This window comes from Mytilus galloprovincialis, chromosome 1 (genome assembly GCF_965363235.1).
Source record: "Mytilus galloprovincialis chromosome 1, xbMytGall1.hap1.1, whole genome shotgun sequence".
NCBI classification, from domain to species: Eukaryota; Metazoa; Mollusca; class Bivalvia; order Mytilida; family Mytilidae; genus Mytilus; species Mytilus galloprovincialis.
Genome location: NC_134838.1, coordinates 31,157,920 through 31,271,898, shown reverse-complemented (window position 1 = coordinate 31,271,898; position 113,979 = coordinate 31,157,920). Strand labels below are relative to the sequence as shown.

At 32.3% G+C, this 113,979-nt stretch overlaps 3 protein-coding genes across 12 annotated transcripts in view; 2 read left to right on the top strand and 1 right to left on the bottom strand.

Moving 5' to 3' along the window:
- Positions 1-5,246: 5,246 nt before the first annotated feature.
- Positions 5,247-8,149, top strand: LOC143071301 (uncharacterized). Its single transcript, XM_076245530.1, has 2 exons — positions 5,247-5,464; positions 7,416-8,149. Exons 1-2 carry the CDS (start codon positions 5,302-5,304, stop codon positions 7,811-7,813), a joined length of 561 nt encoding a protein of 186 aa, XP_076101645.1. The 5' UTR covers positions 5,247-5,301; the 3' UTR covers positions 7,814-8,149.
- A 7,997-nt stretch (positions 8,150-16,146) lies between these two features.
- On the top strand, positions 16,147-94,608 carry LOC143071308 (membrane-associated guanylate kinase, WW and PDZ domain-containing protein 1-like). 9 transcript variants are annotated; one of them, XR_012976863.1, is made up of 27 exons: positions 16,147-16,834; positions 24,004-24,117; positions 25,225-25,344; positions 30,205-30,472; positions 31,279-31,361; positions 32,100-32,117; positions 53,758-53,815; positions 54,737-54,795; positions 55,475-55,582; positions 56,261-56,299; positions 59,185-59,373; positions 60,394-61,053; positions 64,771-64,808; positions 67,207-67,291; positions 69,427-69,468; positions 70,611-71,614; positions 75,351-75,543; positions 75,999-76,127; positions 77,013-77,060; positions 78,685-78,852; positions 79,871-79,905; positions 85,594-85,658; positions 86,237-86,309; positions 88,382-88,537; positions 89,214-89,352; positions 90,436-91,865; positions 91,934-94,608. XR_012976863.1 is itself a non-coding variant. In XM_076245557.1 (26 exons), exons 1-26 carry the CDS (start codon positions 16,471-16,473, stop codon positions 90,588-90,590), a joined length of 4,398 nt encoding a protein of 1,465 aa, XP_076101672.1. In that variant the 5' UTR covers positions 16,147-16,470; the 3' UTR covers positions 90,591-94,608. The 9 variants fall into 9 exon arrangements, 7 of the variants coding, with proteins under 7 accessions (XP_076101672.1, XP_076101657.1, XP_076101679.1 ...); XR_012976861.1 differs by having other exon boundaries at positions 90,436-91,899; XM_076245557.1 differs by having other exon boundaries at positions 75,999-76,115; positions 90,436-94,608.
- Positions 94,609-108,463: 13,855 nt separating this feature from the next.
- LOC143071371 (uncharacterized) overlaps positions 108,464-113,979 on the bottom strand; it is a 14,976-nt gene continuing 9,460 nt past the window's right edge. For both annotated transcript variants that reach the window (XM_076245626.1, XM_076245633.1), the window contains exon 6: positions 108,464-108,987. In XM_076245626.1, the coding sequence (XP_076101741.1) occupies positions 108,866-108,987 (122 nt within the window). In that variant the 3' untranslated portion in view covers positions 108,464-108,865. The remainder of the gene's footprint in view (positions 108,988-113,979) is intronic.

Here is a 113,979-nt window from a genome sequence, read left to right as displayed (position 1 = left end):
TCTCTTTTCGATACAATTGTTACCCATTTTGGGGATTTTTTTCTTGAGTCACATAATGGAAGGGCAGACACGAAAATTACTGAACTAATAGATTGATATGTTTTCCGTCTGTGGTAATTTTTTCAAAAAAATTGGAGGTTATGCATTTTTTTCATCCAACTTGAAAGATACCCATGTTGTCGACTTGATATCTAATTGTTCTGCTTAACTTAGTTGAAAACTTGTGCAAATGGTGTTTTAACATAAAACACCTCGTAATTGAGAAGAAAATTGTGGTTTTTTTTGTTTCTATTAACTTTTAAAAAATTTGTCACTATAGTAAACAATACAGTAAACATTTATCGCCTTCTCTAACAAAGAGCTTCGATTCTTTTGTTCTATTTCAACCTGGTTTCCGACTGTATATACAATGATATTTAGTTTGCTTTAAATTTACCGATAACAAAATCAATATAAATACCTATAAAAAAAATATTCAAAGATCTAATTACTGTATTAGTTAGTTTAAACATATTTATTTATAGTGGATTGGGAAACAAGTTTTACAACTTATATTAATCCCTTTCCACTTTGCGGGTGCGAGTGCTGCCTTGTAGCGGCATTAGCCTACTCTTTTTCTAAATCTACAAGGGTGTCTTTAACGTGCAAGACATATGGCTCTCTCTTAACACGGGCCAGCCATTTATCGTCCCCGTCCGACGGACTATCATCGTTTCCTCAAGACCATACTCGCAAATGGTGTCAAGGGAGAGCCGAAAATTGAGTTCCTGAAATTTTCATCCCAAACGGGAATCGAACCAGGAACCTTTGTGTTAGTAGTCCGATGCACTAACCACTACACCACGGCTCTCTACAATAGAGGAACAATTACTGTATTGAATTGGTAACCTTTTAGAATAAAACTCACAATTTTTTATATGAATTGAACAGGAATTTTAAACAATTAAAATCTCAATTTAGTCTAAAATGACAAAATCACAATAATAAATGCACGCAATAATTTCTGAATTTACAGTTATAAGAATAACATCAAAAGTATACAATTTATTTAAAACATCCAAAGAATTTTTTACACTTGATAGTGGTAAAAGATCTCGTTAATTCACTGAAAGATTAGTTGTAAAACAATTACCAGAGGCCGAGATGAAACAATATTTTACAATATTTTACATAAATTTTATTTTATTTTTTGTGTAGTTTAAATAACTAATACATAAAAGGGACCTTCAAAAGTTTGGAAGAGACCTACAGCTGTGATGTGGTTATGATATGTTTGTTTACTTTATGACTCTCTGTGGAGCGCACAGAATAGAATGTAGATGAATTTCAAATTTCAGTCTTAAGAACTTCCATGTTGAATTTACTGCATACCACCACCATATTGTTTGCTGCTTTGTCACTCAGCTGGTACAAACACAAACTTCTTTGAAAATTATTAATTGTAAAAAGTCATTGCATTTATGATATGATAAATGACATTTTGGAAAAAAAAATCTTTTGTAAATTGATTGAAGAATTTTGTGGTTGGTTTGTTTGTTATATTGTATAAACTAATTTTCTGAATGGGATATATATATTTTTTTTATGAAGTGAACTTTTATAAGTTTATAACCTATTTTTATTATAGTCATACTTCATTACATTTAAAGTTGTTGCTATTGATAGATAAGTTGCAGATCTGTATTAGTTTGTGACAAATGAAAGAAAACATATTTGGAAATTTAAATATATTTAATTATAATTTGAAAATAGATATACATTGCATTACATCATATCTAATTTAAGTAGAGAACTATTAAGCATATCTAATGTTAGAGTAAACCATATTTCTGTTCAAAGTGAAATAACTCGCACTTATTCAAAAGAACAAGTGATGATAACAGCAAAATTTTCTTATAACTATTTTTTTTAAGTCATGTGTCTGTGTTATGAAGGTAGACGTCACAGTTGTTATATGTATAGATTATCGGGTTTTCTACACATTGATATTGTGAAAAATCAGGCGCGAGCCATAATGTGAACCTTCTTGGCAAGTGAGCTCAGCGAACAAGCTAGAAAGATTCACATCGTGTCGAGGCTGATATTTTACGATTTTACGATATCTATACGAAGAAAACCTGATTATCTTTTTATCGATCTATTACTGGTATTTCCTTTCTCCTTAAATGCTTAAGACAGTTTTACGATTGACGATAGCAAGCTTGATAATCGCTGATATCTTCTCCTCTGACATTGTGACGTTGCTGATAATGCCTGGTCTCGTTTTGAAGCCTTTATACGAGAATTACAGAGTGACAAAGCAGGGTGATACAGGCATAGGTGAGGACGATAAGGTATTTTATTTCGTGTGTGTTAATATTTAATTTTCACATGATCCTGTTTTGGGTTCGATTTGCAAATATCCTTTTCATTATTAATTAGATAATATATATTTTTTAAATATTCAATCTCAATTCAAATTCAGGTTTGTTTTAGGCTTAAATGTTGTTTCCATACTTGCTCTACTGTTCAGGGTTCGACTTCTGCAGGAAACATGATCCGGTTTGCTGTCACTCACAAGCCTTTTGTTACTTTATATTATGTCTTTGTTTTGTTCACACATCGTTGTCAATATAATGGAATTTTATTCGACTGTCATACAAGTGGGTCGTTTAGTTAGCTATAAAACAAGATTTAATTCCCTATTTTGATTTCTACCTATTTTCCACATAAGAAAATGCCTATCCATTTGTTTGAGTGTTTGATTTTGCCCTTTGATTAGGGACTTACCGATTTTAGTTTTTCTCGGAGTTGGTTTTTAATATAAAGTGAAATACTAAGTACTAGTAGTAAAAATTAGAAAATAAAAATTAACTTTTAAAAATTCAAGGTTATTTTTCTGTATATTAACAGTTACACGGAAGAACAAAGTCGCTTGCAGAGTAAACAGGAAAACCACATGTTACAGTTCATATCAGCTGCACCAACAGACGAATAATGACTATTATCGCTATTTTGCGCATTTTTCTTTTGATCTTTTTTTGTAATAATTTTCATATCATGCTTCTCGCTTGAGATGGACAAATTATCGCTAAAAAACTAAGGAGGCCACGTGGCGTTGCTAACGAAATTGACATTGAAACTGACAACGTCGTCATAGGTAAAATAGCGATAAACAGATTATCATTGGTCATCTCAACTCGATTGCTTTTCTCACTTTCGCTGTACCAGCTCAAGCGAGAAAATAAATCTCGTTGAGATGATCAACGATAATCTACAATTCCTAGACATCTTTAATTATGACGAACAAGAAGGAAAAAGAAATCCAATTATCATTAAAGTACATATATGTAACAGTTTCCCCGGAAATTCATAATGTACTGTACAGGAAAAAAGTATGATTTTGTATTTGTTAACTTTCTCCTTTACGGCAATAGACTGCAAAACTAGTAAGGACAGTAGTACTTTTATCCAATTGACCACACTTGTATTCATAATCCAAAATACTAGACAGTTTCTCGATTTACTCATAGACTGTTGACTTACTCGAGCAGACATACGTATTTATGAATTAAAGTATATCCATTCTTTAATAGTTATCCCATAAGGACGCGGTGTGTCAGTGTAAGATCATCCCGATGGCCGGAGGCCAAAGGGTGATCTTACACTGACACACCAAGTCCGAATGGGATAACTATTTTACATCCCAGCTGTTTTAGATTAGACGAAAAACCATTTACAATTAATAAAATCTAGTTTAGAACGCCACAAAACCATTATTATATACTTTATATATTACTATATGATGTATACCCTTTATGACCCCCTAACACGATGAGTAGATATCAAACAATTTCAACTCGCCCCACTAGCCAATCGGCCCACACTATATCGCCACTTTATGAAAAAATTGCCCCACTATTGTAACCGATTCGCCCAACTTTAAAAAAGTGTAAAATCAAATTGAACAATCAGTCTGACAACTCATTTATTTAACAAAAAGGGTTTAAAGGATTAAAGGTCTGCCAACTCGCCCCAGTTATAAAAATATCTTGCTTCCTTTAAGTATGTTAAATTTCTGATAGTTCGTGTCCAGTCGTCCTGGTGAAGTGGTATGTGTCGTCGCTTGATATGCTAAAGGTCTCGAGTTCGAATCCCAGCATATACACTGGATTTTTTCTACGTGAATTTTGATAGATAGTCTTCTCCGTATAATTAATTATAAGTTTTATACTAGATTTGACATTCCGCCAAATTCCCGCCAAAATGTTACAGAACAAAGGAAAGCATGCATAACAAAGAAACTTAAACTAGGGTGATCTGGTAGGGGTGATCCGGCTCAGATCACCCCTGTTAGAACAAAGGAGCTGGGATGTAATGTCCGAGAATGCACTAAATATTTGCGACTTGACTAAAAGCAATCAACTTAAAATTAATCAATAAAAAATTTAAATATACACGATAAAAGCTTTAGGATAATACCATACAGAAATATTATGAGACGTTATCTGGAACAATAAATAGGTTGTAGGAATAACGAATGGTAAAATTTCGTCCACAAATCTTCATTTTCGGATAAAAAGCAAAAGTTGCAGACAGAATCCAAAATTTCGGACAAATTAAAGGCAAATGTTGCGGACTAAAACTTTTTTTACTAAAATCAAATTGGACAAAAACCAACGTACAGAAAGCAAAAGATGCTGACAATTAAAAAAAATCGGACAAAAAGAACTATCATACTGTCACAGCCAAAAATAATGTCTTCCATCAAAAATTTTGGAATTAGTCTTCCTGTTAAAGATGAAATATGTTAATATATTTATCCCTCTTACATGTTTAACCCCGACACATTCTGTATGTATGTGACTGTCCCAAGCCAGGAGCCTGTAATTCAGTGGTTGTTGTTTGTTTATGTGTTACATATTTGTTTTTGGTTATTTTTTTGTACATAAATTAGGTCGTTAGTTTTCTCGTTTGAATTGTTTTACATTGTCATTTCGGGGCCTTTTATAGCTGACTATGCGGTATGGCTTTTGCTCATTGTTGAAGGCCGTACGGTTACCTATAGTTGTTAATTTCTGTGTCATTTTGGTCTCTTGTGGAGAGTTGTCTCATTGACAATCATACCACATCTTTTTTTTATATAATACTTTTATTTCGACATTATAAACATGATAACGGAAAAAACATATCCTTTAAAATTTGACAATGACCTTTTAGCTACCTTCCTGTGGTGACATTACTATTGGCTGCAGGAATATATAAATAGGTTGAATGAACTAAAAATCTACTTCAGACAATACTTAGACAATTTACTCTAAAATGGAAATGTTTATGTCCAAATTGCTTACATTTCTTGTTTTATACAACACGTACACACTTTCCATAGCTGTATATTGTGACGATGATACTTGTAACCTTGGAAAAGAATTAACCGCTATGGTAAAGAGGGAGGTTGAAAAAGGGTTAGCACGTGCAAAACAAGGTAAGCATCACCTAAAATATGGAATAGTATTCTCAAACTAAGAAGATGGGTAAGAATTTATCAAAACAATGTAGGTATCACCTCAAACAAGGTATGATTCATCTCAAACTAGGTAAGAACTAGTCAAAACATCAGAAGATTCATCTCAAACAAGGTAAGAACTTGTCAAAACAACATAATTAAGATTCATCTCAAACTAGGTAAGAAATTTTCAAAACAACAGAAGATTCATCTCAAACTAGGTAAGAACTTGTCAAAACAACAGAAGATATATCTTAAACTAGGTAAGAACTTGTCAAAACAACAGAAGATATATCTTAAACTAGGTAAGAACTTGTCAAAACAACAGAATATTCATCGCAAACTAGGTAAGAACTTACCAAAACAACAGAAGATTCATCTCAAACCAGGTAAGAACTTGTCAAAACAACAAAAGATTCATCTCAAACTAGGTAAGAACTTGTCAAAACAACAGAAGATATATCTTAAACTAGGTAAGAACTTGTCAAAACAACAGAAGATATATCTTAAACTAGGTAAGAACTTGTCAAAACAACAGAATATTCATCGCAAACTAGGTAAGAACTTGTCAAAACAACAGAAGATTCATCTCAAACTAGATAAGAACTTGTCAAAACAACAGAAGATATATTTTAAACTAGGTAAGAATTTGTCAAAACAACAGAAGATATATCTTAAACTAGGTAAGAACTTGTCAACACAACAAGATTTATCTCGAACAAGGTAGGAACTTGTCAAAACAACAGAATATTCATCGCAAACTAGGTAAGAACTTGTCAAAACAACAGAAGATTCATCTCAAACTAGGTAAGAACTTGTCAAAACAACAGAAGATTCATCTCAAACTAGATAAGAACTTGTCAAAACAACAGAAGATATATCTCAAACTAGGTAAGAACTTGTCAAAACAATAGAAGATATATCTTAAACTAGGTATGAACTTGTCAAAACAACAGAAGATTCATCTCAAACTAGGTAAGAACTTGTCAAAACAACAGAAGATATATCTTAAACTAGGTAATAACTTGTCAAAACAACAGAAGATTCATCTCAAACTAGGTAAGAACTTGTCAAAACAACAGAAGATATATCTCAAACTAGGTAAGAACTTGTCAAAACAATAGAAGATATATCTTAAACTAGGTAAGAACTTGTCAAAACAACAGAAGATATATCTTAAACTAGGTAATAACTTGTCAAAACAACAGAAGATTCATCTCAAACTAGGTAAGAACTTGTCAAAACAACAGAAGATATATCTCAAACTAGGTAAGAACTTGTCAAAACAATAGAAGATATATCTTAAACTAGGTAAGAACTTGTCAAAACAACAGACCCGACCATAGAAAAAACAACAGCAGAAGGTCACCAACAGGTCTTCAATGTAGCGAGAAATAGAACTTGTCAAAACAACAGAAGATATATCTAAAACTACGTAAGAACTTGTCAAAACAACAGAAGATATATCTCAAACTAAGTAAGAACTTGTAAAAACAACAGAAGATTCATTTCAAACTACGGAAGATTGTTAAGAAATCAGCAAAACTAGGTAAGTATCACACCTAACAAGGGTAGATACATCTCAAACATAAGTTAGAACTTGCAGTTGCAATTTGGTCAGAATTTTGAATAAATTGCAATATGTTGACAGCAATCCGCCCAGTTAAGTCATAGAAAAATGCGACATAACAGCATGCTAGCCTGTGCTAATAGACCATGTCTATAATTAAAAAAGAGTTATTGCACGCCTTCGAACATTCTAAACATGTTATATTGTTCAATTATCTAAACTGCAAAAATGTAAAGTTAATTTTCGACCCATTTTCATTGCCTTTAGAAACGAACAATTTCTATTTTTTGTGAGTATATATTTGATGTGTATTGTGTTTTATCTTATTATTATTGATGATTATGCTATGTTTGATTTTAGAAATCAGACCAGCCTTTACTGCTCATTTCAAAACAGGTGGAATGATACCTTTAGCAAAAGGCCAGATCTTAATTTTTGACAAAGTCCAAATCAACGTTGGAGGAGGGTACAATCCAACTACAGGATATTTTACTGTTCCTAAAGCCGGACTGTACTTGGTGTCGTGTACAGTGAGATCAAATGGCGGCAAACATCTACATGTCTGGCTTAAAAAGAACGACAACACAGTCACATTAGCATACGGAGAAAATTGGAACGAGGGGAGCTTTAGCATACCAGTACAGGCAGCAGAGGGAGATCGACTTGTTATTGTACATGGCACAGGCTCTTATGTAAAAAACGAGTCTGTTCAAGGGGGTAGTATCTCATTCTTCTCTGCCGTGTTCATATCTGACTAGTACTAGTAACTGTAACAAATATTTGTCGCTTTTTTTTTTGCATGTTTCCTTTGATATTTTTTTGTGATAATTTTTCAAGTCATGCTACTCGCGTGAGATGGAAAATTATCGCTAAAAATTAAGGAGGCAAGTGGCATTGCTAATGAAATTGACATATAATTGACAACGTCGTCATCGGTAAAATAGCGATAAACAGATTATCACTGCAAATCAATCTCGTTGAGATGATCAACGATAATATATAAATACATGATGTTATATATCAGTTAGAAGATGGATTGTCTGTCAACTTATCATAAACGGTTAAAATGGAAATAATAAATATACATGAATTTATTTACTCTCATTATTGAAGCAAATATAAAATTTATTTATTTGAATTATTTGTATTGCATTATATACTAGTAATTAAAATGATGGGAAATTTAGCGAAATAATTTACGAATGCGTATGTCTGAAAACATCTGAAATAAAATTGAGAATGGAAATGGGGAATGTGTCAAAGAGACAACAACCCGACCACAGAACGGACAACAGCAGAAGGTCACCAACAGGTATTTAATGCAGCGAGAAATTCCCGCACCCGGAATATAGTCCCTAGTGTTGACAGTGGGTTACTTGCCATTAATTTTATACCCCTTCCAAATTTATTTCTCCATGTTTAATGCCTCAAATTGCAAGTAGGGGGTGAAATTACACTGTAAAAAAATTTGGGTCCAGAATTTTAAAGGAAAGTAGTGATTTGGTCCAGCTGTAAAAGGTTAAAAATAAGCACTTCGGAAGCTGTCAAAAGATTTCAAGACGCCCTCAACACAAAATTGTCCATATTTTGAGTTAGAGCCGATGAAGTTTTCTATAATTTTGATATAATTTGTCCCAAAAGTAGAACAACACACTGTAAAAATTTCTTTGAGAAAGCGCAGGTGGGATTTTTTTTATTTTCATTTATGTTCTAAAAGAAATGCACTACGAAATAATTGTAGTCTCGGACCAGCTGAGCTGGTCCCTAAACAAATATATATATACTAGTTCAGTGATAATGAACGCCATACTTAACTCCAAATTGTACACAAGAAAGTAAAATTAAAAATAATACAGGACTAACAAAAGCCAGAGGCTCCTGACTTGGGACTGGCGCAGAAATGCGGTGGGGTTAAACATGTTTATGAGTTCTCAACCCTCCCCTTATACCTCTAGCCAATGTAGAAAAGTAAACGCATAACAAAACGCACATTAAAATTCAGTTCAAGAGAAGTCAGAGTCTGATGTCAGAAGATGTAACCAAAGAAATAAACAAAATGACAATAATACTAAAATGAAAACATATTTTAACACAATTTATTAAACCATAAGTTGATAAACTGTTGATTTTTCCATAAGGTTTTTGTTCATGAAATCAAAATGGCGACATTTCGAGCGTCTACTTTAGGTCCGCTTCGAAGTACAAAAGTTCAAAATATTCCTTTTAGAATCGAAATAATTCTATCATGCCATGCTCTATGCTCATTTTAACATGGGTAGGCATTATATTTGTAAACATTTAATACCTCGCTCGGTATTAAGATATTAACAAATATAATGCCTACCCATGTTAAAATGAGCATAGAGCATGGCATGATAGAATTATTTCTTAAGTATCTCAACGACAAAATTATCTGTGTCTGTATTATTTGTCTTTATCGTCCAGAGTCTTTATAAATTGAAGAAATTTAACAGAAACAATCAAATAACTGCCATTACCAATAAAGGTCCAACCTGTATCTTGTCTACTCATCTCCAGGGACAATACAAACATATAAGACCTACAGATAAGATGAGCTGGTATGGTTGCCAATGAAATATTTATCCATATAGACAAAAAGGACAAAGATTTGAACAATTACAGATCATCATACAGTCTACGAACCCATTCCATGTTATTGTAATGTTTTATTTTCTGTCATAAATCAGAAAGTCCTAATCTGGTCTTTGCAAGTCATTGTGTTTTCTTGGAGAAGCTTTTGTATGTTTGGTCTGTTGTAGTTTCAGTTAGTCCTATCAGAGGCTCTTTGGGGCATCAACCTTCCCTTTTTTAGTTTCCATTTTTTCAGCGCACAAGCGTGATAAAAAAATTCATACTGACAACTCCATTTCTGATGACGGAAGTAAAAATCCGGCTATGCCTCTGATAACTGTTTCAACAGCATAAGCGAAATAACATACGACGATTTTTTTTTATACAAGTTGTTATTGGCTTTGAACTAGCTGTCAGTGAGGACTCTCAGATATGTACTTTTTATTGTTGTGTGGTTGTACAAGTATCCAGTCACGTTCACATACTTTTGTTATATGTATTTCTATTTGTAGTATACATCTGATGAATCAAGCCCTTTTCAACTGTTTTTATTAGTTCGTTCTTATGTTGTACTGTTGCAACAATATCCAAGGTTAGGGGAGGGTTGTGATCCCGCTTACATGTTTCACCCCGCCACATTCTGTATGCATGTCCAAAGTCGGGAGCCTGATATCAAAAAGTAAAAACACAAAAATACTGAACTCCGAGGAAAATTCAAAAAGGAAAATCAAAAATCAAAAGGCAAAATCAAAAGTCCAAACACATCAAACGAATGGATAACAACTGTCATATTCCTGACTTGGTACAGGCATTTTCTAATGTAGAAAATGGTGGATTGAACCTGGTTTTATAGCTAGCTAAACCTCTCACTTATATGACAGTCGCATCAAATTCCATTACATTGTCAACGATGCATGAACAAAACAAACATACTCAAAGAGTAAAAATGTCAAAAATAGGGGTACAACAGTCAATTAGTGGTTGTCGTTTATTGTTGTGTAACATATTTGTTTTTTGTTCATTTTTTTGTACATCAATTAGGTCGTTAGTTTTAGTTTGATTTTTTGTCGAGCCTGCGACTTATGTTGCAGAAAGCTCGACATAGGGATAGTGATCCGGCGGCGGCGTTAGCTAACTTCTTTTAAAAAGCTTTATATTTTAGAAGGTGGAAGACCTGGATGCTTCATACTTTGTATATGGATGCCTCATGTTACGAAGTTTCCGTCAGTTACATGTCCAAAGTCCTTGACCTTATTTTCATGGTTCAATGACTACTTGAAAATAAAGTTAAGATTTTTTGTAATGTTAAATTCTCTCTTATTATAAGTAATAGGATAACTATATTTGGTATGTGCGTACTTTGCAAGGTCCTCATGCCCGTCAGACAATTTTCACTTGACCTCGACCTCATTTTATAGATCAGTGAACAAGGTTAAGTTTTGGTGATCAAGTCCATATCTCCGGCAGATTCTATAAGCAATAGGTCTACTATATTTGGTTAAATTGAGAATGGAAATGGGGAATGTGCCAAAGAGACAACAACCCGACCATTGAAAAAAACAACAGCAGAAGGTCACCAACAGGTCTTCAATGTAGCGAGAAATTATGGAATGATTGTAAGGTGTACATGTCTAGCTGGCAGGTGTCATCTGACCTTTACCTCATTTTCATGGTTCGTGGTCAAAGTTAAGTGTTTGAGGTTTTGGTCTTTTTTTCTAATAATATATACGATAGGTCAACTATATTTGGTGTATGGAAATATTTTATGATCTATTTGTCAGTCGCGAAGGTTTTATTTGACCTTTACCTCATTTTCACAGTTCAATAATTGCTCAGTGTTAAGTTTTTGTGTTTTGTTATGTTTTTCTTAAACTATAAGCAATATGTCAACTATGTTTGTTAGCTGTGCATGCCTTCCTGGCATGGTTCATCTGACCTTGACCTCATTTTCAGGGTTCAATGGTCAATATTTAGTTTTCTTGGTTAATGTTAAGTTTATGTGACAGTTGTAAAAAAGCTTTACATTTAGGACTATCAGTATAATATCAATGATTAGTAAAGAAGGCGAGACATTTCAGCGTGTGCACTCTTGTTTTACTTTTGAATGTGATTTCGGGGGCTTTTATAGCTGACTATACGGTATGGACCTTGTTCATATCGTGACCTGTAGTCGTTAATTTCTGTGTCATTTGGTCTCTGATGGGGAGTTGTCTCATTGGCAATCACACATCTTCTTTTTTATATATACTGACATGTGTACAACTATAAACAAAAACTATTTTTGCGGATGTTTTTTTTTTAATTTACAAGTTAATAACATGAAAACGACGGATTAAATGATACGGATTTTTTTCTCTGAAAGGGATACATATTATAAATTACTTTGAAGAAGTACATGGCTTAGGGCATACAAACCCAAACCACTCCTTTTTAGATATTCTATATGACTATAATTTGAAACAAATCTAATTGAAACTCAAATATCATTAATTTACAAGAACCAAATATGTGGATAATTTGTCATAAACTAAAATTAGAAGCAGTGATTCAGCTTTTGAATTAGGGTCTATCAAATATCAAAGAATAATCAAAGTACTGAAGTACTGAACATCGGATGACTGCAAGTCTTGTGGATGGTAACAAGCACTTGTCTTACAAAAAATCACATCTTTATACCTGAAAGTGAGGTAAATGTACAGATGTAATTTTTTTCTGAGACAAGTTCTTGTGTGGAAGATAAATAAATGAAAGGGAATTCAACATCACCGTAATAACTATTATATATATGTAGGACTCGGAGGTGCCGCGGATGTGGACGCTGAAGTGCGATGGTCTACGCCGAAGTGCGATGGTCCTTTCGCTGAAGTGCGATGGTTTGGCGTGATGTTTGAATATTGTGGGAATTAAGGCGATAGCAATACACCGGAATGTCCTCAACGGTCACCCGCTGTAAAAATATATTCAAATTAATGTAACGAAACATCGAACCCTCTATACTGAAGTGCTGACCACTTATCAAAGACATACATGTCATTCATCAATAAATACTGATTACAATTGATGTCAAAGTTTCGTCAATACTATCTGTACAAAAGTGATGCAGGATGGCAGAAGACAATTTTAAATGAACCACCAAATGCAATGATCTGTTTTCACAAGGGACTTGTCGGTGGCATACATAATACAATTAATAATTCCATTCATGCCTTTTACATAATCGGCTTGTATAGATCTAAAAAATAAACATGAAAAGAAATATCGATAGAACAACTACCAGTCAAAGGGTCCTGTACTGTAGATCTGAGAACAACTGCCAGTCAGAATGGTCCTTTACTGCAGTTTAAGAACAACTGCCAGTCAGAATGGTCCTGTACTGCAGTTTTTAGAACAACTGCCAGTCAGAATGATCCCGTGATGCAGATATTAGAACAACAGCCAGGTCAGAATGGTCCCGTGATGCAGATATTAGAACAACAGCCAGCAAGAATTGTCCTGTACTGCAGATCTGAGAACAACTGCCAGTCATAAGGGAGCTACCATTTGATTTTTAGGGGGGGGGGGCTAGGATGAAAAATTTTGTCCTGCATTTTTTTTTAGCTGTAATCGTTGTCCTGCTTTTTTTATTTTTCACTCTCTTCGGTCCTGCCTTTTTTTTTTTTAGTTTATCCTGACTTTTGTTTACCTAAATTGTCGTCCTGACTTTTTTTTTTGCAAGTGTCTCATCCTGCCTTTTTTTTTTACTCAAAACTCCTGTCCTGCCTATTTTTTTCAAATTTCATCCTAGCCCTCCTCATAAAAATCAAATGGTAGCTCCCTAATGGTCCTGTACTGTAGTTTTTAGAACAACTGCCAGCCAGAATGGTCCCGTGATGTAGATATTAGAACAATAGCCAGCAAGAATGGTCCTTTACTGCAGATCTGAGAACAACTGCCAGTCAGAATGGTCCTGTACTGCAGTTTTTAGAACAACTGCCAGTCAGAATGGTCCCGTGATGCAGATATTAGAACAATAGCCAGCAAGAATGGTCCTGTACTGCAGATCTGAGAACAACTGCCAATCAGAATGGTCCTGTACTGCAGTTTTTAGAACAACTGCAAGCAGAATGGTCCCGTGATGCAGATATTAGAACAATAGCCAGCAAGAATGGTCCTGTACTGCAGATCTGAGAACAACTGCCAGTCAGAATGGTCCTGTACTGCAGTTTTTAGAACAATTGCCAGTCAGAATGGTCCCGTGATGCACATATTAGAACAAATGCCAGTCAGAATGGTCCCGTGATGCACATATTAGAACAACAGCCAGCAAGAATGGTCCAACTTTTAAAAGTATAAACGATAAATCCCTAATTTGGTTACATCTTCATTATGCATCAAATATTCTACTTTCAAGACGCATGCAAAAGAAAGGTAAGGTTAAGATAACAGATGTACAAATCAATCTAATATCTTCCCAGGTACTTGTTACGTGCAAATTGTAAACAAGTATTAGCAATAGCCTGTGCTTGGAGGGAAGTCGGTACTAGCGTCACAACAGAAATGTTATATTAAAATTTTGTCTTTGGCAATTCATAATTTTACTATAACAACTCCGCTAAAAGTCATCAGACACAGCACAGAAAATCAGTACAACAGAAACACAGAAGAACTCCAACGGTAACAGTTAAGTCCAAAATGTTTCCAGGTATTTGTTATGTGCAATGATCAATACACATTAGCACTAGTCTAGCTTCTGCTTTGAGCGATTTTGGAAAAATACTTCCAATATATATATCAACCGTTACGGTTTATTTTTCCAGGAACATGATTTGTGCAACTTTCCTTTAAAAAGAAGCACTACTAGTATGTTCTTGGGAAGTCACAGATTCGTTGACACATTTGGCTAAGCAGTCTAAGTCATTTTGTAGGATGGTACAATTTAGCTGATTTTTAATTGTTCTGTATAAAAAACAGTCACCAGCGAACAAGCGTGTTTTTATGTTACTGTTCTGAAGGTCATTAATGAAAAGAAGAAGTGGACCCAAGACTGAGCCTTGAGGCATCCCACTGACCACAGGCATTTGAATAGATACCTCCTCATCAAGAACAACCTTGTTGCATTCTATTATAATATGAAGGAAGGCTAATAATCCATCTTTCTTAATAATGTTTTATGAGACACCTGATCAAATAGAAAGAGGAAGATGTGGTATGAATGTCAATGAGACAACTCTCCATGATCCAAGTCACAATGTGTCATTGAAATGCCTTGGCGACTAATATTTTAATATCTAACTAGTTATTTGCCGTTATGAAGATTACTGAGTAAGTTTTTAACCTGCGTTTTTCTTAGAAGCCATGCTGATTGTCCACTAGATTGCTATGTGTGCCTCCCAGGTGTACTACTTACTACTATGTCGTTTTACCAGTTTACAGCATATATTACAAGTTAGGTAGACAGGCCCTAATTTTCTGGCTTAGTACGAATTATTCACCTTTTAAAAAAAAATTATGAATTCAAGTGACATTTGCCTGTATCAGTCGATCTCCACTGAGTCTAATGCCAGCGATGGTACATCTCCTTAAAAAAATGTTGAAATAAAAGTGAGATGTTATGGTGAAAATTCAGATGCAAATTGTTTAAGTATGCGTGCTTATATTTTATCTGGACCTGGCTGTGTCAGGCTTTTAGATCAAGAAAGTTTTTTAAAAGTTTTTCAGATACCATTTTTCTGACATCATATTGATAGTTGTCTAGCAATTTATATTAATAAATGTTTTGAACTGTGGAGAAAGCGATCAATATAGTACAGATATTGCTTTATCAAGTTAACACATTGAGAATATTTGCCTGTTAATAATAGATTGATTGATTGATTTTTGGAGTTTTAACGCCACTTCAGAGCACCGCATTTATTTTAGGCTATTTCGTGGCCGCCAGTTGTTATTGATGGAGGAAGCCAGGGTGACCGTAAAAAAACCCACCGACCTTCGACAGGGAAACTGACAATCCTAGTCAATTCAGATCGGAGTCGAGTGCACCCGCATGAGCGGGGTTCTGAACTCACAACCTCAATTTTGACTGGCTAGTGATTACAGTAGTAACTACTTAGCATATAAGGCACAAAATGTGCACCATAATTCAGTTACCTTGTTTTGTAACCCCCATTGACATAATGGTTACATTGGTTACATTGGTTACACCAGAGACATATGTATTATATGTCTCTGGTTACACTCATACAAACTATCATATATCAACATTATTGTAGCTCTTCGTGGGCCCTTTAATTGGAATAAAAATATCTTATCTGATCTTATTAGGGTTAGAGTCTAGTGCCTCTTAAAATGACCCCCCCCCCTTTCTCCACCTTTGACTAATAGACAATAGGATGGTATTTACGTGAAAATGCACAAACCAAATACGCATGCAATGAAATCGGAAATGTATCGAATATTATAATTCCTTTCGTTTTACGACATTAATTGACAATTAGAACGATTTATGGCGTGTCAACCTTTAGCGCATGCGTATAACGAATGCATCATCGACTGTGTTTGAAAATAGGGCGGAATGTGAATGTTTTTATAAGATAATTTACCATTGTTTTGCATATTATACATTAGAAACATATGCAAGAGTTCAGAAACATCAATTAACTATACAATGGCATGAACAGGCAAGTGCGGAGATGTCCAGATCGGACGCAATAATAACAAAAACTCCGACAACTTTCCGAGTGGATTGCGTTGGTCAGTGTCCTCAAATGTCATTTTTATGTGTTTTCCATCGATTAAAATCATCAGATGTTGTTAATTCTCAAACTGCACCAATCACTATCATATAATGTCACACAATAAACAAGATATTGTACGACATCCACCGGTTGCACCCCCTCCTAAGCCCCAAAAGGATCATAATCAACAAAAACATTGGAGTCAAAGAATACAGGAAACGGTTGTTTCAGCTTTACCTGAAGGGGAATTTGGAATACATCTCAAAGGTGGAGCAGATAATGGACAGTTTTGTTATATATCTGAACTTAAATTATCCCAGTTAACTTTCCATAATGGAAAATTATATGTTGATGATATTATTCTTGAAATTCAAGGACAGAAAATTGCTGGATATACTCTGAGAGATGCAACAATATGGTTAAAGCAAGTTGGTCAAAATGGAGCACCCATAATGGTGAAAACTGTAAAAATTGGTGAGTAAAGAGAACATGAAGTTTACACAATCATGTAGGTTACTAGCTGCCAAAATGCATTACTTCCCCACAGAAAATTCACTTATTATTCCAATCCATTCCAATGTAGAGCCTTATAGGCAGCAACCATTTGATTTTCGGGGGGGGGGGCTATGGTTTTTTTTGGAAAAAGTTTGTTTCCAGTTTTTGGAGAAAAAAATAATTTGATTTGATTCTGAGAAAAAAAAAATTGTTTGTTTCAGCCTCAGCTGCCACTATATGTAATGCTAAAATTGAAAGAAAAAAATTGTTTTCGACTTGTCGCGAAAAAAAAAAATTTGTCCAGAAAAAAAAACCATAGCCCCCCCCCCCCCCAAGAAAATCAAATGGTTGCTGCCTTAGGGATTACATGAAAACTGGCCGCTAGCAAATAACCCTGCATGTACATTGTACTTTTTCACCAATAGTCCTACTTCAAAAACGGGTAAAAACCCATTGAATATATACAGTACATATTGTAGATTTGACAACTTTCTCATCTTATACACCTTGTCGGATTATCGGTATTAAAAAGTCTGTCCGCTTGACATTTTGACGTCATATGCATACAACAATCACTTTTCCATTGTGGCTTTAGATATTTTCTATTGTGATGTCCAGTAAAGGCTGACAAATAGCGATAAGGTGTACATGTACATTTTTGTGAAAAGGGTTTAAAATCCTGCTGAATATTAAGTCGGCTTTTAATCGAAGGAAAAATATAAAAGTTCCAACTTCCAATGACATTAACATGTACATGTTTCATGCCAACTCACCTAGCTACAATGAAAAAGGATGCAGTCTTGTTGGTATTTACATTATAGGTCTATCATGATCAACTCACCCCAATTATGAATAAAAGAATTCAAAGTGTACTGACGTCACTTCTGAATTAAGGCCTACATATTGTACATGTACCAACTCCCCCAACTTATGAAAACTATATAAATAAACTTATACAATTATATATAGTATGTTCCCTGTTGGAATTTTAAAACAAGGAAAATTATATAAATCACAATGACAGTATTAAAAAAGTAACTGATGATACCTTCTGCAATGTATGCTATGTATTATTGCATCAACAGGGGCGGATGCAGGAATTTTCGAAAGGGGGGGTGCTAACCCAGGGCAAAGGGGGGGTGCAAAGGGGTGCAAAACATATGTCCCGATACAAATGCATTGATCGGCAAAAATAAAGGGGGGTGCGCACCCCCCGGAACCCCCCCCTGGATCCGCCACTGCATCAATATATCATCTCCTGTTCCACCTGTTTTATTTTTAAAACTCCTTACTTAGGAGCACTTTAGTGTGCACTTCAAAAAAAATTTTTGTGTAACACTTACAATTTTAATGAGACTAAATAAGTTCCAACCAACACCAAGAACACTCACAACAATTTCTAAATAAGGTTTAAATACAACTAATGTTTCATATAGTGATTATTGAACTGGTTACCTGATACTATTTTTGTTTTCTGCAGCATAATGTAGGTGCCCTTTTGTTAATTTTCCATACACTCTAGGTGCCCTTTTTATAAATTTTTGCGCGCTCCAGATGCCCTTTTTCAATTAAGTTACCATGCCCTTTTTGTGTAAAAGGGGAAACACTACAGTAATCGTGCTACATTTTACATGTAAATCACCCCACTTATGAAAAAGGATGCAGTCCTGTTGGTACATACATCTGTACATGTTTGGTCTGTCAACTGGTTCCACTTTAAATAAAAGAATTTAAATGTACATGTACTGAATTAAGGCTTACCCACTTGCCCCACTCATGAATTAAATAAATAGTTATTCGATGCTATCAACTTCCTTGAAGTTAAATAAAAATTCCAGTATGAAACATCACACTGCAGTGCCTCCTGCCTGACACTAGTGTCACACACAGCACAAGGATACACAGTAATTAAAAAAGGCTGCTTTACTTTTTATAATTTTGAAACAAAGCCAGAGAATTTATCAAATGTTATCGTAATCAAACCATTAACAAAACTTACCAGTCAAATTTTCAAAACAAAACAACAAAACCTGCAGATGTGACTACTTTTACTAACAAAAACACGCCACATATGCTTATTGTAAATGAATGAATGGACATTATAATTTGTATCATCCTGGTCGCATCATTTTTATACGACCGCAAATTTTGAAAAAATTTTCGTCGTATATTGCTATCACGTTGGCGTCGGCGTCGTCGTCGTCGGCGTCCGGCGTCCGAATACTTTTTAGTTTTCGCACTCTAACTGTAGTAAAAGTGAATAGAAATCTATGAAATTTTAACACAAGGTTTATGACCATAAAAGGAAGGTTGGTATTGATTTTGGGAGTTTTGGTCACAACATTTTAGGAATTAGGGGCCAAAAAGGGCCCAAATAAGCATTTTCTTGGTTTTCGCACCATAACTTTAGTTTAAGTTAATAGAAATCTATGAAATTTTGACACAAGGTTTATGACCACAAAAGAAAGATTGGGATTGATTTTGGGAGTTTTGGTTTCAATAGTTTAGGAATAAGGGGCCAATAAAGGGCCCAAATAAGCATTTTTCTTGGTTTTTGCACAATAACCTTAGGTTAAGTAAATAGAAATCTATGAAATTTAAACACAATGTTTATGACCACAAAATGAAGGTTGGTATTGATTTTGGGAGTTTAGGACCCAACAGTTTAGGAATTAGGGGCCAAAAAGGGACCCAAATAAGCATTTTTCTTGGTTTTCGCACCATAACGTTAGTATAAGTAAATACAAATCTATGAAATTTAAACACAAGGCTTATGACCATAAAAGGGTGGTTGGTATTGATTTTGGGAGTTTTGGTCCCAACAGTTTAGGAAAAAGGGGCCCAAAGGGTCCAAAATTAAACTTTGTTTGATTTCATCAAAATTGAATAATTGGGGTTCTTTGATATGCCGAATCTAACTTTATATGTAGATTCTCAACTTTTGGTCCCGTTTTCAAATTGGTCTACATAAAGGTCCAAAGGGTCCAAAATTAAACTTAGTTTGATTTTGACAAAAAATGAATCGGTTGGGTTCTTTGATATGTTGAATCTAAAAATGTACTTAGATTCTTGATTATTGAAGTTTTTTGGTCCAGTTTTCAAATTGGTCTACATTAAGGTCCAAAGGGTCCAAAATTAAACTTTGTTTGATTTCATCAAAAATTGAATCCTTGGGGTTCTTTGATATGCCAAATCTAACTGTGTATGTAGATTCTTCATTTTTGGTCCTGTTTTCAAATTTCAAATTCTACATTAAAGTCCAAAGGGTCCAAAATTAAACTAAGTTTGATTTTAACAAAAATTGAATTCTTGGGCCTCTTTGATATGCTGAATCTAAACATGTACTTAGATTTTTGATTATGGGCCCAGTTTTCAAGTTGGTCCAAATCAGGATCTAAAATTATTATATTAAGTATTGTGCAATAGCAAGTCTTTTCAATTGCACAGTATTGTGCAATGGCAAGAAATATCTAATTGCACAATATTGTGAAATAGCAAATTTTTTTTTAATTAGAGTTATCTTTCTTTGTCCAGAATAGTAAGCAAGAAATATCCTATTGCACAACATTGTGCAATAGCAAGAATTTTTTTTAATTGGAGTTATCTTTCTTTGTCCAGAATCAACTTAAATCTTTGTTATATACAATATACAATGTATATACACTTTTTACTACCAACTGATAAATTTAAATAATCTTTACCATTCAGTGATAACAAGCAGTTTTTTTACATCTTAATATTTTATGATGTATTTAAATGAGTAGTTATTGTTGCAAACTCCATTAGAAATTTGAATTTATATCAGTTTTGAAAAAGGGAAACGGGGATGTGAAAAAAAAGGGGGGGGGGGTTAAATTTTTCTCATTTCAGATTTCATAAATAAAAAGAAAATTTCTTCAAACATTTTTTTGAGAGGATTAATATTCAACAGCATAGTGAATTGCTCAAAGGCAAAAAAAACCTTTTAAGTTCATTAGACCACATTCATTCTGTGTCAGAAACCTATGCTGTGTCAACTATTTAATTTTAGATTTAAAAAGTTTGAAGAAGAAATCTTTAATTGATTTGTAAAATCTTGGCATTTGTTTTGTGTAAAAAAAAACCATGTAATGTCAAAAATTAGATCACAATCCAAATTCAGAGCTGTATCATGCTTGAATGTTTTGTCCATACTTGCCCCAACTGTTCAGGGTTCGACCTCTGCGGTCGTATAAAGCTGCGCCCTGCGGAGCACCTGGTTGAAACCTGTTACACATGTGAGTCCCTGGGATGCATCCTGATTTCATTGTTTACCCTGAGTCCCAAACACATTGTTTTGTCTAGAAGATTCATGACCGTTGACATTGTTTTGACATGAAGCTAAACTGGAAGTCGATGTTGAAAAATTTATATGTAATCCATTGAAGGTACAGTCAAGCATTTGTATTTAAAAAAAGTTTGCAAACAATTTTACTTTTCAATTTGACAAAAACTGGCATGGGTCAAGATTGTTTATTGGTTGAACATTGTTCAAATTATAGGGACATGAATCTTCTAGGCAAAGACTCAGGGTAAGGGTAAACAATCAGGACGCTTCCTAGGGACTCACAGATTTAAAAATTAGGTTTCCAGCTAGATTTTCATGCGTCCAGGACGTGTTGACGTTAATAATCAAATAAGTACATTGTATATACTCATACATGTATGGTCTGGAACAGATACAGTGTACATGTACATACATTTTGTATGTAAGTTTTTATTTAACAAATGTAAAACTGTCTTAGGTACAGGGAAAAGACCAGTAATAGAACGATAAAATGATATCATAATCTGGTTTTCTCCTTATAGATATTGTAATTTACTAAAATATCAGCCGCTCGACATTCTGAGAAACTTTTTAGCTCGTTTCTATGTGCTTACTCGCCAAAAAAGGTTCACATTGTGGCTCGCGGCTGATATTTTTTATGATATCAATGTGTAGAAAACCTGATAATCTATACTTACATGTATCAAGCTTGCTCTTTTGTGAAGCGTAAAAATGTCTTAGAAGTGGAAAAGATCAGTAATAGAACAATACACAACAGATGTTCTTTGTATACAAAATGTAGATATTATAAAATATCAGATGCTCGACACAATGTGTAGCTTTTTAGGTTATTTGCTGCACTCACTTGCAAAAAAGTTCACATTGTGGCTTGTGATTGATAATTCACTATATCAATGTGTTGAAAACTTGATAATCTTAACTCATCTACACAGAACTAAAAAAAATCTTGTGATACTAATAAACATGATAAAAATCGAAAATATTGAAATATGATTTTGATTGACAACTGAGGTACAAAACAATTGTATCTTGTACATGTATGTACTAAATGTATAAACATTGTGTGCACTTTACAAAAAGTAACATAGATTTGTATAATATATGTTCAGTTGTACATGTACATGAAGTTGATGTTCTTAGTATTATGCATGTACAAAATGTAACTAGAAATTGTTTGGCTCATAAGTAATTATATAAGTGACTTTAAGTCCAGTAAAAACTATGGTGTAAGTAGGTCACTAGAGAAGCTTAAGTGTCATTATACATGTACATGTACAGCTTCCATCATCATTGATACATGTACATTATAAAAGAGGGACGAAAGATACCAGAGGGACAGTCAAACACATAAATTGAAAATAAGCTGGCAACGCCATTCATTGCTAAAAATGAAAAAGACAAACTGACAAACAATAGTGCACATGACACAACATAGAAAACTAAAGAATAAGCATATAATTTATGTATTATTTATATAAGAATATCTTTATAAAATATTGATGTTACTTTTATACTGCAAGAGTAAAACATTTTTAAAAGATGACAAATCAATATTACCTGAATCATTGATTGATTACTGATTACCTGTTAATTAATCATCACCTGTAATCACCTTATTTATACACAGAAAAATGATGACTTCACTCAATACCCTGAATTATTATTGTTCAGAACAAGGTGTGATCTTTTATTACTAATGAGCATGCATATGGCACTAGCAGTGTACATGTACATAGATATAAGAATTAAAGATGTGGTATGAGTGCCAATGAGACAACTTCTCTCCATCCAAGACACAATTTATTGTAAAAGACTAATAAAAAGTAAACCATTATACAAAAAAATATACATTTGTAGGTCAAAGTATGGTCTTCAACACAAAGCCTTAGTTGCTCAATGTTAAGTTTTTGTGTTTTGGTCGGTTTTTCATAATATAAACTATAACAAACTGTAATATGTCAACTTTATTTGTTGTATGGAAGGATTGTTATCTGTATATGTATGTCTGGGAGGTATCACCTGACCTTGACCTCATTTTGATGGTTCACCATCAATGTTATGTTTTCATGGTTAAGTTTGTTTCTCAGATACTATAAGCAATAGGTCAACTATAATTAATGCATAGATTGATAGTAATGTGTACATTTACATATGTCTGTCTGACATGATTCATATGACCTTGAACTCATTTTCATGGTTCTTTGGTCATGTTGGTTAATGATCAGTTTTCTTATACGAGTCTGTTTCTTAGAAAGTTGAATTTCTTGAATTTCTAAGAAACAGACTTGTTCAAACTAGAGGCAATATATATATATGTCACTGTACTTAGTGTATTGAATATGATTGTAAGGTGAACATGAATTTCTCATTTGGTTTATCTGACCTTGACATCATTTTCTTGGATCATGTACATGTTAAGTTTATGTGATAGTTGTAGTAAAGCTTTATATTTAGGACTATCAACATACATGTACTATCAAAATTAAGTAAAGAAGGCAAGACATTTAATTATATAAGCTTGTGCACTCTTATTACATGTATATGTATATTGTATTATTTGTATCTTATTGTATCTTGAACATGTACATGTACATGCATACAAGTACATGTGCATGTATCACTTGTATGAACTTCAATTGAAGTTTTGAGTTAAATTTGATTGATACTAAAAGCATGTACTTTTATATTTTGTCAGCCACTTCTGTTATCAGTTACACAGTCAAAGGTACATAATTAATTAATAATAACAGTATATAAAACATCTATATTGAATACATATACTTGTACATCAAGTTATACATTTTATTACAAACCCATCTTATAAAACCCCCATACATTTTAGGGCTTTTACCAAGAGATTTAAAGCAATACCTAGCAGCCAGATTTCAGAAAGGTTCAGTTGACCATGATTTACAGCAAACCATTAGAGATAACTTGTATTTGAGAACGGTGCCTTGTAAGTATTCCTGAAAGTTTCTGTTGTCCATGTTCTACATTAGACCACTCGGTGTAAGTATCCCAGAAAAGTTCTGTAGGCCATGTCATGTTCTACATGTACATGAGACCACTATTTAAGGATCCCAGAAAGGTTCTCTACATGTAGGTCTTCTATATGTGAACGCACAATGGAGTTCATGTGAGGTTGTTGCTATGGTGACACATGCAGTTTTGCATAAATCTGTCTACAGTGTAACATAGTTATTTAATCATTATTTAATGATGGCACATATTGATTCTGAATGAAGTAATACTTTGACATTTTACGTCACAGACATCCTGTGTGTTATGGTACCAACAGTTTATGAAATTAAGGGCCAAAAGCAAGCATTTTTATAGTTTCTGGAAAATAACTTGTTTGTATGTATGGATCTCTCTGACATTGTACATCACAAAGGGAAGGCTGGGATTGAGCTTTGGGGTAATTATATAATTGCCCAAACATGCAGGAATTAGGGACAAAAAAGGTGCCAAAAACAAGCATGTTTCTGGTTTCGAAATATCAAAGTGTGTCTCTTTATTGTGCAATATATTTTTAAAATCTTTTACCACATTTATTTTGTGTCAGAAACCTAAATTAGGTCAAATATTTGATCACAATCCAAATTCAGACAGTATCAAGCTTGAATAGTGATTCCAAATTTGTCCCAACTGTACAGGGTCCAACCTATGCGGTTGTATCAGGCTGCGCTCAGCGAAGCATTTTATTAATTTCAACTAAATTAATTTTTAATGAATTGTGAACCGTAGTAATTAAGTTATATTAATTTTCCTGTGTTTGACACCCGAAGCCGTTTCATAGTGTGAACAAGGTATATATTAAAGTATTCAGAAAGGTTCTGTGGCACATGTTCCACATAGACCACTCAGTGTAAGTATTCAGAAAGGTTCTGTAGTCCATCTCAAATATGTGGGAACTAGACTCATGCATATTGCGTAGCAGAAAAGATTTTTAGGGGGGGGGGTGGTCATGTCTATATCTAGTTTTTGCCTCAGCAAATTTATTATTTTCAAAGATCTACATTGTAGTTTGATGATTTAAACATGTCAGAATTTACTTTTATAGGTACAACACGTAAGCCTCGTCCAAAAGAAAAAAATGGGGTGGATTATACCTTCTTGTCAATGGAAGAATTTCTACATCTGGAGAAAGACGGAAAACTGCTAGAGAGTGGAGTTTATGGTGGTAAGATACATGTGCAATGTACAATATACTGTGGATTCATTATTATTCGTTGGTCACCAATTTTCATGGATTTCGTGGGTACAGGCCTAGGTGAACCACGAAATTAAATGCTCAACGAATAACAAATTTTCTATAGGCTTGTATGCAGACTTCAGCAAAACCACGAAATTAAATATCCACGAACATGTAAGTTTTCCTTAATCCACGAAAATTGGTACCCACGAAAATAAATGAATCCACAGTACTCACATTTTTACTTTGTCATATAATCACTAAATCAGTTATTATTGAAATAAACCTTTCAGAGTAATTTATTTGTGTGTGTGCTTAAAAAGCCACAAAAATACATGTATATGGACATTATATTACTTTCTCTGTCTTTGCTCCTAAATTTATTAATATATGGAAACTAAAAAAAGAAATTAAACTAAGAGAAATTTTATGTGTTTTAAAAAATTAAAATACCAGTGTTTATATAACATTTTAAAAAATATCTTGTAATTTACAATTACTGGAGGTGTATAACTGATATATTACAAACTAAAGCCTGTTTTGTTGTGCTGCATATATATCTAAGGTGTATTTGATTTTAATAGTTATATTTCATTTTTTCATCAAAAATCAGTGCCAGTGCACTTAGCAATCATGTATTTTTTATATAGAGTGGGGTGATCATTTTCGCCATATCTTTTCATGTGTTCTTCAGTTTATGTTTAGGTCTTTATGTTTTTGAAGTATACATATATTTCTATATGAAGATAACTTCAAATGCAAAATATTCTTAGCTTGAAAACGTGTTTGTTTTGAGTAAAATCATCTGAAAAGTTGGATTAAAGGGTGTATGAAATTTCCTATTTTTTTGTCAACGGGGACACATATTCGCCGTTTTTAGCTCACCTGTCCCGAAGGGACAAGTGAGCTTATGCCATCACTTGGCGTCCGTCGTCGTCTGTCGTCGTAAACTATTTCAAGAATCTTCTCCTCTGAAACTACTGGGCCAAATACTTTCAAACTTTATCTATCAACAAACATGGTCGCCATTGCTAAAAATAGAACATAGGGGTCAAATGCAGTTTTTGGCTTATAACTCAAAAACCAAAGCATTTAGAGCAAATCTGACGTGGGTAATATTGTTTATCAGGTCAAGATCTATCTGCCCTGAAATTTTCAGATGAATCAGACAACCCTTTGTTGGGTTGCTGCCCCTGAATTGATAATTTTAAGGAAATTTTGCTGTTTTTGTTTATTATCTTGAATATAATTATAGATAGAAATAAACTGTAAACAGCAATAATGTTCAGCAAAGTAAGATCTTCAATTAAGTCAATTTGACCAAAATTGTCAATTGACCCCTTAAGGAGTTATTGCCCTTTAAAGACTTTTTTCACAATTTGTTCATCATGTTGACTTACTTTAAAAAATCTTCTCCTTTGAAACTGCTGTATCAATTTCAGCCAAACTTAGGCTAAATGAGTTTCAGAGTATCTAGTATAAATTTTATATTTTATTTCCTTGTATGTCAAGAAACATAGCTCCTATATGGCTAAAATAGAACATAGGAGAAAATGATTATTTTTTTTGGCTTTTGAAGAAAATAGGACGATCCAAAAAACATTTAAATAAATTGAAAAGCCAAAATAATCATTGATGAGAGATTTAACCAAAAGAATTAAGGTGAGCGATTCAGGCTCTTGAGAGCCTCTTGTTACATATCTATTTAAAACCAAATAACTGCAGCTTTAAACAATATTTATCAAATAAATTTCATTATAGACGAATAGCAGACATTTGAAAGGTGTAAAAAACTGAAATTTTGTGCAATCAGTCAAAGAATTACTAAGGAATGCTTCTTTGTAATCGTTTTTTTCATTCAGGAAATTGGCTGAAAATCGTTGTCCATTTTTCGGTCCTTTGCCGTAAGTGCCGAAATTTGGTCTCATTTTCAAAAATAATCATATTTGTTATAAAAATATTATTTAACGGCATATTTCTTCCATTTCAACCATCCTTTGAAGTTTTTACACCTCAAAATCATAAAACGGCGAAATTGTGTCCACGGCGAATATGAGCGCCCCACTCTAGTTATAAGAGTAAAAAAAAAAAGGTCAGGAATTCTTAATAAAATAAATAGAAGTACTTTCTTTGTATATCTGTAATAAGGAAGTTTTTGGCAGAAACATCATGAAAGAATTAGATGGTTACATGATAATTGTTAAATAAAGAACAACACCGGGTACCATTTACAAGAATCTTATCAAGAGTTATCTTCCTTTCCATTTACAAGAATCTTATCAAGAGTTATCTTCCTTTCCATTTACAAGAATCTTATCAAGAGTTATCTTCCTTTCCATTTACAAGAATCTTATCAAGAGTTATCTTCCTTTCCATTTACAAGAATCTTATCAAGAGTTATCTTCCTTTCCATTTACAAGAGTCTTATCAAGAGTTATCTTCCTTTCCATTTACAAGAGTCTTATCAAGAGTTATCTTCCTTTCCATTTACAAGAATCTTATCAAGAGTTATCTTCCTTTCCATTTACTCATTTACAATAAAGTATTGTTGCTGATTGTGATGAGGGATTGAGAAAAGAAAGGTATAATGGAGATTTTAATCTGATTAAATTCTTTCTGATGGGAATGTGCAACTTTTTATGTTTCCAGTTTCACATTATTACAATAAAACTTGTCCATCTTCAGGGCTACATAAATTTGTCCTTCTTTATAAAATGACAATACATGAACAGAATAGTATCTGTTGATTTAAATCGGTTAACAATTGCGTGGTTCCACTCTATTGATTCTTTGGTTGTAATTGGTATATCAAATTAAAATGGAGATCAATTTAAAATACAGGTTAATGTTGTTTTATGTAGCATCACCTGGTCTGTTGATATAAAATACCGTAGATTTAGTCACTTAGTATTCATATCATCATGATCATTGTGATGTTTTACTAGATTGTTATTTTTTACATGCTTTTTGTTGATCAAAGCTTAAGTCATTTAGTTTAAACACATTTATTTATAGCATGTATAGTGGATTGGGAAACAAGTTAATGCAACTTGTATAAATTTATCCCTTTCCACTTTGGGTCATTTATCCTTTCTAAATGCATGTCATTTAAACAAAATTTAAATATATATATATGTATGCATTATGTACACATTTAAACTTTTTGTATTTCTCTTTACAAAGAACTCTAGATCTATTATTCTGAAGGTTGTTGTTCCTTACAGTTGTTTAAAAATATAACAAATTAGAATAAAACAGAAAAAAGAGACGAATTTTTAATGTTTTATAGAAAAAGAAATGGATTACATGCATGAAGTATTACACTTCAAAACTCATTTACAATTTGAAAGAACAATGTACAAGTTATCTTCTACATTAAATTTGGAATTGATAACAATATTTGAGAAAAGGACACAAATTGTGTCATACTTGGGTTAAGGACCATGATGTTGGCATGGGATAATAGATAAAAAAACGTTTGTCAATAGATAATACTTCAAACAACTGATCTGATGAATAGGTTCATCATAAACAATACAGAGGTTATCATTGGTTGTTTTTTTAAAGGGGGTATCATATGTCCAGGAAACAAGTCCCTGATATGTAATTCTCCTTATGTATTCTTCTAAAGCCTCTGTTTTGATATATATTTTGTATTGTTTGTCACATGTTGGGTTTTCAACAGGAAGGATGCCACCGATGTTTTATCTGGTTGGTATGTACTTTTAGTTTCTGTTTAGCTATTGAAGCTAAATCTATAAACTATGCATTGCTTGATGATAGTTTATATTATGCCAACTTTATTTGAGAATAGTAAATGGTCCTATATATAAATTTGAAGCTATTATCTGGCAAAAATTCATTGTTATCTTGATTTGTTGATACATATGATTTTGTTTTGTTGGATTGCTGTCTCAATGGTGTATACCATTCTAATATCTCACAATACCTGTTACCAATTCAAAATATGGAGATGTGGTATGATGAGACAACTATTCACCAAATGATTCCAAATGATGTGGATGGAAGCAATTGCTAATGTATACATATACATGTAGTTCACTGCACAATGTAAAACAATGAATAGAACAAATACCCAAAAGTCCCGTTATAAAAGACCCACCCGTGACAAAATATAAAACAACTCAATCTAGACTAAATTATCAATCAGATCTGACTAAGTATATTTTCATATGATGAAGACATAATCTTTCAATCAGTTTAATTGAGGTCTGGAGCTGGCATGTCAGTTAACTGCTAGTAGTCTGTTGTTATTTATGTATTATTGTCATTTTATTTATTTTCTTTTGTTACATCTTCTGACATCGGACTCGGTTTCTCTTGAAATGAATTTTAATGTGTGTATTGTTATGCGTTTACTTTTCTACATTGGCTAGAGGTATAGGGGGAGAGTTGAGATCGTCCATTATCACTGTACTAGTATACATATTTTTTAAGGGGCCAGCTGAAGGATGCCTACGGGTGCGGGAGTTTCTCGCTACATTGAAGACCCATTGGTGGCCTTCGGCTGTTGTCTGCTCTATGGTCGGGTTGTTGTCGCTTTGACACATTCCACATTTTCTTTCTCAATTTTCATGATTTTATTGTATAATCATGTATTAATATCAGCAACTCATTACAATTAAAAACTACAGTATTTTTTGTTGTTTGGATTTCAATGAAATGTGTTGTAGTTTCGCTTTAGTTCATTGGTAATATATGGGTTATTATTGTCTGCAATAATAGAAGACGTTATTTGACAGCAAACAAGAAGGAATTTGAAATATGAATCATTGATTTAGTATATAATTGTTTAGGAAGAATGATTAACTGTGTATTTTGTTTCAGGAAATCATTATGGGACACCTAAACCTCCTCATGAACCCAAAGGGCCACTTTTACGAAGAACTGGATCTGTTGGTCAAGTGGCAGATAAGAGGAAAAGAACCAGAAGCATTGGTGATCCTGGATCAGCAAAGTCATCTCCTGTTCCATTCCATGAAGAAATTTCAAGAAAAAAGTCTCTGGAAAGAGCTCACAGTTCTACAGACTTGGGTCCACTGCCACCAAACTGGGAAATGGCCTACACTGATGATGGCCACCCATACTTTATAGAGTAAGTAGAAGTTCTCTCAAGGTTATACGGTTTATAATTGCTCTGCTTGTGAATTTCACAGGGGGTGGTGCTGGCACACTCTGAAATATCTCTCTTTTAATTTCCATTCTTGATAACTAGAGTGTTATCAACCAATTACATCTCCATTGACAGCTATTTTTAACAGCATCACTTTGTGTCTACTGCACATATCATAACATTCACCATGATTACACCAGTAATAAAAGGGGATTGTGATTGTAACAGAAAAGAAATGGGGGTTCTGATTACAACAAAATGAAAGGATGATATCTTCTCTGACATAAATAGACATATTCATAATACTTTAATCTGGTAATGTAGTATAAATTACATGTACAACAAGGAGATATACAATGTACATGTATGTTCACATAATATGCAGGTGCTAGACAACTATTGCTACTTGTATTTGTTAAGATCAGAATAGGAAAATTAACATCTTTCTATACAACAAAATTTGTAACATCCAGTAGTGTCATAAGTATTAGGAAAACTTTGTTGTGAAAAATTTGTGATTGAATTATTCCCCTTTGATTACATATGAAGATAAGTGAGTACACCACTGTTAAAAGATTTCTTTCTGATTGTATGTTTGTAAATCAGCAGATTCCATTAATTAAAAAATTACATTTATTACTTGTATAATATTATGATTTGAAAAAACCTAAATAAAAATCTATATTATTCAAATCTTGTGATAATATTAAGTTTGTTTATTTCAGTCATGATACAGAAGCCACCCATTGGTTAGATCCCCGTTTATATAATAAGTTTGTTTATTTCAGTCATGATACAGAAGCCACCCATTGGTTAGATCCCCGTTTATCACATCTACAGAAACAGACTGCTATGGATTGTAATGATGACGGTAAGTGTCACCTTGATCCCTTTGAAAAAAAACCTAATAGAATGGATCATGATTGAATCCATTTTAGTATTTCTGTTTCGTATGCAGCCAATGAAAAACTTTTAATTGATAAAATGTAAAAATATGACTGATGAAATTGGAGATCAATTGCACTAAGTGTTCATTTGTGTGTAATATTTGTTGTAGCTCCCCTAGAATGTTATTCTTACCTGCTTTTAGTTATGTCCATTGTCTTGAATATAGCCTGTTTACATTTGGTGTGTCATATTTCAGAAGAAATTTTATTTTTCTGCAATGAATCATTTGACTATGAAATGATACAAGAAACTTTTTCAGTCCCAGTGTCTCTCCTTACTGTGAGCTGTAGACAAATCTCTACCTTTATATTAGTTCAGTTTACTGTCATTTCCATACTCTGTGATCATCAAACAATATCTAATAACTTATAAAATCTTATACTAAAATCTTTTTTAAAGTGCACATGGATAATAGAAAAACAATATATGTACATTTTTGGAAATATTGAATTTGATTTCAGTGTCAACCTATGCTATTCAGTCTTTATCTCTATCTCTCTCTTTTACAATTAAATTTAATATTTTCTCATAATGTACATACAATTTATCTTTAATTAATTCCCCCAAAAAGGGGATATGACCTTTTTTATGACTCTTACACCAAATCTTTATTGGTTGTACACAATCCATACTGTATTAAGTTTTCTTTCTCTGCCAATAGGTAGTGTTAATTTAGAAGGTAAGAATTCTGTTGTCCTGTTTTTATAGTTTCCTTGTTTTATCATGTTTATTGTGAACCCATGTATCACCATCACTTTCTTCTTTCGTTAGATCAGAACAATATGATTCATTTTGAAGAATATTTTAAAAATGGGGTTTTATACATACTGTCTATTTGCAGTAGACATTTCATTATCAAACTATCATCAATTTACTTATATTCCTGACTTGGTAAAAGAAGTAAATATATCTACTGTTTCCAGCTATCTAGTGGTTTGAACCAAGTGACAATAATTAGCTATAGGAATTTTCTTAGGGTTCCAGCTAACTAAACTGTCTGGGGGTTTCAACTTGAGCAAATCTGTGTGGGGTTTCTTGTTGTCTGTCTCCTCAGTAATCATACCACATATTTTTTATTACATGTACATGAATAACTTTCATAATTATAAGTGCATTCTAAAAAAAAAAGTCAATAAATATTAATTTTAAGAATTTCACATGTGAAAAAATAGAAAAGTAGGGATAAATTGTCCAATGTTTTGAATAACAAGAAATCCGCTTGTTCCAAAAGATACATGATATACTTTTATGTAAAACAGACAGAAGTGATGGTGAAGCTTGTTAGTCATTGCAGTTAGCTCCTTTTAGTGGTTGAGTTCAATCCCTTTGCATGCTTTATTCCCTAGCACTATCCTATCTTATATTGTGTTGTCTTCATTGTTACTCAGTTATTGCCTGTATGTTAGATTTTCATTGATGAGAATTCAATCCAAAGACCAATAATGTACATGTAGACTAAGATCTACAGACATGACAGATTCATAGGTTTATAAGGGCAATAATTCTGTAATTCTTAATTGACATTAGGTTAAAATGGGAGAATTATGTAAATAGTGTTCTTTTATGTTTTTATAAGATTTTAAGCTTTATTTTACAGCCTTCCCCGGTTATAGAGTACATATATATAAAACAATGTATTTAAGTTAATTATTGTAAGTTTGGAAATTAATGAGTGCATCAAAGTTAGTGAAATTTATCAATGCATCTCAGATTGATCTTGTATTCCAATGTATATTAGTAGAAAACAGAAACTGCATTGTCAAAAAACTGTCTTAAATTTTCAAAACCTAATTTTTTTAGTAACAATGTGTCAATGTCACCATGGGTGATACTTTGACCAAATATAAAATCGCTTTAATCTCTTTCAAAAATAAAAACAATTGTTGGAAAGAATGTAGAATTTTCTTGACCTCTTACTTCAGAGGTAATTTTGGCGTAATAATGTCATCTAACATCAGACTAACATGTTTGCAGGGACCATGACAAGTTTGAAAACAGGAATTGAGCACTGTCCAACATTCTAAAAGGGTAAATCTTGCTCAATTTTCATAAATCTTTATTCATATAAAGTTGATGTTTGAAATATTTGAACACATATTGTGAAATTTAATATTTGTAATATTTGAACACATATTGTGAAATGTAGTACTTTTTTCTACAAGTATATATATTTGATCAGAACATATGCAAGTTTTCAATAGTAAGATGCATTCACTAATCACATTAATTTCTGAATTTTAGTGTAAGCCAACTAATTTTCAGGATGGATTTATTTACACGACTTATACACGTAGGAAGATTGTGTTATAAAAAAAATGATCACAACATGTCAGTTTTCTGATGTTATTACAGAAGCATGGTCAGAAAATAGTATCTGCAAAAGTTAGTTGGTTTACATTATAGGTTTTCATTTATTGATGAATATTTACACATAGAATATACATTTATTATAGAATTGTGATAGTTTGAGATAATAAAAATCCTATAGCATGAACACAAAAGGGACAGAGCAAAATTGTTGTTCAAACAATATCACCAGAAACATACAACTCTAAACTTCTTAAAAACTCTGAAAAACACACAAACAAACAGTTTAAAAATATTTTAACCCAGCTGTTTTTTATTGAATGGAACCAATTGATAAACTTTTTACTAGCAGATCAATCAATGATCCAAGATTTTGTACAATAATAATTTCAACTAATATTACAAACAACAATGTTAGATTGTTCAATAGTGGCAGTCATTTGATACAAGTATAAAATGAAAATGGAAAAAACCATCAACTTAATTATACAGTGGATGATCATTATAGTGTTATATTAGTTCAAGGGTCAACTTAATTATACTGTGGATGACCGTTTTATTGATTAGTTCAAAGGTAAACATTTTAGTTACAGTTAAATCTGTTGACCTTTTATGTATTTCAATAATATTTATTTACCAATTATGACCTATTAATTGCCAAATTAAATAGAAAATTATTTGGTTATTGATTTCAAACCAAGATTTTGTGAATGGCTGTTAGAAATAAAGCTGACTACAGGATACATTATTGATGATTTGGATTCCCATATCTTTAAGATGATACTTTGACATAAAGATCTTGTTGTGATGCTGTTTCATTGAAATATTAATACCCTACAACATAATTCACCCTTCAGGGCAAACATTTGATAAAAAAAATATATAGATGTACAGAATGCTAAACAAGTTTGCTGTAGGTTTAAAAAAATTCAATGTTGATAATGATTAAAAATTATACAATCGCACTTCAAAATCTACACAGAGCATGCTCAGGCCATGATTCAAGCAAATTATTGTTGATAAGCCAGTGTAGAAAGAAATTATGTAGTGAAATTCCAGCGGGGAAAAAAGGGGGGTCTATAGATAAAAGAAAATTCACCTAAAAAAGCAATTCATGTTCAGACATATAAATATAAATATGAAACTAAAAATAGAGTATATTATAGAACTATTGAATAATTAAAAGTATATCTTATTCAGTTTGTTTCATTTAATCATTTGTTATAGGATAAGTTATGATCATTAACAAGAGCTGAAATGTTTTGAGATAAAACAGTTCGTAATTCAGATGTAATTTTAAACACCTTATGAATCATGGAGTAACCTACATCTGATATATAAATAATGAAATATACATTTGATGGAGGAAGTTTTTAGAAAGGTATATGATAACATGATGATTTATTTTTATTATTGATCTTTGAGAAGGGTCAGCTTGCTCTGTTGATAGTTAAGATAATAATGTGAAAAAGAAGTGAGATCTTCCTGTTTGAGAATACTTTAGATTTGATTATTCCCATTGAGTGAAGAATCTTTTTCAATGTCATATATAACAAGTGGGGTGTAGTTTGTATTACCTCACATGCAACTTCTTCCTTTTGTTTGAATGCTTTAGCTTCTGTATGGAGTTTTTAATACAAGAATGATATATATTTATATATGTGTGTAGTTCATGATGTTCAAACTGCTTTTTCTTTTCTATGTATTGTATACTAGACTATTGTTTTTGTTTCCTTTTGTTATTGTCTCCTTTTTAGTCCATTTAATGGAAATAAAACTTCTTCTTCTCTTCTACAAGTTTCAGTCCTGTTGTATGAATTTTCAAGTTAATACTGAATTCAATATTGTGTTTGATCTTGCATTTCTCAGTATATTTACCATGTTTTTGCACTGCTTGTACAGATATGTCTCAACTGAAGTCACAGTGAATGTGAAATGATAAAATGTGTATATGTTGTAGAAAACATTACAGAAAATATCAGATACATTGTACCTAGCACTAGCCCCAAGTATATTTGTTATATTTTTGGGTCACACATCTTTTTAGACTAATGCAATGAGATTTAAACAACATTAACAGTCCATGTTTACATTAAAAATCACAGATGTACTGTCAGGGTAATATTGTTGTTTATCAAAGGGAGGTAACTGGGTATCAGTTTGAGGGCAGTACCATGTCTGGAGTCTGACACTGTTTATTATCAGTTTAAGACATTATATATCATACCTCTATTGTTATGGTTAGATACACATGGTGTGGAGATCTGTGTTATATAACAGGTGATAATATACTGTTAATGAGCTAACTTCATCTTTTAATGTGCACCATTTCCGTGTCATGTTCAACTCTAGTGTGGGAAAGAAAATTATTTTAATAAGCAGAATCTCTCTGAAAGGTGTCATGATATAATAATACAAGAAACTGTAACAATATTACCAGTACAACCTGTCTATGAATTATATAGAGAATAATACATGGCAAAATCCGTATCATATGTCGTATCATCCCGAGACATCAATATCAGCCCAAGGGCCTTTAGGCCCGAGGGATGATATTGGTCGAGGGTGATACGCCATGTTATACGGATTTTGCCATGTATTATACACTTTATCATATATTTCAACAGAAGAGTATTATATTATATGAATTGTTTTCTGATCCATAGCACTGGGTTACCTTCAGTTCTACTTTTGTCTTGTTTCAAAGGCCTTAAAAGAACTGCTCAATTACTTATCCGAAGCACCTGGGTTACCTTACAAATTGCGTGCTGTTGTTTTAAAAATATTTTGTTTATTATTGTATTAATTTGTGTGTTTTGTATTTTTCATAGTTGCATTTAGTGTGCCAAAAAATATGAAAACTTGACGTTCGTGACGTCACATACAATGTGAAAACTCGACGTTTGTGACGTCACATACCAAACAATGACGTCATTCAAAAAATTTATCTATTTTGAGGAAAAATTTTCTTAAGCAAAAAAAAGAACCAAAACTGACTTTATGTAAAAAAAAAAAAAAAAAAAAAAAGTAGGGGTGTGATAAAGGGTATGCGATAAAGGGTAGGGGTGTGATAAAGGGTATGTGATAAAGGGTGCGCATCAAAGTTGCGCGATATGGATTAAACAGAGAGCTATTTATCACATATGCAAAACTACTGTATTTACTACTAAACATATGATAAATCCTTATACATAGTTTTTTTCTCCAGGATATTGTTTTTTGGTGGGGATGGTTTAGGGGAGGGGGAGGAGACAAGAAGGATGCTGGTCATTGAAATTGAGAGATAAGGTTTATAAAGAGGGGCGATAGGGAATTTTATATTTTAAAGGATGGGACCTAAGTTAATGAAACAGCCCTCCAGGGAAAACTCTTTTTTTTAAGACTTTGAAATCAATAAAAATGTTTTATAACTCTGTTTCATGTGGTTGCAAGTTCTTGCATATGACCCATTGATGTTGAAAAGTTGCATGAATCATATACTTTAAGACTGCAATTGAACCTTTGGTCTTAACTAGACCTCTCACATAGAGTATCACAACTAAGAAAATAATAAAATTGTCATAGAACTGTAGGCTTGAATCCATACAGCAAATATCTCCTTTTCTTAAAAAAACAACAACGTTAACTTCACATGAACAGCAAATCAGATTTTATTCAGACCTTTTAAATTTAGTTTCTGATGTCAGAAAGGAAATAATCACTTCCATAAATAGATTTTCTGTCATGAAGTTCCATGATCCTGACTATTTTGATATTTTACTAGTTTTCTCTGTTGATACAAAATGTCCAATCAATGACAGAAAACTTATCTGGGTTGTGTCAACAGTCTGTACAATCTTGGATGGTTTTCAGCCTTTTTTCATCACCTGCATTGGATTGCTATTTTCTCTAAGAAGATGTTTTGTTTCTTACCTAAGCCTCCCTACATGTGTTATGAGCACAACATTAATATCTTGCATGTCTGTAATAAATTATATTCTGTCATCACAAAATCATATTTCTTTCTCAAAATATGTGAAGAAAATGTATAAAAGTGTTGTAAATGTGACAGATGGTCAGTATGGTTTTTTTTTTTTATTTAAATTTAAAATCAGGTTTTGAAATTAATTGAATGAAATTTAAAAAAGCTGTTACCGTTGTACAATAAGTACCATCAATACAACATCAGGCTACCAAGAGAAAGCTGAAAAGAAAAGAGAAAAAAATACAACCAACAAGTCCTCATACTGATGACAAAAAAAGGCAGATGTTAGTATGATTATCATTGAAAACTTTGGGTATAACTGTGTTAGGGATACAATATGATTTGTGTAATTGAATACTGGTTTGCAACAGGTAAAAAAATCCTTATAGGAATGTTACAGTCGTCACCTGGATATTAAAGCTTTGTGACTGCTATAATAACAGCTGTTGTATACTCCATAATACATTGATTAATCTCAATGTTCAATCTTTCTACTAAATCAACTTTTACTCTTTTTGACACTAAAAAAATTCTTAGTGTTTTATAGACAGCATGTTAAATGAGATTTTTGAATTAAAAAGCAGTTAGTTTTAAAACGAAAGTTTTTTTGTCAATACTTTAAAAATCATTTTCATCTTTAAATGGTAATCGATTATTATTGAAAGTGACAAGTTGATTCACAATAAGAATTCATTGTTGGATAGCCTTAGGTTATTTAGGAAATAATTGAGTATTTATTTTCAAGACACAGTTATAACTTGTGTCATCCTTTTACATTTATCCCAAAAATCTTTTTTTTCACCTGTAAGGTAGGAAGGAAGAAAATTGTGAGTCAATGTGATCACAAATTAATATTCAATAGTATTGATAAATATCAGTTAGAACAATAAGAAATGACTAAGTGAGGAGAAAAATAATAATAGATTAAATTGTGACATAAGTATTACTCAGGTCTGAGGGAGGTTTAGACTGCCAGATATATACATAAACTGTTTATAATGTTTAGTAGACCCAAGACTTTATGGGAGTCTGGCTGAGATGACCTAAGCTTCTGTATGTTTATCTGAAACAGATGGTATCGATCAAAGTTTTAAATGTATACAATTCTACCTTTTATAAAATATAAAGTTGCCATTGATTGTGTAAACATAGAAGAAAATGGTGACAGATCTAAAGGGAAGTTGTATAAAATGTTTTTTGAGTAGTAAATATCGGGTACTCAGTTCTGTCAAATATATAAATGGAAGGATGATGGAAATACATTAGAGGCTCTTACTAAGTGCAGAAAACAAAGTTTCGTTATACAATTGGAGAGGAAGTTATTATACATATTGTGCATAAAGAAGTTATATGTTAAAACTTTGACTATTGAAGCTGGATGAACTTGTAGATTTTAGAACTTTTGACTATTGAAGCTGGATGAACTTGTAGATTTTAAAACTTTTGACTATTGAAGCTGGATGAACTTGTAGATTTTAAAACTTTTGACCATTGAAGCTGGATGAACTTGTAGATTTTAAAACTTTTGACTATTGAAGCTGGATGAACTTGTAGACTTTAAAACTTTTGACTATTGAAGCTGGATGAACTTGTAGATTTTAAAACTTTTGACTATTGAAGCTGGATGAACTTGTAGATTTTAAAACTTTTGACTATTGAACCAGATAAACTTGTAGATTTTAAAACTTTTGACTATTGAACCAGATAAACTTGTAGATGTTTGCTATACTACTATATATAGTTGATTCTGATTGATATAACTGATATCTGCTGGGAATTGTAGAAGCTTCAGTTTTGATGGTCATCATATTACTGGGAAAGATTTAAACATCTGATTAAGTGGTCAGGGAAACTGTCCATTCAATACAAGTTTGTTTTTTGTTCAACTATTTAAAAGAATATCTGAGGCAGTTTTGAATAAGACTTTTGAAGTTATTTGTAATTGGATATAAAACATCAAGGTTTTGTGAGTACACCATCAAATATTTACTGATCAGCAAAAGAGAAGGTTTTAGTTCAGTGAGGACACATATAAACTAGAGATATAGCTACTTACAGCATGTTAAGGGTTTCTTAATCTCTCAAATCTGTGAAATAGCTTGAAAATTTTAGTAGAAGATAAAATCAAACTTCAGGAGCCATACTTGTATTCTTGAGGAGGAATTAATGGACCAACTCTGAAGATTACCTGCGACAGCTGAGGTCATCAAAACACAAATAAAGGTCTTCGTTTTAACAAAAATATTTGACAAAAAAGTGAAAATTTAACACAGAAAACACCTGCTTATTATAACAACATCTCTGCTGTATTTAAATTTTCAAGGGCAAACATAAAGGAAATACAGATATTGGAAATTTGTGTCAATTTAGGGTTTAAATGATTAATTTATTGAATATGAAAAAAGTTCTGGACAGCAGCATGAAAAATTATATAAAGTTTTAATTAGACTTGGAACCAAACACCTTGTTAATTTAGGATTAATTGACTGAACAGTGGAATAGATCAGTAACCTAAGATTTTTTCCCTATGATCAGACACAACTGATCAGAATTGGAAAGTTATACTAATTTCAGTGTAAGAATTTTACACTTAGGAGTATAAAGTGTTCATTCTCTGATGTTAAATAAATACAAATGATTAGAAACCTGTTTGTTATTAGATAACATGTTAACAACAGTAAAGTCACACTTAATGATGAGCACACTGGATCTTAACATTAATAAGTGAATAGCATATATCTATTCTGTTGAAGGATAAGTTGGCAATTTTATGTTGGAAATAGTCAGATAAACAGTATTGACTTCAATAAGAATTTCAAACATTGTTGTAATATTGACACTTGTTTAAAACTTTAGTTTTTACATCTATATTCTGTGGGCGATTTTGAAACCTTAGAACTTGAAGATTGAAAGTGAAAAACGTGTTAATGATAGGATACCTTTGTTTTACATTCATCATGTCTATCTGAGGAGGGCCTTATCTCCTCCTATCATTGTCTTAGAACTTGATGGAGATCTTATGTAACTCGAGGTAGTTAAACAAATTATAAGGAGATCTCAGATCCTTACACTTTTAGTATGCAGAAAGGACAACTTTGATCCACGGATCATAAATTACTTCTGGCATTTTTAGCTGATTTTTTGACAGATTGCACATGTCACATTTGTGTTTAGTTTGAAAAAGTAAGCTATACAAATCCATATGGAACCTGCAATGAGTTGATGGAAAGTTTGTAAAATTTGCAGACAAATGTGTTCAGATTACCATTCATATTATCATCAAAAAGTGAAAAGAATTTACTGTGTTAGATGTTTGTCTTAATTTAATGCAACTCAGATTTCTGCAGATTAAATGGGAATTATTCACAGATACTAGGTCAAAATGATATTCATCATGCTTTAATAAAAACTGTTTCTGCAGTTGGATATATAGTTGATTATATGATTAAAAACATTCACCCGCCAGGAACAATTGTTGAAAGGGAGTTAAATTATATTAGAGGTGTTCCATTTCAATTTCAATTAGATATAAATTGTACAGACATACTGTGGATACTTATTATCTTGTTTGAGTAATTACAAACATTGGGACAGGTCTATTGAGTTCGATATATATCTATTATAGTGGACATGTTTCGTGCAGATCTGTATAGATATTTAATCAGATATATATTTTTTATGGAGAAAATGTTTTTGTAAAATTATTAGAACTGGACAGGGATTTCCTATGCACCACACAAGTTAGTAATCACCAATTAATTATAAACTCGTCAAAACTCCACAGGATAATTACTGAACAGTCCATTCATCAGGATCTTGTCAGTGCTTTATCTTATTATTATTATAAGACTATAATGGATGGAAAACATGGAGGTTTAAAAATATGAGGTGATGACACCAAAGATGACATGCAATTTGTATTGATGGCATAGTATGAACTGTTGCCAAAATTGACTAAAGTATCTCTATGCTTTTTTTCGTTAAAAATTCGGAAGCATAACTTTAGGTGACTTTATATACACTCGGACAATGGTTCTTTTACAAAAAGTGAATGGAGGTAGAGGAAAAAGCAATATTATAGACATGGATAGTAAATCTGATGCTTCTAATGTTTCTGGAGTAATAGATAGTGATGAGAGTCTGGCTAAAAGTCTCTCTGACAATAGTGATAGTGTATCCAAAAACAGTCTTGATAGTCTCACTAAGAGTGTCAGTAGTGGGACCAGTGAATCAGATATTACCATGGTTTATAGTCCAAGTAGAAGTATCAGCAGTGGGACCAGTGAGTTAGGTATCGCCATGGTGAATAGTCCTGCTAGAAGTGTTAGTAGTGGGACCAGCGAGTCGGGTATCGCCATGGGAAATAGTCCCTCTAGAAGTGTCAGTAGTGGGACAAGTGACTCGGGTATCATTATGATTAATGGTATAGCAATACCGACAAAGCCAGGACAATTAATTCCGTTAACTGAATGCGCAAAACATGGCAAAGGTGAAGATTGTCGGTGTAAAGTGGTGTTCAAAGTTAGTAAAGGCAAGTATTCTGCCGTTCTTATCAAAGTGGTCATATGTTTTTGAAGGTGTTTAAAGTTAGTAAAGGCTAGTATTCTACATTTCTTATCAAAGTGGTCATATATTTTTGAAGGTGTTTATTGTTGAATGTGTACTGCTTGCATGCCACAGTGTCATATATATATAGACCTTTGCTGAACTTGTATATAAATTAAAAACAAGAAAGGCAAAATATGAATGTACTTAGAAATGATTATAAATCAGTTTCATTTTGATTGAGCTTTAGTGTCAATGATCTGTGTTTATTACAGTGCAAGAATTCTTACAATAAACATACTGTTCTTTCAGATAAGATAGACAAATTTAAAAAAAAAAGATGGATTTAATGTAAGTTGCAGTTTCTACATGCTTACATAAGTAAAATCATATATGAATCAAATTTAAAATATTTATGAAAATGGCCCATTTTAACTTCTGATATTCTTTTGATATAGATATCTTAACATCATTATTATTGTTTAAGAATGGGGATCTCTGAAGGGTACCTATTCTAATAAAGTTTAATTGTTTGATTTAGCACTTTTACATTTTACATTTATGAAAATAAATTAACTACAATACAAGTACATGTACCTGATACATTTGATTTGAAAGTTTGTTGATAAGATTTTGATTCACCTCTTCATCTCCACCTCTTCATCTCCACCTATATTTAGAATATCGACCCCCTTAATGTAAGAACTAGTGTAACCTATAATATGTTTTGCTTATTCAGATGTGGATCTCGTAGTATATATTCTTTAGTTACAGTTTATTATTGAAGACAGCAAAAATGATCAAGAATAGTTTTGATTAGATAAGAGATATTATGCAGTGAAAGTTGAAACCTGGTGAATTCAGTTTCATATAAATTGTTTTAATGGTACAAATAATCATGAACTGATGAAGATACAAATGTTTGAAAAGTTGGTATACAATTCATGTTTCTAGATCACAATTTTAAGTTTTAAATCATTTTTATATGCGCGTTTACAGGACATATTATGGTGGTTTTTTTTCTAGTTTTTGGACAATTACTCAAAAATGCTTTCAGCAGTTTTCGTAAAACTTCAATGCATTGTTTATATCTATTGACATAAGCTCCATTTCGATTTTTAAAAATTTTAGATTTTATGTTTCAGAGATATTGATTTTTATTATTTTAAAAAGCAACTGGCGTATCATGGCTCATGGCACAGCTGTTTATTAGAATTGTCCAATAAAGTGGTGTTGAACCAAACACTGAAATCATTCCACTAAATCTAGCCAGTAAATATGCAAAAGATAGGAAAATACACTCAAATTTATCAAATTTTCATTAAAACTATTTTAGATAGTAACATTTGTAGTAAAATTGACCCAGCAAAAAAATTAATTACAAACAAGTACACTTTGCTGAAATCGTCATTGTTTATAGATTATCGTTGATCATCTCAACGAGATTGATTTTCTCGCTTAAATCGGTATGGCGAATGTGAGAAATGCAATCGAGTTGAAATGACCAATGATAATTTGTTTATCTCTATTTTACCTATGATGACGTTGTCAATTTCATGTCAATTTCATTTGCACCGCCACGTGCCTCCTTAGTTTCAAGCGATAATTTTCCATCACAAGCAAGTAGCATGATAGGCAAAATTATCAAAAAAAAAGATCAAAGGAAATATGCACAAAATAGCAATAAATTTGAATTTACAATTGATATACTGAAATATGGTCAAACACAAACCATCAGCATGACAACGATTTAAGATCACACTATTTCCAATCACAAATATTCTTGTTGCATTGTACATGCACAAATGTATCAACTTATGCAAAAATGATTAGGTGAGTGAAACAGATTTCCTTGGAGCCTCTAGTTTCTTCTTTCCTCTTTGTTTTGTAATGATTGCTTCCATTCTGAGTCCAGTCTTATGACATACTTCTTCTGACATGTTACAGACCCTTGACTCTGTTTTTTATTATGATTACAAGAACATTTTTTTTTGGACAAAATTCTTGAAGTTTTCAGCTGAATTTTTGTCTTTGGGCAATGTTTTCCCTCTGAACTCTTCATGCCTGATGGCTTATGTCACAGAACTTGAGTATAAATGGACCGTCATTATCTTTGATGTTTTTTTAGTAATCATCTGAGGTCTTGCTACATTAGTTATGCATGATAAATGGTTTACCATAGGTGTAATGAATTAGGCAATATTACATGCTAAGCAATGGTTGTATACACATGGTATAGCCAAGGATTGATGGATGGATTGTTTGTATTAGTTGTGGAAGACACTGTAAGGCTAATTACACTGTGTTGTCAAAGTCTAGGAATTTTAATTGGCACTTAGATTATCATCATAGCTGGTCTTCATTAAGGTTGTATAGTGCTCTATGGTTTGAGGTCATGAACTGCATCTCTAATAGTATAGGGTATTTTATGTTTTTTTCATGTTTGACTATCATAAAGATATATATATATATACTAAAAAATATGAAAAAGTTTATGAATGGGACAAGGAAATGATGAAAAAATAATCTGTGGAGGAGAAATAGGAAATAACGATTGAAACATAATAGTAGAGAAGAATTTTGACATTTGCCATTTAGTTCAGTTATGTTGATGGACATACAAAATAGAAGCAGCTGTACTAAGACAAACTGTTTTTTACACATGAAATCCAATGAGATCAGAGAATTGGTATCCAGCAAATAATTATGAATCCACAGTTAGACATTTCACCCCACCAGAAACATTATTCTAACAAGCCCACCAGTATTTTCTTAAAAAGTGGGGTCTCATCAAATACAAGTCTGGTTTGACCTAAGTGTTGGATAAACCTAGTGATCCCCCCTATTTGTCAGATTTCTTTTTATACTGTAGGTTTTTGTAACTGTCTAAAATCTGTCTATTATGTAAACTATTGTTACTTCAATGCATCTCTTGAGTCTCAACTTATGTCTGTATTATAGCTGTTGATGGTGAATCTTGTAGTGATCAAATCATGTTGAATTACTAAAGTGTCCAAATTATTTAGACTTTTCCAATACATGTAATTATATAATGAATTTGACTGAATCATCTAAAAGACCACCCTTTAATGTATTCCTAAAATGTTTTATCCATGTGCTATGTCATTGATATTGATTCTTCAGATTGAGAGAGAGAGAGAGAAAAAAACATGAGAATGACAACAGCTGACTCAGTGATGGCTATGATGTAATCATGTATCTACAGTGCAAACCCATTGTCAGTGCAAAAGCATCAGAATGTCAAGAAATCTACAAAATAATAAACAACATTCATACAGATGTAGAATAGACAGTAGATAACTTATCAATAGGCAGAAAGTCATAGCTTATTTTTCTTTGCTATTTTATCTTTGCAATGAATCAAAGTTCGTAATTGGAAAAAGTTTGGGATTTTTTTTGCCACTGATATTTTCTTTTGTCTTAATGGACTGACAAACCGAGATCAGAAGCTTCAACAGTTCAGTACAAAGTAATGAAATAGAATGGGTTGTAAACAGTATTTTGTGCAAAGTGCAAATTGAAAATTATGTTTTAAAAATTGCAGTGTTTTTTTTAATCTTTCTTTAATATCAACTTTATACTGAGAAAAAAATTGATTATGTGTAGAATTGAATTAACTGCAAGTAGGTTTTGATTAGAAGTTATTCACATCTTGCATTTTTATGGAAGTGGTTTTGACTACGTTGTATCAACTTTGAAGATATATTACACAGAAAAATCCATTTTTTGTGGTCCTTCCATTTAGAATTCAGTTGAAATTCAATCCAACAAGTAAAGTTTCTTGTGTATCTAAACTCCTATAGATTTTCAAATGTCTTCTCCCCTCAAAATATGTGATCCAAATATATGGTGTCTAGAAGGACATTCTAGATTTTATCCATGATTGTCATCCCAGCTAGGAAGATCCCTAATGAATTTTTGGTCACTTAGGTTAGAGACAGATTTACTGGTAACAGTGTTATTGATAGGCTGTAATAATGGTATTTGTCCCCCCTATTGTTTGACATAAGACATAAGATATGTTACAGTGAAGGTGTAATATATAATATTATTCTTATTTAATAATAATGGTTATATAAACCATTACCTGTCAATCTGAATCTGGGCATGTATCTGGTTCACTGAAGCTTTTTAAGTATTAGCTTTCCAAGGATTTACTAGGATATAGAAATATGGTTATCCTCTCGTATGCGGTAATGAAATACTTGCCAAAGTGGATTGTTCACTTAGATATACAGATTGTATTAATTCTAGCCAGGTCCTGTCAGAAGAGGGATGTTAATTATATAAATCCTTTACCTTGTGTAGAGAGAGTCTTAAGCTTTATGTTCAGAACCCTTGAAACATCTGTTTGAGGGGTCTTGGAGGTGGCAGCAAGGGTCAATTTCTGTCTCTATCCAATATACCCTGATTTCTGTCTTTTATCCTAGTCAATCAAGCTTACAGTTATTTTCTCAAGGTGATTGACACTTAGTTTATTATATCCTATATTTTATTTTGATATTACTGTTTTGCTTTATAAAAAAACTTGCATCCCTTTTACCTATATACATTAGAGAGATATATTGGTAAACATGGTTAAGATACAATGTAGCTAGCAACTTAACACCACAAATAATCAAATGACATCTAGACATTTCTAGCTCTACATTACCCTGAGTCTAGAAAAATTGTAAATAATTGAAGAGACCCCATGAATGATCTGCCCTTTATAAAAGAATGATAAAAACAAGTAACTTTTGTTGTTTCTGACTTGGGACAGGTTCATGAACAGTGAGTGAAATTACAATAGTTTTTTTAAATTCCAATCCCCCCTTTAAACATATAATTATATGCATTAAATAACTACTGAAAAAGACTGAGTCCTTATTTATTAAATTGATCTGATATCTTTTATATCTTACTTGTACATGTACAAATTGTATGTCTTCTATTAGGAAAATTGAAAGTCATTAAAAAAAAAGGATCAATCTGACATGAGTTGGTCATAAAGAGGATTGTACATTGATCTAGAAATATAATTAGTAAAACATTATCCTGGGAAATCATACAAAGATACATTAATTACCTCGCATGCTGAGGATAAACTTAATATACTTATGTTCTATGTCATACATGGTATTGATCTTAACATATCAAAGATCTAAGGTTATGATTGATATATAAAGGTTTAAAACACATAAATTTTGTTGAATCTCTTGGAAATTTCACATTGTAACAGAGCTGTATGGTAATGGTATTATAATATCCACCAACTCACTTATGGAAATGTTTATGCTATTCGGTATATATATATATAAAAAAGAAGATGTGGTATGATATATTGCCAATGAGACAACTATCCACAAAAGACCAAAATGACACAGACATTAACAACTATGCTTACTGATTTAACAAAAATGACATAGTCTTTAAACATTTGATATAAGAGAGATAGCTCTGCTTATCCTTACTATATTTTTTATTTAAAACCACAAGAGTTATGTACCTTTGCTTATGAATTTGCATATTAATTTGCATTTCAGAATACCGGGGTAAGGGTATTAAATTCTTTCCTGTTTTTGAACCTCAACTGATGAGTTATATTGAAGTATTGATCAGTATAATGAACCATGACTAAGAATGACATTTATACTTGACATAATTTAATATGCTGATACAGCACAATTGCCCCATTTGCATCTTCTCTATAAACTCATGTAAAGTAAAAATTAATAAGTAGATTTTTGTTTTAACAGTCTCTTGATAATTTACAACATGAGGTAAACAATTGGAAGACCAAGTGGATGTCCCCAAACTATGATTTACTTGTTCCTATTCTATATTACCAGAAATATAAGGTTTTTATACTGCATGTTTAATTTTGTAAGGCCTTCCTTGTCAGTGATTGTGTAGAAACTGTCAAGTCAATAATAAACAAACCATAGAGTTTTAATTAAACCTAAAATAAAGTAAATAAATAGTATAAATATGAGAAATTCTCTCAAATGTCTTTGTGGTTATATATGAGGCATTTGCTACTTGTGGTCATTTGACTCACCAATAGAATAGATTTTATTCCTGGTCATTTCTATATCAATGCAGCAGACAAACCAAGTTCACACAGACTTCCTTCACCAATAAAGACTGGCTGCCACCAAGTTCACACAGACTTCCTTCACCAATTAAGACTGGCTGCCACCAAGTTCACACAGACTTCCTTCACCAATAAAGACTGGCTGCCACCAAGTTCACACAGACTTCCTTCACCAATAAAGACTGGCTGCCACCAAGTTCACACAGACTTCTTTCACCAATAAAGACTGGCTGCCACCAAGTTCACACAGACTTCCTTCACCAATAAAGACTGGCTGCCACCAAGTTCACACAGACTTCCCTTCACCAATAAAGACTGGCTGCCACCAAGTTCACACAGACTTCCTTCACCAATAAAGACTGGCTGCCACCAAATAGCACATAAGTCTCCATTAAAGTGTACAGATAATTTGATACAATTTTCCTGTGTCTAGGTCATTGTGGGTTTAAAGCTTTGTAACCTATTGACTTATGGGAGAATGCTTTATCGTTTTACTGGTGAAGATTAAAACTGTTCATATATAAGGGAGCTTGGTTGTTGGGAGGTTGTTCTCATACAGGGATCTCTATCCTATCAACGTTGAAGTAGTCAGAGTGTAACCCCACTTATTGTGGGTTCACATTGTTCAACTACAATCTTAATTGACTTATTTGACTAGAATTCCAGTTTCCCTGCTGACTGTTGGTGGTTCTCTCTTGGTATTTCAACTTTAGTCTTTAACCAACAATAAAAACTGGCTGCCAGGTGTGCTTTAAGTGGAGTTAGACTTCAAATTAAATCAATCAATTCAAACATTAGGATACAATAATTAAGTTACCTAGGAATATAAACAATGAGTATTATAAGACAATCTACATATGTTTTGATGGAGTATTTCACATGGTATTAAGTTAACATCAGTGACTGTGCAAAACTTCACTTCCCAGATTCAATATTTCCTTAAGATAAGTAAGTTATCATGCATCATCTGAAATCAGAGACAATAAAAACAAACTTTTGGAGTAAGTTATTGATATTAACTGATAAAGACATGGAGAAGTGGACAAATAATCTGACCTCCCAATGTGCTGTGGATTTCGGGAACCCCAGGAGACTCACTCTTACATCACACATCTACTTACAGATAATTAAACATTGTGTACTTCACCCAATACACATAATCACTGCATACTCTTCATGATAAAACGCATCATCATTTGACTGAAGTGAAATATACATGAAATAAACATTCTTCAAGTTGGTAGAAATCTGATAGGAGTGCTATCTTGGATGTTTACAAATCTGTGAAAAGATTCAGAAGTCAAATAAGGTCAGTTAGAAATCTAAACTTTTTGTTTTACTGTTGTAGTTTAAATTTTAGGGATGAATGTTTGTTCATTAAAAGATTAAAAGATTTTTTTTTTTTTTTATGAAAATGCAATTGAAAAGAAAGCAAATAAGACTGTTGTTCTTTCTGTTTATTAATTTCGAATTCTGTGGTGTATTCATTTCTTTTTACTGATTTTTGTTTGGAACTAGAAGTTTTAACATATATATAATCATATATTAACTACATAATGTTAGATTCTGAATTTATTTTAGATTATGTTAAATGTAATAAATAGCATGTGATGTGTGAATCTGTTTGAAGAGAAGAAATTGATGAATAAATGGATAGATATAAATAACTATCAATAAAAAGATAGTGCTTTGAGGAAGAAGGCATTCTAAATAATGGAGAACTTATGTTTTAGAGTAAATCTTAAAATTATCCAACAGATGTTTATGATCCTCTAAGACTTTTTTACTTTGATAATACAAACGTAAGTTATTGACTTATTTGACTCATGCAAAATTAAATTATGTTGGTGCAGTATAAAAAATAATGGAGGAGAGAAAAATATGACAAACTTGATTCAGCCGGGGTTTTCCAAGATAAGAAACTAAATACTAGTAAGTAAAGCCAAACCAGAACTTTCTACAATTCATGACAACCAAGTACGTTTGTACAGTTTAAGCCAACCCAGTAATTGTGTAAAGCCTAACCAAACTAGTACTTTTGTACATTTCCAGCCAAACCATAACTCGTGAGCACAATCTTTGGTCAATGGTCAAAAACCCTTGTAAAACAATGGTTGTTTTATGGTTCAAACCAATGACCAGTTCATTAGTATAACTAAAACCAAACTAGTATTTTTGTACAGCTCAGGTCATGCCAATACCTTTGTACAGTTAAAGTCAAATTATAACATTTTTACTATTCAACCAAACCAATACTTATGTACGATTCAAGAAGACCAGTACTTTTGTACAGTCCAACCCAGACAGTAGGCTTGTACAACTCAAGTCAACCCAGTACTTTTGTACATTTCCAGCCACACTATAGCTCACGAACAGTATCTTATGTCAAAAATCCTTGTTTTGAACTATAAAATTGATATACATAGTTATTCTTTTTGTTCACATTATTACCCTTATAGATGGCAGGATTAAAAAAAAGAAATCCTAGGTGTGATTGTTTGTTTAATCTAGACATGTTCACAAGGGTTGGTTTAATGGTAAATGACACAAAGGTATTTTTCAAATCTGATGATGTGTGCTTTTTATATTTGATATTTAGAAAATTGGTAATGTACAGAATACATATAGAGTTGCTCATACTGTGAAAAGTACAGGATACTCAAAATTATATAGAAAATACACTTAACATGTGTTGGTTTTTTGTGTTGGCATTTTGTAATAATTGCCATTCTGTCATCTGATATTAAATGGGAAATTTAAGTGTTATAAATTAACAACATTATTATTAATGCATTAATATGTATGTAGATTTTTTCATTAGAAGTTGAAAGTTTCACAGGCAAAAAAAATGTATACTTTTTTATCAAGAGAACTTATCTTTCTAATGGCAAACAAAACGAACTTTGATGTTTATATTGTATATTTTGTAATTACAAATCTCAGCTTGATTTCATGGGAGAGTAAAAAAATATCAACCATTGCATTAGAAATAAGAATCTTAGGTTGTAAAACTGCTGCCAGTAAAATATAAGCTGGAAATTTTAATGAATATAAACAGTGACTATGTTATTATCGACTCCTAGGAGTCGATATTAAGAATTGAACGATGGACAGTCAGTGCATGAATTTTTCTTGCTACCTGATTAGAAGATATTACCAAACGTGAATAATCAAAAAAGTTTATTGATTGGTTAGGACAATCCAAACCTAGTAAATGTCCTTTAATCCTGTAGAGTATCGGATTTGTCCTCTCTATTTTAGCAATTAGGTTTTGCCTGGTCATTAATCATGCATATTCATGATATTGGTAAACAGGTAACTTTTATCTATAATAATCGAATCTTCTGGAGTTTCGTAAACAACAACGTTAAACGATATATACCACTTCATAATGCGTGACCTCACGTGTGTGGTAAAATTTGTTGATTGATGCACGTGGCTATTCTAGTAAATGAATTAATCTACAAAGCGAGAGCACTTTCCATTTTCATCAGCTAAGAGTCGACTAGCCCTTTTTGAAAGGCTAATGCTTGTTCATTATAGCATAAATATAGAAAATTGGGTTATGTTGGGCGTTCATGTGGCAGCAACCAAACAACACACACTTTAAGATAAAATAACAGTAAGAAAATGTGGAACACTCAATCACTGAGAGCAACCCAACAACAATACATTGCCTTAAAAAAAAAAGAAGATGATAGTGGGTCTTTCTTCTTGCCCTTTGATAGTCTAGTGGATGGTTTTGGCAATGGCAAACATACAATAGGGACACATTCACTATTTATTTAAATTAGTTTTGTCAATAATGAGTAATTTGTAACAGATTATTTAGGGTGAAGCAAAAAAATAATAAGAATATAAAGGGAAGCCAAACCCAAGTTCACCATCTGAAGGAAAATTGTTCTACTGACCTTAAAAAAGGTAATGTATTGAACTTTTAACTGAAAAAAAGTTATGTAAATAAACAGATGTCATGAAGGTTTTAATTGATTGGTCAGACAATTAATTGATTCGATTGAAGTACTGTGTTTGAGTAAAATTGACCTTTGAAGCCAACAACACATCATGTCACTTTTCTAAAGCATATGTTGAGGTCACTGGTGTTAATTTACAACAGTAAGAGTGACGAGTATCATTGACAGGGGTACCAGATGTTACTGAATTCCTGTCTTGATACTGGTTATGGTTTGACTCTTATTGTCATCCCTTGTTGTGTGTTTGTCTGAATGTATTACTGTTAAAATGATGGATACATCAACTATTGTGAAAAGCTCCCTGATAACAAAACTTATAACAAAACTTAAAAATTAGAAATCTGAACATTATAACCATGGAGATTCAAAACGTTTTATGACTTCTCCATAAGTTTGAATAAAGATTTTATGTTACTATTAATAGAATTTAAATTGTTTTATCAGATATTTAACATTTCTAATGTTGATATGATAGACATCACTAAATGAATTTATTATTAAAAACAAATTTTATTTAGTTTCTATCTGAATCCACCACGTTTCCTTTATAACTGCATGATCATTGGAAGGCCGCCTTATCATCTTGTTAATATTTATCTCCTCTTCGTTATCCTTTTTGGATGAACAAAATACATGTATGTGTTAGCTGATAACAGTAGACGTCTAGGTGATATGTAAACAACTCATTTATCAGTAGTTTTGGGATTATTGACGTTGGAATCTGAATACAGAAATAGTCTCAATATCATTTAAAATATATCACAAGAATTGTGAAAAAAACAAAAAAATACTGATTCCTTTGTACATTTAGTTGTATTTAATTAGTGTTTGTTGATTCATGTACAGATGTATCTGTAACTAATAATTGAGTATCTGTATTTAAAATGGCTACTGTACTTTTCACAAACTTAGAAAGTAAAAAAGTTGTGTAAAACAATTTCTTTCTTTGTCTCCTCCAGGAAACTGTGTAATAGATTCACCATCTGTATTTGTGTGATGATGTAAATATGATAAACACAGCTGTAACTATTTATAAGTGTAAAACACAGAGATTTTGTAGCCATGATAAGAAACTTCTCTTTTCAAAAATTTGTGTTATAAAAGTATTTAACAAGTTAAGTTCTCAAGTTTATGGCATGGCATTTTTCTTGAACAGTTTAATGGAACTAAACATTTCAGGACTAAATTTATTATAAAAAAGATGATTTAGATACTCTGCATGCATTTGCACTGACTGAGGGCTTACTTTGAGAAGGCTAATTGACAGCTAAAGTTTAGTAGTGGTAATACTCTTTTTTTCTTCACCTGTTTTCAGTTATCATTGTGAGAATTGTAAGTTAGAATGTTGTATTATTTTTATTGCACTGAGTTTGAGGGAAACAACAATTTAGAATAGACATATTGGCTGAAAGTTTTGTATTTTATATTTCAGAACTTCCATTTGGTTGGGAGAAAGTAGAAGATCCACATTACGGAACATACTACATTGAGTGAGTACACATTTTACTGACAGCTAGAGATATACATTTATAATTTCTTGTTTTTGAAATGCAAATTATTTTTTAAGGATTATTACTTCTGAAATGTAAAAGTTAATTCACTTACAGGAGGTAATTACTGATTTGTTGGATTATATCATTGATATGAATGTTGATGGATTACTCAGTAATATTCTTTGTTAGTTTACACTTTGGAGTTCAGGAAAGTAGGTCATTGCATAATGTAACTTAGAAAATCATAGCTATATAAACATGCAGCTTTCTTCCAAATAATCAACTTTGAGTAACAAAATAAGTTATATGTTGTACAAAATGTACATGAGGTAGGAAAGAAAACTTGACATACAGGGAAATATTCACAGCCCTTTATATGTAAAGACAATTTTAAAATGTTAGAATTTTTTCAGAGGCATTTTTAGGAATTTCTCTGAAATGTTGAGATTTAACTTCATGGGTAATAATTTCATAGTCATACTGAGAAAATGTTCTATTAGTAGTGATTCTTGGATCTGAAGTTCTGAACATATGTAGGGTTTTGGTTTTTTCTTTGCAGGAAGAAATGTTTGGTTTGTTTTCACCAAGAAAAGTTATATTGATGAATATACAATGTTGGGTACCTACTGTTATTTCAGAGATCAACTTGTTTATTAGAAAGTGATCTGATGGCTGGTTTTCCTCCTTCTAGCTCCTTGTACATTTTCTATAATGTTAAAGATTTTTTATGCATGTTTTGCAAGAGAAATGACTTTTGTCTTGATTAGAAGAAGTACGGTATTATATAGAAATGTAGTGTTTAACATTTATTTGCATTATAATGGCAATCATGGTTAGTTTTGTTTTTTATGTTTTTATGATATATGTACATGATATGTTTACATATGATATATGTTTCACAACACTTATATATTACAGTCATGTTAATAGAAGAACACAATATGAGAATCCTGTAGCACAAGCTAAGAGAACTCAAGGTAATTTAGCATAGGGCAAAAAATAATTAAGTCTTAACAGATTGTTTCCTTTGGATAACAAATACTAAAGTAACCTGTATTATTAATAAATTTACCAAGTTAACTCCCTTACAGTATAAAAAAAGTTAGTAGATACACATTTAGAGAATAAATTTACAAAGTTATCTCCCTTACATCAGAAAGCAAATAGTAAGTACAAACTAAGAAAACTCAATTAAGCAAGTTATCTTCCTTACATCATAAAATAATTAATAAGTGCATACTAAGAAAACTTAAAAACTAAGAACTCAATTGAAGAAGTTATCTCCCTTACATCATAAAGCAAATAGTAAGTACAAACTAAGAAAACTCATTTAAGCAAGTTATCTTCCTTACATCATAAAATAATTAATAAGTGCATACTAAGAAAACTTAGCTAATTGAAGAAGTTATCTCCCTTACATAATAAGTGCATACTAAGAAAACTTGAAGAACTCAATTGAAGAAGTTATCTCCCTTACATCATTAAAATGATAAGTTACAACAGAGAGAATCAATTGAGTTGGATGATGGATCACTAATATGCGATGTGTTTACATGGCATGTGTCTTAGAAAAATCTTAATAATTTATTTAGATATCAATGTATATGATTTTTTTTACAGTAAACTTTATTGATGGCAGCTTGTCTATATTTTCAGGAAATGATTTAAATAGTACTCTACCTAGAACAAAGAAAAGTCAAGATTCAGCCAAACGTTCTACCAGTGATTCCAATATGATGAACCATCACAGAGGAGCACCACCAGGTAGGTTATTTTAAGGAGGAGGATGCTGATGTTTGGGAGTCTGACACATTGCTTATGTCTTGTTTTCTAAACCGTATGATAACAGCTTTTGAAATAGTTATGATTTAATTTAAAGAGCACAATTTTAAACCTGAATTGAAGAAAATTCTGATATATCTATATCTATATATATTATATTGTGAATTCAGAAATATTAGTGAAGATTTTATAAATGTGAATGATAGGACTGAATGAGTTTTGCAATAACACAAACTTAAATTATATGATATCGAATACATGTATCTGTATACAGATTTTTCTTAAATCACAATATTCTCAAATAATTGTTTGTCCCATTCAAATGGCAATAATAATTGCTTGCAATAATTTCTGAATTTACAGTATATGTATGTATAAATTTCTGTAGGGACAAAGGCTAGGTTGATTGCAAGTGAAGCTGGTTAAAAGATGTCTGTGTATGAACTTGGTTCAATGTACCAGATTTACCCTGCTATTATATGTATTGTTATACGTTTCCAATATTTACCTTTCTCTTCTTATATTATTTACCTGAAATCATGATAATTATCTGAAATTCTAGCCATTTAATGAGATTTTTTTTCTCTGACATATAAGTAAAATTCTATATTGATTTGAGAATTGCATGTCTAGAACAAAGATTGCATGTTACTTTTACAGACTACAGTCAGCATGGAAAAGCTCTGAGGGGACGCAAAGGTTGGTTAATAATTTATATATTGTCTGTATAAGGATTGTTGGTATCAATAGTTGATTTTCTTAACTAATTATTATCAGGTTGTCTAGTAAAGATAGATTACCTTTTATTATTACTTATGCCTCGTATGCCTCGTTCACACGAGCATTTAATTCGAATCGAATGCGAATCAAATTCACTTATCGTGTTCACACACTCTTCTTTTTCAATTCGAATTGATTCGAATTGGCTAATTCGAATTATTCGATTCGCATTAGAAATACGCATTTGTTAATACGAATTAAAAGTTAACGTCATTTGGACAGTAAAGCGAATTTGACGCACATTGCAATTCAAATTAGAATTGACGTTGGGATGTAAAGCGTTTAGAATGCGAATTAAACTAATTCAAATTAGTTAATGCGAATCGAATCGAATTACGTGTGAACTCAGCTTTAGTATATACATCTCACTCACCTAGTCCAGAGTGAGCTTATTGCTATCACTTTCAGATTCTGTTGGCCTTTAACTTTCACAAAAACAAATTCTCCTCTGAAACTATTTGACCAATTGAAGCAAAATTGAGTAACAAAATCTTGACCATATCTAATTTTAAAATGTATCTGATGATCTGACTTGTCATTTAACATAGTAAAATGCAAGGCATCTTCTAATATCTTAAAAACTATATTATAAAGATTGGTTATTTCAAATTGAGTATTTGTGTTGTTGGATTACTGTCTCATTAATGAATAACCTACTCCTCCTTCTATTGATATCAATAAAATCAGAGATCTGCTGTATGATCAAATGATGATAATAGATATTATATTATAAATATTGAATAGAATGGTAAATGTATTAAAATATTTCTTTAATACAAAAGTAGAAGCATGTCATGGGAAAAGTATTCATATCTACACTCATCATTCCATTCTGTGAAATTGATCACCCTTCTAGCTGTATACATTTCTTTTGCTCGAGATATTTCTTTAAGATTTAAAAAGTGCAAAAATTAGTGTTTGAAAGACCTAATATGAGTTCAAGGCTATTTTTAAATTGACTGTACATTCATACCTTTCTGTAATTACAATAATTTACCAAATATTTTCTTTGTATAACTATCTTGTCTAGATTTTCCCTCATATTTTTACATTCTTTAACTTGAAATGCTTGAAGAAAATTCAATGTTAAACATGAGAATTGGAGAATAACAGTTTTTCATGGTGAGTCTTTCCATACACAGGATTCTGATACAAAGTCACTAACTGAAAACATTACTTCATTGTTTTAAGGGGTGGTACAGATATAATTGGTGATGTGATGTGCACGTTTTAACTGATTTATAAAGATAAGTTTGAAAATGGTGATATCTTTAAGTTTAAATCAGTTGAAAGTGATACAAATTAAAGAACTTCTGTTCTGGATTGTTCGAACTGTGTAAAAATCAATTCTTGAACATGTGAATCATATTACAGCATACATTCAGCTTCATACTGTAAAATCATTTCATGGTTCAATATGTTTTAGTGTTACATAATATATATGATTTGATAATCTGGATCTCAATGGCAAGATTTTATGAGATATTAGCTGGGAGCAGTTTTATTACGTTTACAGGAACTGATATGCCTATATATTTAGTAATGAAATTATAAGATAAATGAAAAATTAGAGTTTTATCCAATAGTGAAAATTAAACCCAACAATAAAATGAATATTATTTAATCAGTAATTACATAAAGTCTCTTTAGGCTCTGAAACCTAGTCAAGTTTGGACCTTGAATCTTCTCAAATCTGTTCACTGCTTTAACACCCATGTGACCTTACAATTTACAGCCAGATTTTTAAAAAGTCAGAAGATGAACGTTTTTGCTTTTTTATTTGGGAGCTATGAATTTAAAAAAAGATTTAAAAGATAATTTGAGTTTCAAAGAAGGATTGTATGATTGCTTCGTGGAATGAACCCTAATATAATGGTTTCTTTTGGTATTGTATCTTTAGTGAAATATATAATGTACACTATTAAAATATTTTTAATGAATTTAAGAAAAAATAATGAATAAATGTTAAGTATGTTTTTGTATCTTAAAAATAATTAGATGTTAGAAAGGTAGAAAAGAGATATTAAAAGAAAAATGTTTAGGAAAAGGAATACTGTGGATTCAATATAATTTCATTGGTTTTAATCCTTGTGTATTGATAAAAAAATATTGTATTTCGTTGATAATTGATTTTATGGTTTAACGAAATCATATTGTATCCATGCACTGTCGAATGGTAGAAATTATACCTTCAATGTACAATAGAAAAAAATTATACCTTCAATGTACAATAGAAAAAAATTATACCTTCAATGTACAATAGAAAAAAATTATACCTTCAATGTACAATAGAAAAAAACGACAAACTAAAATGTCACCTGTCATAATGTTTGACAAGATCATCAATTGTTGCCATTAAATAGATATAATTGGATATATAAATTCAGGTGATACATGTAATACTGCATTTCTATGGCTTCTACATGTTTTTATGTATGCACATACTGGCTATTATTATGTTTGTTGGTTCATAGTCCCCATGTGGTGACATTTTGTGGTTAGGAGATATAGATACAGTGGTTGTCATCAAGAAAAACATATGAAGTTTGCCAAGTTGTGGAGGAGTAATTGCCTTAGAGTATTATAGATAAAATGTTGAAAGGAAACTGGTTAATCGATTGTAATTTATTAATGTTTTAATCTATTCAGATGAATAAACATTTATCTCTTTAACCTGTTTTATCAACCATTACCATTGTACCAGCCTTCATACACATGATATTGACATTTGTATAAAGAGGATATATAAAATTATTACTACCAGCTAGGAACATTGTGAAATGAGACAATTAAATCTTTTACAGATCCAAAGAGAGTTTTTACAAAGATTCCTGACGAACTTAGAGGCGAAATAGTCAATACATCTCTAACTAAAAGTATACGAGGATTTGGTTTTACCATTATTGGTGGAGATCATTCTGATGAGGAATTTCTACAGATTAAGAAAGTTGTAGAAAACGGGCCAGCTTATTTAGATGGTGTACTTACGACAGGTGGGTTGATTATCTAATTACAGGTAAACAATGATGATGTATTCATCATTACCAACTTAATCTATTTACAGGTAGGATAAGAATCTGCCAGGCGTTACATTGATACTTGGCAGCAATCATTAATCTGTTTATTACTGAAGAGAAAGATTGACATTTCCTTTGGGATGTGTGAGCCAAGTATTCTGTAATGTACATAGCTCCCTTCCACATTGCTGTGGTGAAGTTCATATAAATATCACCTTTTTTAAAAACTATAAAAAAAAAAAAAAATCAATGTGTATATATATAATATATATCTCCTTTATATTTAAAGGAGAACCAATTAGCAAATCAGTACAATAAATGTTCATTAAATAGTGCATGCTGAATAAGAAATGTGAATGTTTTCTGTGTTTGTGGTAAAAAGGTATTTCATTTCCCTAGTTTGTTTTTAGTTGAATTTAACCTTGTTTTGTTACCTATATTATATTTATGTTTTATATATATATATGATCACTCCTGTACACTGAAAAAAATACTTTGTGTATCATTGTTTGATACCAACAAGAAGGTATCACCTCCAGAAACAAAAGCTTACTTTAATAAGCTACCGTTTGAGAAGGAGGTAGGCTGGCTACACAAAATTTTCCCTGTAAAATTTTACAGTCAGAATAGAAAATATCTGACGCCACAATGGACAAGTGATAAGGGGGCTTTGCTAAAGAAGTTCTAGGTTCAATCCCTGGTTATGGAGGAAGTTAGGAATTGGATCGACCCTTACATTGTTAGGCTGATATTCTAAGCACTATATAATGTATAAATAATTAAAATGAATATACTGTGAGAAAAAAAATTCTGTGTTTTCTTAATTCAAACATGTCCCTACATAAGAATCCAGAGTATACAAAAGGAAAATATATGTCTGCATGCCTTTTCTGTTGGTATATAGATTAAAACACTCAGGAGGTTTTGTCTGACCTAATATTACCATGTATGATCATGATGATAGAATTAGGGGATAATGAATAATTTTTTTTTTAGGAGATGTGTTGGTTTATGTGGATGATAAGTGTGTGTTAGGATATTCTCACCAAGATATTGTTAATTTATTTCAAACTATTGAACCTCTTCAGAGAGTTAGCCTTTCAGTGTGTCGTGGTTATTCATTACCGTTCGATCCCGATGATCCGAACACGGAAATAATAGTGACGGTTGCTGTGTCACTGCCTTCAGGTGACTCACCATTTGTGCTAGCACCACCAAGTTACGCATTTCATCAGGAAAACCACCCTAATTCAGGTATGAATTTTACCTCAGCAAATAACCCTAAATCATTACCTGATTTAACTAGATCTGTCAAATCAAACTCAGACAATTCTCTACAAGGCAGTGGTGGAGGTGGCAGCTTACGTAACGATAACGCACCAGACGTTTTAGATTCTTCATCTTCCAAAGTGGAAACATTGACGATGTACATTGTGCGTGGTGAAATGGGTTTTGGTTTCACTATTGCTGATAGTGCTTTCGGACAGAGAGTGAAACAGATTCTGGATAAACCGCGATGTAAGGATTTACAAGAGAGTGATATTCTACAGGAAATAAACAGTGTCAATGTCAAGAACATGTCTCACTCACAAATCGTTCAGGTTCTAAAGGAATGTCCTAAAGGGGTGGAAACTAAGATAGTCATACAAAGGGGAGGTAAGAACTCAATTATATGTAATTAAGTTAGAAAAATATAATGATTAGATGATGAACTGCAATAAAAACATTTGATTGATTGGAGGTGTTTAACTCCACTTTCAGCAGTTTTGATTAGTGGTGGTGCTTTGAGAACCTGGAGAGAACCATCAACCTTTGGCTAGAACACCTGTGAATCTTCCTGAAGTTTGGTGTGAAGTCACAAGTTAGGGATCACTCTAGGGAACTTCTAACCTGGAGAGAACCATCAACCTTTGGCTAAAACACCTGTGAATCTTCCTGAAGTTTGGTGTGAAGTCACAAGTTAGGGATCACTCTAGTGAACTTCTAACCTGGAGAGAACCATCAACCTTTGGCTAGAACACCTGTGAATCTTCCTGACGTTTGGTGTGAAGTCACAAGTTAGGGATCACTCTAGGGAACTTCTAACCTGGAGAGAACCATCAACCTTTGGCTAGAACACCTGTGAATCTTCCTGAAGTTTGGTGTGAAGTCACAAGTTAGGGATCACTCTAGGGAACTTCTAACCTGGAGAGAACCATCAACCTTTGGCTGGAACACCTGTGAATCTTCCTGAAGTTTGGTGTGAAGTCACAAGTTAGGGATCACTCTAGGGAACTTCTAACCTTGAGAGAATCATCAACCTTTGGCTAGAACACCTGTGAATCTTCCTGAAATTTGGTGTGAAGTCACAAGTTAGGGATCACTCTAAGGAACTTCTAAGACCAATCAACCATCATGACCCCCGTCAATGAAAGCACTATAAGTATGATATAAAATAGCCATTTCATTGGGAGAGATACTTGCTCTTCAATCAGATCTTTTAAATTCTTTAACTCATTCACCCCCAAGACATTTTTGGAAAATCAGGCATTATCGAAAATTTGCAAACATATGCAAATTATATGCAAATGAGCAGACTCCTGATGCTGTAACTGATGCTCATCTATTAAACTACTTATTGGGATTTGGGGGCGGATGGCATGGGTAGGGGGTGGGGTGGGAGGTGGAATATTTTCTCGTGGGTTTGAACCCACCCCCAGTGAAAAATGGTAATTTTCCGCCGATTTAAAAACGACCTTGAGAGGTGAAAACTGACAAGACTGTGTTTTTTTGTCATTCAAGTATTACCCTATAGTTACAGTAGTCCATTCATGCTAGCTGTGAGTATATTGGACTTCAGTGTCTTGCTTGGGAATTATTATTGTCAAGTCATGTCTGCCTAAATGTCCGTTTTTATGGATTTTTGACAAAACGGTGACCTAGATTTTACAGACTAGATTCCTATTGGCTATATTATACCTCGTTGTGTTCCTATACCACCTATGCATGCATATATGATAATAGTTTTTACCAACAGTCACTTCCAGTTACGTAGTGGCCATCAAAAGATGCCCACCCCCACCTGATTTTGGCTACTTTTCATGTTTTTCCGATTTTGAACTCTTAAACGGCTTTCAAAGTGCCATATTTTCATGAACAGACATCTGAGAAGAGTTGATGGACCATGAACTGCTTGGTTGAAGTACCTGCTATCATGACAGTTCAGCTGGGGCAGTTCAAAAAAAGTATAGAGGGTCATACGGGCTATCAAAGAATGGTTGTCGCCATCACGCCTACAGGAGGGATTGGGGGTTAAAGTGTTAACATGTTTAAGGAAAAGTTCCAAAACTGAAAATTCCCAATAAATCCAACATCCTGTGAGTGATTTCACCCTGGTTTCAAAAACTGACAGTTTTTGTTTTAATATATATTGGTTACAAAATGAGAAATTTATTTGAAGTTTATCATAGTTTTGGGTGGGTGAAGTTTTAATGTATGACATTTCCTGTAAAATTTAGGCTAAATTACATCAACAGCAAGAACAATTGTAAAACTGCATATATTGGGACTACACTAGCTGACAAAATTAACGGGTAAATTAAAAGTCAGTTCATGCATACCATTAACGTGATAAAATGACATTTTAGATTTCCTAATATGATAATGATGCACTAGTACTCCCGCGCTAGGGAAGTATGATAATCAGGATGATGCAAGTTCATTTATCTTGTCATCAGACTGATGATCGATCAAATTGGAAACATATTATTCATATTTAACACTTGCACCTCATAGAGGTTTCATGCACATGTATGGCATACATGTATAACAAAGGTATTAAAGTTAAGCTTTTAAAGGCCTTTTATTGGCCCTGAAAAGAAATTTTGGTATTCAGGTTTTAATGCAGTCTTTTACAAATGTGTATATGTTGTATTAACTAATATATTTGTCATGTTTGTAAACAAGAGTTTGAAGTATACATGTACACTATATATATATATATATATTGAGCTAGCTTATGATTTTATTTTAAAGATACATGTATCTAATTTTAGATATAACAAGCAAACGAAAACTGCTCATAAATTCATTAGAACTTTCATGACTTTTGAAAAGGAAACACTGAAAAAACAAGCTGGGTGAAATCTGGGCGTTTCAATCTAATTTATGTTGCAAATATAAATTGTTTATATTGAAATGTACATGTATTAGACAAGTATAGGTGTAGTTCATCCCAGTATAAATTACTTGTAATCAATAACCTGGGGATACCTGTCAATTAGTTGATTAGATGTACATTTCCTACATTCCTGTATACATAGTGTAGTTAGAAAGGAATACAATTCTTAATCTTCATAATTTCATCAAATTTGCCTTAGCGATATTGTAAATGAAATCAATTCATTTGGATTCATTCCAAAATGTAAGGTAAAGGTCAGTCATATTTAACATGATTTACATAAACAATTATCTTGATTTTCATGCTAGGATTTGTTTAAAAATAGTCATGATAGTCAAGGCAGTGGAATTGATTGCCAAATGAGAGCTTTTATGTTTCCTTCCTGGCTTTGATAAAAAAAAAATAAGAAGATGTAGTAGGAAACTATCCACTACCAAAACCACTTTTAACACTTCATGTAGGAACATGATGATGCTGCAAGCCCCTTTTCTCTGCTTCTCTGGTTTTTTTCTTTGGCTAAATTGACTTAAAGAGTACATTCTTCCAAAATAAAACTTCAGTAGCTAATAGATAAATATAAAACACACTTCCTGTGTAAATATACAACATCTTTTTTGGCATGGTTTTGCTTTCCTCATTGTTCCTTCTTTATGTTTCTTCCTACCAAACATGTGTCAAACATTCAAGAATGTGTATTAAGATACTATTGAACTGAATTCACCATTATCACACGACAATTATTTCCAACGATAAGGATATATTTTACACTAAAACTGAAGAGGTTTTTTTCAACTAAATCATTGTAATACTACATTTTTGACCACGTGAAATTATGAATTGATTTTAAAGGTCATATTTTACCCAGATAGTACATGTACCTTCTCATTTGGTTTTCCTACTTTAATGTACATGATATATATTAAACAAAGCTAATTATAAAAAGATGACACTCACCTAGTCTCTGATGTTTAATTGTAGTGATTGAGACATGAAGTGGTCAGCGTAAGATAAAGTTAATTTAGACATATGTGGAGAGTTACGTATGGTACAAAAGTTGCAGCATTATGTATATCCTTTAATTTAATCAATTATTATATCTCTTATATTTTTAAAACTTATAAACATTTGTCGTTATTGTCTGATGAATTTCTTCATAATAGAAAATAAAGAGGTTGTTTTCTACTGTTTTTAAACATGTTTTTCCTTTATTATAGGTGTTCCGCTTAGAAGTAGAAAGCCTTCAAACCAAGGGGTGAGTATTGATATTAAAATACTGCGGATCTTTTTATTTTCGTGGGTACCAATTTTCGTGGATTGAAGAAATATTGTATTTTCGTGGATATTTGATTTTGTGGACTGGTTTTACCAAAGTCTTCATATAAGCATGAAGAGATTTTGTATTTCGTTGAACATTTAAATTCGTGGTTAACCTCAAACCACGAAATCCACAAAAATGAGTATTCCAAGAAAATAAATGAATTCACAGTACATGCAGTAGGGGTAAATCATGAAATGTAAAAATAAAAGTTTTAAGTATACTCCTCCAGAACATTGAGATTGTTTGGCAGTCTGTTTGAAGTGATACAGGAGTATTACCTCACTCAAACCATTCACTTAGTAAACAAATAAGAAAAGATGTGAAATGATTATCAGATAAATTGAACAGGTGTCAAATAATAAAAAGGTACCAAGTGAAGAAATTGAATGGTGAACCTCTTTCATATGTCTATGGCTTATAAGATTCTCAATTTTGATCAAATGAAAATGCCTCTTAGTCTTAATGTTTATCTGTATTTAGAAATAATACTATAGTGGCCTTTGGCTGTTGTTGTCTCTTTGACATATTCCACATTTCCATTCTCCATTTTAACCTTAGTTATGACAGTATGTCTATTCTACTCTACATTTAACTACATTGTATGCTGATAAATCATATTAAATTGTGAACCCTGTATAACCATTTTCTAGGGGTGTGACATCCCAGCATAGGAAAACCAAAGTAATTCTTTGCCTACCACTAAGTGTGAAAAAGAATGGAGCTTGCTGTAGAACCCATATGAAAGTTAGTTTGAGTACAAGTGTAAGGCAGTGTGATTTTTGCTGTAGAACTTGTATGAAAGTTTGTTTGATTAGAAGTGTGAGGCAGTGTGATTTTTGTTGCAGAACCTGTATGAAAGTTTGTTTGATAAGTGTAAGGCATCATAGGTTTTTGTTGCAGAACCTGTATGAAAGTTTGTTTGATTAGAAGTGTAAGGCAGTGTGATTTTTGTTGCAGAACCTGTATGAAAGTTTGTTTGATAAGTGTAAGGCAGTGTGATTTTTGTTGCAGAACCTGTATGAAAGTTTGTTTGATAAGTGTAAGGCATCATAGTTTTTTGCTGCAGAACCTGTATGAAAGTTTGTTTGATAAGTGTAAAGCATCATAGTTTTTTGCTGCAGAACCTGTATGAAAGTTTGTTTGATAAGTGTAAAGCATCATAGTTTTTTGCTGCAGAACCTGTATGAAAGTTTGTATGATAAGTGTAAAGCATCATAGTTTTTTGCTGCAGAACCTGTATGAAAGTTTGTATGATAAGTGTAAAGCATCATAGTTTTTTGCTGCAGAACCTGTATGAAAGTTTGTATGATAAGTGTAAAGCATCATAGTTTTTTGCTGCAGAACCTGTATGAAAGTTTGTTTGATAAGTGTAAGGCATCATAGTTTTTTGCTGCAGAACCTGTATGAAAGTTTGTATGATAAGTGTAAAGCATCATAGTTTTTTGCTGCAGAACCTGTATGAAAGTTTGTATGATAAGTGTAAAGCATCATAGTTTTTTGCTGCAGAACCTGTATGAAAGTTTGTTTGATAAGTGTAAGGCATCATAGTTTTTTGCTGCAGAACCTGTATGAAAGTTTGTTTGATAAGTGTAAGGCATCATAGTTTTTTGCTGCAGAACCTGTATGAAAGTTTGTTTGATAAGTGTAAGGCATCATAGTTTTTTGCTGCAGAACCTGTATGAAAGTTTGTTTGATAAGTGTAAGGCATCATAGTTTTTTGCTGCAGAACCTGTATGAAAGTTTGTTTGATAAGTGTAAGGCATCATAGTTTTTTGCTGTAGAACCTGTATGAAAGTTTGTTTGATAAGTGTAAAGCATCATAGTTTTTTGCTGCAGAACCTGTATGAAAGTTTGTATGATAAGTGTAAGGCATCATAGTTTTTTGCTGTAGAACCTGTATGAAAGTTTGTTTGATAAGTGTAAAGCATCATAGTTTTTTGCTGCAGAACCTGTATGAAAGTTTGTATGAGTACCAGTCTAAGGCAACATGTCTTTTGCGGCAGAAGTTGTATGATAAGTTTATTATAGAGCGATACTTGTTCTTGCAATCGCTACAGAACCTGTATAATAGTTTGAGCACAAGTGTTCAGTATCATGGTTTTTGCTGCAAAAGTTGAATGATAGTTTATTATTGAGTATGTAAGTGATACCTGTGCTTGCTACAGAACCTGTTTGATGGTGTTTGAATACCTATGTGACTCAGCTTAAAGATTTTCTCTTTAAGATGTTCATTTCTTGGTTTATAACAGATATATGATATGTTGATATGTTATTCTGCTTTCTTATTACACTCCAGGGCTAAGACAAATTACTGATATGGATTATATTTCAGACAAAGACAGAAGGAAATACATCTGATACCAGCTTCACTAGTAATCCAGGTGCTTTCTTTTTTAATGAAGATAAACAGACATCAGGTAAGACTAATATTGTATGAGGAGGGAAGGATATTGTGGGTTTTGCTGTCTGATTAAGAGGGGGGAGGTATTCAAGGGCAAGGAACCTTGTAAAAACTTCAGACTTTGTTATCAGTGCTGAGACATAATCTTTTAAGATGTATTGATTGATTGCTGTTTCTTAATGTCCTAAAGTATGACTAGAAACAGGTGAAATTGTCAAAAAAACATGCCATTCATACTAAACAAATGGCAGGCTAAATGGCTATGCACCCGCCGCCCATATATTTATATATATATACGCCCTGAAATTGGTTTCTGTGCTGTAACTTTAATTTGCCTCAATTAAATGTTATATATGAAACTTATACACAATGCTAAAAACCACAAAACACAGACAAAGTTTGAATTTAGATGTTGTCACTTTTACCTTTCTACAATTGTGCCCCTTTACAAGTGGAAGCAATTGGTAACTCAAGAGGTGATACAAAGCAAAAGCATAACTTCTTTAAAAACAATAGAAACAAAGCACCGAAATAAGAGTACTGGCAGTTACTGAAAGCTAGTTCAAAGCCAACTAATAAATAAATCATGTTTTCTCAGACTGAAGTTGACTACATTTCTTTCTTATATTGTTTATATATATTTGTATTACATGGAGAATAATTAACACATTTGCAAGATATACATAACATATTGGGGGGGGGGGGGGGGGGGAATCAGTCATGAAATTAATATTTCATCAATAAGAAATATAATTTGGCAAAGAAGTGTAAATACTGTTGCAAAGGAATGTTGTTTATATATACTGTTATGATGACAATGGTCACAAATTAGAAAAAACATTACAAGGGTAATTATTGTCACATTTATAATGTGTTACTTATCAAATCAATGGTTAGGGGAAATGAAAGTTATCTTTGAACGGAGTTAAAAAATATAAAAAAGTATAAGTGTATCCCTTAATAGCCTCGTCTCATTGATTTACCATGGTTAATCAAAAATGTATTAATTTAATACATTTTTGATTAATTTAATTTAATTTAAAAATTTGTTATCAAGGCTATGCATTTAGTTTCTGCGCAAAGTCTCGAGAGTTCCCTAGAGCCCACTATAAATGAAATAATTTTACAAATAACAAACATATGTTATTACAGATTTTCGAAAATTTAAGGAATAAAGAGTAGACAACTCATGAAAGTATCTGTAATAACACATGCAAGTTATTTTCTGTAATAACCCTGTAGAGTTATATCTCTGACTGTAAGAAGGAATAAAAGTTGTGATGTTTAAGTATATCAACCTTTGATCCTTTTTAGATTTTGAAAATATATTATGAAAGCTTGCCTCTCATATTTGTCAGCTTGCAACAATTTATTTCAGAAGGGAGACATAGCAATCATATACATCAATTTTAACATTGTTGGGCTATGTCAGCCTTTTAGGCTCAGGCTGTGCTTTAAATTATTAAAACATTAATAACTCTGTTGAAAGATATGAAAGTTTGAATGTTATATATATGACAAGGAAAAGTATTAGAAGAAAGACATGCTGGCTTACACTTAAATTGTCACAAGAATCAATACCTCTTGGCCTATTCTCATCTTTTCAAAAATGTTGGCCTTCATATTCTCAATAGAATCAAAAATACATGTTGGCCTACACTCATCATGCTCATATTGTCTCTAGGATCTATTCATTTTGGATTAAAAAAATATTTCTTTAGATTGCATGGATGGAAAGAAGTATTATATGAGCATTATTCATAAGGATTATTTGATATACATGTAGATGCAGACTTTAAAAGAGTTTGCATGAAACTGAATACTAATGATCATAAACACAAAACAGCTTGTCCTTGTAAGGAGTTTGTGTTCACAAGACTGCATTGATATTTCACAAAAATCAATGGTTATACCCTGCAAATATGGCTATGAGAATAAAAGAAAAAAGGTTTAGTTTTACTCGCTTGATTTTGCTACCTGGAAATAGCTGTCAGGTAAATTTTATGCATAGCTAGAATTGTTAAATGGTGAAAACAAGAGTTTGTTAAAAACAACAGAAACTTTAATTTCTCAAATTTTCTATTTGTTAGTAATCTTTGATTGGAAAAAGCTATATGATGGAGAATAATATTCTGGTTAATTATGTTTCAGGTCATAATCGGTTTATGAATGGTGGAATTGACAACAATAAAGGTAAATAGCATTACATGTACTGATAAGGTCAATACATCAGGTCTGGGGTCATGTAAACATGTCAAGGTTACTTGTTTATAAAGCTTTTTATTTGTGTAGATCCTGCTTGAACTGGCAGTATATTTGTATTACAGAATTGGTTACAGGAAATCTATTCTGTAAGTAAAAGCTGAGCAGGATTTTTTCTATTTTGAAAATTCTGGAAGATAAAAACCTGTTGTTCAACTATCCAATTTCCAGTATACCGGTAACTTCATATGATTTCAATTTTAACTAAATAAAAAATAATTGGTTATTGCCTTGTGTAAATATCTATAATTAATGTCTGTTATTTTATACCTCAAATGTGTAGTGACTGATCTAAAATCTACTTATTCAATTATGTATTACATACACCTTATCAATCAATAATCAAGACAAGAAAGCTGTGTAGTTATTATAAAGTAAGGCTGAAAAACTAGTTAATTCAAGGATGATATAACAAGTTAAAGCACAAGGCTGACAAAGAACAATTATTTTGTGTAAAACTTGTTATTGTTATAATTCACACAGTATATTGATGTTGATAGGAAAAATATGGAAAGAATAAAACTGTCTGTGCTTTAGTCATTTAGTTGTGATGAGATTTTTGTATTGAATTGTAAAAATATGTTCATGTAGTTATCTGCTTTGTAATTTGAATATCTTCAGATGAATTAATTTGAAATGGATTTCAATCATTTGTCATTTTCTGAAATTTCATTATGAAAACAAAAAAGAATGGAACAAGAACATCAAACCTGTGTTAATCCGATTATCCAATAAAAAATTGTATAGAACTTCAATCATTCCTTGAACATCAAAGTAGCTGGGAATATGTAGCTCTTAAGGTCCTTTTGATGATTGTGATATTTGCAGACTGCCACTATATCACAATATTTTCAAAGGACAATAGAGCTAGGTTTTCACAGCTAACATCAAAGTGACTATGACAATCTGTTCCAGTCGTGGCGATGTTTTTGTAACTGGATTAAATTGATAAATTAAACAATTTAGAAAAATAGGTCATGCTCTAATCTTTAGCTGTCCTGAGTGCAGTATAAACCTATAAATATGTTATGAAAAGTATAGACTAAAAATGTTTTTACACATTTCAATTACAGAAAATCACGACATGATCGATGGATCAAAGCCAGCAATACCAAGTAGACCAAAAACTCCAAACCAATCAGATTCTAGACCAAAAACACCAATAGACCGACCTAAAACACCAACAAGGACATTAATTGAAGATCATGGGAAACCACCTTTAGGCAATAGACACATGGAAATGTTTAGTACTCACAATGATTTAAGAAGAGATAATGATGAAATTCGTGATTTAGGGAGTCAGGGTCAGGACTTAAATCAGTCACGGTCATCATCAGAATTTTATGACATTAATACCAGGCCCCCTCCTGGTCCTAGACACGACCAGTATCGTAACGAACAACGAACATTTAGACCCGATACCTTTTCTCGGAGTAATAGTGCTGCACAATTTAATTCTCATGATAGGGAGAGGGAAGTGACTAAGCCAGGCATGTTCAGGAGTAGAACCCCTGGTCCAGATATGTTACATCGAGGTCATGGGCCGGACTACAGAGGAGATCATCAAAGACCTAAGACTCCTACAGCTCAGGACATGAGGAGTAAAACACCTTTACCTGGATCTTCTTATAATTACAGTGATAGAGGAGGATATCAAAACAATACGTTTGGTATGAATGGACCTTCACGACAAGGGTTTGGACAACAGAGACAATGGGGTTTCAATAACTACCCTGGATCCCCTCCTACAGTACGGAGGGGTGGGGATGATTATCAGGATCCTTATCAAAATAATTTTAGTACTTTTTCACAAAAGGGTGCTGGACACCCGTCTCGTCAAAGCACATCGTTTGAGGATGTCAATCCTGCTCCTAGTAACTTAACTCGTGTTCCAAAACGTTTACCACTTCAGTCAAATTCCTCATTCAATAGTCAGTATTCAAGTTCTCCACGTTTACCTCCTCGTATGAGTAATCGTGAGGAAGCAGTACGGGTGGCAGAATATTCTGTCACATTAAGTAGACAGGACAGTGGATTTGGTTTTAGAATTATAGGAGGAACAGAAGAAGGTTCACAGGTAACTTTATATTGTATGCACTATGGAGTCATGTTCTTGTGTTTCATATATGCAATACTTTTCTTGAGGGACTGTCTCAATGTTTTACAAAATATACTTCTCATTACATACCTGCCAACTGTCACTATTTGCGGGGGATTTCCCCCATGGAGGCTCCCAAATTGAAATTTTGAAAGAGCAATTTTGTCAACAATTTTAAACAAAGCTATTAGTTTTACAATGACTTAAAGCTTATATAAGTATAAAGAAGCCAAAAAACAACATTAAAATGTATTTAAAGACCCCCTTGAAGGTTTTTTATGCCCCACCTACGATAGTAGAGGGCATTATGTTTTCTAGTCTGTGCGTCCGTTCCTCCGTCCGTCTGTCCCGCTTTAGGTTAAAGTTATTGGTCAAGGAAGTTTTTGATGAAGTTGAAGTCCAATCAACTTCAAACTTAGTACACATGTTCCCTATGATATGATCTTTCTAATTTTAATGCCAAATTAGAGTTTTTATCCCAATGTCACGGTCCACTGAACATAGAAAATGAAAGTGCGAGTGGGGCATTCGTGTACTGAGGACACATCCTTGTTATGACTATGACAGCCATCTTGCACGCAAAACCCCCATGGGCATTTTGAAAAGTTGGCAGGTATGTCATTATTGTGATTAAAGCAGAACTGCAGTTGCAGATTCTAGATTGACTGTTTCTGCCATTCCAGATAATCAATCAGTCTAAATTTTTAAAGAAATGAGCAAGTTTTGAGAATATAATGTAATTCTGTTGTATGAATGTTCACCCATATGAAAAACCTATGTGCTTATCATATATTAACAACAGAATATATTTTGTTTTATTAAAAAAAAAAGTCTTGGCCATATAAGGGGAGATAACTCAGCTGATATAACTTTTATAAAGAAAGGTATCATGAATTTTACCTATTTTGGTTTGTTGCAAGAAAAATCATATTACTTAATGTATATTAAAGAGCTATTTTCTGATATTTTATCTTGAAATTCTATCATTTACACATCTTTCTATTACACTAAATTGGGTTTTTCATGCTATAAAATCTAACAATTTTACTCAACATGTAGTTAAAAATAAAAAAAATAAAAAACTAGGAGCTACACTCTTTTATATATTTTAATAGAAAAAAAACTAATAATATACTATATTTGTAAATCTGTTTATTTTAAAGTCATATAAAACGAGTGACCGGTGAAAAATAATATTATTCCAATTCTTGAACCAATGCCAACAAACATCACAAATTTAGTCTTCTGTGCACGATTTTATCATTTTTAGCTCACCTGGCCCGAAGGGCCAAGTGAGCTTTTCTCATCACTTTGCGTCCAGCGTCTTCCGGCGTCGTCTGTTAACTTTTACAAAAATCTCCTCCTCTGAAACTACTGGGTCAAATTTAACCAAACTTGGCCACAATCATCATTGGGGTATCTAGTTTAAAAAATTTGTCCAGTGACCCGGCCAACCAACCAAGATGGCCGCCATGGCTAAAAATAGAACATAGGGGTAAAATGTAGATTTTGGCTTATATCTCTGAAACCAAAGCATTTAGAGCAAATCTGACATGGGGGTTAATTTGTTTATCAGGTCAAGATCTATCTGCCCTGAAATTTTCAGATGAATTGGACAACCTGTTTTTGGGTAACTGCCCCTGAATCGGTAATTTTAAGGAAATTTTGCTGTTTTTGGGTTATTATCTTGAATATTATTATAGATAGAGATAAACTGTAAACGGCAATAATGTTCAGCAAAGTAAGATTTACAAATAAGTCAACATGACCTAAATGGTCAGTTGACTCCTTTAGGAGTTATTGCCCTTTAAAGTCAATTTTTAACCATTTTTGTAAATCTTAGTAATCTTTTACAAAAATCTTCTCCTCTTAAACTACTTGGCCACAATCGTCTTTAGGATATCTAGTTTAAAAAATGTGTCCTGTGACCTGGCCATCCAACCAAGACAGCTGCCTCAGCTAAAAATAGAACATAGGGGTAAAATGCAGTTTTTGGCTTATATCTCTGAAACCAAAGCATTTAGAGCAAATCTGACTGTGATTTAATTGTTTATCAGGTCAAAATCTATCTGCCCTGAAATTTTCAGATGAATCGGACAACCTGTTGTTAGGTTGCTGCCCCTGAATTGGTAATTTTAAGGAAATGTTGCCGTTTTTTGTTATTATCTTGAATATTGTTATAGAAAGAGATAAAATGTAAACAGCAATAATGTACAGCAAAGAATGACCTACAAATAAGTCAACATGACCAAAATGGTCAATTGACCCCCTTAGGAGTTATTGTCCTTTATAGTCAATTTTTAACAATTTTCATAAAATTTGTAAATTTTCATAAAATTTGTAAATTTTTACGAACATTTTCTACTGAAACTACTAGGCCAAGTTCATTATAGATAGAGATAATTGTAAGCAGCAAGAATGTTCAGTACAAACACCATTTTGTCATGATTCCATCGGCGTCCTTCGTTTAATATTCACATAGACCAAGGTGAGCGACACAGAGCCTCTAGTTTTCGCATAAATTTTGTGTAATCGTCAATTTTTTTTCAATCAGTCAGTGATGTTGTGAAAATATGTCAAGTAAGTAAAGTTCGTGTTTGAAGCCTAAGTTTAACGATTGTCACCTGTTTGTCAACAATGAACAAAAAAGCATGGATATTGAGCACGTGTTTAACATGTACAATCAGATAATAGTTTATTTTAAGGACATCCATGCGTATTGCGATCACCGTATTTTTACGAGATGGGTCACACTGAGGTCACTTTGCATACGGAAAATATGTCGGAAAGTTGCTTCCTGGAAGGAAGTTAGCAATTAAAATAAAGTAAACTTCTTCTAAATATGAACAAATTAAATAACTTTCTTCAGAAAAAAGTATATGTTCATAAGTTTTATAATGAAAACTATCCATTGAGTTTAAAAAAACATATGCATTATTTTTTTTAATTTAAGGTTTCTTATGACTTTAACTTCAATTTAGACCCCACATCAATCTATCTTAAATTTTCTTTTAAGTGCTTCAGTTGCATTGTAATTTCTTTCTACATCAAATATGTCATTAGTATGTGATACAGTATCCTCAAATCATTCATATCATATTAAGTAGATTTGTGAATGTAGGTTGGTATTTTCATCATTAAATTTTTCTTCTTAATTTTTGTAATATAAAAATAAGAAGATGAGATATGATTTCCAATGAGTCAACACTCCAAAAGAGACCAAATGACACAGAATTTAACAGTGTAAGGTTACTCAACTTACTGTACGGCTTTAACAATGTGCAAAGCACATTCCACATAGTCAGCTTTAAAAGGCCCTATCATCACAAACGTAAAACAATTCAATTGAGAAAAAAGCCTAATTAATGCACAAAAATATGAACGAAAAAAAAAAAATTGTAACACAGCAACAAAAGACAACAATTGTATGTTATTGAAATTTGTCATTACAAGATTTATAGAATTCTTTTTTTACTAAATATGTTTTAAGAAATGTATGTTTTAAGTGGTCATAGGCCATAATACTGTATATTTTATCAACTGTTTGCTTAGGCCATATTATAAGTTGTATGGTTTGCTATTGAAACCCTATGACTATTGATCCATAGAGTAAGTCAACTCCATAGTTGTGAGGCTGAAAATATATTTGATCAACTGTCTGTTTTCTGTAATCATAGACCATATTATTGTACATCTTAATGATTTTCTTTTTTAGGTGTCTGTTGGTCATATTGTCCCTGGGGGTGCTGCTGATTTAGACACCCGAATTAGAACAGGCGATGAAATCACTCATGTAGATGGCATTTCAGTACTCAATTCTACACATCAGCGAGTTGTACTGCTGATGACAAATGCTGGTACCACAGGTCGAGTAACACTGGGTCTAAGGCGCAGAATTTTGGTCTCCGGTAAGTAACACTGGGTCTAAGGCGCAGAATTTTAGTCTCCGGTAAGAACTTCTTAGGAAAAAACAATAACATTCATATTATGTTTCTTTGTACTTACACATTAACTGCTTACTTAAAGAGGATAGGTAGAAAATTCCTATGGTGTTTATATTAAAACTATTTCTGGTCTACAGGGTTCATTACTAGACCAGTGCCACTAAATATACTTGTAGTTCTTTGATAAATGTATTCCTTTTTTTGGTTATTTGAATTTAGTTAAGGTATATGCAAATATTTTATTTCAGTTATCTTCACATTCTTCAGGGCTTCAAAAAAAATTCTGTCCATCTTAGATATTACAGCTTCTGTTTTCAGATATTACACATCTGTCACTTGAAAGACTTTATTGCAGCTTATCTTTTTTTTTAAAGGATAACTTCTAGTTATAAATTTCTTATGAAACTTTTTATTTTCAGGAGAAACATCCTACAATGGAATGAGTGAGGTATACGACATCACAGTAAACCGACGAGAGACGGAAGGCTTTGGTTTTGTCATCATCTCCTCTGTAACCAAATCTGGGTCGGTTATAGGTGAGTTCATCGGTATGTGTCACCCTAGGCAAGGTTATATAGTATATAGATTACACATATAGAACTGTTGAAAATTTGGTATCTCAGTGAGGGTTGAGGGAACAATTTATATACTTAATGCTGTTGATTCACGATCATTTGTAGGGTACTAATTTTGTGGATTATGTGGGTAAAGATTAACCTCAGAACTTGGTATGCAAAATTTGATAAAACCACAAGTTCAAGTTTCCAAGAAAATACAATATTTTCCTTTCCACAAAATTGATTGCCTTACATATCTTTATATCACCAGTTCAGAAATACCTATAGTGTGCTAGTTTTGAAATATACTTTGATTGTATGCTCATAGAATTGATAACTTCTCTGAAAAATTACAGATAAATCTGAGATACCAAGTTTTTATAACTATAATAATTTTTAGCAATATTATCATGATTTTTTTTATTTGAACTAATCTAGAAAAAAATCATTAACCAAAGTGATAGAATGATATCAATGTCTGAACAGAGAAGATATTGCTGAAGATTAAATATTAAGATGATTGTTTATTTATAGTGTTTGTTTATAATGTAGAGTGGTTTTATTTTACACATGAGCTGTTGAATAGTTTGCTACACTGAAAGCAATCCAATCTTTATGATCAAAAGAGGGTTACACTGTTTTCATGGTTTAAATGGAAGCACACTTGTAAACGTATAATAATTTGTTGTAAAAGTTCTGTAGAATTTGTTTTAAATTCCTGTATGTAATAAAACACCTGTTACAGCAGGCGTACATTTATAGATTGAGGGATTATAAAATATGAGCAAATTTACAAAGATAAATCATGCATGCAGAAGATACGTAAAGGAAAATAAATATTTATTTTGTAAAGAGAAAAATGATTGGTTGTTTCAGACGGTGTCAGTGATTGGTTAGATAGGATAAATCTTTATCCTTGGATTGGTGAGATTTTTCACTGATTTTTTTTTTGCATCCCTTCACATCAGTCCATAGCATTGTTGCATACTTATTTGTAAATTTGTTACCATTTAATGGTTTTGTAAAATTGCCTCCCTTTAATGGTGTACCTAGATGTTGAACCAGCATTTTAGATTTAAATGCATAATGTTTGAATGTAGTGAAATGTGATGGATCAGATTTATAAGGCAATTTGATGATATGTGTATAGAGATGGTAGTTATGTGTGGTGGCATGTATCAATTGAGGAATGCATGTTTATAGGATCTTCTGTTGTAACAAAGGTCACACTGGTGTTCTCAAATCTAAAACAAAATGTCTCTTGTGTCAAAAATAATTGTCAGGTCTGTTTCAAAGAAGGTTTCTTATTTAGATTTACCATTAAATGATCTAAAAAGGCATGACAGCAACCCAAAGACACAACTGGTTAAAATCTTGAGGTAAACCTATGCAATAGACAAGTGTCTATACAATATCTCAAGCTTACAATTGTCCCTAGTCTATGATAGGTGTGAATTTATCTAAGAAAAAACTTTTTAAGTTCAGCCCTTAGCACTCAATTCTCCAAAGAATAAAACACATTAAGATATGACATACTAAACAGGTACCTGACTTAGGACAAGCACATGAAGATGGTAGACTATATCAATATGATGTTGTCTAGATGTGATGAGTTCAGATACGATATAAGATGTCCATGTTTAATTTGAACATAGAGTGGTCAAGATGACTCCTAAATATACTGATGAGCTTCCCAAATTTCATTAGTAACTGACCACACATTTATTTTTTACAGTGTCTACCTTTTTGCATGGAGATATGAATTTAAAATTTTATTATGGTCAATTTGGCTTTTTTTACTTTCCATCTGAATTGTTTTCCTATTTTGTATGAACCAGTGTGATCTTGGCATGTAAAATAGGCCAGTTCATGTGAAATTGTATGATACGTCACAACATTTAAGATACTTCAATCACAGATTTTCAATATTTCCATATCATGAATTCCTTTCCAGTTTTTGAAAAAAGATATATTCTTCCTCACATTGTTTGCCATTTATATTTCACTGACACACCCATTATGTTATCCCCTTTTGTGAGTTTGCTTAAGAGAGAATATTGTGTGTGACTGTATTATCCCAGATATGTTTGCTCTTGTGTGAGGAAATTTCTATTTTACATTTTTTGCTTGCTCTGTTGTTGACCAATTTTTAGTGTTTTTTCTGTTCATTATTCACTTAAATCTTGTATTACCAGAAAAAAGTTTAAAAAAAATATTTTTGTTGCATGAAAAAAACAGCTACATTTTGTATTATTTTTTTTTTTTTGTGTCCAGAAGTTTTAGTCGAAATAATAATATATTTTTATAGTGAACTTATGCATGTCATTTGTATTGTAAAAAATACAACTACATTTTTTTTTTTTTTTTTTTTTTATCAAGAAGTTTTACTGTAAACAATTAAGAAAAAATCATATGGCCTTATACCTTCAATTTGTTTAAAAATATTTTTTTTAAAGCACAAACATAAACAAAATCTGGAAGTTTATATTTTCAATCACTTACTGTACAATTATTCATTTACACTAATCTGAAGCTATTTTTTTTTCAGGTAGAATTTTAGAAAACAGTCCTGCAGAAAGGTGTGGGAGGCTTCATGTGGGGGACAGGATACTGGCTGTTAATGGAGTTGATATCTCATGTATGCACCATGAAGAAATTGTTAACCTGATTAAGGAAGCTGGATATTCTGTAACACTGACTATTGGGATTCCCCAGGGTAAGTTTAATATATAGGACAATAACACTTCAATATTTCAAACCATAGGGATTCCCCAGGGTAAGTTAGATATACAGGACAATAATACTTCAATACTTCAAACTATAGGGATTCCCCAGGGAAAGTTTAATATTCAGGACATTGATACTTTATTACACAAACCATTGGGATTCCCCAGGGTAAGTTTAATATTCAGGACAATGATACTTCATTACACATACCATTGGGATTCCCCAGGGAAAGCTTAATATACAGGACAATGATACTTCATAACACATACATTGGGATTCCCCAGGATAAGTTTAATATACAAAACAATGATACTTCAATACAACCATAGGGATTCCCCAGGGAAAGTTTAATATTGAGGACAATAATACTTCAATAATTCAAACCACAGGGATTCCCCAGGATAGTTTAATAAACAGGACATTGATATCTCACACGTGGAACAGTCAGCCCAGTCATAGTTGAATGCCAATAATATGAAAACCGATATGAACTTAAAAAGAATACTAGTAATTCAGAACACACAAATCATAGGGATTCCCCAGGAAAAGCTTAATATACAGGACAATGATACTTCATTACACAAACCATTGGGATTCCCTATGATTAATTTAAATATACAAGACAATGATACTTTATTACACATACCATTAGGATTCCCTAGGATTAGTTTAATATACAGGACAATGACTGGTGAACCACAAATTCAAATGTTCAACAAATAACATATTTTCAATAGACTCTGTATATAGAGATTGGCAAAACCAAAAAATAAAAAATCCACGAAATTGCAAGTTTTCTACAATCCATGAAAATTAATACCCATGAAAGTATATGAATCCACAGTACATTGAATTATTTTTTTGAGAGTTGATGTTCCTTGACATAATATCTTAGTTTAGATGTTGATGTTACATGGATGTTCCATGACTAAAGACAATTCAACTTCAATGTTAGATAACCTAACAGTTAAACAGAATTTGAATCTGATTATTTTCTTTGTTTTCAGATGATGCTTCAAGTACTACATCAAATTCTCAAAAGGTATGATATCAGAAATGCAGTTGATTCGTGTGGCCTGAGAACACTATTATTTGATGTTGCATTTCTTTTAGACAATAAATTCAAATTAAAATCAAGGGCAGAACTCCTTACTGACATTGTCTTGTTATGTTTACATGTACAATTGGGTGTTCCTAACCTCTAGGATAACTTCCAATCAAATTTAAGTATAAGGTATACAGGTTTAACTCCGCCTTTTCTGTATTGTTTTGCAGATGTCAATCTTAATTACAATATATGCGTCATCAAATATTAATACAAAAAAGGCAAGCAAGCCAACCAAAGTATTAATTTACAAGCATGAGGAAATTAGCTTTAACTAAACCGAATCACTACTTTACCTAAAAATTTGTAAGGGTTCCACGGAACCCAGTGTCTCGCCTACTTTTGCTGTTAATCGCAGACTCAACAAAATGAGGAAAAAACATCAATAAAAATTTCCCTCTCGATACTGTCTTTTGATTAAAAGAAGCTTCCAAGTTTGGTAAAAAATCCAGGATAGTTTATGAATCTAATAAATGTTGTATAAACTTTAACTGCTGTTAACTGGAAGAAAACCTAAGTCCATTGATAAGTAAAATACGGAAAAAGTGAATTTTTTTTTTACAAAATTTACTTCTGAATAATATCTTATGATCAGAAACAAGCTTCTGTCTAAGTTTGGTAGAAATCCAGGATAGTTTAAGAACATTATAAAAATTTAAAAAACAACCACAGAGTGAATGTTTTGTTTCTGGCAAAAAAGCTAAGTCCATTTATAAGTAAAATACAGAAAAGTGGAAATTTATTTTTAAAAAATTTTCTTCTTGATACTATCTTATGATTATAAACAAGCTTCTGTCCAAGTTTGGTACAAATCAAGGATAGTTTATGAAAGTTATTAAAATTTTAAAAACTTTAACCACAGAGTGAATGTAATGTTTCCTCGCAGAAAAACTAAGTCCATTTATAAGTAAAATACGGAAAAGTGGAAATTTATTTTTACCAAAATATTCTTCTTGATACTATCTTATGATCATAAACAAGCTTCTGTCCAAGTTTGGTACAAATCAAGGATAGTTTATGAAAGTTATTAAAATTTTTAAAACTTTAACCACAGAGTGAATGTAATGTTTCCTCGCAGAAAAAAAAAGTCCATTTATAAGTAAAATACGGAAAAAATGGAATTTTATTTTTACAAAATTTACTTCTGGATACTTTCTTATGATCATAAACAAGCTTCTGTCCAAGTTTGGTAGAAATTCAGTATAGTTTAAGAAAGTTATTTAAATTTCAAAAACTTCAACCACAGAGTGAATATTTGTGGACGCCGCCGATGACGACGATGGAATGTAGGATCGCTTAGTCTCGCTTTTTCGACTAAAGTCGAAGGCTCGACAAAAATTCATCTCTGAAATTTTTATACGACCGCAAAAATTTTAATTTTTTGGTCGTATATTGCTATCACGTTGGTGTCGTCGTCATCGTCGTCCGAATACTTTTAGTTTTCGCACTCTAACTTTAGTAAAAGTGAATAGAAATCAATGAAATTTTAACACAAGGTTTATGACCACAAAAGGAAGGTTGGGATTGATTTTGGGAGTTGAGGTCACAACAGTTTATGAATTAGGGGCCAAAAAGGGGCCCAAATAAGCATTTTTTTTGGTTTGCACCATAACTTTAGTATAAGTAAATAGAAATCTATGAAATTTAATCACAAGGTTTATGACCATAAAAGGAAGGTTGGGTTTGATTTTGGGAGTTTTGGTCCTAACAGTTTAGGAATAAGGGGCCCAAAGGGTCCAAAATTGAACTTTGTCTGATTTCATCAAAAATTGAATAATTGGGGTTCTTTGATATGCCGAATCTAACTATGTATGTAGATTCTTAATTTTTGGTCCCGTTTTCAAATTGGTCTACATTAAAGTCCAAAGGGTCCAAAATTAAACTTAGTTTGATTTTAACAAAAATTGAATCCTTGGGGTTCTTTGATATGCTGAATTTAAAAATGTACTTAGATTTTTGTCGAGCCTGCAACTTTTGTTGCAGAAAGCTTGACATAGGGATAGTGATCCGGCGGCGGCGTTAGCTCACTTCTTAAAAGCTTTATATTTTAGAAGGTGGAAGACCTGGATGCTTCATACTTTGTATATAGATGCTTCATGTTACGAAGTTTCCGTCAGTCACATGTCCAATGTCCTTGACCTCATTTTTATGGTTCAGTGACCACTTAAAAAAAAAGTTCAAATTTTTTGTAATGTTGAATTCTCTCTTATTATAAGTAATAGGATAACTATATTTGATATGTGCGTACCTTGCAAGGTCCTCGTGTCTGTCAGACAGTTTTCACTTGACCTCGACCTCATTTCATGGATCAGTGAACAAGGTTAAGTTTTGGTGGTCAAGTCCATATCTCAGATACTATAAGCAATAGGGCTAGTATATTCGGTGTATGGAAGGACTGTAAGGTGTACATGTCCAACTGGCAGGTGTCATCTGACCTTGACCTCATTTTCATGGTTCAGTGGTTATAGTTAAATTTTTGTGTTTTGGTCTGTTTTTCTCATACCATATGCAATAGGTCTACTATATTTGTTGTATGGAATGATTGTTAAGTGTACATGTCTAGCGGGCAGATGTCATGTGACCTTGACCTCATTTTCATGGTTCAGTGGTCAAAGTTAAGTTTTTGAGTTTTGGTCTTTTTATCTAATGCTATATGCCATAGGTCAACTATATTTGGTGTATGTAAATATTTTATGATCTTTATGTCAGTCGAGCAGGTTTTATTTAACCGTGACCTCATTTTCACGGTTCATTGCACAGTGTTAAGTTTTTGTGTTTTGGTCTATTTTTCTTAAACTATAAGTAATGGGTCAACTATATATGTTGTATAGAAGCATTGTTAGCTGTACCTGTCTGCCTGGCATGGTTCATCTGACCTGGACCTCTTTTTCAAGGTTCATTGGTCTTTGTTTAGTTATCTTGGTTAATGTTAAGTTTATGTTACAGTTGTAATAAAGCTTAGCTTTATACTTAGGACTATCAACATAATATCAATGATTAGTATAGAAGGCGAGACATTTCAGCGTGTGCACTCTTGTTAATTATTGACCTAGTTTTCAAGTTGGTCCAAATGGGGGTCCAAAATTAAACTTTGTTTGATTTCATCAAAAATTGAATAAATGGGTTCTTTGATATGCCAAATTTAACTGTGTATGTAGTTTCCTAATTTTTGGTCCAGTTTTCAAATTGGTCTACATTAAGGTCCAAAGGGTCCAAAATTAAACTAAGTTTGATTTTAACAAAAATTAAATTCTTGGGCTTATTTGATATGCTTTATCTAAATATGTACTTTGATTTTTTATTATGGGCCCAGTTTTCAAGTTGGTCCAAATCAGGATTCCATATCAAGTATTATGCAATAGCAAGAAATTTTCAATTGCACAGTATTGCACAATAGCAAGAAATATCTAATTGCACAATATTGTGCAATAGCAATTAATTTTTAATTGGAGTTATCTTTCTTTGTATAGAATAGTAGTTGATAATATATGTTGGAAATTTGCCAGACATGACTATGATGTCATTGTCTATTTTTATTTGCCAATAACTTTATGTAAATAACTTCATTGGAAATTTGTCAATATAAAATGTTGCTGATGAAGCTTTTTTTCCTTATCTTATCTAAAATGTTTTTAGATAATGTATGCTGGACATTTGCCAGACCATGATGTCATTTTCTATTTTTATTTGCCAATAACTTTATGTAAATAACTTCATTGGAAATTTGCCAATATAATATGTTGCTGATGAAGTTTTTTTTATTGTTTTATACAATGAACAATGTATATTCACTTTTACTACCAACCAATCTTTACCATTCAGTGATAACAAGCACTTTATTTTACATTTTAATATTTTATGATGTATTTAAAAGAGTAGTTATTGATTGTTGCAAACTCCATTAGAAATTTGAATTGATATCAGTTTTGGAAAAAGGGAAATGGGGATGTGAAAAAAAGGGGGGGGGGGGGTTAAAATTTTCTCATTTCAGATTTCATAAATAAAAAGAAAATTTCTTCAAACATTTTTTTGAGAGGATTAATATTCAACAGCATAGTGAATTGCTGAAAGGCAAAAAAAAACTTTTAAGTTCATTAGACCACATTCATTCTGTGTCAGAAACCTATGCTGTGTCAACTATTTAATTTTAGATTTAAAAAGTTAGAAGAAGAAATCTTAATTGATTTGTAAAATCTTGACATTTGTTTTGTGTAAAAAAAAAAACCATGTTATGTCAAAAATTTGATCACAATCCAAATTCAGAGCTGTATCACGCTTGAATGTTTTGTCCATACTTGCCCCAACTGTTCAGGGTTCGACCTCTGCGGTCGTATAAAGCTGCGCCCTGCGGAGCACCTGGTTATGCCCTGTAGTGGAGGGGAATTTAGTGGTACCCTTGCCTGTCTGTATGTCTCAAAATAGTTTTCCTTTAACTAACTTTAGTTTGCTTCAACCAAATGTTCCTTCTTGTGGAATTTTATTAGCAATTTGTTTTCTTGACTTTAAAATATACTGATAACCAATTAAATTATGTGAGCGATATAATTTCGCAAATTTTGAGAATTTGAAAATAATCATGACAAATATGTAAAATGTATATCAAGAAAGATTATATTGTGAAAATGACTTCCTGAAAATTCAACTAAAAAGGGCTAAATTAGAAATATTGTATCCTCGAAAAAAATAAATTGGTTTACAGTATGCGATAGAGAAAAATGCTTCCCTTGTGTTGTGAAGAGGAAGACTTCTGCAAAAATCATGTTCTCTCAAAAAATACTGGTCAGCAACATACTTAACAAAACTTATAAATATTACCAGTATATGAAAACAATGTGTAAGTGGCAACGTAACCACCATTATTTATTGTGTCGGAAAAAAACAGGATTTTATTTTTTAAAAATGCATTGTAAAAGGGAGATAACTCAATAGTAAATCAATACAGTAAATTGTGTTAAGATGTACAATACAAGGAGATATATGGTGTAAGCCATCAAGACTTGGATCCTACAATACGTAAAAGACAACTGGTCTTCATTTCATGCTATGTTTGAATTTCAAATGATAATTCAATTCATTTAAGGAATGACTGTAAAAAAATTTCTGTCTATGAAGAAATAACATAAAAAATGTGGTGCACACTGAATAACGCGTGTAGCGGGTTATTTAACAGTGTGCACCACATTTTTTATGTTATTTCGAATAGACAGAAAAAATATTACAGTCATTACTTATAATTTAATTCTAAATTCCATTTTAAACCATAGAAACCCATGAAAAAACGTTGATGACCTCATGGTCACATGACTTAATTATGTCTATGGGCTGATAACAAAATAACGTCAGCTAATCAGAAGACGCGTTACATCCAAAATTAAATTATTAAAAAATAGAACAGGTTTAATGTTGATTGAAGTTTGTGCAACTCAATCCTAGAGGTTAACATACAGACTTTCAACAATATACAAGTGTTTTTGTGTGTAATACAGAAAAAAAATACTGCAAAATAAGTAATGGCCAAGGAATACTACTGAACAAAAAACATTGAATTCTGTGTTATGTAAGGAAAATTGTGAAATATAGGCTTGAAATATATTGTTAATTAATAGATATTTATATTTATTTCAGGGTTCACAGGGCTCAATGGTAAATGCAATGGCTTATCCCACTTCTAATGATACTGATATGAGGAGGTAAGATGATCTGTCCTGATAAGGCTTAAAATATGAACACCGCTTAGGTATTCAATGTTGATAAAGACTACACAAATGAATTCAAAGGCAATTGTTTCCCTTCTGGTTAAAAACATATAATGAGGGTCATTTTGCTGTACATTGTCAAACTTTGCTACTTCTTGGTCTACCGGTTCTTGTACTCACAATGCAATGGCTGTGTTTAACAGAACAGCATCTTTATTTTAAGTTTTAGAATGTGTATAGTTGATGAAAAAACAATTGAATTTTCATTATTATTTATAATAGTAGCATATAAGCTGCATAAGATATATAGGTTATATATAAAAAAAACATTTAACAAAGGGATATATATTTATCATAAATAGAATGTTTGCTATGTAATAAAGATTATTTCTGGGACACCCCATACATAAAGTGGTTGTAAAATTAAACAAGCATGTATTATTGAAACATTTCTTTGACATTTAAAATATTGACATCACCAAACAAAAAGATAATTTCCTAACATTAATGTAAAATCACTTCATATATTACACCCTAATTTTAGATTGTTATATAACTGTTGTTACTTGTAGGTATCCACCCCCACCATTACCAGGGGATAGAATGAAGGAAATCAATAGACAGCGTAGTATGTCTAATCATCAGGTAATATATTGACCTATAATGTTAAGTCATCAGGGGTTCACACCCTATTCCACATACTTGTAGGTATCCACCCCCACCGTTACCAGGGGATAGAATGAAGGAAATCAATAGACAGCATAGTATGTCTAATCATCAGGTAATATATCGACCTAAAATGTTAAGTCAATAGGGGTTCAAACACTATTTCCCATTGTAAGATGATCAAACACTATTTTCCATTCTAAGATGATCAAACACTATTTCCCATTCTAAGATGATCAAACACTATTTCCCATTCTAAGATGATCAAACACTTTTTCCCATTCAAAGATGATCAAACACTATTTCCCATTCTAAGATGATCAAACACTTTTTCCCATTCAAAGATGATCAAACACTATTTCCCATTCAAAAATGGTCAAACACTATTTCCCATTCTAAGATGATCAAACACAATTTCCCTTTCTAAGATGATCAAACACTATTCCCCATTCTAAGATGATCAAATACTATTTTCCATTCTAAGATGATCAAACACTATTTCCCATTCTAAGATGATCAAACACAATATCCCATTCTAAGATGATCAAACACTATTTCCCATTCTAAGATGATCAAACACTATTTCCCATTCTAAGATGATCAAACACTATTTCCCATTCAAAGATGATCAAACACTATTTCCCATTTAAAGATGATCAAACACTATTTCCCATTCTAAATTGATCAAACACAATTTCCCTTTCTAAGATGATCAACCACTATTCCCCATTCTAAGATGATCAAACACTATTTTCCATTCTAAGATGATCAAACACTATATCCCATTCTAAGATGATCAAACACAACTTCCCTTCCTAAGATGATCAAACTCTATTTCCCATTCTAAGATGATCAAACACTATTTCCCATTCTTAGGTTTTCAAACACTTGTTTCCTATTCTTAGGTTATCAAACACTATTTCCCATACTTAGGTTATCAAACATTATTTCCTATTCTTAGGTTATCAAACACTATTTCCCATACTTAGGTTATCAAACATTATTTCCTATTCTTAGGTTATCAAACACTATTTCCCATACTTAGGTTATCAAACATTATTTCCTATTCTTAGGTTATCAAACACTATTTCCCATACTTAGGTTATCAAACATTATTTCCTATTCTTAGGTTATCAAACACTATTTCCCATACTTAGGTTATCAAACATTATTTCCTATTCTTAGGTTATCAAACACTATTTCCCATACTTAGGTTATCAAACATTATTTCCTATTCTTAGGTTATCAAACACTATTTCCCATACTTAGGTTATCAAACACTATTTCCCATACGTAGGTTATCAAAAACTATTTCCCATACTCAGGTAATCAAACGGTATTCCACATATTTATGTAATGAAACACTATTACCCACACTAAGGTTATCAAACAGTATTTCACATACTTAGGAAATCAAACGCTTTTCCCCATACTTAGGTCATCAGAAGCTAATTCACATGCTTAGGTAACCAAATGCTCTTTCACATACTAACGTAATCATATGCTATTTCCCATAGTTTCAAATTCATGCTTTGACCAAACATTATGAAACTTATGCACTATGCTTATTACCCAATACAAAGATTGAAAATGGTGGCGTCACTTTTACTGTCAAGAGTTTTGACCTTGTTCAAACGAAAAAATTCAAACTTAAGTTTGTCACAACCAAATGCTTTTTAACTTATACACAATGCTTATTACCACAAAACACAGACCAAGCTCGAATTTGGGTAGCATCACTTTTACCGTTCTTGAGTTATGTTCCTTTATAACGTTGTATGCAAGGGGGCCCATCATCTGTGTTCCATGGACACATTCCTTATTTATTTGGTAACTTTGTTAGGGGCAAATGATGGAACAAGGAATATAGGTAATCAAGGAAAGTAGATTATCTCCATCCACACAAATTGATCCTGAGAAAAATAAAGTCCACACAGTAGTTAATAAGTTGTATAGCGTCCTGTCTTTAGGTATACAGAAAAGACTTAAGTAATTAATTGTATAGAGATTAAAGATTCACATTACAAACTTTATGTTGTTTATGATTATAGCATTCAGATGAGGAGGAATATTTAGTTGTTGAACTACAGAGAGGCTCCAGAGGGTTTGGTTTCTCAATACGTGGAGGGACAGAATTCAACAGTATGCCTCTGTTTGTATTACGGATAGCGGAAGATGGCTCTGCTGATATGGATGGAAGACTTAGGGTAAGTAACCGCTTATGGTCTGAATTTTAGAAGGGATCAAACAAGATCCATATCTCTTCCCCATATTTGAGAGGAAAACAATACACCTTATAGCTATTTGTTTGCAATTACTGGACTTCAGAAGTTTCCTGAAAATTTTGACATCATAATAGAAAACATCTGATGCCACAATGGAAAATTGATTGTTGTGACATTAATTGTTCAAAAGACGCAGATTCCCATACAGCAATTACGTCTATATGCAATACATATGTTATATTTAGTAATGTTTTTAAAATCTTTACTTAGCCAGTTAGATTTCATGAAATTATTATACATAAATTTCAGTGAGACTGCAACCAAACAACAATAAAACAAAAAAACCCACACCAACCTACACTTATTTCAAAACAACAGACAAGTATAAATGCCATATCTCATACTCTGATTAATCCAGGGTTTAAACAAACTATGAACTCATCAAAGGTGACCAACAATATCACATTCCTTAAACATAGAAATTATTTAGAAACAATGACAACCAGTTATGAGATGGCACAAGTATATGAGTATATGAGAGGGTAAATAGTTTTATGATTATAAATCCCTCCTTTATACTCACTTACAAATTATCTGAATAAAGGAGATAGATATTTTATAAGAAATGTATAGTATAATACCTTTATTGATGTTTCAGGTGGGAGATCAGATTTTAGAAATAAACGGGTTTAGAACAGACAATATGAGTCATTCTGATGCTATTGATGTTATACAAAATGGAGGAACAAATGTTAGGTTACTTATTAAACGAACAGGAAAACTGCCTCCAAGTTTTGGTTAGTATAGCAGGATTATCATTATATAAGAACAAGAACTCTTTTTACAGTATTACCCCAGTGTTTTAATTCGACCACCAACAGTATCTCTCATATTGAAGATAAAAAACCTCCTTATCAACAGATATAAATGTGAAATGACCCCTAATGTCAAAGATGGGTTCCGTATAGAAAAATCAACTGTCTACAAATTGCATTTATCTTATCATTAGCTTTCCATAGAGCTGTTAAAGCGTTGAAAGTGGAAGGTTATGTAACAGGCTAAACCAAACCAAACCAAAGACTTCAAATTGTTACTTGATACTCCTCCACAGGGCACATGACATGTAGGGGAAAACGATGGCTAATAATACTTATAGGAAACCATTAAGTAAAACTTCCATTTACCAATGGTTATAAAAGTAAATGTACATCTGAACCTTATAATCGATATACAGTTAAGGATCGTTGTCTGGAACTTGGTTGACTCCAAATTTTGGATGAGTAGTCGTTTTCCCATTGTCTTGAACTATGTTCCTTTAAGATATGTATTTGGACTCCTGATGATGCATTAAAACTGCATTATTTATCTCAAACTAATACACATATGCCACAACATGACTTCTGGGAGTTAAATGGATTGATGATTCCACCTTAAAATACACTTGTAATTAAATTTCAGGTCACTGAGAATGAAAAAAATTTTGGCAACTTTAAATAATACTTAAATGGATTGTAATTACTCTATCAGCTAAAAACTACAGGGGGAAAATGTAACTTTACAGAGAAATAGATATAAGCTGAAATTTCATATAGTTTTATTGCTAGATATATAAGAAAAATCTTTCAAGACCTTTAAGTTAAGCAATAGTTGTATCCTTTGATCTGTCAAACTTCCGTATTCCTATTGAGTCAAAATTACTGGTATCATAAAGTATTTCTTTGGTCCGACTGACTTCGAGATGAGGAGAGTGAAGTGTTCTTTAAAATGTAATCTGTAAATAATGCAATGAATAAATAAATATGTTATGTAAACATATCTTATATTTTTCCATTGTCAAGTTGAAGGTTGTAGTCTCATTGTTTTTTTATTTTGTTTTTCAGAAAATAATCCTGTCAGCAATCGTTATGGACCTTCAGTGACAGCACCAATGTCAAATGGACCAATAGGTCAAAGTTCACCTTATCTAGGTCGCAGGACTTTTGACCCTCGTGATGAACAGCAATTCTACAATTATAATCGACAGTATAATTATTAATACTCTGGGTCAGTAAGGGGACATTAACAATCTGTGATAAATCATGTTTGCATCATTTGATTCAGTCATGTGACATTTTGTACACAAATCATGTGATTAAGTCATTAAATGTATATTGTCTACACAAATAATGCATCATTTTACAAGGTCATGTGATAAACTAAAACAAGATCACATGATTTTGTCATGATATTACAATGTTTTGTTTGTTGATTATCATTCATGTTATAGTATTTTTAATCATTCAAATGGCTGTTATTTTTTAACTAGTCTTGTTTGGAATTTGGTTGTAATTTTTAAATCTAGTTCATTTACAACTAGCTTAAGGCATTTGTGGGGGGATTGTATTGTGTTAGGGTTTTAAATGAAACTGTTAGTGCTATTTTTATGCAAATGACTATGCAATTTGTGATTATTATTTTGTATTAGATTTGCTTGAGGTTGTGTTTTACAAAAAGTTATAAGGTTGTCAAATATGGTGGTTACATCAAATTTTTACAGAATATTTTATAATTTTATTTGGATACTCTTCTGTGACTGACTTGAAATTAACTTGAAAAATAATAAAAAAAACAGCATATACTGCATAACTGTGTTTAAAAATCCATTCAAATTGTGAAATATGTTATTTCTCTTAGTGTGCCATTTAACAATAGCATTCCAGATTTTGACCTGATGTTCCTTTATTAGTCATTATTTTTCTTAGTCAATAACAGTCATTGTTTAGATTCTTGTTCTTCAATACACAATTGCTCTTCCTTGTAATTGTGATATATAGTTAATAGTTATAATCAAAACATGTTTATTTACCATTTTGCATTTACAAATTTTATTTTTTCATTGTAAAGTTTCATATATATGCATATTTATAATGCAGATCTATGCATGAAAAAAACATATCTATTATTATTATTCTTAAAACAAATGTTTATTTATATATATTTGTTTTTTATTTACTGTAATAATTGTATGAGGTTTAGGATTTACTAATGTGAACAGGGGAGTTAATAATTTATAAAAAAAAATATCTGTACTAAAATGTATTTCATAAATTCATTCAAGCAATTAAAATGAATACCCAGAAATGATTATGTAGCAGACTTTATACAAGGAAGTATAAAACATCTTTATAAAAATGTTGGATTTTCAGGAGAACTGAGTGATGATAATTTAAACTTACATGATACACAGGGATACCAATCTGCTAATGTTGGACAATAGAAGTATTTCCTTCTGAGTAATGTTATGATTTCTGTCCCTGGATGTGTCCTGTAGGTTTATGATTTCTGTCCCTGGATGTGTCCTGTAGGTTTATGATTTCTGTCCCTGGATGTGTCCTGTAGGTTTATATGTATCAGTCAGATTTACAGTGTAAAGCAGCTATACTATTTATGTTATGGTAACAGAAAATGATGGGTTTAAATAATACAGGGGGGTAGGGAAGCATTAGGAATATTCCCGAATTTTTAAAAAAAAAAGGCACTTTTTTATGACCCTGACCACAAATAAAATTAACAAATAAATTTTCATTTTTCTTATTTCTTTTACCAAATAAAGACTTTACTGTGGATTCATAAATTTTCTTGGATTGAGGACAAATTGTATGTTTGTGGATATTTAATTTCAGGGCTTTACCAAAGTTTTCATACATGCTTATAGAAGAATTGTAGTTTTTTTTTAAATTTTAAATTCACTACCTTTACCCAAGAAGTCAAGGAAAATTAGAATCCCACGAATAAAAATGAATCCACAGTACCTAAAAAGCATGGGCATTCTTATGTTAAGGACATTAAACTGATTTTTTTGATTTTTTAAATCTGCTGTCTGGATTTAAGATAATACCAAAAATAAAATTTTTGTACCTTTCATTCAGAAGATGGGTAATTTTTTTTTTGAATTTCGACAAACCTGTAAATCTAATTACATACATGACATATAAATATATGTTCTTTAATAGACTGTGTAGTTCTGACAACCTACCAATATATGTTGGTAATTTTAAAGACTTGTTGGTCCAGCTATTTACTAGTATAATGTGGTATTTAGATAGATTTGTAGATCTGACTACTTACCACAATAAATACTATCTTGCCAAAACCTGACTGTGATGAATAGATTTAGTCTGCTTCGAATAGAAATCACAATAAGTTGTTATTGCACTAGAAATGCATGTATAGATTGTTACATTCTTTTCAATTATGTCAATTCTTTTTCTTTGCTACTTAAACAATACAAATACAGATTCACAAATATGTTGTGTGAAGAAAATGTATCAATTATTCAAAGTTACCAATACCAAAACTTGTAATCCATAGTTTATGATACTGTATCAATTATTCAAAGTTACCAATACCAAAACTTGTAATCCATAGTTTATGATACTGTATCAAAATTAGGAGAATACCATGTGTTCAGAAAAAAACAAATAATTATATGTATGTGTATAATTGTCAATATTATGTGTTTTATTTACAACACAAATCATAGGAAATTAATATTAGTGTAGGTGTAACTAAGGATAGACAAAAATATATTTATAACCAGATTACACATGGAGCAAACTTATATAAATCTTTTTTGGCACATCTTATAAAAAAAATATCCATTAGAAAATGTTTAAAACAAAGGTCTAGATTTAGATTGATTGTTGCTTGTTCAATAACTCCAGTAAAAGATATGTGCTTTATATACAATTTTGACACATGATAGGGGAGATAATTGTTGTTAATCAGGACTATTCTTCTCTGGGAAAATAACTCTTGTAAGTCAGTCTTGTAAACCCCAATGAAGGTAAACTCTTGCAAATCTGTTCTTTAAACATCCAGGTGCCCTCTTCTGGGTTTTTGTGTGGGGTCGCTGTCTGGTATCTAATTTCCTTAAATTGTTCATTTAAAATATTTATTCTGACTCCAGATTTATTTTCTAAGAAATTGAGATTTTGAATACAACCTTTATGCTATTTTTTTTTAAGAACTTTTGAAACCTGATCAACTACATTGAAATTTTTGTTTTTTAAGAATTAGAAATAAGAAAATGGTGGCATATAAATATTTATAACCAAATTAAGATACATTGTTGAATGTTCTTCATCACCATTGATAAGTTCATTGGTTTGTTGAATGTTCTTCATCACCATTGATAAGTTCATTGGTTTGTTGAATGTTCTTCATCACCATTGATAAGTTCATTGGTTTGTTGAATCTTCTTCATCACCATTGATAAGTTCATTGGTTTGTTGAATGTTCTTCATCACCATTGATAAGTTCATTGGTTTGTTGAATGTTCTTCATCACCATTGATAAGTTCATTGGTTTGTTGAATCTTCTTCATCACCATTGATAAGTTCATTGGTTTGGCAGCAATTATTTGTGCAATGTCTTCTGTCTTAACATCATCATCAGCTCATTACCCAACATGCTACATTTTCTGACCTTGAATTATTCGCGCCGTCCTTTAAAAAAGTAAGTGCCTATTTCCTCACTGTACGAAAAATTTCATTTTACAAAAATGTAAAGAAGAAAGAATAGCAGTTTAGTTTGTTTACATTTATAAGTGAACAAAACAGATGAACTGCGGTCACTTTCTAGTTTCAGTCCTTTAGAGGATTAAACGATATTTTTCAGACTCAGACAATCAGTCAGACTAATTCATTTACATTTGCTGTATACTGAGCATATAAGCTGCATTGAATACTTTCTCCATGTTATCATTATTTAAAATAAATCGAGGAATAACAGATTTGTCAGTGAAAACTTGCCTGAGTCTGAGTCATTCTGTTTTAACTGTCACATATTCATTTTTCTAACAACATACAAAATAACCATTGAACAATCTGATCTGAAACACCTATAATAGCATTATCTATAACCTACGTCTTCTGCTTCAGTTTGTTAGCTGGTAAACCTGTTTTATCCAGTAGCTTTTAGAAGTTGTGTATTATATTGTATATATGATTAACATGTATAGTATCAATTTTGTACATTGTACAGAGAAAGATATTAAAACAGTTTTAAAATGATTTTTGTTATTCTTCCTTCCTTAAAATGCTAATATTTTAGTCCCCTCTTTTATGACCTAAAGTTGGGGGAAATATTGTTTAATCCCAGTCCACCGTCAATTTTTTCATCTGTTCTTTCCAGATGAATTTGAGTATGAGTATATGGCTATGTATAAATTTCAAGGTTTCATACCTTAAGGGAATACGATACAGTAGCAGGTGCAGATAATAACATTTTCAAAACTTTTCGTGTTGTTTTCACGACGTTGGTAACCAGAACGTTGCAAATTTGCTATGTTTCTAATAAGAACCATAACATTTCCCGGAATATTCACTGACGTCATAACTCTGGTTGAGCGAACTTTAAAAAAGTACCTACTCAAAAAGCCGTTTCATAAAGATGGAGAAATCCGCCGAAGAGCAGGGAGATCAAAGGAAATACTGGAGATGAACAAAAGTTAATCAAATACAACTTTGCAGGACTAAATTAAAGAAATAGTAATAGACACAGAAGAGAGTATTGACAGTGTAACATGGAGAGACGGAAGAAGAATTGTGGAGCTATTTAGTCTGGAAAAAGCACTGAATAAAGGTCAAAACTGCACGGCCCAGCTGAATCTGCTCAACGTAGAGAAAGACAAATTGCAAGGATGTAGGACGGCTATCTTTCTATTCCTTACTTAAACTGTAACATGCTGAACAATATTTTAACAAATAAGACACATTACGGAACAAAAGGACCTGCTATTTTTGACATCAACACAAAGCTGCAATAGCTAATTATGAGTATTGCTACATGTAGCTGCTTAACGTCCAGCGGCAAATATTTAATTGCACATTTATGACATCAACTTGTTTTTAGCTCACCTGGCCCAAAGGGCGAAGTGAGCTTTTCTCATCACTAGGCGTCCGGTGTCCGTCGTCGTCATCCGTCGTCGTTAGCTTTTACAAAAATCTTCTCCTCTGAAACTACTGGGCCAAATTCAACCAAACTTGACCACAATCATCATTGGGGTATCTAGTTTAAAAAATGTGTGGCGTGACCCAGTCAACCAACCGTGATGGCCGCCACGGCTAAAAATAGAACATAGGGGTAAAATGCAGTTTTTGGCTTATAACTTAAAAACCAAAGCATTTAGAGCAAATCTTACATGGGTTAAAAATGTTTATCAGGTCAAGATCTATCTGCCCTGAAATTTTCAGATGAATCGGTCAATCGGTTGTTGGGTTGCTGCCCCTGAAGTGGTAATTTTGAGGAAATTTTGCTGTTTTTGGTTATTATCTTGAATATTATTATAGATAGAGATAAACTGTAAACAGCAATAATGTTCAGCAAAGTAAGATCTACAAATAAGTCAACATGACCAAAATGGTCAGTTGACCCGTTTAGGAGTTATTGCCCTTTATAGTCAATTTTTAACCATTTTTCGTAAATTAAAGTAATCTTTTACAAAAATCTTCTCCTCTGAAACTACTGGGCCAAACTAATCCAAACTTGGCCACAATCATCATTGGGGTATCTAGTTTAAAAAATGTGTGGCGTGACCTGGTCAACCAACCAAGATGGCCGCCACAGCTAAAAATAGAACATAGGGGTAAAATGCAGTTTTTGGCTTATAACTCAAAAACCAAAGCATTTTGAGGAAATCTGACATGGGATAAAAATGTTTATCAGGTCAAGATCTATCTGCCCTTAAATTTTCAGTTGAATCGTTCAACCCGTTGTTGGGTTGCTGCCCCTGAATTGGTAATTTTGAGCAAAGTTTGCTGTTTTTGGTTATTATCTTGAATATTATTATAGATAGAGATAAACTGTAAACATCAATAATGTTCAGCAAAGTTAGATTTACAAATAAGTCAACATGACCGAAATGGTCAGTTGACCCCTTTAGGAGTTATTGCCCTTTATAGTAAATTTTTAACCATTTTTCATAAATCTAAGTAATCTTTTACAAAAATATCCACTGAAACTACTAGGCCACAATCATCTTTGGGGTATCTAGTTTGAAAAATGTGTCCGATGACCTGGCCATTCAACCAAGATGGCCGCCACGGCTAAAAATAGAACATAGGGGTAAAATGCAGTTTTTGGCTTATAACTATGAAACCAAAGCATTTAGAGCAAATCTGACAAGAAGTTAAATTGTTAATCAAGTCAATATCTATCTGCCCTGAATATTTCAGATGAATTGGACAACTGGTTGTTGGGTTGCTGCCCTCCAATTGGTAATTTTTAAAGAAATTTTGCCGTTTTTGGTTATCTTGAATACTATTATAGATAGCGATAAACTGTAAACAGCAATAATGTTCAGCAAAGTAAGATCTACAAATAAGTCAACATGACCTAAATGGTCAACTGACCCCTTAAGGAGTTATTGCCCTTTATAGTCAATTTTTAACAATTTTCATTAATTTGGTAAATTTATGTAAATTTTTACCAAATATAGTTCTCTATTACTAATGGGCAAAGTTCATTATAGATATAATTGTAAGAAGCAAAATTTTTCAGTAAAGTAAGAACTTCAAACACATCACCATCACCAAAATACAATTTTGTCATGAATCCATTTGTGTCCTTTGTTTAATATGCACATAGACCAAGGTGAGCGACACAGGCTCTTTTACTAGAAGAAATGAGAAAACGTATGAACCCGTGATTAATTAGAATATTTAACAAAATCTATGGCGCGTACGGTGGCTGAATCGAGTCTGGTGTTGGAAGATTTGAAATCCATACACAAAAGTCATTACTACCGTGGTGTACAGCAAGTCTTCACTGCGTATAAATGGCAGTCCAAGAGTAACAGACAAAGCAACTACCCTCAACAAATTTGTGCAATATTTTTCATGACAAGAGTAGTTATTTTCATTCACTGATAATGAAGTCTATAATACTATTTTGAATTGAAAAAAATCAGAATCTAAATATTTTGTGTCTTTATTTTTTATTTTTCTTGTATAGCATTTGGCAGACTCTAAATTGTATGGAGAATTGTCATTGTATGGCTAAATTGAACAGACTATCAATAAAATAAATTAAAAAAAACGGCTGCATGTGTGAGATCCTCATGGGTAGTTCAGGTCGTATAACACCCCTATTCGTTAATAAAATAAAATAATAAATAAAGAGAGTGTCTCATACTGTTCTGGACTTGAAATCGGTTCATAAAAAAAATCTCCCCAAGTTTAATTGATATTTTAAAAATATATAATATCATGTGTATGCAGAAAAACGGTCAACTAAAGTCAGTTACCAAGATTTCAAAAATAAAATATTGGTGTCATTTTTGGTTTGATTTTACACAAATTGGTACCAATAGATGCAGAAATGTCACAGGTTGGTTTGTTTAATTGGTTGAAATTTGTGTGTGTGTACTATATCAAACTGGATGTAATAGAACAAAACAAGAAAACGCATAATGTTAACAGTTTGAGTTGTTTCGCATTTGTCATTTAGGGACCTTTCATAGCTGACTCTGTTGTATGGGTTTTACTCATTGTTGAAGGCCGTCCGATATCCTATGGTCGTTAACTTCTATGTCATTTGGTCTCTGGTTGAGAGTTGCCTCTTTGGTAATCATACCACGTCTTCTTTTTTGTATAAGCATATCCCTATTGTACTTCAACATATTGAGAGATAAAATGAAGTATCGGCAAATATTCAATAACTGCATACCGTACAGACAGATCAGAAAGTGTACACACGTTAAAACTCGTTGCTGTCAAGCTGATAAGCAAATATGAAGTCATTCAGTAAGGTTGTTTCTGAGAAAAGTAACAATCATATTGTTATACGATCGGACAGAAGAACAAACGAAGTGTTTGCAATATAGCTCTACTTCTAGACAAACAAGTAAGCCAATAATTATACATACAAGCCGTATAAAATGTAATGTATCTTATCTATTGATAAAGACATCATTCAATATAGTTCTCTAATACCGGCTGCTGTACTTCCTATTAAATGATAAACTACAACTTCATTTTCGGTCGATTGAGGCAATAAGGACATGAAATTGCACGAAACATCTCTAACTATAAAACAAGAAGTACTCCCTGTAATTTAAATTTTAAAGCTGACAATACAGTACCGGTTTTGTCATTTTGTATTTTATATTTCTTTGAAGTCACTTTTTTCGGTTTCGTACAGGAAACTGAGTAAAATTTTATATTGTAAAACATACACAACCAGTGCTAATGAGTAGTAACGATGCACGTAAGAAAAACATAGTGAATGTGGTATGGCTTTTCTTATTATTAACAAGCATTTAGGACCCAAGCTATGACCCAAGCTAAGTACGATATTATTCTTTTGATGACTGCATAAACAACTATTATGCGCACATCATCAGATCATTGAAATACAATAATCAATTATAATAATAACAAATTCTTTGAAAATAACACTAGTTAGTACTTTATTCATTTTTAAAATATTAAATTGTCATGAAATACTTAATAATTAATATTTATCAATATATCATACCCAATATACCTTTCTTCCCAATTAATAAATCATAGATTTTTTTTAAAACTAAGTATTAATTTACATTATATATATATAAGTACAGCATTATAGGGGACATTATAAATTAATGTTAATATTGTTTAATACTGTTGGAACGAACTGACAAGTTTTGGAAAAAGTTGGAACGAATTGTCCAAGCAACTTGGGACAAATTTGTTGGGACGAATCAGAGTTGGAACGAATCATCCAGATACCATTAATGGTACCACCCACTTAATTTATAGTTGGTTCTTATTTTGCCATGGCAGGGCCTTTGACATAATGTTGTATTTATAGTTGGTTCTTATTTTGCCATGGCAGGGCCTTTGACATAATGTTGTCTACCCTCTTTCAGTACATGAAGCAATTTCGAACTAATGTCGGACGGAGATGCACCTATATACTTCTATCAGATTTTTCGTTTTTGCTGTACATCTGACAAAGCAAGGATTTGTATAGTAAGATACAAATCCTTGGACAAAGTCATCTGCTAGAATTCTTTTTTTGTCGAGCCTTCGACTTTAGTCGAAAAAGCGAAACTACGCAATCCTACATTACGTCGTCGTCGTAGTCGTCGGCGGCGGCGGCGTCCGCAAATATTCTGCTCTGTGGTTAAAGTTTTTGAAATTTAAATAACTTTCTGAAACTATCCTGGATTTCTACCAAACTTGGACAGAAGCTTGTTTATGATCATAAGATAGTATCCAGAAGTAAATTTTGATTTTCTGCCAGGAAACAACACATTCACTCTGTGGTTAAACTTTTAAAATTTTAATAACTTTCTTATACTATTTTGGATTTGTACAAAACTTAGACAGAAGCTTCTTTATGATCAAAAGCTAGTATTTAGAATAAAATTTTGTAAAAAAATAAATCTATTTTTTTCGTATTTTACTTTTAAATGGACTTAGATTTTCTGCCAGGAAACAACACATTCACTCTGTGGATAAACTTATTAAAATTTTAATAACTCTCTTATACTAGTCTATTTTGGATTTGTACCAAACTTGGACAGAAGCTTGTTTATGATTAAAAGCTAGTATCTAGAAGGAAATTTTGTTTTCTTCCAGTTAACATTACATTCAGTCTGCAGTTAAAGTTTTTAAACATTTATTAGATTCATAAACTATCCTGGATTTTTGCCAAACTTGGACAGAACCAGAAGCTTCCTACAATCAAAAGATAGTATCAACAGTAATATTTTATTGAATTATTTCCTCAATTTTGTTGAGTCTGCGATTAACAGAAAGAGTAGGCGAGACACTGGGTTCCGTGGAACCCTTACGAATTTTTTTATCTTATTTTTTAATATGAAAAAGGGCCTGTCCAAATTTCGTTTCGTAAATGTTTAGCACAAATGTTTTGTCATTTTAGGAGTAACCATCTTATGATTTTACACCGGATTTTTGTGACAAAAATGTCGGTTATTGATTTGGGGATGTACGGCGGTCGGGCGGTCGGGCGGCCGGGCGGCCGGGCGGTCGGGCGGGCGGCAATCAAATGTTGTCCGTGCATTAACTCATGAACCGTTCAGCCAAAGCATTTAAAATTTTAATATGTTGTTACTGACAACTAAATGAAGGTCAAGTTCAATAATGGCGATTTTGACTTTTACCGTTCAGGAGTTATGGTTCTTGAAAGATTGAAAAATGGAGTTTTCAGTCGTGTCCGTGCATTTACGCATGAACTGTTCTACCAAAGCTTCCCAAATTTTAATATGTTGTTACTGATGACAAAATGGAGGTCAAGTTCAATAATGACGATTTTGACTTTTACCGTTCAGGAGTTATGGTTCTTGAAAGATTGAAAAATGGAGATTCCAGTTGTGTCCGTGCATTTACGCATGAACTGTTCTACCAAAGCTTCCCAAATTTTAATATGTCGTAACTGATGACAAAATAGAGGTCAAGTTAAATAATGACGATTTTGACTTTTACCGTTCAGGAATTATGGTTCTTCAAAGATTGAAAAATGGTGTTTCCAGTCGTGTCCGTGCATTTTCTCATGAACCATTCAACCAAAGCTTTTGAAATTTTTATATGTTGTTACTGATGACAAAATAGAGGTCAAGTTCAATAATGACGATTTTGACTTTTACCGTTCAGGCGATATGGTTCTTGAAAGATTGTAAAATGGTGTTTCCATTCACGTTGTTGCATTTACTCATGAACCATTCAATCTAAGCTTTTCAAATTTTAATATGTTGATACTGATGACAAAATGGAGGTCAAATTTGATATTGACGATTTTCACTTTCACCATTCATCAGTTACGGTTCTTGTGATATTGCCAGGACACAAATAAATATTAATAAATCCGGTTTGCTGTCGTTGTGACAGCCTCTTGTTATGATATAAAGTATCAACGCTTAGTGGAAAAAACCTGCATTTCTTGACAGCATAGTCGTGTACGGCGGGAATTATTACACGACGTTGTTGCGATTAAAACTTAATATAACGTAATTTAGCGCCATACTGACAAGCGTCGTAAAAAATCAAGGTATGTGGCTTTTATTGAAAAAACAAGCACTTGGACTCCTATTTTTTTTCTTTTGCAATCAATCAAGTACTGTGTCAAGATCACTTCACCAAAATTTCAAGAAAAAATCAACGATCAAATTTTTTCTGCACTTCCGAATAGTCACAAAAATATGATCAATTGCTTTATTTCAAATATAGCAATCTAAATCGGGAAAATAATAATCTGGTTTAACCTTAAACTTGTTTCAGCATGTTGATGCCATGGATTAAGGGAACATTTTACAAAAAAAACCGGTTAAATTATGGCTTTTTGTTCAAAATAAAATTGAGAAAGGAAATGGTGAATATGTCAAAGCGACAACCACCCGACCATAGAGCAAACAACAGCCGAAGGCAACCAATGGGTCTTCAATGTAGCGAGAATTCCCGCACCCGTAGGTGTCCTTCAGCTGGCCCCTAAAATATGCATAATAGTACAGTGATAATGGACGTCATACTAAACTCCGAATTATACACAAGAAACTAAAATTTAAAATCATACAAGACTAACAAAGGCCAGAGGCTCCTGACTTGGGACAGGCGCAAAATTGCGGCGGGGTTAAACATGTTTATGAGATCTCAACCCTCCCCCTATACCTCTAGCCAATGTAGAAAAGTAAAAGAATAACAATACGCACATTAAAATTCAGTTCAAAAGTATTGTTACTTTCTTTAAAAGTCCTTATTTATGAAATTTCAGGGATTTTCTTCCAAATATGCAAATTTCGAACCAAATTATCACAAAAAGTAAGTCATGAAGGTACTTTTTTCTTTACATATTTCAAAAATACACATTGAAATTGACCTACCAAAATTTCAAGAAAAAATCAACGAGGGATCTCTACTGTATCGTATGCCCTTAAAAGGAAGGTTAAATTGTAAGTAAATAAATTGAATTCTTGGTATACTTGGATATGCTGAATCTGTGTATTTAAATTTTGGATATTGGACCCTTACTATGTAAAACTCCCAATTCAAAATGTTCTGTTCTTTAACCATATTCTTTCTGCTTCAGAAAACCTATGCTGTGTCATATATTTAATCACAATCCAAATTCAGAGCTGAAGCAAGTTTGAATGTTGTGTCCATACTTGTCCACATTGTTCAGGGTTTGAGTCATGACCTCTGTCGTTGTATCAAGCTGCTCACTGCGGAGCATTTTAATTTATAGTGAATTAATTTCTGCAGGGTTTGCCTGCCTTACCTATTGTAGATTACAAGTTTGAACTTCACATTAAGCAGATGTTTATTCTCAACAAAATCTGGTTGTTGAATGCAGTAGCGGATTGAGGGGGGCACGGTTCCCAAACCCTTATGGAGCTACATTTATGGTTAATCAGACTCCACCTGTCCACTCCAAGTTTTGTGTAATTTTAATGTTTTACTGTTAAGGAATTGTGGTTCTTGATAGATTGGTTGATTTTTGGTTGCTTAACGTCCAGTGGTAAATACCTCATGCATGTTCAGAACAAATTAACAATAAATTCAACAGGTAGGTATTGTAATAGAGGTCGTCCGAGATGAGGGTCAGAGAAATTTGGACTGCCACTGGAAATGAGGGTATTTGGGAAAGGGAAACGTTTTGACCTTGCACCAGGACACCTACTGACCCTCATAGAGTTGCAAGGATTCTTAACGTGCAGAGTCCATACTCAAATTTAACGTCCCATTCTGACCGTCATGGCTGCGAACTCTTATATCCCGTGTCTTCGATATGAGAAAAGGAACAGCAATTAATTGTTCTGTATAATATCATAAACCATACTGATTGATCATAGTAATGAGATGCATTAAAAGTTGTCGTTTTCTTGCTAGCGTCGAAAGTCGTAGAATGCGAGACATAGTGATTACAACTCAGCGGCAGGGGTGTAAACTAATTATAATAATATTTCTATTTCAGAGGGTAAAAGACCTGCAGGAGTTATACTTGACATTTTTCCAAGGTTCAGCGACTGCGAAAAAAAAAAAGTATTTTGTCATGTAAATTTCTCTTCCATTATGAGTAACATGATAACTATAGGTTGCACTTTGTAAATACAGCTGTTTCTCAAACCACGCCTCTTTTGGGGAGAAAATTAATTTTGTTTACATACTGGTTCCCAGTTATGCTCTCTGTGTTTCATCTCATAGAGACATAACTTGGGAAAGTTACCAGTAAATATACATGTGCATATTGTTTACATTGAAATCTGTGGTAACCCTTCATTCGAGGTAGGGGTAGTTAAGAAAATTAGTGTTAGTTTAAACTCTGAAAAGTTCAGGGCATACAAACGTTGAAAATATGCCGCACAGCCCTATATTTTGACTTTTGAAAAATATTGTAGTGCATATGAACTTTCAATTCTAGGATAAGATTTTTTTTCAAAACTTCATAGTAAAAGTGGTACAGTTTTAGCCGTAAAAGGAGTTCCTATTGCATTGTCAATATTTACAGAAATGCAACCTATATAGGTTGCTTGAAAGTTCTACATTAATCAGCCACGGATCACCTGACTTCAATCTCAATTCAGGGTTCAGAGATCAAGGTTAACGTTGCATAAGTATATGTCCGTTTCTAAGATATTCGAAACAGAAGGTCAACAATATTTGGTGTATTAATCTGATCTTGACCTCATTTTTAACAGTTCATAGATCCATGTTATTTATTTGTGTTTTTTAATGTTTTTCTAATAAAATAAGACATAACTCAACTATCTATATAATTGGTGTATGGAATGATTGTCAGGTGTTCATGTCATTCTGACACATCAGGTATCGTCAATCTTTGCCCTTGTTTTCAAAGTACTATTGGTTCATTTGTCAATGTAGAGTTTTAGCAGTTATATTCTCTGTTAAGATACTATATAATCAATAGGTTTAATATATTTTGATGTATGAATTGATTGTAGGGTGAACATGTTTATTGGCAGGGTCCATCTGATCTTGACCTCATTTTTATGGTTGATTGGTTATTGCTAAGTGTTTCTGCTTAAATCTATTTCTCAGATACCACAATCAATGAAGTCAACTATATTTGATGTTTTGAATGATTGTAAGATTTACAACTCTGTCTGACAGGTTTCATATGACCGTAACCTCATTTTAACGGTTCATTTGTGCAAATAAAAATTTCTTAGTTTGGTCAGTTTCTTGTATACTATAACTAATAAGCTTAAGGTCATCTATATTTGGTGTATGTAATGATTTTAAGGTATATATGTCTGTTTGGCTTGGTTTAGCTGACCTTGATCTTATTTTCATGGATCATTGATAAAATGAAGTGTATGTGATACTTTGTTTCTTTTTGCTGGAGGGGGTGTCCAGACACGAAAACATTTTAAAGCGTACTTTTCATGCACCTCCCCCCCCCAGTAGCGGAGGGGGCATTAAGATTTACCCTTGTCCGTCTGTACGTACGTACGTCCGTACGTCCCAAAGTTGGTTTCCGTTTTCTAACTTTAGTTTGCTACAACCAAATGTTATGACACTCATACAAAATCCTTATTACCACAAAACACAGATCAAATTTGAATTTCGGTGGCATCATATTTACCATTGTTGAGTTATGTCCCTTTACAAATGAAAACAAATGCTTATTTTTTTTGTTTCCGTTCTTGATGTTATTAAGTGTTATTAAACTTGTACACAATGCTTATTACCACAAAATACAGATCAGGTTGGAATTTTGGTGGTGTCACTTCAACCGTTTAATAGTTATGCTCATTAAAAAGGAAAAAAAATAGGAATTCAATATCTGTTCTAAAAATATCAATAATGTAATTGTTAATATTAATTTTCAACTTCAATTATGGACAAAGGAAGATAACTCAGATTTAATTTTTTTTTAAACCAACTACAATTATGGACAAAGGAAGATAACTCCAATTTTTTAAATCAATTTTAACCACAATTATGGACAAAGGAAGATAACTCCGATTTCAAAAATTAATATTAATCAACGACAATTATTCTTTAGTTTTCTATGTTGTGTCATGTGTACTATTGTTTGTCTGTTTGTCCTTTTCATTTTAAGCCATGGCGTTGTCAGTTTATTTTCGATTTATGAGTTTGACTGTCCTCTGGTATCTTTCGTCCCTCTTTTATGGACAAAGGGAGATAACATCAATATAAAAATTAATTAAAAAAAAACAACATCAACTGCAACCAATGCTTTATACAATGCAATGTTCACTTAAAATATTAAAGCAATATTTAAACTTCGGTGCTTACAAGCACTTTGATTAAATAAATGTTCTTCAGTTTTGTCCTTTTATAACCTTTTATGATATTTTGTTTTCGTTCTCCAACTTAAGTTATTATTAACTAAATTTAATGAAATGTATATATAATGCTTATTACCACGTAACCCAGTTTAATTTCAAATTTTTGAAGCGTCACTTTTACAGTTCTTGAGTTATGTCCCTTAATAATGTTATATGCTAGCGGGGGCATCATCTTTGTCCCTATGAACACATTCCCCATTTATATAAGTAAACCATAATAGCTGTTAACTGCACTGTATTCAAGACGAACAAAACATCTTTGTCTCTTTAAATACATGTGATGATAAAACTGAGACTTACGATTTCTGTTCTCAATTACAGAACTTTTTTTTAACTTTTGAACACACTTGCATCCTCGACTACCCTACATTTTATGTTGCAGAATATTCATTTCATCCTGTTTTGTGCAAAGTAGTTTATTTTCAGGCCAAGACATAAATTTAAAAAAAATTAAAATAGTCGCTTCCAGTTTAATACGACTGTTCATCAGACTTGCTTTCATTGATCATTGGCAACACTGATCAATACTCGTTTGTTGTAAACCCTATAGGATCACCTCATTTTCGAAGACTTTCAACATAAAACTCAATGTTCATTAAAGCATAGCAAGATGATTCAGTGTGTGAGCCATGTTAAAAATGTAATGCTAAATATCTTTTATCCTTTTAGGAACTTAAGTGGAATAATTAGGTTTTGAACCCTCCTAACTTGTATGTGTTGTCTATGCTTGTTTTATTCTTGGGAACAGCTGGTGCATACCATGCATGTCATATTGTTGGTTGATACATGTTGTTGTGTTCCGAGCATAGTAGCGTGTTGTATTCGGTGTAAATGAGGATATATCGCATATAAATATTCCACTGAAGCAAGTAAAGAAAACAATGAATTCATCCTATTTTTTTATTACAATCATATCATACAGTGAGGTCATTATAGAAAACTTCTAGATTCACATTCAGCTTCTTTGTATAATCGAGATGGGCGATTGTAGAATTATTCTCTTTTTTTAAACCACTTCTGGTAAAACCTCAAGCAAACTGAAAGAAAATATTTAGGAATAAAACTTATTTTTTTGTCGGAAAATTTTTGGATGGGTTTATGAAAATCTAGATTTTTTTATTATGACCTCAATTACCTGTCTTACATATACCTATAGCTTAGGACAATAACAAACTTAGTATAAAGTTAAATAAATATTTGTGTAGAAATACATAATTCTATATTAAATAATTAATATCACATGTCCTTACTATTATATCTATTGCACTAATCGTAAACATCAACAAAACACAACTTATAAATTAATATTAATAAAAGCAAACATAAATAAACAATAAAGAAGCACAAATAGTATATCAAGTGTCAACAGAAGCAGGAAAACCCATTTAGGAATTTTTCAAAGCGGTCAAATAGAAGTACAAACGTAGCAAAAAAGGCAAGAAGACCAGAGCTTGCATGACCCGTCCGTATTGATATCTGCTCGAGACTGGAAAAAAATGATTTTGACAGGAATATTTACCTAATTTCATCTTAAAGTATAAAGCTCTAAATTTTGTAAAATATACCTATAAACGATTTAAAATTAGGGATATAATAATTTTAACCAAGTAAAATGCACATTTCAGGACCCTGGAAATTTCCATACGGAATGTATCAATTAAGGGTCAATATTAAAACAAACTATTTTATTCTGTCATGGATGGCACAAAGATTCAGTGAAATATGATGGCACAAGACAATTACAACAATGTACTTTATGCATGAAGAAAAAGATTCGATTGGTTGTTTGATTGTTGTTTTTTAACGCCACCTTCAGTAATATTGGATTTAATCGTGGCGGCCATTTTTTATTGTTAGAGAACGCCGGAGTGCCCGGAGAGAACGACTGACTTCCGGCTATATCAAAAACTGGCAATACTAGGGAAAAGATTCGAAAGTCAATTGGTTTCTACTAAAATACAAACTACTAATATACCTTCAGTGACTAGAATAATACTCATCCGTAATAAATACAGTTAAGAAAACATTTTACACGCATAATTATTTATCACAACTATTAAGGCCAAAATATGAATGTTCAGTTGTTTTACTAAAGTTCACATTTTAAAGAAAAAAATCAGATCCTTTTACCGACTCAACTAAACAAACAAACACATGTATCTTTATCCAAGTTTGATGCGTTTAATATAATGGAGATAGTCCGTTATCTGCGAACACAAGCAAATGACGAAAGGGACCACACATGATTATTGATCAAAACATAATAATCTGTACTTAATGATAAAAAATAAGAGGCTTTCATAGAAGACACGTGTTGCTTGCTGTCATCATATAGTATAGGCAAAAATGGAAACGTCCATGTTATGGTTAACACAATAATCAACAAGATGTAGAATAACATGTGAACAATGGCTGCAGATGAATCAGTGCAGGTAATTTTGAAAATATGACAAGCTATAATTTTTCAAGAGTTGCAGATAGAAAAACTTTGACAGGAATGACGAAAAAACAAATCAACATATGTGATACTTTAAAATGTGAAGAGGTGATCATAATGTGAAGAGGTGATCATAATGTGAAGAGATGATCATAATGTGAAGAGATGATCATAATGTGAAGAGGTGATCATAATGTGAAGAGATGATCCCTTCGTCGCTAAAGCTTTGCAGTCAGGCGACACCAAAATTTGACACTAACGGTTGTGCTACCCTTATCTCTCTTTATATTTAAATATAAATATGTATATGTTGAACTATTACATATAAAAATATGTTTCTTAATTAAGGAAGATGCTGAGTTTCAATTTTAAGATAAGTTCATTTGTGTGTTATCCTAGATAACATGGTTTCATAATATTAAATAAATATTCTCTTAGACTAGGATAATAAATATGCTCTAGGATAATAAATATCTCCCTGATTTACAAAAATAACCAGTTAAAAGTATTCTACTTAGACAACACATTACAAAAGATGGCAACTTTTGATTCGTCAAGACGGAATATCCGCAGTTGTGTATGGTGGTGGTTGTTCAGAGTACGCCGGCGGAGGTTCACCGTCTTGTATTGGCACGGAATGATATCCATCATGTCCATAGTCCTGCACTGGGGGAGCTAGAAAAAAATAAACAATTCTGTGTAATTCAAAATTTCAAAATATTGTTTAATTATCATACAGCATACATAATAAATTGGTTAACAGTATGTCACAAACGGCAATGCAAATTCAAATAATACCACAACATTAATATTCATTTAAGGAATAACCGAAATAATTCAGGCCTCTCCGTGATCCATATCTACTTGCAAGAAGTCATCGTAGAGCAGTGAAAACAGGGACTAGACACCCTTTTACTTTCCATGATAAGGAAGTTGGATACCCGGGGTTTGACCTTAAACTGCATTGAAATTCGTATTTTTTTTATCGCCTGTTAAATTAATGGTTATAAAGATAGTTTATATCCATATCTAATATGTCCGAAGGTTTGAAAAATCTATCTCAAACAAAAATGTAGTGATTCAACCTGAAAACAATTATAAATTGTGAATGTTCAAATTATGACTATCAGGTATCTATAATAATATGGTGCTCCCTTCTTTGCAGGTAAACTGATGTTTTGTGTGTATACAATCATTGTATTTTGACATGATCATTAAACAACTATTAAACAACTCATTTCAAGGCAGATTAATCAAAGTCATTGTGTTTCGGTTAGTTGAATAACCTACTTGCCTGAGAACACAGTTAAATCGTAGTGCATTTCAAGTTAGACAATACATTCAAGTTAAACACAATCGCATCTTTACAATGTAGTGTACTAATTTTGGGACAAATAATATCAAAATTAAAGAAGAGTCTACAAGCTTTAACTAAAAATACGAATGTTAAGGTGTTTTTTTTATAGCTTAACAACTTGTGACATACTAGACTAGTAATTTTTGACATTTTTGACTGGACCAAATCAGTACTTAAAATACCTAAAAATTCATCACCTGTTTATATTTAAAAATGATTTCATCCCCTTACCTAATATTCCATGTATAAAAAATAATTAAATAAAATTGGAAATTGTATTAAAAAAGTTATACACTGTCTACACTATGGACTAAATGTGTGTCAAACTTGAAAGACACGCACTTGTGTCCAAATGTTGCTTTATAGGAGGATTGTTGTCATGTTAGCAGTACACCAAAACGACCACGTGTGTTAAAGACACGCACCTGTGTCCAAATGTTGCATTATAGGAGGATTGTTGTTATGTTAGTAGTACACCAAAACGACCACGTGTGTCAAAGACACGCACCTGTGTCCAAATGTTGGATTATAGGAGGATTGTTGTTCTGTTAGTAGTACACCAAAACGACCATGTGTGTCAAAGACACGCACCTGTGTCCAAATGTTGCATTATAGGAGGATTGTTGTTATGTTAGTAGTACACCAACACGACCATGTGTGTCAAAGACACGCACCTGTGTCCAAATGTTGCATTATAGGAGGATTGTTGTTATGTTAGTAGTACACCAAAACGACCACGTGTGTTAAAGACACGCACCTGTGTCCAAATGTTGCTTTATAGGAGGATTGTTGTTATGTTAGTAGTACACCAAAACGACCACGTGTGTTAAAGACACGCACCTGTGTCCAAATGTTGCATTATAGGAGGATTGTTGTTATGTTAGTAGTACACCAAAACGACCACGTGTGTCAAAGACACGCACCTGTGTCCAAATGTTGCATTATAGGAGGATTGTTGTTATGTTAGTAGTACACCAAAACGACCACGTGTGTCAAAGACACGCACCTGTGTCCAAATGTTGCATTATAGGAGGATTGTTGTTATGTTAGCAGTACACCAAAACGACCATGTGTGTTAAAGACACGCACCTGTGTCCAAATGTTGCATTATAGGAGGATTGTTGTTACGTTAGTAGTACACCAAAACGACCACGTGTGTTAAAGACACGCACCTGTGTCCAAATGTTGCTTTATAGGAGGATTGTTGTTATGTTAGTAGTACACCAAAACGACCACGTGTGTTAAAGACACGCACCTGTGTCCAAATGTTGCATTATAGGAGGATTGTTGTTATGTTAGTAGTACACCAACACGACCATGTGTGTCAAAGACACGCACCTGTGTCCAAATGTTGCATTATAGGAGGATTGTTGTTATGTTAGTAGTACACCAAAACGACCACGTGTGTCAAAGACACGCACCTGTGTCCAAATGTTGCATTATAGGAGGATTGTTGTTATCTTAGTAGTATTTATAGTTTGACCACGGGTCAAAGACACGCACCTGTCACGGTCTAAGATTTGATAACCTCTGATCTTCAGATGCTAATTATTTTCTCATCATTTAATTTCTCCTTACATGCTGTAATTTATTTCATTTTTGTTTGTGTAAATTTTTGCACTACTAGTTATTATACGTATACATAATGTTTAACATGATTGAAAGCTTACATGTATTATATAGATCACTTATATAAAAAATGCCCGCATATACAGATTCGCAAATAAATGGCCAAATAATTGTTATTTCTTTTTTTCTAAAACCGTTGTGTACGCCTCCCCTTTCCTAAAGGCCAATAGAAAATCTAAATTATCGTAAACTTTACATTTGAATGAAATAACACAGATAAAACACACTAAGATCATGCAGTGAATAAAAACATGCAATGTTAGATGCACTTTTACCAATAAGTCTTATCTACTTACTAATGTAAAACACACTAGAAATAAATAGCACAACATACAACTGCAAGGTCCAACACAAACTAAATAAACAAAAACAATTATGCAACTAAAATAAACAAAACAAGAGGCTTCTCAGAGCCTGAATCGTTCACCTTGTAAAGTTATTATCTGTTATAGTAGTATGCAAATATAAGATTAATTTCTAACTTTATTGTAATTGGTTATTTTTCTTTTCCTAAATCTTGTATTGTGATCACTTTAGTAGTGCAGTTTATCCCTAGGCTATCTTTAATGCAAATTAACATGAACACACATGTAAGTCAAGAGTCTTCCTTCAAGGGTAATAACACGTTAAGGAGTCATCCAATGGTTTCAGCAATAGTGGCAATTTGGTAGCTGTTGTTAATCTGATCATTAAGGCTGTTTACACTTTTTACTGATTTATAATAGTTTTCAAGATAATTTGCAAACTAATAAGAATTATTAAGAGCAACAACTCCTTAAGGACCCATCTAACGGTTTTACCTATATTGGCTTTTTGTATACCGGTATTGCTGATCATATTTGCTGTTTACAATTGATAGTTCTTGAGATAAATAACAAACGCATCATCATCTAAGGACCATAACTCCTTTGGGGTCATCCAATGGTTGATTCGGTAGTTTTAGAGGGAAAAGTCTTTGGTAACATAATTTAAACGATGACGGATGCCAAGTGATAGCATTAGCCCGCATGGACATTTAGGACTCCTGTGAAACAAACATAAAATACTAACATAAATGATGCAGCGAGATAAAAACACGAGTGCACACGCTGAAATGTCTCACTAGTTTTAATTATTATGATTACATTTAGATAGATATAAGAAGAAGTGCCAATGAGACAGCTCTCCATCCAAGTCACAATCTGTAAAAGTTAACCATTATAGGTAAAAAGTCTATTAAGATCAAGGTTTAACTGTAGTTAATTACTTGTTACAATCATTCCATACATCAAATATAATTGCCTATTGTTTTATAGTATCTGAGAAAATGAAATTATATGAATACTTAATATTTGTGAAATTGAGGTCAAGGACCCATTTATCGTGTCAAACAGACATGAGGTCAAGGTGAAATGAACCAAACACGACAGACGGGTACATCTTACAATAATATAATTCTAAACACTAAATGCAGTTTACCTATTGCTTATAGTTTTAGAGTACTATAGTATCTCAAATACAGACAAACACTTCTAAAAGTGCGAATCATGAAAATGAGGTCAAAGACAATGGACATTTGGCAAATGAACATTTCATAACATTATAGCATCTGTAAACAAAATATGAAATATAAAGGTCTTCTGCTTTGTGAAATATATCTTATACAATCAGTGCATGTTGTCTACTACACCAATTATTGAAAATGTTTCACTACTACAATAAGTGCTTCAAGATTGATAGGTTAAGAGAACTTGAGATAAATACTGTTTATTTGTAATTCTGAGGATATGTTATAAATTTACATGTATGTTATCTCGACCTACTATTTTTTTGTTATATTTTTTGTCCGTTACTGCATTATTTAACTGGTTAGGAGCCTTTAAGAGATTGTACAAAAAATGTCTTTTTTGTCGGTTTAGTTTTTATCACTTTATAAAAAACAGGTTTCTAATGGCAACCTACAAGTTTGCATGTAAGAAACTATAATACAATTTAGCAGCTTCAGTGACCTTCAATGTAATCTTAGAACTGCACATTTGCCAATTAGCCAAACAGCAATACAAATGAAGTCAATGTCAGATGAACCCTTCCAGATGGAGAAGTACATCATTATAATCACTCCACATATTACTTATAGTAACTGAGAAATAACCCTTACCACGAAATGAATTTATGTTGCAAGTCTATGATTTTTTCCTTTTAAACATTGCGTTATAAATTTCATTCATTTTTTTAAAGTAAAACAATACAACTAGAATGATCTAGACTACCAAACGTTATACGTTTATGAATGAGTGGTGTTTTGAGTGTAACAAACGAACAGAACTAAACTGAAGCATCACAACAAACGGAATGGAAATGAAAACGGAAAATGGAAACGTTAAAAACCGGTTTTTGTGTGGAATATCAGGGAAAAAAACGTATTGTAGGGTTTTATTTTCAAAGCATGCAAAGGTATAATCAATATATAGAGAATAATACATGGCAAAATCCGTATCATATGTCGTATCATCCCGAGACATCAATATCAGCCCAAGGGCCTTTAGGCCCGAGGGATGATATTGGTCGAGGGTGATACGGCATGTGATACGGATTTTGCCATGTATTATACGCTTTATCATATATTTCAACAGAAGAGTATTATATTTTATGAACTGTTTTCTGATCCATAGCACTGGGTTACCATCAGTCCTGCTTTTGTC

Bases quoted from the DNA above. Each gene is read 5' to 3' on its own strand.
- LOC143071301 (XM_076245530.1), top strand. From the start codon at position 5,302: ATGGAAATGTTTATGTCCAAATTGCTTACATTTCTTGTTTTATACAAC. The intron at 5,465-7,415 runs GTAAGCATCACC...GTTTGATTTTAG, and splicing joins GTTAGCACGTGCAAAACAAG to AAATCAGACCAGCCTTTACT.
- LOC143071308 (XM_076245542.1), top strand. From the start codon at position 16,471: ATGTCACACAATAAACAAGATATTGTACGACATCCACCGGTTGCACCC. The intron at 30,473-31,278 runs GTAAGTAGAAGT...TGTTTATTTCAG, and splicing joins GGCCACCCATACTTTATAGA to TCATGATACAGAAGCCACCC. The intron at 64,809-67,206 runs GTGAGTATTGAT...ATTATATTTCAG, and splicing joins GAAAGCCTTCAAACCAAGGG to ACAAAGACAGAAGGAAATAC.